Source organism: Toxorhynchites rutilus, chromosome 3 (genome assembly GCF_029784135.1).
Source record: "Toxorhynchites rutilus septentrionalis strain SRP chromosome 3, ASM2978413v1, whole genome shotgun sequence".
NCBI classification, from domain to species: Eukaryota; Metazoa; Arthropoda; class Insecta; order Diptera; family Culicidae; genus Toxorhynchites; species Toxorhynchites rutilus.
This window is the reverse complement of record NC_073746.1, coordinates 222,243,194-222,354,697: the sequence shown is the minus strand read 5'-3', so window position 1 is coordinate 222,354,697 and position 111,504 is coordinate 222,243,194. Positions and strand designations below refer to the sequence as shown.

General features: G+C 40.6%; 7 protein-coding genes across 23 annotated transcripts; 4 read left to right on the top strand and 3 right to left on the bottom strand.

Moving 5' to 3' along the window:
- Positions 1-3,035: 3,035 nt before the first annotated feature.
- LOC129773951 (uncharacterized) lies at positions 3,036-8,259 on the top strand. The gene is made up of 4 exons (XM_055777629.1): positions 3,036-6,547; positions 7,162-7,662; positions 7,705-8,171; positions 8,246-8,259. The coding sequence occupies exons 1-4, from the start codon at positions 3,036-3,038 to the stop codon at positions 8,257-8,259; spliced, it is 4,494 nt and encodes a 1,497-aa protein (XP_055633604.1).
- Positions 8,212-31,944, top strand: LOC129776300 (uncharacterized protein K02A2.6-like). 9 transcript variants are annotated; one of them, XM_055781857.1, is made up of 5 exons: positions 8,212-12,290; positions 12,378-19,683; positions 19,748-31,089; positions 31,150-31,430; positions 31,490-31,944. In XM_055781857.1, the coding sequence occupies exon 1, from the start codon at positions 8,343-8,345 to the stop codon at positions 11,625-11,627; it is 3,285 nt and encodes a 1,094-aa protein (XP_055637832.1). In that variant the 5' UTR covers positions 8,212-8,342; the 3' UTR covers positions 11,628-12,290; positions 12,378-19,683; positions 19,748-31,089; positions 31,150-31,430; positions 31,490-31,944. The 9 variants fall into 9 exon arrangements, with proteins under 9 accessions (XP_055637832.1, XP_055637835.1, XP_055637831.1 ...); XM_055781860.1 differs by having other exon boundaries at positions 8,212-18,454; positions 18,552-19,683; XM_055781856.1 differs by having other exon boundaries at positions 8,212-19,683; positions 19,748-20,099; positions 20,193-31,089.
- On the bottom strand, positions 23,544-27,121 carry LOC129773950 (uncharacterized protein K02A2.6-like). Its single transcript, XM_055777628.1, has 2 exons — positions 27,019-27,121; positions 23,544-26,953 (listed from the first exon to the last, which is right to left on the bottom strand). Exons 1-2 carry the CDS (start codon positions 27,119-27,121, stop codon positions 23,544-23,546), a joined length of 3,513 nt encoding a protein of 1,170 aa, XP_055633603.1.
- On the bottom strand, positions 29,109-30,708 carry LOC129776304 (replication factor C subunit 4). The gene is made up of 3 exons (XM_055781872.1): positions 30,461-30,708; positions 29,539-30,406; positions 29,109-29,471 (listed from the first exon to the last, which is right to left on the bottom strand). The coding sequence occupies exons 1-3, from the start codon at positions 30,574-30,576 to the stop codon at positions 29,379-29,381; spliced, it is 1,077 nt and encodes a 358-aa protein (XP_055637847.1). The 5' UTR covers positions 30,577-30,708; the 3' UTR covers positions 29,109-29,378.
- Positions 31,945-35,265: 3,321 nt separating the features above from the next.
- LOC129773949 (uncharacterized) lies at positions 35,266-42,211 on the bottom strand. Its single transcript, XM_055777627.1, has 2 exons — positions 35,401-42,211; positions 35,266-35,336 (listed from the first exon to the last, which is right to left on the bottom strand). The coding sequence occupies exon 1, from the start codon at positions 42,209-42,211 to the stop codon at positions 35,642-35,644; it is 6,570 nt and encodes a 2,189-aa protein (XP_055633602.1). The 3' UTR covers positions 35,266-35,336; positions 35,401-35,641.
- A 1,293-nt stretch (positions 42,212-43,504) lies between these two features.
- On the top strand, positions 43,505-44,403 carry LOC129773948 (transcription initiation factor TFIID subunit 9). Its single transcript, XM_055777625.1, has 3 exons — positions 43,505-43,513; positions 43,595-43,745; positions 43,802-44,403. Exons 1-3 carry the CDS (start codon positions 43,505-43,507, stop codon positions 44,401-44,403), a joined length of 762 nt encoding a protein of 253 aa, XP_055633600.1.
- Positions 44,404-64,797: 20,394 nt separating this feature from the next.
- Positions 64,798-105,937, top strand: LOC129776302 (extended synaptotagmin-2). 9 transcript variants are annotated; one of them, XM_055781864.1, is made up of 13 exons: positions 64,798-65,190; positions 80,155-80,365; positions 80,451-80,546; positions 80,689-81,103; positions 87,522-87,563; positions 87,631-87,771; positions 87,833-88,243; positions 88,344-88,514; positions 92,961-93,058; positions 103,238-103,286; positions 103,342-103,518; positions 103,597-104,577; positions 104,638-105,937. In XM_055781864.1, exons 3-13 carry the CDS (start codon positions 80,542-80,544, stop codon positions 104,725-104,727), a joined length of 2,580 nt encoding a protein of 859 aa, XP_055637839.1. In that variant the 5' UTR covers positions 64,798-65,190; positions 80,155-80,365; positions 80,451-80,541; the 3' UTR covers positions 104,728-105,937. The 9 variants fall into 9 exon arrangements, with proteins under 9 accessions (XP_055637839.1, XP_055637840.1, XP_055637845.1 ...); XM_055781863.1 differs by lacking the exon at positions 64,798-65,190 and adding an exon at positions 74,117-74,291; XM_055781865.1 differs by lacking the exon at positions 80,155-80,365.
- Positions 105,938-111,504: the final 5,567 nt, after the last annotated feature.

Sequence of the window (111,504 nt, the reverse complement as noted above, 5' to 3'; positions counted from 1 at the left end):
ACGACGTCGCATCATATTCCATAGACGGGGCATTCATCGTGGCGATGGTGATCGCCATCATTTACTACCATTGGAGGAGAAACACGAAACGACTGCGCGAACTGGAAGGGGCGCAGCGGAGGATCCGACTCGATAGTGTGAATGCTGTATAATCAAAATAATGCGAACGCTGTATAATCAAACGCACATTTTGTGCTGACATGGAGAAACAAGAAACACCCAACCTAAGCAATGTAAAATTTAAGGAAATACAGTTCAGTCTAAAACCGACCGTGAAGGAGTTAGTACTTAGTCCGAAAGCCGTGTTGGGCCACTATGGCCCAATACTAACATCTTAATTTTAACGAACAACATTTGGTGACCCCGACGTGATCGCACTTCGAGCGATCACGGACTCGCGAAAGTAATCGATTCTGATAAGTGAAGTGACATTCTCTCCGCGCGCGAAAAAGTGATGCCATTGCATGGCTGTATAATCGGAAAGTGAAGTGACATTGTCTCAGCGCACGGAAGATGTTGCGCCATTAAGTGGCTGAAACCAAGAAAATGAATCTCCCATTCGCGGGAAGTATGGTGTGCCACTGCGTGGCTAAAAATTAACAAAGTGAACTTCCTACTCGCGGGAAGTATGCTGCGCCACTGCATAGTTATTACAATGCGCCACTGTGTGGCTGAAAATTGACAACGTGAATTTCCCATTCGCGGGAATCATAACATGACACTGCGTGACTGTGTGATCAATAAGTAAACTTCGCCCGTGAGCGAAGCACGGTGTGCAACTGCGTGGAAGATGTGTGATAAACACGAATTATTGTGACTGATGTGAAAAATTTGTAAAGATGAATTCTCGACATTCCAACGACCTACTGTATTCCATGTGCTACATGTATATGAGGGATACGGAGGAGAATTTGAAACAGGACCCGCGTCGTACGCGGGAAGAAGCTGCAGCGATAAAACTGATAATATCGCACATGTTCAACTTGGCGGCAGGAGCCGCGGTTATAAACAGATACGAAAGCAGATTTACCACTGAACTAAATAGATCGGCCGAAGCCATAGCCGACTATTTAGACTGGAGCATAATCAATGACCCAGCTAAGTATTTGAGTCAATCAAACAAGTAAAGCGGTTAGTAATTATCAAATCAAATAAACATGACGACAAACGAGGACGATGCCGTTGAAAGCTGGAAAAAGCAGCTAACGGCACTGGAGCAAAGCATTGCTCCGATTATCAAAGACGCATGCAAATTAGCAGAAGACGACGACGAAGTCGAAACATTACTAGTGCAACAAGAAGTACTAACAAGCTTGTACGATCAAGCTTGTGCAGTGATACTGAAAATTGAGGGCCAAACGGGGCCCTCCAAGAGACGGGATGCTCTCCTCCCCGCATATATCAAGTCCAGAGCCAGTTTGGCAAAGAGAATACGGCATGCGCAATCACAGACGAATGAACCGAGTCAGGATGAAGGTTCAAGGCAAGTACTGGATCAAACAATGATCACCGGCAATAGCAAGGCCGATTATTTACCCCGATTGGAGCTCCCGAAGTTCCGTGGGTCAGCCACCGAGTGGCTATCGTTTAAAGCCCGCTTTGAGAAGCGGATTGCGACCCTAAACGAGGATGCAAGCAAATACGCTTTCCTGGCGAAATGTTTAGAATACGAGCCCGCTCGTAACTCCTGCGAAGCACTCGAGAATTCAGGAGTGCCTTTCACTGAAGCCTGGGCCAAACTGGAAGCAAGATTCTACAAGAAACGAATCGCATATGAAGGTTACTTTTACACTCTGCTGAAAATTAAAAGGATACATAAGGCATCGCAAAGAGCGATACTAGGACTGATCGACGCTGTCGATACACTATTGTCCGCCACTCGACAAATAGCAAATGAACAACCTGGCGAACCAGATTGCATCGCCAATGGGTTACTAATATGCTTAGTGAAAGAACGATTGGATGAATCAACACTTTCTAAGATTGAAGAAAAGTTGGACCTCCAGCGCATTTATGTTTGGAGCGAATTCAAAATAGAATTAGAGCGGCTGGCTAACCAGATGACTTGCAAAGTGGCTGCCGAAACGGCACACTCTAGTCATCGACCCCAGCCGAAAGTCGTAGCAGCAATCGAAGGCAAAGCTGCGACCACCAAAGACAAAAGGGAAGCACAGCGGTGCTACGTTTGTCACAATGAAGGACACACAGCATTTACGTGTCCTAAATTCACGAAAATGAGCATCCCAGAACGATGGGAAACTATCAAAGCAGGGAGGCACTGCTTTAATTGCCTCATACCTGGGCACTCAACGAAGGAGTGCAAATCACAACGGAAATGCCAAATATGCAGCACGAAGCATCATACACTACTTCATCGTGGAGACTCTCCCAAGGGGGACGAGATCCAACAATTGCATCCCGAGAAGGATGTCAATCAAGCACAAGCAAGTTCAACGAAATGACTAGCTCAGGAAGAATACGTCTTTCTGGGCACAGCCATAATTCATGTTAAGGGTGAGCAGAAATGGCACCCTCTTCGATGTCTACTTGATTCAGGGAGTCAAGTAGAAACAATCACAGAAAAGGCTGCTCGAAGCCTAGGAATTCCGCAACACTCGGTAAACGTAACCATTAAAGGAGTTAGCGGACAAGCACATGTTAAAAGGGGTATCAAAACTGTGATAGCCTCTCACGCAAGCAACTACAATGAAAGTTTAGAATTGATCATAGTGCCAAAGATATTGGACGATCAACCAAGCACAGCTATTGATGAAAAGGGTATACGGATACCAGAACAATTGCACCTTGCCGATCCCCAGTTTTACAGATCGAATGAAATCGACATTCTCCTCGGAGCGAGAATATTTTTCAAAATTCTAATGCCAGGCCGGCTTAGCGTAGCCAACGGTCTTACGTATCAAGAGTCCAGCTTGGGCTGGATTGCATGTGGGACGCTACGTCACAGCAGCCCATCAACCACTGTATTGTCTGCTACAAGGTGTAGCAGAAATGAATTCGAATTCCCACAGGACGAAATGGCCAAACTCATAGAGAAGTTTTGGCGTCTTGAAGAAGCGTGCTTTCAAGACTGGGAACCAAAGCAACATGACGAATGCGAGGCGGAAAGTCACTTCCGCACAACGTTAGAGATCGCTCCCGACGGGAGATACATTACACGAATGCCCCTACGGGGGGAGCCGTCATCCTTAGGCGACTCTTATCAACAAGCATATAGAAGATTCACATCGCTTGAGCAAAGGCTCAAGCGGAATGCAGACCTGTACAAAGAGTACAGGGCATTCATGAATGAATATGAAACACTGGGACATATGGTACCAGTCACCACAGAAGACTTTCACAAAGTAAAGTATTTCATCCCTCACTCGTGTGTGGTGAAACCAGATTCAACATCCACCAAGGTTAGGGTGGTGTTCGACGCAAGTGCAAAGACGTCAACCGGAGTATCCCTGAACGATATACAAATCGTGGGACCAACCATTCAAAAGGACTTATTTGATCTGCTAATTGATTTCAAGACGCACAACGACGTGCTAGTAGCAGATATTGCAAAGATGTACAGACAAATTCACATCGCATACACAGACACTTGGTTACAATGTATTTTGTGGCGCGACAGCCCCAATGATCAATTGAAAGCGTATAGACTGACGACTGTCACATATGGTGAAGCGTCTTCATCATTCTTGGCCTGTAGGGCACTACACGAAGCAGCTGAAGATTATCGGTCGGTAAATCCGAGAATTGCCGACACCATTCAACGATCGTTCTATGTTGACAATCTAATGATTGGAGCGTCCAACGCAGATGAACTGACGGAGACGAAACGAGAAATAGAGCATGCATTGTCACTTCATGGATTTCCACTTCGAAAGTGGGCATCAAACAACGCAAGCGTACTGGAAGGAATTCCAGAGAAAGACTTGGAACCATTGATCAAAGTTGGTGACCAAGAGGTCATAAAGACATTGGGGATAGCCTGGAACCCCAAAACAGACGTGTTCCAGTTCATCAGTACGAAAAACATAGGTGAAACATACGAAGCGCTCACAAAGCGACAGATGGTCTCGAAGATTTTGAGACTGTATGACCCAATCGGATTGATACAACCTGTAATCATTACAGCTAAAATATTGATGCAAGAATTGTGGACTTATAACGTCAGCTGGGACGATGATGTTCCAGATCAAGCACTAAGCTCATGGAAGAAGTTCGAAGCTTCATTAGTGGAGCTCAGCAAGATAGAAATACCTCGGATGTCGACTCCGAGTCATACGATCGCACTAGATTTACACGGATTCAGTGACGCCTCCGAAAAGGCTTATGGATGCGTCATTTACTTACATGCAATCAACTTAAAAGGAGAAGAGAGTACGAATCTCTTATGTTCGAAATCGAGAGTGGCGCCTTTGAAGAAGGTCACTCTGCCCCGTCTGGAACTCTTGGCGGCGGCACTTCTAGCAGAACTAACTGCTAAAATAAAGAGCATTCTGGCCGGTCGAATCTCGTCGGAATATTACTACAGTGATTCACAAGTAGCGCTAAGTTGGATCAAATCTTCAAATACACGTTGGGGAACCTTCATTAGAAATAGAGTGCAGAAGATACACTCCACCACGAATCCAGAGCATTGGAAATATATATCTACGAAAGAAAATCCGGCTGATATGGTTTCGAGAGGAATTCCAGTCAGAAAATTACGCGAAGCAAAACTAGAATTTTGGTTACACGGACCGGAATGTATACGAAGAAGACAATATTATCTGCAGAGCGGCTACGAATACACTGCTGCTGCAGAACAGGAAGAGATTAAAGAACCAATAACACGATTGGTAGCAGCAACAGGAAAGGCATGCGAAGACTTAATCGCAAAATACCCGCACCATCACACTCATGACAAAACAGTAAGACACTTTGCATGGCTGTGTAGAGCCATAAACAATATGAAGAAGGTCAATAAAGACACAGGCATCAGAAACGAAAAGAGATCGGGCCCACTCACCACCACTGAATTGAATGAAGGACTAACACTCGTAGTCCGAATTATGCAAGCCACTATTTATCCAAATGAAGTAGCGGAATTACGAAAAACTGGGAAGGTGCCTACGAAAGGACCTTTCCAGCATCTCAACGCAATCGTCAGAAATGGAGTCATACATGTCACAGGGAGACTCCACAATGCAGAAATGCCCATCTCACAAAAGAATCCAATATTGATTCCCAAATCGCACCCATTTTCGAGGGTAATAATTCAAAAAATACATGAGGATAGATTTCACGCCGGAACAGATCTGGTAATAAACGAATTTCGACAAAGATTTTGGATGAGGGATCTCCGAAGGACCGTACAAGGAGTCATTCAACGATGCATCTTATGTGCCAAAGCGCGGCCCAGACGTTTACAGCAACGAATGGGACAACTGCCCTCGCCCAGGGTAAATGAATCAGTAGCGTTCACTCACACGGGAGTGGACTTATGTGGGCCATTCGAAGTATATCTCAATCAAAAATCGAAATGCAAGACCACAGCATATGCTTGCATCTTCATATGTTTTGCGACCAAAGCAGTTCACCTAGAAGTCGTCGAAGATCAGTCGACGGCAGCGTTCATATCAGCACTTCTCCGTTTCACATCAGTGAGGGGAATACCCGAGGTTATTTACTCCGACAATGGGCGGAACTTTGTCGGGGCCAGCAGAGAACTCAATCGTTTACGAAGAATATATAACAATGAAGTTTTTCAAAACAAATTAGTTGATATTGCGGCAACTCACAGAATAAGATTTTCATTCATTCCACCCCGAAGCCCCAGCTTTGGAGGACTTTGGGAAGCGAACATAAAGGTAGCCAAGCGGCTCTTTAGTGCAGCGGCCAGAGGAGCACAGCTAAACATCATGGAATTGCAGACACTGTTCTACCAAGTGGCCGCAATAATGAATTCGCGACCACTCACACCTGTTTACACGACGCCAGATTCACCGACCGCGATCACACCCGGTCATTTTTTGATAGCACGCCCAATGCTAGCCGTGCCCATCCCTACGCAGAGTGAGGATGGAAGCAATCTCACAACCAGATGGAAACGAGTACAATCGCAGCTCGAACAATTTTGGAGAAGATGGAGAGACGAGTATCTCCACCAGTTACGTGATTATGCAAAATGGACCAAGCAACAAGCCAACGTTAAGGTAGGCCAAATCGTATTGATCGGAGACGATCACCTTCCCGTAGCAAGGTGGCCTATGGGAATTGTCACACAAATACACCCTGGAGATGATGGAGTAGTCCGAGTGGCAGTAGTGCGAACCGCTACCGGAATTTACAAACGCAACGTGCGAACACTTGCTCCTCTACCAGTCGAGGAGCACACCATTCAACCCATTATAGAAGAGTATGACAACACAGCTGATAACGAACAGCAATCTCAAGCCGAAGCAATCGAACTAGAAGACGATCCCCCTCCCCAAGCACCCCAAATGATTTGGGACGGTAGACTACGCCCCCGTCCCAAAGGGGGGAGAAAATGGAAGTACACGAAATCAGATTGGGTGACGACCCTATGAAAAAATTGACAATGCAAATTTCCGCTGATAATAGCGAGACCCGAAATTCCAAACGAAGTGGTTTCACACGCTCGAGTGCTTGGGTCAGCGATTAAGACCCTCCTCGATGCAATAAAATGCGCCACAATGTAGGGAACATTACGAGTTCCAAGAAAACGCGACAATTAAAAACAAGTATAATGTTCGGCAGCGATAAGATCGAGAATACCATATCGATGCACGACGTCGCATCATATTCCATAGACGGGGCATTCATCGTGGCGATGGTGATCGCCATCATTTACTACCATTGGAGGAGAAACACGAAACGACTGCGCGAACTGGAAGGGGCGCAGCGGAGGATCCGACTCGATAGTGTGAATGCTGTATAATCAAAATAATGCGAACGCTGTATAATCAAACGCACATTTTGTGCTGACATGGAGAAACAAGAAACACCCAAGTGACCTAAGCAATGTAAAATTTAAGGAAATACAGTTCAGTCTAAAACCGACCGTGAAGGAGTTAGTACTTAGTCCGAAAGCCGTGTTGGGCCACTATGGCCCAATACTAACATCTTAATTTTAACGAACAACAATAGTGTTGACCCCACGGGTGTGATAAACAATCAACGGCAACAAAACCAGCCGATTATCCCCGTGCCGGCGGTCCACTATCAGCAGCAGTTTATTCCCGTCTCTGCCGCCCAGCAACAGCAGTACGCGCCCTTCCCGCCCCACCAACCGCAAGCACAGGTCGGTAGCGATGTGTTCGTGCAAATTTTGCAAATGATGCAGCAGCAGCACCGAGAGATGATGACCCAGCTGATTCAACAGCAGCAGCAAAGTGATGAGAAGCATGAACGCTTTCTCCGTACGATCGCATCGTCAATCAACGTGCAGGTACCACCGAATCCGGAACAGATTCTTGACTCTTTGGCCGGCAACATCAAGGAATTCCGGTTCGAGGCCGACTCCAACGTGACGTTTGCGGCTTGGTACTCGAGATACGACGATCTCTTCGAGAAGGATGCTGCTAGATTGGACGGTGAAGCAAAAGTTCGTCTTCTTTTGCGAAAGCTGGGTGCATCGGAGCACGAACGGTATGTGAGTTACATTCTGCCTAAACTTCCGAAAAATTTTAGCTTCCTGGAAACAGTGGCCAAGCTCAAGAGCCTGTTCGGAGCAAAAGAATCGGTGATCAGCCGTCGCTACCGATGCCTGCAGATAGCGAAAAATCCTGCAGAGGACCATGTGGCATTCGCTTGCCGCGTAAACAAGGCTTGCGTGGAGTTTGAGCTGGGTAAGCTCTCGGAGGAGCAATTCAAGTGCTTGGTCTACGTGTGTGGTTTAAAATCGGAGAACGACGTCGAGATTCGCACCCGCCTCCTCACGAAAATAGAAGAGAGAAATGACGTGACGTTGGAGCAGCTTTCGGAGGAGTGTCAGCGACTGTACAACCTGAAGCACGACAGCGCCATGATCGAATCTCCGTCCACGTATGACCAAGTACAAGCGATAAGAAAATTTGGTGGGAAGCGGTACGAAAAGCGTGACCGTGAGTCACCGAAACATCCTTCCAGTGACACCGACAGGAAACCAAATTCGCCATGTTGGTTTTGCGGTGGATTCCACTACGTTCGGGACTGTAGATACAAGAGCCACAAGTGTTCCGAATGTGGCCAGTTCGGGCATCGTGAGGGGTACTGTGCCAGTGCCAAACCCCGAAAAACTGGAAGGAGGCGCAGGAAGCAACCAGTGTCCGCCAAGGTGGTGGTCGTCGATGTGTGCAGTGTGCAGCAACGACGCAGATGTCTCCGTGGGCTTTTCCGGAACAAAAATTCGCCTGCAACTCGACACCGCCTCAGACATCACCGTCATTAGCAGGGAGATTTGGCGGAGCATTGGCAGTCCTGCGTTATCGTCAGCAACGGTGAAGGCGAAGACGGCATCTGGCAGCATACTATCGCTCGATGGGGAGTTCGAGTGCGACGTCACCATCGGAAGCAGTACACGACGTGAGCTCATCCGTGTAACCGAGAAGCAGCTGCAGTTACTCGGATCCGATTTGGTCGACAGTTTCAACCTTTGGGCCGTCCCTATGGACACCTTCTGTTGCCACGTGTCTGGAACGCCAGTGTCGACAGGTGCACTCAAGTCGTCTTTTCCAGAGGTCTTCAGCGAGAAGCTCGGCTTGTGCACCAGAACAAAAGTGAAGTTGGAGTTGAAAGAAAACGTTCGACCCGTCTTCTGTCCGAAGCGTCCGGTAGCTTACGCTATGTATGATACCGTTGATCGCGAGCTCGACCGGCTAGAGAAATTGGACATCATCACCCCGGTCGATTATTCGGAGTGGGCCGCTCCGATCGTCGTAGTCCGCAAGTCCAATGGCTCCATCAGGATTTGCGGAGGCTACTCAACGGGTCTGAATGCAGCTCTCCAATCACAGCAGTATCCACTTCCACTTCCGGATGACATCTTCGCCAAGCTGGCTAAGTGTAAAATCTTCAGCCAGATAGATTTGTCCGACGCCTTCTTACAGGTGGAAGTTGACGAGCAGTACCGTAGTTTGCTGACGATCAATACGCATCGTGGTCTCTACCTCTACAACCGCCTGCCGCCGGGTTTGAAGATCGCGCCTGGCGCATTTCAGCAGCTCATCGACACAATGTTAGCCGGACTGAAGGGCACTTCTGGCTACCTCGATGACGTCATCGTCGGCGGAGAAACTGAAGAGGAGCACGACCTCAATCTACGGGGTGTCCTGAAGCGAATCCAAGATTTCGGATTCACGATTCGTGTTGACAAGTGTTCGTTTCGCAAGCAGCAAATCCGATACTTGGGGCACATCGTCGACAGTCGCGGGTTGCGACCAGATCCGGCGAAAATCGAGGCGATCACCAAGCTGCCGCCTCCAGCCGATGTATCCGGTGTGCGATCGTTTTTGGGGGCCATCAACTACTACGGCAAGTTCGTCCCCAACATGCGCATGCTACGCTACCCGCTCGACAATCTCCTCAAGGTGGAGACGAAGTTCAGCTGGAGTCCGGAGTGCCAGAAAGCGTTCGACCGGTTCAAGCAGATTCTCTCGTCGGATCTTCTCCTCACACACTACGATCCGAAGCGGGAAATCATCGTTTCTGCTGACGCTTCATCCGTTGGACTTGGGGCTACCATTAGCCATAGGTTCCCAGATGGAACCATCAAGGTGGTCCAACATGCATCCAGGGCGCTCACGAAGGCAGAACAGGGCTACAGTCAGCCCGATCGCGAAGGTCTGGCCATCATCTTCGCCGTCACGAAGTTCCACAAAATGCTCTTCGGACGGCACTTCCGTTTGCAAACCGATCATCGCCCGCTGCTTCGTATCTTCGGCTCTAAGAAGGGAATTCCAGTGTACACTGCGAACCGCCTGCAACGCTTCGCCCTCAACTTGCTGCTCTACGACTTTGAGATCGAGTACGTGTCCACTGAGAAGTTCGGCAACGCAGACCTGCTCTCCCGGTTGATCGACCAGCACATCAAGCCTGAAGAGGACTACGTCATCGCGAGTCTCAATCTGGAAGAGGATATTAGGTCAGTAGTAATCAATACGGTTAAAGTGTTGCCTCTCAATTTCAGAGTCGTTGCGCAAAGCACCCAAGCAGATCCGCTGCTCCGTCAAGTCCACCGCTACGTTCAGAACGGCTGGCCCCAGTCAACACTCGATGGGTCAGAACTTCGCCGGTTCCAATCAAGGCAGGAATCGCTCTCTGTGGTGGATGGGTGTATTTTGTTTGCCGAACGACTCGTCATTCCGTCGCTGCATCGGAAACGGTGCCTCGAACAGCTGCACCGTGGCCATCCGGGCATGCAGCGAATGAAAGCCATCGCTAGGAGCTACGTGTACTGGCCTACGTTGGATGCCGACATCGTCAGCTTCGTCAAGGCATGCCAGCAGTGTGCGTATGTAGCTCGATCACCTCCTCACTCTCCACCGGTGCCGTGGCCCAAATCGACCGCTCCGTGGCAACGCGTCCACGTCGACTTCGCCGGTCCAATCGAAGGCGACTACTACCTGCTCGCTATCGATTCGTTCTCTAAGTGGCCCGAGATCATCCGAACGACCCGCATCACCTCTGCTGCGACCATCAGCATCTTGCGTGGGTTGTTCGCGCGGCTGGGTATGCCCGTAACCTTGGTCAGTGACAACGGTACCCAGTTTACCACCGCCGAATTCGCCGATTTCTGCGCTTCCAATGGCATCGAGCACCTTACGACAGCACCGTTTCATCCACAATCAAATGGCCAGGCGGAACGATTTGTGGATACCTTCAAGCGAGCCGTCAAGAAAATTCGAGAGGGGAGAGGATCCATTGAAGAAGCACTGGATGTCTTCTTGCTGACGTACCGAAGCACGCCCAGTCGTGCTCTGCCGGATCAGAAGTCGCCATCTGAGATCATGTTTGGTCGCAAAATCCGAACGTGTCTCGAGCTTCTGCGTCCACCACCGGTACGTGTCCCAGTACCAACCGACGATGACCGCAAGCAACCGAGGTCCTTCAACCGAAACGAGACCGTGTACGCCAAACTATATGGTCGTACCGGTTGGAAGTGGGCTCCTGGTGTCGTCGTCGAGAAGATCGGAGACGTTATGTACAACGTGTGGGTCGAAGATCGCCGAATGCTACGCTCGCATATCAACCAACTTCGGAGTCGCCTTGCTGCTGGCGCGATACCGAAGCAACCCACTGTACATGCCACCTTAAACCAACATTCGCTGCCGCTGGACATTTTGCTGGATGCCTGGGATCTCCCAAGCCAATCACCAGGTCCATCTTCACCAGAGCCTGTCTCCAGTGCTGAGAGAACCATGGTAGATTCCGGGCCGACTCTTGCAACGTCTACGCCACGTCATGAGGTCTCGGCGTTCGTCCCGTCATCAGCATCGTCATCATCAACAACAACAACGCCAACATCGACAGAGTTCGAGTCCGCTGTCGAAGTAGAACTAGCTGTAGACATCCCTAGGCGCTCTTCACGACTACGAAGACCGCCAGTAAGGTTTGATCCGTACCACCTCTATTAAGAGGGGAGATGTTGTGGACAACCCTATTTTGCCGCGCTCGGATACGTTATTCATCCGACGCAGCTCAGACCGCAGGGCTCGCGTGCGACAGCATGACTGTCACTGAGCGATGCTGGAGATGCGCATATATGTGTTTTTAATGTGGTTGTCACTTGTTGTTGTTTACATTGTTATTGTTGTGGAGAGTCATTGTTTATCGTCCATAGTGAAATCGTTTAGTCATGTCGTGAATAAAGTTTGTTTTTATTTATTGTACCGTGCGCGTTTCATTAACCCTGTCGTGATATTGTCCCAGTGCAAGTCCAGGGTCCCGCGGTACAAAACTGTGTAACCCGCGTCGGTCGGGTCTGAATGAATGGGGGAGTTTCTAGTAAAGAGCTTAAGTGCCACCCCCGGAGGAGACCGTTCGCAACTGTTTCGGCGCCCAGCTGAGACTCTGCCTAAGGGCAGGTTTTTTCTTTGTACCGCCAAACACAGGAAGGTTTTAGGTTCGACCGTCCCAAGCACTTTGGGAAACGAACTGATTGCTGTGCAATTGTTGCTAGCAACAATCGATCTCAGATGTTATCATAACAGGTAAAAATTCTAACTGTCCCCGTTCTCTCTTCACGCTTGGGAAACCAGAAGCAACAGAATCTCCAAAATAACCAGCGGGAAAACAAGGTTCGCAAATCGTTATCCGTTGACAAAACAGTCCCAGGAACTATAAATCTCAAAAAAACCAACAAATAACTTCAATTAAATTTTCAGCTTCCAAAACAAAAACGCATGTATTCAGAAATTCAACATCTCTTTTTTACATTCTTTAATTCTTATTTCAACAATCAACTTCTTCATTTCCCCTTTTCTCCATTTATTCTCTCTTTTCCTTAATCTTATTTATCCTCTCTCTCTCTACCTAAAACTCCACTACACTATCCTTCAATCGGCTCTCCTAACCTTCTAAAAGACTTCATTGTACATTGTACATTGTAATCTTCATCATCATTTACAACATTTTTCAGGCATTTCACTAAATTTATCAATCGTGCTTGTCCGTGATCATCCCCGCTCTCATCTATTTCGTCAATCCCATTCGTCGTATCACTCTTCTCCCTTCATTCATGTATTCGTGCTTATGACCGAAGAAGAATGAAGGGGAATACTTGCCTAGAGTATAAACAGTGAATCTCGTTGAGGCAATCTTTCATTCGGCATCGGACTGTTGAGCAATCCAGTTCACTTTGCTTTCGCTGCGCTTCGATCTTAGATTGGACCCCACCAGTGGTAATCCAACTTGGATATCGTCGTTTGGTTTTTCTGTTCGTTTTTCGCGTTATTCGTATCGTGTGTTTTTCTTTCCGCATCATAAATTGCGAAGTGTTTATATTGCTAGTAGTTTCAAGCCACCAATGTATGGCTCTGTATGCATGCTATGGCGAACGCTTGTTTGGCGCTTGGTTTACGTTGTACGAACGATGCCTAGAGGTGAGATTCCTTTGAGGTAATACTAAATAACATGTAGCATGATATTTGATACTTGCAAGTGTTGTCATTGTTGTTGTTTCCACGCGGTGCCAAAGATATATTGATGTAGTTATGAGATGTGGAATAATGGTGCTGGTGTAACATGTATATAATTGACTGTCAAATGCGAAAAAGACCACCTGAATAGCGTTCGAGGTAAATTTTCAATGCATTGACATGAAATAAATTGCGACATACGATCAGCTAGTGTATTATTTTGTGAGGGCAAGAATGAATCATCAATCAATTATCGTCAACTGATTATACAATGAAAAAACCATTTGTTTCTAAAATTTCACAGCATTATAGAATAATATCCGAAGGTATAAACAAGCGACTTATATAAAATAACAGCGTAGTTCTACGTCAACAATGCGGTCGTATCTTCTCTAAGGCCTCTAAGAAAGATCCCTTCAAGGCCTCGAAAAAGATCCGGGACGAACTGAACTTATTCGTGAGTTTCCGGACAGTTCAGCGGCAGCTGTTGGAGCAGGGACTATGCGGTAAAAGCCCCCGGAAGGTCCCTATGCTGACGTCGAAGCATCTGAAGGCGCGGCTGGATTTCGCGAAGAACCATTTCGATTGGATCGGTTCGGAAGAGGAAAAGTAGTGGCGAACTGTGATCGGATGAGACGAAGGTAAACCTTATCGGCTCGGACGGAAAAACTTGGGTACATCGCCCAATAGGCTGCGCTTACATGCCACAATATACCACGGAGACATTCAAGCATGGAGGAGGGAACATTATGGGGTGCTTCTACTGGTACAGGGTTGGTCGCTTGTACTGGGTGGATAAGTTCAGGGATCAGTGCCCCTACACTCAAATCCTAAGGGATGTTACGCCGAGTGGGAGATGCACCTGAAATGGTAGTTTATGCAGTATAACGATCCGAAGCACACCGCCAAGACTGCCAAAAAGTGGTTCCAGGATAACAAAGTCGACATCATGGAGTGGCCAGCACAGTCCCCGGAACTAGGGTGACTGGCGACCGGATCTAGTACCTATGGGAGATTGTGAAAAGGTCGGTGTACACGGAGGACTCGAGGAATAAGCAGCAACTGAGGGATAACATCCAGACTTATTGGTATACCGTCCCGGTCACCACGTGCTGGAAGTTTGTGGAATCGATGCCGAACCGGGTGCGTGAAGTGATGCGTAACAAAGGTTACACGACCTAGTACTAACCCTAGAATCTTTTCGTGATATGGATTTTCTTGATTTTATTTTTTACCATGAATTTTAAACCCCTTCTTAATTTTTGTCGCGTCATTTTAGCTGTTAACCCCTCCCGTATTATTTAATACGTCACGCATCAAGTGATTTCACTAGCCTGCTGAGCGTTCTAGCGTCCTATGTTGTTCAAGTAACCACGAGTGAGACTTGATGTTGTACGGGAAAGGGTTAAGAATGCTTAGAGGTATTTTTTAATGAATGACTATTGCCTCAACTTCAGATGTTATAAATTTCTTCGAACAATGAGCTTGAGCTTGAGCTTGGGTAGACTGTACAATTCGTAGTTGCTCTCCGTGATTGACCTGAACCAACCAAATTGCACAAAGAACACACAGAATGACACTTGAGACTAGTAAATCATTCTCGTTGTGCAATTTTCGGTGATTCGAGCTTTAAATGGTCAATAACGACGCCGGCCACGTCCTTACAGTCACCAGGGGAAGGGAAGGAATGTTAGTATGATATTCGCCACCCGAAGGCCAGAAGGGTCGCCTCTATAGCGTGGTTCCCTAGCGTTTATCATGGAAGGGATAGTTGTTAGTGGGAATGGTTAACAAAAGTTAGGATTCACCGTGGTAAGTGATGTGATTCTAAAAACGTGAACTCTCAGCTATAATACATTCTAATCGGATCGGCCATGCATTTCGTTATTCGTCGTGCGTAGTACATAGATATTTTTCCTGACCTGAGAAGGCCATAAAAACTCCTTTAAAAACTCTTGATCTATATATTTTTATTCAATCGAGGAGACCAAGGGTCAATTTTCAACCTGAGAAGGTCGCTAAGAAACCCTTTTAAAATTTCTCCAATCGACAATATATTCTTAACCGGAAAAGATCACCGAGGAAATTCTTTTAATTTCGCTAAAACTAAAACTTGTATTATCTATCAAAATATTATTAAATCGCGACTACCGAGGTTATTTTTAAACCTATATTTTGTGATTTATTACTAGTATTATGTTTTAAAATTATGTAAACGCAGTGGCTGATATTATCTCTAGTCAATCTGAAAAGGTGACCGATGAAACCTAATCATAACGGCGGAAAGTTATCTATTGAAAACCTGAGTAAGTAACCTAGAGAACCAATCTAAAATCAATCGACCTGGCGATGCATTTCGTTGCTCATTGCGCATACGCTTCATAGATATCACTACAGCGTTACATTTAGGAAACCTGAGAAGGTAACCGATGGAATCCCTCTAAAACTAGAAACTAATCGACTTGGTGATATACTCAGTTATTCATCGTGTGTGCTTTTTTTTATTGAGTTCCAATCGTAAAGGCGGATAGTAATTATATTTTGGAAACCTAAGAAGGTAACCGAGGTAACTATTTTAGAAATATTCATTCCGGATATATGTTCCATTATGCACCGCGCGTACGCTTTATAGAAATCTAATTATGGTGACGAAAAGTTGTCTTTGGGGAACCTGAGAAGGTAACCTAGAGAATTTATCTAAAATCAATCGCACTCTTTATAACTTTATCATTCGCGACGGCGGGAACAGATCAAAGAATTAACGAATGAGAGAATAAAAGAATCAATTAATAAAAAGGATTATAAAATTGAAGGGTTGGGGAGTTACAGAATTAAAGGGTGAAAGAAAAAGGAGAATGAAAAAATTAAAGATCCAAGAATTAAATCAATAAGGATTTTAAAATTGAAGAATAAAACAGTTGAAGCATTTAGATTTAAATAATTAAAACATTAGAGAAATAATGAATTAATGAGTTAAAGAATTAAGAATTAATGATACATGATCACCAGTGCACATTTATAAACGCGACAATAGATTTAAGATCATACACACAAACACTTACATGGATACCTATATAAACATAATTATTCTTACTTGTACATATATAAACGCTGATAACATATTATATATACATATGCTACAGATAGTGCTGACGTTATGTTTAATACATCTATTAAATTATCACAAAAGCTAGTGAAAATACATCTATAATAATGATCATTTAATGCTGTTTGACATAAATACATTATTATAATAGAGAAAATATTGCAGCATGGAGCAAAGCACATAGCTCTCATTCAGCTTTTTAAATTCGTGTATGTTTCCAGCAGATCTACATCTATTCGTAAAACGGTCAATATTTGAAAACACTATACTTGTGTATACAGTTACTTAAATAGAAAAATAATTCTGAAATATGTCCATGATAGTAATATCTTACAATGATAATTCCTACTTATAATCTCTATTCTACTTATAGCGACAATTCCTATAAAGTAGAGTGAACACAAATGAAAATGTCTGGCGAACTTTATTTGTCCTTGCATATTCCACCATTCGATCCCGCGAGGAGAACCCTCCGTCAAAGATAGAACCTCGGCCCTAATACTATAACAGACATACTTTCTATTGGTTGTTTATGTTAAGAGTCATCTTTGAAGAAGAAACATCAAACAACTCGCAAATTCAACCAGCTTCCCAACCATATTTTTAGTCTGAATATATGATATTTAATTATTGCGCGTATTTGGTATGCATATAAACTTTCTTCGAATTAATACTTTCAATCAAGTCCATTCAGTTCTATCAACTTTGCTTTCAGAGAACATACAATTCGATAGCAATTGTTTGCACACCGTAGACTTCGAGATTTGTCTTCCCTCTATAATAGCAGTTTGCCACCAAGGTTGGTTGAAACTAGTTTTATTTTATGAAATCTTAGTGCAGACTCTGTATACATTTCCAGTACACAATGGAGCAGATTGTGGATATACAAGGCAATCGATATTGGCTTGTGATCATTCCCGGTGATGGGGATTGTTTGTTTGGAGCAATTACGCATCAAATGCATGGGATAGCTTCATAACAATCGCTCTATTCTCTGCTCAAACATCATCTGAGAGATATAGCAGTGAATGAAATAACTTCCAATCGCAGTCTATATCATGAGCATCTTGCTGCATATGCCGCAGAGTTTGTCCACGGTAATATGCCAATTTCCAACAAAATTGACTCATATATAAGACAGTTATGGTCAAGTGGATTTTGGGCAGGAGCTGAATGCATAGCAGCTTTGTCAAATCATTATAAATGTTCAATTCAGGTGATTCAGGATAATGCGAAAATAGAGTTCAGCCCAATACTCTCCGAAAATTTAGAGGATGAGATCCCAAAATATAAAATATTTTATCGAGGATACGGCGGTGAACGAAATCATTATGATAGCATTTATATAATAAGACCTCCCAATCTGAATTTGAATATACAAAATGATTTGATTACTCGTGTATTGAATATTCCTGAGCTTGGAGTTCGGCTCTCCACGAGGTGCATTAAAGCCGGATCGGATTCCCTCATAGGTTCAATCCTTCATCAGTTAAGCGGAGATATTCCAAATATGGCCGACATGTTCACACTTCAATGTCTAGTAGCTGATTATATCGACAAACAGCCTACTTCATACTTAATGTCCTGTGGATATCCATGCAGGAATAGCGAGGATATAGCTAACTTTATTTCCTCCATAAGAGAAGGACGGTATAGTGGGGGGTATGCTGCTATTAGTTCGTTGGCTACATTACTAAATATCAGTATAATAGTATACACACAACAAGGAGCACAACGAATTATTCCTATAAACCAAAAGGATGCTAATGTGACGGTACATGTGTTCGAAAATCATGCTAACACCCCATATACTTATGAGAGCATAGTGCGGTTGTTTCACAATATGCCTAATGAAAATTCCCTACCATCCGACCGAATAATCTTAAACAAAGATATCACAGCAGAAGTGTTGTCCGATTCTATGGTGGACACATTGGTGCAGTTGCCAATCGATGAAATCAACGGATTGAAATTCGCTTCTTTTAATGTGAACGGATGTCGAACTTCAGCGAAACGAGAAGTTCATGTGGCTCTCTCACAAGAGGTTAACCTGGATGCAACTCGATTGGTTACCCGAAATTATGTTTGGCATATGGGAAATACATCGCTGAATAGGAAGCGGGGCTTATCCATATTAATAAATCGGGGTACAGCCATAGCAATCAAGGGCAATAATCATTGCGGACCGTACATTCATTTTATGGAGATAACATATAAGGTAAAAAACAAACACATTTTCAAATGTTATAATAAACTATATTCAAGGTTGGTTCTTCGTCACGTACCCTCTTCGTCGTTAATGTACATGGTCCCAGTCGCAACGCAGATCGTTTTTTTTGGAAATTTGGGAGCACTCGCCGGACGATTGCAAGACAAACGTCGACTCATCATTGCTGGTTACTTTAACAGTCATTTAAGCAACGTAGGAATATCAAAAGAATAAGCTCGTTTCATAGGCAAATACACAGCGCACTCTACTTTCAACGAGAATGGAATGCAGATGCGATTATTTCTTTGCTTGCATAGCCTCTCCACACGCAATACTCAGGCAAACTCTAATTCCAATTTCATGTATACATGGAGTAACGGATGCATCAAAAGTCAGATCGATCATCTTCTGACACACGTTCATTCAACGTTGTTCTTGCGGCGCATGCAGTGTGTACAATCACCCACAGTCAGCTCTGATCATAGAGCATTATTTTGTAATATCATTGATAATCGCTCAGAGATTCCATCAGCGCTTCGAAAAAGATCATCGTATCAACACCGAACGAACATTGAACCAAGGATGTTGCAGGACAACGCCATTAGAAAGAATTTTCAAAAACAATTGGCCCAGAAAGCGGTACCGCTAGGCCAGCAGGTTGGTATCGAAGTACAGTGGATCGACCTGAGATAAGATTCAGGAAGCTGCCAATATTACTCTCAACAAACCCACTATACTTCCCCCAGAGCGATTGTGTCGTGTAGCACTCGCACAAGTTAAAAAATATTCGTTTTGGGTCAACCGCTCAGTTAACCCTAAGTGGGTTCATAAACTGGCCGAAGCTCGGGAAGTGCTGAGGAAAAAGCTGAAGGAATGCGAAGAGAAAGACACCGAGGCATTCTTCGTTGGCCTAAACATGTATCCCGCAGGAGAGCGCACAAGCCGAACCTATCGTTATCTAAAAAGTTTCAAGAAGAAGAAAGTCCAACTAAAATGGAACAATTCCATAAAACTTCAAGACTGGGTATCAGATAATATTGGCTTTCCACTTATTCCTGATCAGTTGATTGAAAAACCAGGAGAAATACTGCCAGATGCTCCGACCCTACAAGAAATATGTGATATAATTGACAGTATGAAAAATGGAAAAAACACCAGGAGTAGACAACCTTTTTGCCGAATTTTTCAAATATTGTGGCAATAACACTATTCAAGAACTACATAGCTTGTTGGAAAAGGTATGGCTCTTCTTCTTTTTCGTGTCTATGTTATAACATAAAGTAGTTCATTCGCTTTTAATAGGTATGGCTCGAGAACCAAATGCCTTGTGAGTGGAAACATGTATTGATTGTTCCTATTGGAAAGATAAAGAATCCGAAGAAAGTTGATGATTACCGGCGAATTTGCTTAAGCTGTACCGCTTATAAAATTTATGCTATTTGGATACTAAACAGGCAACAGCAATCCATTGAGCCAATTGGTGTACATCAAGCTGCATTCCTTGCAGGAAGGTCCACAACTGACCATTTGTACGTGCTCCAGAGGATACTTCAGGAGTCCTGGAATGCTGGAGAATCTCTCATGATAATGTCACTTGACATTGAGAATGCATTTGATCGTGTTTCGTGGTTGTCTCTTCCTTCAATTTTAAAGGGTGAGAGATTACCATCATATTAATTTATATTTTATGGATATTATGCCTTCTATTCACATTTCGTATTATTCTTTCATTAATCTTTAATGACAGGGAAAGGAGTATCTAATCGATTCATAAACAGAATACTCGAATGCCTTCGTGATGAACAACAACAGGTTCTGTGGCAAGGACAGGTCACACAATGATTTCATCGGACACGTGGTATAAAACAGGGATGTCCTCTTTCTCCATTCATATTCAATCTGATTATGGAGACAGTGTTGGTTTCGGTCGAAGATGAAGTGGAAAATCTTCGACTGAATCAGGAGATTTTTTTTACTTTTACGATGGTTCTAGCGTTCGCTGATGATCTCATAATAATATCACAAACTCTCATTGATACTGAGCAGATTCTAGCTAAAATTAAGGAATATTTATCGTATGTGGGGTTAAATTTAAATGAAGATAAATGCAAGGTTTTAATTAGAAATTCAAATTCGGATTCGAATACCCCTGAGCTGCTAATGCATGGCCGAATGTATAAGACCACTGAACCTTTACGATATTTGGGCGTACATCTCACCTCATCGTTGGATAGACTCATGACAACCCGTACTCGTTGTAGGAGTACCATTAATATTTCAAAAATCATAATGGATTTTCTGATGAAATACAAACCCTCATGGCAAATTGCCAGAATAATGTATGAAACCGTTATAGCACCTGTGATGCTTTATGGCACACAGGTTGCTATCCTCACTAAGCGTAGCAGAAGGTCCATTCGAGGATATGAGCAGCAGATAGTGGCCGCAATGTCTAAACTCTGCAGTAATCATGATGACCTCTCTAAGTCCATAAATGCCTTACTCCGTAGAAGACGTATCACCAAGAAGATACGGATATATCAGATGAGATGGTGGGGTCACGTTAGACGGCGCGATCGTTCACATCCTATACATGTTGCATCCCGCTTACATTCATCTCAACTTCGATCTTGTCGACCATCATATACCTGGTGGGATATGATAAAACAGAACATTCACCGGTATGGTGATCTCACATTCGATCAATGGGTCGAATTAGCGCAAGATAAGGATCAGTTTAATGCAAAGTTGCTGGAAATATACGATATATGTGAATCAGATAACACTGGTAAGATAGAAATAAAAATGAAGAAATAAATTCATGCACTAATTTACGGTTTCAATTTCCCTTCCATAGATTTGTCTACTGATGAAACTTAGATTCTACATTAGAAGCATCACCGTTAAAGCTCGATACGATTCAGGTGTTCACATATGAACAAAACGAAACGAATTTCCAATCACCCGAGGAGGTAGGTTAAACAATCGAATTATATTCATTTTTACACTTTTACAATTTATAGAACCGAACGATCTCAAATCATTAAAAGAGGCAAAGAAGGTCAATCATTAATGGAAATGTATAACGTACGAAAAGATTAGACATACAATGCAATCTATTTCAATATCTAGCATAAAATCAGATTTCAATAATATAAATTGTTCTTTAACTACCTACTGTGTGCTGTCAATTTATGAATTTATAGCTGAAAAGCTACTTTTCCATCACCGGTTCTAGTATTGGCTATGTTTTATGGTAACGCAATAATTATGGTAAATATTGCATTGCTATGAAAAGCTCTTCTAAGCTATAACTGATTCTAAGCATGAGATGATTTGGTTATTATTAGTGAGACGACAAGAAAGCCATTATGTTTTCAAACTCTACCGAAGAAAAGACAAAACTCACAACATACAACATGAAATAAAATAAGAGCTCGTCAGCAGCAAAAACACTCGTCTCATTCCCGAGCTTATACACACACATATACTCACGATCTGCATGCTATACAAGAAAAAGAAGACCTGTCAAATAGCTTCCTCCTGTACTCAGCCTTATGATGTATGGAACTTGCGCCTCAAAACTCCTTCCATTTGCCACTAAACCATTTCTTCCGCTTTCCATTTCAAACACGATCACTAATTCACGAATTTGAACCACTTATGTCCATATAGGATAACAAAAACACTTGAAAAAAGCCACATGCTTCGGAACGATAAAATTTGCACCCTTCCAATTGGCAGTGCAGCCAGCTCCCGTTATAAATTTCTTCGAACAATGCAAATAAATTATTACAAATGGATTGAAGAACTGGATTATTTCTTTTCAAAGTTTTGTCACTTCCTTTTGACGTAGGACTACGTCTAACCGGAAGATATAGGGGGTGAAATGGAAATCTAGGCACTGAACAAGTAGGAAAAAATGCAAGATTTGGAACGCTTATAACTCGAGCATTTCTCAATAGATCGCAAAGGTTTTTGCATCAATAGATAGGAAATATATCTACGCATCTATCATAACGAATAACATTTCATTTTTCTTGAGATAAATAATTGAATAATTGTGAAATATCAAGCATTGTCAAAATGCACTATGTGCCCATTTTTGATTGGTCCATTTTGTGCTCCTCAAATCGAACCGACCAAAACGGGCAACCAGAGCAGCAGCGAAATAGAATGAACCACGATTGGAAAGGTGTTACCTTCTCAGTAGTCAAATAAATTATGAGAGCTTGAGGATTTCATGTCTTTATTAGTTGGAAGGTAAAACTAGAATAAGCACAAATCTAAAAGCATGTCACTCCTGCTTCTGGCATGGCTACTGTGATCTATCAACAGTCATGGTAGCCAAGGTAGCATCTCCCCCTCTAATTTGATAGCAGTGATAATCTTGAAACTTGATTGGTGGCCGGGTTGATCGCACGGGACGTTGCAAAGGTGTCGATGTCAGAATCGGCTGGGGAACATCCATTGACAGTAGAGTTTCATCTCCTTCACTCGACAACGTATCTTGAAGATCAAGAACCTCGGCTGACTCAACGTGCTCCTCATCAGATGTTGGTTGATCCAAATTCAGGACTTCATTAGGTGTTGGTTGATCGTTCTGGATCGAAGATTGGGTTCTGTCCAGCTGAGGTGTTGGTTCAGCTGGAGTAAGTCCAAAGTCGTCAATCAAGATGGATAATGGTGCTGGTGCAGGAGCAACTTCTTCCATTCCCGTTCGGAGTTGATCAATGTGCTAACGTAGCACTTTGCGTCGACCAACTTGGCAGTCCAATAATATGTTGTAGTTGACGTTGCCAATAGCTTCGAGCACAACACCACTTCCACTTATCGTTTGCAGAGTAGACTTTGGCATAAACTCGAGCACCAGCTAGGAAACTTCGCTTGACTGGTTGATGTTGCGGGTGAAATTCTGATTTGGGTGACGGTCGTAACAGGTCCAAAGTTGTCCTCATCTTGCGTCCAAGCATTACCTCGGCTGGAGATTGTCCACTCAGAACCGCTGATGGAGTGGATCTGTAGACGTACAGGAACGTTTGAAGCGCAGTAAGGGTTGACCTCTCTCCTCTGTCGACAATTTTCTTCAGCGATCTCTTCAAGGTGTCCACAAACCTCTCCGCTTGCCCGTTTGATTGTGGATGATACGGAGCTGTACGGAAATGAACAATCCCATATTCTTCGCAGAAATCACGGAATTCAGCACTGGTGAACTGGCTTCCATTGTCGACACAATGACTGTAGGAATTCCAAATCTTGCGAAGCATTCTCGAAGAAATGTGGTCGTTGTGGAAGTAGTCGGGTAACGAGTATGCAGTATTTCCGGCCACTTTGAGAAAGAATCCACCACAACTAAATAGTATTCTCCATCCACAGGTCCAGCGAAATCGATGTGGAGTCGTTGCCAGGGTCCTTCAGCTCGAGGCCACGGTTGTGGTTGAGCATGTGGTGGAGATTTTGCAGCATTCGCACAGCTTGGGCATCTACGAACGTAGTTGGTGATGTCTTCATCTATTGTCGGCCAGAAAATGATTCCACGAGCGATAGCGTTTGCCCGTTCCATGCCAGGATGTCCTTGGTGAACTTGCTTGAGGATCCTTTTCTGCAGGCTTTTGGGAACTACAATTCGATCCGCCATCATGATACAGTCGTCAATTACGGAGTAGGAATCTCGACGGCTGAAGAAAGATCGAACTTCTACATCTTCGATACCTTCGCACCGTGATGGCCAGGAACCTTGTGTGTAGGAAATTACCTTCTGGAGCACGGCATTCTTCTTAGTGGCGATCTTCAGGCTCTTGTGGGTGACTGGAAGATCTTGAATAGAGTCATGGAAACAGGAACTAACGTCATCTTCGATTCGAACCATAGCGATGACTGCTTCTTCGTCGGGTTTCGGATGGTTGCTGATAAGCCGGGAAAGTACGTCAGCGTAACCGAAATCTTGAGTTGATACGTATTCGATGTTGAAATCGTATCTTAAAAGTGTCAGGGCCCATCGTTGGAGCCGATTTGCGATATGTACAGGAATGCCCTTTTTGGATCCGAAAATTCTCAGCAATGGTTGATGGTCCGTTTGAAGCGTGAACCGGCGACCCCACAGCAAACGATGGAACTTCGTGCAAGCAAAAACCAATGCCAACGCTTCTTTTTCGATTTGGCTATAGTTCTGCTCTGCTACAGTCAGCGATCTCGATGCATGTGACACAGCCTTGATGATGCCGTTCGGAAAACGATGAAGAATAACTGCACCAATGCCAGTTTTTGACGCATCTCCTGCCACGATAATCTCTTGCTCTGGATTGTAGTGGGTGAGCAACAGACCAGATTGTAGCACTTTTTTGATGTTTTGGAAAGCGTGCTGACACTCCTTACTCCAATCGAACTTCGTGTCCTTTTTCAGAAGGTTGTCTAACGGATGGCGTAGTTGGTGCATCTCGCGGACAAATTTGCCGTAAAAGTTGACTGCACCCAAGAACGATCGCAAAGTGGGAACGTCGGTTGGTGCGGGCATTTCCGAAATGGCTGCAATCTTGGCTGGATCGGGTTGGATACCTTTAGCAGAAACGATATGTCCAAGGTACTTGATTTGATCCTGGTGGAATCGGCACTTCTCCACACGTAGACGGAATCCATAGTCACGCAGACGGTTGAAAAGCATGTGGATGATTCGGTTATGATCCACGAGAGTCTTGCTGTGCACCAGGATATCGTTGAGGAAAACTTCCACACCACGTAGACTCGAAACCATTTTCGCCATTAGCTGCTGGAATGCACCGGGTGCTGACTTGACCCCTGGAGCCAATCGGTTGAAACGGAATAACCCACGGTGGGTGTTAATCGTCAACAGCTTCTTGGATTCGTCATCGACCTCCACCTGAAGGTAGGCATCCGACAGGTCGATGATGCTGAAGACTTGACTGCCGGATAGCTTGCTGAAGATCTCCTCCGGGGTAGGAAGAGGGTGGTTGTTGGTCTCCAGTGCTGCGTTGAGCCCAGTCGAGTAATCGGCACATACACGCACTTTTCCCCCCGGTTTCTTGACAACGACGATGGGTGCTGCCCAGTCCGAAAAATCGACCGGCGAGATGATGTCCAACCGCTCGAGTCGATCCAGCTCCTCTTCTACCTTTTGGATGGCATGAAAAGGCACCGGTCGCTTTGGTCGGAAAACGGGTTGGGCATCCGGCTTCAAAGACAGTGAAATTTTCGTCTTCATGCAGTGGCCCAAACCATCTTGAAAAACTTCAGGATATTGCTTAAGGAAGTGCTGATCAGAGGAAGGCGAAAAATTGGAAAGATTCACCTGTTTGCAGTTGGCAGCAAGCGGCTTCGACCATAAGTCAAACGCGTCCAACCAGTCCAGTCCGATGACGTTCAGATCTTCAACTGATGTGATGTAGCAGACCGATGCCTTCGTAGTTTTCCCGATAGTAACCGGGCAGGTGAATTCGCCAACCAATTCGAGTGGTTCCCTTGATGCCGTTGATGCTTCTACGCTAGTCACCGTTGATGACGGTGAGCCAATCATTTTCCACGTGTGTGTGCTGATAACGGTGATGTCGGAACCACAGTCCAATTGGAGCTCGGCCGATTTTCCGTTGAAATTGACGGTGATGAACCTTCTACGGCTACGGACCTGCTTCACGATTTGAATAACCTTCGTGTTGAAAGGCTTCTTCTTCTTGGAACCAGCTTTCGACTCCGTAGTTGATGACTTGGAAAAACAACCACAGTAGCCGTCTTTGTGGCCCACTTTCCCACACTGTTTGCAGGTGTGCTTCGAAAATTTGCAGTCCTTCACAAAATGCATTGCGCCGCATTGCCAACATGGTGATGGAGGTGTCTTGATGTCTGCTGATGACTTCATCTGGTTGTTCGGCTGCTTCATTGACTGCCGAACTGCCTGGACCGCTGAAGATGTCGGTTTCTTCTCGACCAACGCCGTGTCGTGTTTAAGATTCGACAGTCGTTGACACTCGGTGACCAGTCCTGCCAGGTTGATGGTTTCAGCTTGATCGGACTCGAGCTTCGACAGAAGTCGGGTCCTGACGTCGGTGTCCTTCGATGACTTGAAACCGCAGATGAACACCAGGCTCTTGAACTGATCCACGGTGAGCTTCTGAAGTTCAAAATCCTCACATTGACGGTTGACGATTCCAGCATACGTTACGAAATCGTCGGCTTCGTTCTTCTCAATATTGAGGCAGTCGTAGCGCTTGCTGAACAGAGATTTATGCTGACCAAAAATCTGCTTCATCTCGTCTACAACTTCGTCGAAGGTGAAATCGCGTGGGTGGGACGGCAGCAGGTAGTTGAGGAATTTCTCGTGCACCGGAACACTGAGACTCCGCAGCAAAAGTCTAACCTTCGCGGCATCGTCCAAGCTTCTGCCATTCTGCCTGAATAGATCCTCGTACTTAGAAAACCAGCGATCGAAAGTCAACCCGTTTTCCGGATCGAAGTGAAACTCCTTAAGGTTGGTCGCAAGGGATTCGAGAATTTTCTCTGGAGCGTTTTGCTGTGTTGACGTTGCTTGGTTGCGGTGAACTGTTCCAGTAACTTCATCAAACGGCTGTTTTGCTCGGCCATTTGCTGCATCACAACGGACAACGGAATTTCTCCTCCACTTGCTCCAGCTTCGGATCCGGCTTGAGTTCCATATTCGGTGGTCATCTCGGAAGAATCTTCAGGCTTCAACCTCGTCGCCAAAAATGTTACCTTCTCAGTAGTCAAATAAATTATGAGAGCTTGAGGATTTCATGTCTTTATTAGTTGGAAGGTAAAACTAGAATAAACACAAATCTAAAAGCATGTCACTCCTGCTTCTGGCATGGCTACTGTGATCTATCAACAGTCATGGTAGCCAAGGTAGCAAAAGGAAAAAGAAAAAAATGAACAAAACATTGGTCGCAGTCTCACACATGCGTAATTCTCGAGCCAGCCAGTCAGTTTAAAAATCCAAGCTCCGCTGCCGTAACGATCAACCATTCTTTGTGTGGACACCGACTGGACAACATCGTTGCTGGACGGCGAGGGATCGAGTGCCTTTCTCAAGGCAAGAGGGCGGAGGTGGTAGCGCTGGAGTAAAGTAGAGTAGAGTTTTCAAAGGGCCTTTCTCAAGGCTAGAGACGAATGAACTGCAAAAGTTTAAAGTCTCTATAATACAATACCTTCCTTCCTTCCGTAACGATCATTCTCATTCAAACCGTACACCACATCGGTTCGCATCACAACACATCAACAAACCAACCCAAGCAGCCATGTCTGGACATGGCAAAGGAGGAAAAGTGAAGGGAAAGGCAAAATCCTGCTCGAACCGTGTTGATCTGGAGTTCCCCGCAAGGGTAGCTAGGCCGAGTGCGTTAGTACCAGTGCACCAGTCTACCTAGCCGGCGTTATATAGTTTCGGCCGCCGAAGTGATCGAGTTAGCTGGTAAAGCTGCTCGCGACGATAAGAAAACCCGCATTCGGAACAGAACACATTCGGTTCTGTAGACATCAAGACAACAGGCAGTTGCAGCGAGTGGCGAGTGGCAAACGCAATCGCAAAACGGCATCAGCTGGCAGAAGACAAAAGTTTGTTCTTTATACACACTGCTTCGGTGGCAAATCCAGAACAAGGCGGCATCGAGGGCGTTCGAAATGGTTTTTTTCAAAACCACGAGTACTAAGGAGGCCTCAGATAACTGGTAATTTGGTCTTTGAAAAACTATTTGGATGTGGCATAGGAAAATTAAAAACACCGGGTAAAACACAGGAAATCAAAACACATGGAATACTTCTGAAACAGTTCGGACGATTTATTCGCGATTTTACAAGGGTAAAGGTTGGATTTGGAATGATATATTGAATTGGTATGCATCGATTCGTAAGCTCTCACATTTTTGTTTGAATGTGTTCGGCTCCTGTTCGGTATCAGAAAATGCTGCTGTCGTTCGTGCACCACACATTGCATTTCAGAGAAAAGGAGTGGTTTGTATGGTAATAAGGATAGGGATGGACATGGAATTTGGAAATAGGGAACACTTATAAACATTCGCGCCTTGGTTGCGAACAGGTGTCGAAGAACAAATTGTAGAGCGGATTGGGACTTAAATTTGGAGCTTTAATTTGGTTGACAAGAACAAACAAGTTTATTAACAATTTTTGAGTCAAAATTAATTATAACACCTCCAAAACCAATATCTTTAAAGTTTTTTATTACCATAATGTTATTTAAATTCCCTAATGTAATACTTACAACTATACCTTGTACTAAATTTTCTCATCTTTCAAATGGAAGTAACAGAATCGTCCTACGTAGCGTACTTTTTGAGTAGAGTCAATTTAAGGCAAACAGATCCTGGAACATTTTAGGGAGGCGATTTGACGTAGTGGTAACATCCGTACCTCTCAGGCTATCACGAGTTCAATTTCAACTCCCGCATCTTCCGAAATGGAAGTAAAAGGGACGAACCAGCCAAAAAATGTTGAGTCACTATAATATAGAAATAAAAAAAAAAACAGGAACACCCATACCCACATATCTGATAGCAGATCAGTTGATTCAACTCGTTGATTGAGGCTCCGCACAATAATTTTCTGCAACGATTTTCAAATGCACGAAGGTATAGGATTCGGACCGTATGAATTATGACCAGACACTGTTTTGGCTCTTGAATTACTTTGACGTTGTTTATATTGACGATTCGATTCTTTGTTTTTAAGAGGCTTTTAACTTCGCAGTTCATTCACCTCTATTCTATTAACGAAAAATGCTTTTCTTTTGTAAAGGAATGAAAAAAAAACCAGTGACTCCGGGAAAAATTAATAAATTTCATTGTATCGTTTTCGGGTGAAGAGTTGGTTCGATGAACAGAAAGAAAACTTAAATTCAACAAATAATTAATGAATGTGTATTTTTAGCACATTATTTACCATAACTTGATCGCTAGTTGCTTTGAAGAGCTTGAATTGTTACGCATCCTAAATCCATGATTTGGATGTACTCCGAGCCGCCTCCTTGTAGACGGAAACAACATTCCTATAAAGAAAGAATAAACACCTCACATTAGAATGTTCAAAAATGATCACCGCAGAATATTCCTCACTCCGATTTTATCACAAATTTTGCTCTTTTGCTTGTTACTTAGTCCATCGTGCATGATAATAAATTCGGTCAGCTGTTCTAGCAACTGTCCTACGCTGTATGCATCATGGGTGATACTCTGAACATATTCTTCCAACTTATTATAATTGGCAGATTTACAGACGGAAACAAAATCTTCCAAATACTTCTGTGGAACTACGCCGGACATTTCCAGAATGTCGGTACTTTCAATCTTAGCGTTTTTCCCCATTAGTCGATGGCAAGATTGTAGCGTGGTAATCGCACGTCGCAAATCTCCTCCAGAAATTTTCATTATATCCTGATAAGCTTGCGGCTCCACGTCGACATTTTCCTGCTCACAGATCAACCGCAGACGAGCTATGATTTTGTCCTCGCCAAGAGGCTTGAAGCGAAACTTCGTACATCGAGACGTAATCGGTTCGATAATTCTCGACACGTAATTGCAGACTAGGCAAAATCGAGTCGTTTTGGTTTCTTTCTCCATGGTTCTGCGCAAAGCTGCCTGAGCAGCATGTGTCATAGCGTCGGCCTCGTCTAGAATGACTATCTTGAATGGAGGACATGGCTTTCCATCGACTCTAGTTCCGCTAGCACAAAGCTGCGCAAATGTTTTAACCTTGCTTCTTATCACATTGATTCCACGATCATCGGAAGCATTCAACTCCAAGATGCGATCTTTAAACATATCTCCAAACAGTTGTCGAGCTGCAGCAAGGATCGTGCTCGTTTTACCAGTTCCTGGCGGACCATAAAGTAATAAGTTGGGCAGATCATCTGTGGATAAACATTCTCTGAGAACCGCAACGACCTCTCCTTGTTCGACCACATCATCAACGGTTTTGGGACGACTAAAAAGATATGCTCATTAAAACAATTGTCTGTTTGAAAAGAAAAATAGTTACTATTTCTCAACCCATGGAACGGAATGTGCTTTGCTGCGCTTTTCTACGCTTCCTTCAGCATCGTATGGCTGGCTCGAATATCCTGCATTTTTGCTGGTTTTAAGGAAAGCCTGCATTACTGTATAGTTTATTCAACGAAAATCGTAGAGTAAATGTTTTGCAAACAATTTCAGAGTTCTGTAAACAAATGTTGAATAGAAAGCGCGAAAATCATGCGTTACCAAAGAATTGAAGGACTAGAACGGTAACTTGTGTTCGGCAACAATGTTCAGAAACAAAACCCAATAAGAAGGTGTTACAACTATCAGAGCAAGGCGTTATACTATAGGTGGACCGCAATGTCAAAATTGCTGTTCGGCCATTGCTCGTGAAAAAACAAATTTGTTTACAAAGCAAATCATATCTTTTGGTGACAAATGCATTCGTAGGCAAAATAGCTGCTCGCGCTTCACTGTAGGCAGGTAATTTTCTGGATTTTTTCGTATAACAATTTCTCATAATTGCTTCTACTTTTTCAGATATCTACAATCAGCGGTCGAATTAAAAACAGTGTAGAAGGATGTTTTGAGTATATTTTACCTTCTAGCCGCGCAATCAATGCTTTTCTTTCCAAGCAAGCAGCGTTTTTCGTATGTGGTTTTATTGAGCATTTAAAAGAGAGTGTTAATTTTTTTTTGTTTTATCACCAGGGCAAAAGCATGAAATAGAATCGTACGTGGTACGAATTTATCGGCACAATCTGATCAAGGACGGAGGCATCATCAAACGGAAACTACGCGAAAAATAAAACTGCGCCGCAACACTCGTGTCAAAATGGACGAGTTGGGCTGGGTGCTGATGAACCACAATTTGATAACACGTAATGAGCCAATCCAACAGCATGCCAATGGTAATCGACCAAATCATTTTAAATTGAACATGGAGCGGTTGCGAAACCTACTGGAGCAGCAAGAACAGAACAATCACGCTGGTAGGTCGGTTTGATATATTTATTCTGCTAAAGAATGATTATATTTGTTGATTTTTCAGAGTTAACTTCCAAAAAGCAAAACAAATTCCTGCGTATGCTGGATGCAATTTTACAAAACGACAAAGTTTTGAAGGAAATTAAAGAGATGGTAGCGGCGAATCGACTTCTATCGGAAATTCGTTATGTGACTACGGTGGAACGTATGCTGAAACACAATTTGGACCCCTCTTTGCGCTGCTGCTTTGTATGCCGAGAGTATTTCCGCACTGCCGATGAGTATACCAGTCATTTCGAAAAATTGCACGGTGAGAAATTTCTTATTGTTGCGGCGGTGGATCGATTTCAGACTAGTCAAAAGTTCAACGTTCTACATCACTACAATCCCCTTAATCCGGTGACAATATTCACGATTTGCAACGTATACCACACAGCCCTAATAAAAAAAACAAGAAAAGACGGGTCTAATATTTTACAATAAAGAACAAATCTACCACTTTCCACGAAAATCGGAGAATCACTATATCGGTTAGACATGGAATGGCTGATACATATAAGGCAGAAAAAAGGTTTAACTTTGGAATTCAACATCCTATATTTCCTCGTACCATTAAGTTCATGGCGCATTTGATGTCGGTCATCGTAACTGCTTCTATGGAAATGACGTGAGCATATGATTTGATTTTTGATTTTTATCTCCATCTCGGAGAAAAGTGTGGTAAACAATGTCCGGGTTATTTTTCGTTATGAGAACCTTGTTTCCACATCCTTTTACTGCACAATAATACGGCATCTGAAGTAAATAAAATATTCACAATATAATTTTGGCATGATAGAGAACCGCGAGATGAACGATTATCTGTGGAGGAGTTGGACAACAGATTTCTTAGACTTATAGCACTTTTATCACATTCACAAGCTCATCAAATCCTCACTGTCCCCCAAAAATATTGAATAATATATAATTTTTTTTCCCAAAATATATATTTTATTAGGGCACGTAGCTTGACGGGGCCGGGAGTCCAATATTTTAACAATTTTTGTCTTACAACTATGTTAGTAATATGTAACCGATTACTCGCGGTTGGCTCGAGGTTAGTATTACATAGATCTCATAATTGGGATGTTGCAGTCTCCAGTACTATGTATGTGTGGCCGACACGGGATACTTCCTATTGGAGTATAACTGACCATTGATCAGCGACGCCCCCCTAGTCTGTACATCATATCAATCGTGGTGCGTCTCTCTTGACTCGAGGAATCCAGGGTAGAATGGTCACTGGACGGTACAATCTTCAACTCGTGTAGAGTTGCCATGAGCGGTACAACCTTTGGCTCTTGTTAAATGATCAGTGGCCTTCGACCTGTGTATCTGTAAAGAGTATGTGTATGTTTAATTACATTACATGGAGCGGTTATAATATATAATATAAATACCTTATTGCAGCTATAGTACACTATTTTTCACGAATATATATTTGTTTATTTCTTCCTTCAGTTGTTTTCCTCAGCGAGTTGATATGAAACCATAACCACACAACCAAACAAAAAGTAAATAATTCAGAAAGCTACGTCTCGCTACTCGTCTCAGGTATTGTCATGAAAGTGTCAAGAACGAAACACCTATAGTTTAGCATCTTGTATCAGAGTAAGTAACCAAATCATGACGTTTCTATTATTGAAGACTAAATACGCCTAGTAACAAATGTATCAAGAATGCTGTACACTGTTTCTCTTGAGGTCTAATATTTTTAGCAGTCTTTGTGATAATGACTATACTAGATGACTAATTAGTGAAGCGTATCCTTCAACCATAGTCCATCATAAGAGAGTCTTTGAGATCATTCCGAAAATGTCAGACGGGAAGAATATCATTGTGTGTTACTCTGTTACAAGGTGTAATTAATAATTTTGATTGTCTTGGTGTTGATAGAGAGCCCTCCAGTTGGCTTCAGTCATATATATTTTCCATATTTTGCGCCTTGACTTCAGGCAGAATGTGATTAATCCACAAAATGGCTCAGGTCCGGCGAGTTTAGTTGAAGAACCAAATGTTACTAAGAAATCAGCTTTTTCGTTGCCTTGTACGTTTCTCACAACCTAGGAGGTGTAATTTTGTATTAATTTTCAGGTCAATGGATTGATGACTGGTTTTGGTTGATTGATAATGAGTTCTTTCAAGGTATTTCATTGAAGTGTGCAGTTAGAGATATTTGTATCCTATTGGAAGTAGTGTACTCACATTTTTCTTCTTCTTGAATGGCACTAACGTTCCTAGAGGAACTTCGCCGTCTCAACGTAGTATTTACTTGCGTCATTTTTATTAGTACTTAGATTTCTATGCTAAATAACACTCCTTGAATGGCAAGCTCTAGAATACGCGTGACCACAGTGCAAGTCAGAGGAAATTTCTTTGACGAAAAATTCCCCCGACCAGAAAGGGAATCGAACCGGAACCACCGCCATGATAATGTGTGACGCTAACCACTCGGCCACGGGAGCACAAATCGTCTAACATTCATCCCTCATTAAATTGAATATTTCATCAGCGAATCTAATGGCTTCGAAGCCCAAATAAGTCAGGTTATTAAGAAGATCGTCGACATCTAGTGATCTGAATAAATTTGGCGGTGGTAAAAACGGAGGTTCCAGGGGAGTTAAACGTCCAGCCATACAATCAACATTTTATTTTTGGTTATAATTCATATATGAAACGCGAGGAAAACATTTTGAAACGGTGAACGGTGAACGTGAACGCGAAAAAAATAGTGGTGAATATAGACGTCAAAATATTTCCTCGTTCATGTTCAAGCTCGAATGTCCCAAGGCGTTCTGAAAATTATTTCGCCGTGAACTGTAAAAAGATATGTTTAGCAACTCTCGAGTTTTCAATGAAAATTTCGATATGGATGCAATTTCATTTAATCGGATCTCTGTACATGTTGAAAATCTTCGTTGCTTCGGGTATTTTATCCGAATTACTTTTTTTTGAAGCTCGATGTTTATTTACTTCACGTTTACTGACGAACTTTTAATATGAACTGTCGCGACCGCCAATATACTCATCCGTTTTTTTCGATAGGTGAGCGCTCCAAACACGAAGCCTCAGCCCAGACGTTGCATCGCTGACTGAAATGAAGAAACTCTTCAAATCTTCTTCTGCGGTGGATTAGTACGTGGTTGTTAGGCACGTAACTAGTCCGAAGTTAAACTTTATTTTTACTCTTTTATTGATGCCAAGAGAGTGCGTTCTCACTCTTTTAGCAGAGAGGTAGAGCGTTCACGAAACGTTCTGCTCATGTCGTTTGCTGCTACCACTAGTTGCGTACCGATACGAGACACAGCTCGATTTGTTGGACTCGATGTTCACCGCTGCTGCTGTTGTTGTTGCTGTTGCCCTTGAAGTTCGTTGCTGTCTTTTTCCGGTGTCCGTAAAGTGCGTTCTCTAATGGAGAGAGCGTACCCGAAACGTTCTGCTCGTGATGTTTGCTGCTGCTAATGCTGCCACGGAATCACGTCGTGGGGCACAGCTCGCCTGTCCGCCCCTCAGCTTTCATGCTCGCCTAGATGTCCACTGCTTCCACTGCTGCTGCTTTCCAGTTGATGTTATCCTTTCCACATCCGTTGTAAGAATGCCCGCTGCGCGAAATGGCTCACGCTTTTATAGCTTGGCTATACTTTTCCTTTCATCTGATTGATTTTGATTGTTGCGACCCAGTCGTGACCACAAGCGTTTCGGGACTCTTTTGAGCAAACTCGTTGTTAAGTTGGAGAATGCTTTAAGCTAGAAGTTTTATTTCATGAGAGTTATAATATAATGTTTAATTCAGTGTAAACTTACATTTATAGTCCTTTTTTGTGTATTTCGCTATCTGTGTCGGACTGTTGTGCAACGTTTTCTAACTTTATCTGTTTCGATGTAAATATATGTTATTTTCCATGTTTGGTGTAATTCAATGTTGTGTGTACTTACAATAAGTTTAATTTGTTAATTTAAATAAGTTTCAATGTTCAATTATCGTAATTTCTCTATTTAAACTTCCACGTTTGTACTTCCTATCGATCCTTCTATTGTTTTGTGTTTGTTTACTTCCCTATCTGCTATTGGTCTATCCCTATTGGTCTATTTCTTTTGATTGTTTGAATGTGACAATTGTCAACTGCCCTTCAGAAGTTTCCTTTTCGACAACTGAACGGTTGACAGGGTGGTCAGGCTAATCGGTTTCCCCAACAATCCCCGACCCGTATTGCTGGACATCCCTTCCAGCTGTACCATCATTCAGCACCTCAAGCACTGCCAGTCCAGTAACCGGTCTCTGTAGCACGCCATTTACCGTCTGAACATCTACACTCCGAACTCTGCCGTCCTTTCCCTTGTAGACCTTCCCAACCCTGCCTCGTACCCAACCATTGCGCGATTCTTTGTTAACCAATAACACCAAATCTCCTGGTTGAACAGGTTTAGAGTCCGTAAGCCACTTGGAACGGCAGTTGATGGATGGAAGATACTCCTTGATCCACTTTAGCCAGAACTGGTCCAAGAGATTTTGAATCGTATCCCAGTTGGTTCTAAGAGCTTTCCCGGTACCTATGGGCTTTGTTGGCTGGACTACGCCACTGGAACTCAACATCATGAAGTGGTTAGGCGTTAGCGCCTCGCCGTCCTCTGTCTCCAAAGGCACGTAAGTCAATGGTCTTGAGTTGACAATCGATGCAGCTTCAGCCAGGAACGTACGGAATGTCTCATCATTCGGCTTCTTGATGGTAGAGATAGTTCGTAAAGCTGTCTTCACAGAACGCACTAAGCGCTCCCAAACTCCGCCCATGTGAGGGGCGGCAGGCGGATTGAAGTGCCATTGCGTCTCACTATTGGTGAAAGTTCCTGCCATTGATCTGTTGATGTTCGCAATTTCCTCTCGTAACACCCTGCTTTCACCAATGAAATTTGTGCCCTGGTCGCTGTAGATCTCCTGCGGTGCACCTCGCCAGGCTATAAACCGTCGAATGGCTAGCTTGCATGCTTCTGTTGACAAGCTACCGACTGATTCCAAGTGCACGGCACGAACAGTCAAACAGGTAATCAGCATCACCCAGGTTTTCACCTCACTTCTTCCTGATCGTATCGGAAAGGGACCACAGTAGTCCACACCGATGAAGGTGAAGGCACGAACGTAAGGGGTTACCCTGACTTCTGGGAGTGGAGCCATCCTAGGAACCCTTGGGGTGGATCGGTAGACAGCACACCACCGGCACTGCTTCGCAACTCTTCGAATTAATGTCCGTAGGCAGGATATATGGAACTTCTGTCGCATCTCGTTGAGTACTGTTTGGCCGTTCCCGTGTGCATACCGCCGATGATACCATTCAACAAGCAGCTCCGTGAAACGGTGGACCTTAGGCAGAATCACCGGGAATTTCGCATCATATGTGGTATGCGATGCATTGCTGAGTCGCCCATCTATTCTCAATACGCCATTGGCGTCGATAAACGGAGACAGCTTCCGAAGTTGACTACATTTTTCCAATTTTCTGCGCTCATGTGGTTGCAACTGCTCGTTTCCCCGCAGGATTGTTAGCTCATCAGGATAAGATTCTGCTTGCACCCACCGCCATACTGTCAACTCAGCTTCCAAGATATCCTGTCGAGAAAGTGCTGGGGAACAGGTTATTTCTGCGTCGTATTTCTTCTTCGTTATTGCACTGAAACGCCGAACATAACCAATGGCTCTTAATAAACGCTCGAGTTTGGAAAATCTCCTGTAATCAACTGTAGTTTCAACCGGCGCCCGATGGTGCTGGTTTGCAACGTAGACTGGACGCAGTTCTTCTACTGTGTCAGATGTCGGTAGATCTTGATTTGGCCACTCTGATTCATCTGCGTAAAGATACTCCGGGCCACAAAACCACCGACTGTCCTTCTGGAAGTTGGGCCCTTTCCCCCACTTAGTAGCCTCATCTGCTACATTAAGACGTGTGGGCACCCACCTCCACTCGTCCAAGCTTGTTTCATCCAGGATTTCGGATACTCGGAAAGCGACAAACTGACGGTACTTCCGTTGATCAGATCTTATCCATGAAAGGACCGTCCTAGAATCGCTCCAAATGACGCGTCGATAGATCGGCAGCGTATGACTTTGCTGTATGGACTTCATCAGACGAGCGCCAATAACCGCCGCCTGAAGTTCTAGCCGTGGTACCGACATAGGCTTCAGTGGAGCCACCTTAGTTTTAGCTGCAACGAGCGAGCATCGAACCTGGCCATGGTCTACCATCCGGAAATAGGCGACGCAAGCGTAGGCCGCTTCGCTTGCGTCTACGAAGACATGTAGTTCAAGGCTCTGCAAACTGCTGGAACTGTAACCCGGGAAATAACACCTTGGTATTCCGATTCGACTCAAACTGTGAAGAACTTCTACCCAGCGTCGCCAAGTGTCATGTAGTTCTCCGGGGATTGCTTCATCCCAGCCAATACCGGTACGCCATATACCCTGGATCAGACACTTCCCATGAATCACGAATGCAGCTACTATTCCAAGAGGATCGAAAATACTCATAACCACCCGTAAAACTTGGCGTTTAGTCGGTGCGCTCGTTCCATTGATCAGCAATTGGACATCTTCTCGAAATTTGACTGCGAATGTGAATGTATCTTCCTTCGGCTTCCACACCATTCCGAGTACCTTCTCAGTACTCGTTCCTTTGTCAGCCATGAAATTTTTCGTGATCTGCTGGCTTGAGTCCCCGACCCGTCGAGTGACCAATTCCGAATTCGACAACCAGTTCCGGATTTCAAAACCGGCTTTAGCGTGAACTTTTTTCACCTCAAGCGCTAACTCCACGGCCTCTTCGTCCGTGTCTAGGCTGTCGAGGTAGTCATCCACGTAGTGGTTTTCGATGATAGCTGCAGCCGCTTTTGGGAACTGATGTTTCCACTCCTCGGCGTTCTTGTTCTTGACGTAATGAGCCGAACATGGCGAACACGTCGATCCAAAGGTCGCAACGTCCATGACGTACTCTTGAGCTGGCTTTCCTGGTTCATCTCGCCACAGGAATCTCTGCGCCTGCCGATCTTCACGCCGAATCTGTATCTGATGAAACATCTCTTTGATGTCTCCTGCAATGGCAATTTGACGTTGTCGGAAGCGATATAGCACCACTGTGAGCGAAGTCAGCAGATCCGGGCCCTTCAGCAGCATAGAGTTGAATGATACTCCCTCTACCTTGGCCGCGGCATCCCAGATGACTCGTATCATCTCCGGTTTATTGGGATTCAACACTACTCCCAATGGTAAATACCACACCCGTCTAGGGTCACTGTTGACTGACTCTTCTCTCGACAATTTGTGTGCATAACCCTTATGCTGATAGTCGACTACCTGCTGGTTAATGTTACTATACAATTTCGGATTCTTCGCCAGCCTTCGCTCGAGACATTTCAACCGCTGCTCTGCCATATCCCGACTGTCGGGGAATTCAACGTAGTCGTGCTTCCAAAGCAGACCCGTCTGAAATCTTCCAGTTGAAGTTCGGATGGTGGTTTCGCTCAAAATCTCTCGAGCACGACGATCGTCCTCTCCTTCTACCTCTGGTACAACGGCAACGCATATACTCTCAACGGAGAAGAATTCTTTTACGGTATCGTGCAACTCTTGATCGGTCGACCGAGCACAGATGTGAAGATGTCGCTGCTCAAGCGTGCCCTTGAAGCCTTCCACTGTTCCGAAAATTGTCCAACCAAGCCTTGTTTTAGTGACAACAGGTTCGTACGTCTTTCCTTCCCTTTTCTTCAAAGTGACCAGCAAACTGGCATTGTCCACTCCGATAAGGATTCGAGGAACTGCTCTGTCATAACTCGCTACTGGTAGACCTTTCAAGTACTCATACTTTTCTGCTAACTCTGGATATCGCAGGGACTGCGGTGGAAGATCAAGCTTCTCCACTGTACGTACGTCGTTCAAAGCATGCTGTCTATTGTCGTTTACACCAGCGATTTGCAATTGAATTGACTGTGACTTCGCTTCGATTCGTTTTATGCCACTGGTCCACTGTAGACAAAGCGGTTCAGCCTCGCCTGTAACACCAAGCTCTTTCGCAAGCTCCTGCTCGACCAATGTAAAGGATGATCCATCATCGAGGAACGCTAACGTAGTCACTGACGAGTCTTTTCCATAAATGGTGACTGGGAGAACTCGAAAAAGGGTAGGACGTGGCTGTAGTCGATGGAGGTTAATTGTGCCTGTGGTAGTCGTTGATGGTGGAATCCTTGGATTTGATGATGCTTCTGGTCTCCCAGGGTGAAGCAATTTGTGGTGACGTAGTTCACAACCATTCATTCCGCATAATGTGGCTTTACATGGCCACTTACCATGCGGGATCAAACAGCGCCTGCACACGTTCGTTTGCTGAACCAATTTCCATCGATTCTCAATGTTTGCACTAAGAAAACTGCGACAATCCTTTACTTTATGACCCTCGTTTTTGCACACCAGACATGGCTTCGGTCTTTCGATAACCTTCGGGGTTCCACTGCTATTCCACTTTTGCTCCTCACGTTGTTCGTGCTTCGTAGCTTCTTCGGTGGAATGTGCGTTCAGGAAACCTTTTTCCTTTCCTTTCTGCTTATCACATCTCCCTGCCTCCGTCCAAAGTGTGACCTTACTGGCGGCAGAAACGATCGTTGACATGTAATCCCCGAATGCTCTCATGTCCACCACAAACAGTTGACGTTGATACAGACCCCAATCTAATTTTATGTTGGCTGGCAATTTGTCCACCAGCTCTTCGAGTAGAGTAGGGTTCGACAAATGGGCTTCCATTCCCATCGATTGGAGATGACTGCATAGGTTCTGCACGACGAGTCCGAAGTTTACTAAGCTTTCCAACTTATCCGCTTTGGGAGCAGGCGTAGAGTGAACCTTATTAAGAAGACACCGAACTTTCAATTCCGGCCGACCATAGAGAGTGTGCAGCGTCGCCATTATCTGCGGCACGGACGATGGATGAAGTAGGTGACATCGAACAGCTTCCCGTGGTTTACCCTTGAGGCAACGTTGTAGCCTCATCAGATTTTCTCCATCCGAATAGCCACACATAGCAGTAGAATTGTAGTAACTACTCGCGAAGAGTGGCCATTCCGTTGGGTCTCCTGTGAACTCTGGCAAATCTTTCGGAACAACGTGTCTAGCGGCGATTTGTTGCGCTGTTGGCCCAAACATCGGCACCTGGGGTTGAATGGAATCGGGTACGACATTTGATGCTGCCCCGAACTGCTGAATACCTGTCGCGCACGAAGTAGCTTGTTGACCAAGACCAGGAATTGTGGGAGCAGCGAAACTTTGTCGTGCGCCTAAACCGAATACAGGAGGATACTGACCAACACTCGGAACACAAGAAGTTTGCGGAATACCCAACCGTGGTGATTCTTGCACTAATCTATCAACAACTACCGGCGAGGTTATTGGATACGAATAGCTGGAAACGCTCAACCCTTGTTGATTAGACAATGAACGTGGAGAAATCACTGATGCCGTGAACGTACTAACGGGATTCCGAACGTTATCAACGGTGGACTGAGACGAGGTATACATTTGGATCGATGGAATGTAAGCAGAATTCAAACTATGGACCTCACGTGAGAGGACTGGCGGATACCTGCCAGTATTTAAATCTTTCACACACTGTGTTGTGGTACCTACTATACTACTACCAACTATACAATCATGTGGTAAGAAATTATTCATAGTACTCGACTGCGGTTGGTTCACCATCGGAAGCGGTACATTCGGAGGGAACCTACCTATCTGCTGTGTCTTACTACTAATTGTAATTGGTATTGATGCACTACTGGCTAGAGCAGCGCTGGAAGCTGGATACCACTCTAACTGCTGCAGACTTCGTTCATGCTGCCGCTGTTGAACACCACTCAGCTGTTGATGATGCACTGGGCGGTAAAACTCCTGAGTGCCGGATGCTGACGCAGGTGAGATGACCATACTCACTACCGGTAGCAGGTCCTGCTGACGGGATGTAACTGGTGAGATCTGCAAGGCTGGATAGCTCGGCAGCACTGGAAGTTGTATGCTTTGCTGAACCATAGCACCACTCGTTACTACGCCGTTGTGCGTATTGGAGGCTAACGATGCAGCAGGAATTTGATTGGTAAAACAATCAACCGCAGAAGAGCTAGCTACTTGGCCGTCATCCTGGTTCGGGGCAGACGTTCGTTTGGGTAGCGTTCCAGTGGATGACGTGGTTCCGGTGGGAATTTCGTTGTTTCCGATACCGGCGACCATGGTCAACTCTTCCTGCTTATCCACCCATCCGTGAACTGTGCTCCGAGCGCTGCGGACACTACGGTTGCTCCGTCCACTTCGGTCATCATCGTCTTCATCAATTCCCGCTTGCAGAATCTCGTACTTCTTCTCGATGAACTGCTTTTCCAAATCCACCTTATCCTGCAACCCCTTCTCTCGCATAGCCTTCTCCTCGGCTAGCCGTTGGAGTTCGAGCTCTCGCTTAGCACGAGTACTCGAAGAGGACGATTTTCCGGACTTTGATCTAGGTGGTGGAGGTGGAGTGGTACATTTTGCACAGACGAAGCACTCGTTCTCAACACCTTTATCCACGCCAGCACACGAAAAGTGAATCCACTTCGAACAGACATCGCACTGGGCCATCCACTGGTCTGCAGTGTTCGGTCGCGTGCACATGATGCAATCCCGTGCATCCACTTCGTCTTCGGTTACCTGCCGCATCAAACTCTTCCTCTTATTCCTCAAAGACATTGCAATTATGTACTTCGACTAGCCGATGTCTTTGGAACAATAAATCGCCCGTCGAGTTTGAGGTTAAATTCGCGTATAAATCTTAAAGATTGTTGCGACCCAGTCGTGACCACAAGCGTTTCGGGACTCTTTTGAGCAAACTCGTTGTTAAGTTGGAGAATGCTTTAAGCTAGAAGTTTTATTTCATGAGAGTTATAATATAATGTTTAATTCAGTGTAAACTTACATTTATAGTCCTTTTTTGTGTATTTCGCTATCTGTGTCGGACTGTTGTGCAACGTTTTCTAACTTTATCTGTTTCGATGTAAATATATGTTATTTTCCATGTTTGGTGTAATTCAATGTTGTGTGTACTTACAATAAGTTTAATTTGTTAATTTAAATAAGTTTCAATGTTCAATTCGCGTAATTTCTCTATTTAAACTTCCACGTTTGTACTTCCTATCGATCCTTCTATTGTTTTGTGTTTGTTTACTTCCCTATCTGCTATTGGTCTATCCCTATTGGTCTATTTCTTTTGATTGTTTGAATGTGACAATTGTCAACTGCCCTTCAGAAGTTTCCTTTTCGACAACTGAACGGTTGACAGGGTGGTCAGGCTAATCGGTTTCCCCAACAGTCTATAGTTTCCATGGCATGCTTCTTATGTTCCTTCATTATTATTTTATCACTCTATACTGTACTCTACATGAACGTGAACGCAAACAAAAACATTCTATTCGCCACGATTTTTGAGTAGTTTGTTCGCAATCTGGTTTACCGTAAAATGATCGTATTATTCCACCACCTGTTCATGTTCACGTTCATGGGAACTCTAAACCGGCCTTTTCGTCGGACCGATAGTGAATTTTTGTAGAACCAATTTGTAGCTTCGTGGCCGAATTTTTCAGTACTGATGCTCTCCGAACGGAAGGTTCACTGTCGTCCGATGAGACCGGCCCGAACAAGACGAAAAAGTCAGTGTCCATCTCTAGGAACTGATTCGGAGCTCAACGTGTTAACTGACACACGTTTTCTCGGTTTTTTCTAGCTTGAGTACACTAGAATGCATTTCATTCAAAAAAATAGGAGCAGGTGTTTTCTGAAAGTTTGAATTATTTGCAGGATTAGCTACTTCCTGGAAATTTTTTGGCAACGTTTTTATTTTTTCAAAATTTCGTTCTGTTCGCAAGTTGAATGTCTGTTGTAATGTCAAAAAATGTAACACCATAACGCATGCTTTCTTTGACAGTAAGTCATGTTTATTTACATTTACTTTTCGGTCGTTGATCAGTGTGCCTTTTAAAAGATAAAATGGAAAATGTAAGTAAAATTGAAACTATTTAGTACGTAATTTCATATCGAGATGTTTTATTAACGTTCTCTTACCTTTTCCAAAATCAGCCTGAAAGAGAGAAAACGGAAAAATTGAAAATAGCCAGCCAAGTTAAACATATCCCGAAAGATGCACAAGTTATTATGTCCATTTTGAAAGAGCTTGGGGTAACAGATTATGAGCCTAGGGTTATAAATCAATTGCTGGAATTCACCTACAGTAAGCTCTGTTTCGAAAATATTTTGCAAATTATTAAACATTGGCTTTTTTTTAAGGATATGTCACCTGCATTCTCGATGATGCGAAAGTATTTGCTAATCATGCGAGGAAGAAAGTCATTGAGTTAGACGATGTGAAATTGTCTACTCAAATGATTTTGGATAAAGCGTTTACGAGTCCTCCACCACGAGACGTGTTGCTGGAAATAGCTCGCAACCGGAACAACACTCCTCTACCATTGATCAAAACCCATTGCGGTCTTCGGTTACCTCCGGATCGTTACTGCTTGTCGGCTTGCAATTATAAACTTCGAGCGGCCCAGCAAGCGAAGAAAATGGCAAAATCATCGTTCGAGGGACGAATGAACAAATCTGGTGGTGGTAAAGGGGGTGGTGCCGGAGGTGTTAAACGTCCGGCCGTTCAATCTACACCCAAGACGCAAGTGGTATCGATACCGAAGCCCGTGTTCAAGTTCTCAACGACGCCGAAAGCAGGTGCAGCGAAAAATGCGAAAGGCATCGCAAATATTGGTGTGGAAGGATCGAGTGGGACGGAGATAAAAACTGAAATAGAGGATCCGCTAGGATTCGTTGCAGGTGATTCGGAAAGCGGTGTGAAGCGAAAGCGCGAGGAAGATGATTTTGAAATAGTTCAATGAGGACACTTGGCGAATGGAATCCCATTTCGAACAACTTATGTATGTTTCCAGAATTAAATACAAGGCCAAGTCCGTATTTCAAATTATTTAGGTTGTATTAAAAATGAGAAACGTGGTTTTGTAAATTTCACCGTAAGTTTACGTTTTGTAACAGACTCAGAAAGACATAGTGATTCTTTCAAAATATTCATTTTTTTATAATTCGAGCATTCGGATATATATATATATATATATTTGGAATTTGCTTACCTGAATGTTCTATCAAATTCATTTGTTCATTTGAAACTGTATCTGTAAATCAGTTTACCCGTGGCTACAAAGAAAGCAAAGACCCTAACAAGTCGTTTATAAGATCTACTAACATAGAAGATAAATCATATTTTACTTATCACACACAAACACACACTGACAGGTTCGATTGATCAGTACTTTTATTATGTAATTAATTGATTATCATTAGAAGAACGAATTTTGTAACACATCCATGATTTTCTCAAATACACGCTATGTAAGCTAGAATTCATAAAAGTTCAAACTAGATGGCCCTTAATTATAAATCAAGAATAAATAATTGAATTTCAGACTATTTTCTTTTTATACAATAAATTCCTTTAGGAGCGGGGACCGACATTGATATTTTGTAAATATTCTTGATGCGGACTGAATGGAAAGCCGAGCAAGAACAATCCGGAGCTTAACGTGTGAAGGAGTGGTCCCCATGGCCTAGTGGTAAGCGTTGCGCTTCCCAAGATGGGGGCTTCGGGTTCGATTCCCGTTCGGGTCAGGAATTCTATCGTCATAGATCGTTTTTCTGGCTTGCACTGGTAAAGGGGAACTGTCTAGGGTGTGGTGGGATGAGTATTGGGCATTGCCAGTCCCCAAGAAAAGCCACAAAAACCCGGAAACAGCTCCTCTAAGCGAATTGACGCCGCTATAAGCGTCTTTGCCCAGTCCTCCCAGTTCGGGACGTAAAGCTGCAGTATCACGATGGTCTTCCTGCGAGATAGTGGGGTTGGTCGCAGGCCTTGCAAGCCGCACCATTAAAAAACACCAAGCAACGAACGATACACAAGAAATTGTGAATCAGGCCATGTTGTAAAGACGTTAAGCCAAAATAAATAAAATAAAACGTGTGAAGGAGCTGAGGAGCGCTATTATAGAAATCGAATCGGTAAGAATTTTGATCGTTAGCTCTATTTTATTATTATATATACCGAGCAAAGTCGATAGCATCGACCGAGTGAAAGCCTTTTTTTTTTATCCGTATTATAGTGACTTTCAACTCATTTGGCTGGTTCGTCACTTCTACTTCCATTTTTGGAAGAATGTCGGGAGTGAGAATTGAACTCGTGACCTTTAGCGTGAGAGGCATGGATGTTACCACTACGCCAGATCGCCTCCACAGAGTGAATACTTTTTTTTTCGATTTTCCTAACTGTCATACTTTTCCGAGTTGTTTGGTTTGTTTGTCGCATATCTTCAGAGAATTATTTTGGTCTACTTTGACCCTCGAAAATCAATCTGTAATCCATGGTACAGTAAACATTCACTAACTGGTCGAAAAGGGAAGACTAGTTATCGACATTCGCGTTTTAACTGGTCCGCCATGTTAAACGTCAAATAAAATCGAGGGGAACTTCAATGAATTGTTTGATTCGTGTTGGTCATGAAATTGAATAAACAAAAGGATTCCAATGGAAGTTTCGCATTGAGTGCGACAACAGGTATGAAATGTAATTTGAGGAAATTATTTTTCTGTGATTTAATCAACGTTTTTATCATGCGAAAATAATGTCAATTTTCATAACATTTCAAATTAAATTCGAATGTCCCTCACAGCAAATATTCCATTTGAATGTGGCGTCGATTGTTTGCGAAAATCTGCTTTTTAACTGGTCCAAAGACCAGTTAACGTTCGCCCAGTTAAACAAGGACCAGTTAGCGAACGATTACTGTACATGAAGTTAGGAAAATCGAAAAAAAAAATCAATGCCAAATGACCAACAAATACATAAAACATCGAGATCTGGTGCAGTGGCGTCGAGCAGGTATGGGCAAAATCGCATCGAAATGCGTTCAACAACACTCATTTACATATAACACTCACCCTTCTATTCTCCGTTTATGCCTCACTTTTTTGAGACAGAAAAACTCTATGTTTTTTAAATACCTGGGTGTATATTTTGATTCTAAGTGTACCTGTGGGAGACACATTGCGTATTTGAAACAAAAATGCCAGCAAAGAATCAATTTTTTCCAAACCGGAACATGGTGGGGTGCCCATCCAGGAGACCTCACTTAGCTTTACAAAACAACGATATTACCAATGTTAGAATATGGCAGTTTCAGTTTCCGATCAGCTGCCAGGATTCATATTCTCAAGCTGGAGAGGAAACGTTGCTTGCGTATAGCCATGGGGTGTTTGCATTCGACACATATGATGAGTCTCGAGGTCTTGGTAGAAGTACCCCCGCTTACTCTTCGGTTCAAAGAATTATACTACAGATTTCTTAGCCGTTGCAAGATCATGAATCCATTGGTGATTGATAACTTCGAATATCTACTCCAACTGACTCCTCAGTCAAGTTTTATGTTTATGAGTACCTTACTCATGAAGTGCACCCTTCACCGGGCATCTCTAACCAATTCCTCTGTCATTTTTTATCTGTTCATGCGACAAAAAATCCATGGAATCTCAGATCATGTAAGCTCCGATTTTATTCCGACGATGTTTTAGATAAAATGTTTTTTACTGAAGGTTCATACATAAACGGGTCCACTGGCTTCGGCATCTTCAATGAAAATTCCAGTGCCTCTTTCAAACTCAAAGCTCCTTGTTTCTTGTATGTCGCTGAACTGGGTGCGATACACTACGCACTAGGGATCATTGAAACATTGCCCGTCGACCTTTTTATTCAGACCGTCTCAGCTCAATAGAGGCAATCCGCTCAATGGAAGTTGATAAACGCTCATCTTATTTTCTTACAAGAATAACACCCCTATTCTGTATTTCGATCGATTCGAAATATTTCGAACGATTTGATAAAACTCCATTCTGTATTCCGTTCGAGTTGTTTGTGCATTTCGTTCGATTTGTTTCTCTTGGAACATTGGATGGGCGAAACGTTCGAAATAGGGAATGCGAAATTAAAACTCGAACGAAATAACGCTTTCGAACGAAATGGAAATCCGTCGGAATACAGAATAGGGCTGTAAGACAACTATTGAATGTTTTGGTCGTAACATTATTAAAGATTATCTTAGCATGGGTTCCCTCTCATTGCTCGATTCCGGGGAATGAGATAGCGGACTCGCTTGCTAAGGTGGACGCTTCAGAAGGCACACTTTTTGAAAGGAAAATTGCTTATAATGATTTTTCCACATTCCTTGTCAGCACACACTCGTTAGTTGGCAGCGCACGTGGAGTGAAGATGAGTTTGGTCGTTTGTTACACACGATTATCCCTAAGGTTCGATGAGTGCATGGTTCAAGGGATTGAACGTAGGTCGTGATTTCATCCGCGTGATATCTCGGCTTATGTCCACTCACTACAACCTAAACGCACATCTTTATCGCATTGGGTTCGCAGCAAACAATCTTTGTGATTGTGTCGATGGCTACCACGACATCGAGCATGTTGTCTGGTCGTGTATCCGGTTCTAAAGGGTGTGTCACATCAAATTGCATCACGGAAAAAACGCTGTAGAAATTTAATTTTTAGGAATTATATCTTCAGCTTTCGCTTATAATCAGATAAGAGTGTATAGATCACGTTGGCCATGCTTCACTGTCAATTTTTCGTAAATTTGGAAAAATGTCGTCGAGCGAAAAAGAGCGTCGTGAATTAATCTTGCGCACTCATTTTGAGAATCCGGAGTTGTCACATCGGGACATCGGTAAGATGCTGGGAATCGTCCAATCCACGGTCAGCAGAGTACTAAAACGATACTTCGAGAACCTAACCATCGACCGGAAGGTGAAGAACGGCAAAAATGGATGCTCCGTCAGTGAAAAAGATCACAAGCGCGTAGTTAAGCAGTTTAGACGTGATCCGAGAAGTTCGGTCCGGGATGTCGCCAATAAGCTGAATTTGTCAAGTTCATTCGTCCAGCGGACCAAGCAGCGGGAGGGCCTGCGTACATACAAGGTTCAGAAGGCTCCTAACCGCGACGAAAGGCAAAACATGGTGGGAAAGACGCGAGCCCGGAAGCTGTACACCGAAATGCTGACGAAGCCGCATTGCCTGGTAATGGACGACGAAACCTACGTCAAAGCGGACTTTCGTCAGCTGCCGGGCCTGTTGTTCTTCTCCGCAGAGGACAAATTCAGCGTTCCGGAGGAGATTCGCAAGCAGAAACTATCCAAGTTTGCCAAAAAGTACATGGTGTGGCAAGCGATCTGCTCTTGCGGAAAGCGGAGCGCCCCCTTCGTGATGACCGGCACGGTAAACGGGCAGGTTTACCTTAAGGAGTGCCTACAGAAGCGCTTACTACCACTGTTGAAGCTGCACGAGGGCCCGACCATCTTATGGCCGGATCTCGCTTCGTGCCACTATTCAAAAGACGTGTTGGAGTGGTACGAAGCCAACGGGGTCACCTCCGTGCCAAAGGAAATGAATCCGCCCAACGCGCCGGAGCTTCGCCCAATAGAGAAATATTGGGCGATTATGAAGCAGGCCCTCCGGAAGAACCCAAAAGTTGTCAAATCGGAGGCGGACTTCAAGAGTAAATGGATTTCTGTTCAAAAAAAACTACAACCTGACGTTGTACAGAACCTTATGGACGGGGTAAAGAGGAAGGTGCGAGCATACGGGCTTAGGCTCGAAGTATGAATAAAAAGAAAATGCCAAAAGTTGTTTAATAGTTTTTATTTTACTGTCTAAAATTTTCAAAAGGATCGGTCTACTGGGCGAATTTCTACAGCGTTTTTTCCGTGATGCAATTTGATGTGACACACCCTTTATGCTGCCCGCTCTCAGCTTTCCAGAGCATTTAGAGCACAAGGCAGGCAAACGGATATCCCCGTCCGGGAAATCTTAGTTAGCCGTGATCCTGAACTTCTGCTTCATCTATACCTGTTCCTCAGAAACGCCGATGTCAACGTTTAATGATGTTCCTTTCGTTGTATCCCTGTATCATATTCCTCCTATCCAATCGATAAACTTTTACTTAGTCGCGGCAATACATACATATACTCTTTACAGATACAAACGACACGGGTCGAAGGTTGTGCAGCTCACTGATCATTCACCATGAGCTGAGGATTGTACTGCTCATGACAACTCTACACGAGTTGATGATTGAGCCGGCTAGTGACCATTCTATCTTGGATTCCTGGAGTCGAGAAGATACACCACGCTAGATATGGGGTACATACTAGGGGGGCGTTGCTGATTAATGGTCACCTGCATCCCAATAGGAAGTATCCCGTGTGCGGCACATGTACAGAGCATTGGAGACTACAACATCCCGATTATGACAATAAACTGTAATACTTACCTTGAGCCAACCGCGAGTAATCGGTTACAAATTACTTACATAGCTAATAAGAAATATTGTCAACATTTTGTACTCCTGGCTCTGTCAGGCTAACGCTTATGAGCCTTAACCAAAATATATATATATTTTGGAAAAAAACAACAATATAATTCAGGAAACAGCCAACAAGAAACAAAACAAATAGTTTACTTAAATTCTATTTTTGTTACAACTACTACTAGCCTGACCAAACGTACCGTTTTTTTTGACTATTTTTGGGTGTCCCGACTTTTTATCAATTTGTACCATTTTTTGAGTGTAAAAATATTTGTAACTAGCTGACACGGCAAACTTCGTCTCGCCCAAAATTTATGTTGCGTTATCACATCCACGGTTTCTTGCTAAGCCCACGTTCATCGGTCCAGCAGCCCCCATGTTCTTAGAGAGGGGGTAGGTGTATCGAACCATCATAGGAACGTTGCGTGCCCCCTAAAACCTCCACATGGCAAATATGGCTCAATTTGCTTGATTAGTTCTCGAGTTATGCAGAAATTTGTGTTCCATTTGTATGGGAGCCCCCCTTAAGAGAGGGGGGGAGAAGTGTCGCACTACCATAGAAACGTTAATCGATCCCTAAACTATTCCATTTGTTTGATTAGTTCTCGAGTTGTTCAGCAACCTCCACCCCCTCTCTTTAGAGAGGGGAACGGAGTGTCGAACCACTATAAAACATTAATTGCTCCCTAAAACCTCCCCATGCCAAATTTGGTTCTGTTTGCTTGATTAGTTCTTAAATTATCCAGAAATGTATGCTTCATTTGTATGGTAGTAAGACACCACCCCCCCACTCCTCAGAGAGAGGGGAGAAGTGTGTATTCACCATAGAAACGTTTCGTGTCGCCTAAAACCTTCGCATGCCAAATTTGGTTTCATTTCCTTGATTAATTCTAGAGTAATTTTTTGAAAAATGAAATTTGAATTTCATTTGTATGGAAGCTCTACCTTAGAGAGGGGGGGGGGGGGGGTGGAGTGTCTAACCACCATAGGAACATTTATTTGCATCCTAAAACATCCATATGACTAATTTGGTTTCATTTGCTTGATTAATTCCCGAGTAATGCAGAAATTTATGTTTAATTTGTATGGCAGCCCCCCTTAGAGAGGAGGTAGGGGTCTCAAACTATCACCTTCAAAACCTTCCCTGCAAACCAATGTTGAGAACCTGACGTGGTCAGGAAGAAATTTCGCAAAATTCCAGAAATTCCCAAAATCGACTGAAAAACCCGTACTCACCGTACGACCGTTACCGGGAGACCCTAACGTTTGATCAGGCGAAACCAATTAGGCGTAGAGTTGGAGCATATGACCAGGATCTACGAGCAACGGTGATTCGAGTATTCCACAACAATCCTGAGCTTCGTTTACGCAGATAAATTTGCCCGTGAGTTGATGATTTGGCAAGGGATTTGTAGTTGTGGAGAGAAGACAAAGGTTCTCATCATTGGGGGAACAATGAATAGAAGAATTTACAAGAAATGTCGTCAGAATAGGATTTTGCCATTCATTAGATCGATCGGAATTCATCCGAATAGCTGATGAATAACTCTCATGTTTTATCCCTTAAAGTTAACTAACAAAAAACCTACAAAATGACATCCTTCCCTTTTTTGTATGTTATTTATATGCTGAGAAATATCCTACTTTATGCTGCTTCATAAATGGATTGTATTCAAGTCTATTCCTGAGTGCCCAGAGATTCGAAGAAGCATTGGTAAAAAAGCTTCCTTTTCAGATAGATGAAAACATTTTGTTTGATCGGTGGACAATGCTTAAAGGATCTATGTTTAAAGAGTTGAAAAGGTGGAAAGTCAACTGTCGAGAAACGAATTTCTAGAATGCATAAAATTCGTGAAGCTTACTGGTTATATTTTGTGTTTGCCTGTCAGTACCACATCAGTTGATAGGATTTTTCTACAACGAGCATTATGTGGAAAACGGAAAAGTCACGACTCAATGTAGAAGCTAGGAATGTTATGAGTATTGTCAAACGAATCTTTCACATTTTTTAGAAAAAACAAAATATAAAAATCATAATCTCCTTCGAAATGTTTCTTCGTCGTCTACATATTCGCTATAGTATACAAAGCACGTAGCTCTAAACAAGTTTGATTGTTTGGTTTTATTCTTGATTGTGTTCACCTTATAAAGTACTTCAAAAATACTGTTTTTTTTTTAATTTTTTTTTTTGCATACTTGTCCCGTTTTTAGTCCTGGACTATTTGGTCAGTCTAACTATTACATTAAATTAAACAAACATTGGACTGCTCTCCCTGTTGTACCATTGAACGGTAAGAAGTTCTTAGCCGTATTCTTGGCAACCGAGGGCTTAATATATAGTTTTTTGGGGTTGGCTTCTAAAATGTTTCACACCTCGCTCCAAACCACATTTAAATCATTTGAATGTTTATTAGATATCTCATACTTGATTTTTCATTAGGGTGGTTCATTCATTTTTTACTAGGCTGGTCCCAAAACAATCCAATAGAACTTTATTGACGTAGGACTACGTCTTTCATTTCTATACCGGGGTGTAAAATCAAAGTTTCGAAAACGAAAGCGTTACGCCGGAGACCGAGATTTTGAGCTTTAATAGCTCCTAAACAACTGAACGAAATGGTATGATAAACACTTCATTCGAAAGATAAAATGTCTACGCGTTCTATACTTGTTACTTTCCGATCCAAAAACTTGTTTCAATAGTCTTAAAATTGCTTTCAAAACAGGCTATTGAAATCACCAATCGGTATATAAGCAAGCGCCGCTCGGAAATCCACTCATTTTACAATAGGAATATGAAACAATCGGATAATGTGTATGATTCAAATCATTACAAAACTTGACATTGCAACTTAAAGATGTAGAACCCTAGGTTGATCACTTGAAATGTAGTACTATATTATAATGTAAACCAAATTAAGAAATGAAAAAAATTTAAGTGAAAAAAAAAGAAATCCACTCAGTTCTAATTGAACAGCGATTGGAGCATGTTGTCGCTGTTGTTGTGAAGCTCTTCGTTTATCATGAAAGCGCGAATGAACGGTGTCACCAAGAGCCTGTTTGTGCACCTTAGGTCAGAAGGGAATCCATCAGGAGGAGAGTGATGCCACAAAGGGTTCCCCGGGAAGATCTCGAAGCAGCCGCTACACACACACACACACATACACGCGTGGAATTCTTTCCATTCAGCATCGAGAAAGATCCGGAAAATAATCTGCCAGTTCCTCTGGGAATTTAAAAATACATTCATGTGAAAGAGTTTATTTGAATGTTTTCTATCCATGTAACACTGTGACCAAATATGTTTCAATCAAGTGCTATTAACAGATGGTTATCGAGTTAGCATTAACCACTGGTGGGCTTCCAGTATCGAGGAAAATGTGGAAATATCTAATCGTTACTGAAAATAATCTGCCAGTTCCTCTGGGAATTTAAAAATACATTCATGTGAAAGAGTTTATTTGGATGTTTTCTATCCATGTAACACTGTGACCAAATATGTTTCAATCAAGTGCTATTAACAGATGGTTATCGAGTCAGCATTAATCACTGGTGGGCTTCCAGTATCGAGGAAAATGTGGAAATATCTAATCGTTACTGAAAATAATCTGCCAGTTCCTCTGGGAATTTAAAATTACATGTGAAAGAGTTTGTTTTAATGTTTTCTATCCATGTAACACTGTGACCAAATACATTTGGTTTTGTGATTTTTCAATCAATCGCAATTAACAGAATAGCTTCTGAAGATTATTCTTCCCCATCAGTAGGATATTTCCGTATCCAATATTGCATGCGCCCGCAATCGAATATTGCTCAGTCGCCGAAAGTTCCGAGCTCAGAGAGTTCATTCCCCTCTAATTTGCCTTCCAAATTGCCATCGTAAACCACGCCTTCTCTCGATTCAATCACGCACAAAAAGCATACTTAAGCGATATTCTGGTGGTGAGATGCATTCATTTTTCGTGAGGACATCGACAAGACAACATCGTTGCCGAGGGTGCTGGACGGCGAAGGATCGAGATCTGCCCTGAAACGCAAGCAGTTTGTTTGAAACTGTGAGGGAGCACAGAGAAGCCGATCCTTCAGGAGAAGAGAAGGTGACCATCGAAGCAGCCGCTACACACACACATACACGCACGGAATTCTTTCCGTTTGGATGCCATTCAGCATCGAGAAAGATCCGGAAAATAATCTGCCAGTTCCTCTGGGAATTTTAAAATACATTCATGTGAAAGAGTTTATTTTAATGTTTTCTATCCATGTAACACTGTGACCAAATACATTTGGTTTTGTGATTTTTCAATCAATCGCAATTAACAGAATAGCTTCTGAAGATTATTCTTCCCCATCAGTAGGATATTTCCGTATCCAATATTGGATGCATAAAACCTTGTGCCTCCAACGTAACGCTCTCGTTTTCGAAGTCCCCCAAATATTCATTCATTCAGAATGAATTCAGATTCAACTTCAAACAAATGATCTCTAAATCAACGATAGTCCTACGTCACCCTTGCGATTATACCATAGATATAACCCACTTCCTGTTTTTTAATTGAATAGGGAAAAGTAATCTTAGTTGGAAGCTTATCTCTTTAACATTTAGTTACTCGCGCCATGGTTAGCAACACTTTTAAAATGGGAAATTACACAGAGATTTGTCCAAATAAAACTTCGCGTGAAATGGGCATTTTATCCGATTAATATTATTGGCAAAAATTGTCTTCAATATCGTGACAGCCAGGCTTTCGACATCTGATATAACCTCAATCAATATTTTGCCACCTTACACGGTCAATATCACCACGAAATTATCCGCGATGACTAGAGGCGGCATTTGAGTTTGAGATCCAAAATTATCTCCGTCAGTTTAGGGGCTGTCCACATACTACATGGACACAAAAAGCACGATTTTAGACTCCCCCTTTCCCTCCGTGGACAAGCTTGTACATTGCCTATACTCATCCCCTAATAATAAATTGATACGTTCTATATTAATAATCGATCGATTTTCCAGCCAATTGGGAGTGTTTCGCTAGTTCATACTATACAATATAATTGTATAGTATGAACTACCATTATCAAATGGTACTGCATTCATTTCATTTCGAGATGGAACTCCCCCAAATTACTAGATCCATACTCAAACACCGCTGAATTTGAAATCGCTTGTGGAGCAGTTGATGATTTTATGTTTTCAGCTTCAACTATCATATACATTTGAATATGCCTTAGCGTGAGCTGAAGTAGATCGTCTTGCAACGAGGACCTTTGAACTTTCGTTCATGTTGCACCAAGATCATCGTCTTCAGTTGTTTAACTGGTTCTGTAGTGGGACACATTGAATTTATTTCCTGATATCATACACATTGAGCATTATTATTCTTAATACAAAACCTCTACATTACTTTTCTTATTGTTTTAACATTGGGATAATCTTTCCTAAATGAGAAGACGTTTCTCGTTCCAGTTCAGTGATCGAAGCCAGCATGAGTTGCAGCAGATCACGCCCCTGCCGCTAATTCTGATTCTGTCAGCATTTGTACGGAAGTAAATCGTAGAATCACATTGTATTTGTCAACAAGCTAAATGAAGCGCTCCAAAGCGATCCACCAGTCGACATTGTGTTTATAAAATTAGTTAGGCGGTCTTTGGTGAGATCAAAATCGATGTAGACTGAAAAACAAATTTTCTAGGAACGAAAAATTCTAAGAAATTTTTCTGGGATCGAAAAAATTGAAAGAAAATTTTCGAGTTTTTTTCGAGTACAAAGAATCGATCCAAAAAATCAGAAATCGGAATGGAAAAAATCGATCTTCTAAATAACGATCCTACTGCATGGGGCACCTCACAATTTTTAATTTCAAAAATTGATGAAATTTCATCATTTGACGAAAGTGTAAATTTGTAGCAAAAGTAATACAGAACAAACATTAACATGCAATTGTGCATGAAAATTTGTAAAAGGATTATTACCTTTTTGACATTTTTATACAATTTTAGAAACATAGTCATGATGTGCTCCTAAAGTACATATTTTGTATTTTTTAACTTGAAATGAAAAAATATATCATTGAACAACAAAGCTTGTCAGACATACCGTTATGAGCTGAATTTGCGTAAGTCGATACTCTTAAATAGTATACCTTTATAAAATAGTTTATTTTCCTAGTATTACGTAATGTGGCAATTTATTTCCGGGAATCGAGTTGCTTGTCTCTGAGGGAAGGGAAACTTTTAGTTCTGTTTCAGTTCAGATTTCACGGAGTTAGACGCGCGTTCTTCGACACTGACTCTTCGACCTTGTTTTCAAAAATGAGTGAATTATTTCACAAGCAACAGTTTGTGATCAAATTTTCGGTGAAATCTGACGCGATCGAGCCTTATAAATATTGGGTATGTATGAAGGTTCAAAAACGATCGATAGACGACGGTTAGCGATCAGGAGCTCCGCACCGACGCGAATGTCAATCATCTGCATCAAAAAATAACTAGAAAATTTTATGCTTATGTTCTGAGGCGTCTGCGACTCTCGCAAAGCCTAATATTGCATCGTCGGACCATTTCTCCCTTATTGTAAGCGAGTTTTATGCGAAAAAGGTATCCCAATATTAACACATCCGCCCTATAACCCGATCTGGCTATTTGACTTCTTATCAGAAAAAGAAGTCTCGATGTTTTAGTAGTAAATCCCGGAATTAAATTGCCACGTCTTGTATACATAGGATGTTTGGAAGCTTATCGAGAATCTTTTCATCTGAAAAAAAAAATCGTTCTGAAGAACAAAAAGCTACCCGCTCAGCAACCTGCTTGCAAAATAAGGAACATCTAAGAAATAAAAATGTTTAAAGTTATTGTTTTGTTCTGGGATTTATGTTATTTTCCCACCAAAAAATCACAATGAACTTCGTTGATTTGATCACCCTTATAAAACCTCTCAAACTGCTATGTGATTCGATCTCTGCCACCAAATTGCTAGCAGTTTTGATTCCAAATTGATAGCAATTTTTAAAAAATTTAGCAATTTTGACAAGTGTTTTAAAAAATATCAGGCAACTCGGCCCTTTCATTCATTCAAAATACGGAAAACTCACTCACCTTGAGGCGCGGAAAGTTTAAAAATTCATGAAAATGCTAGACAGATTTCTTTTATTGTTTAATGTAGATTTAATGTTGACGTGGGACTACGTCTAACCGGAATATATGGAGGGTAAAATGAAAATCTAAACACAGAACATGTAGGAAAAAATGAAAGATTTCGAATGCATATAGCTCGAACATTTCGTACTGGATAGGAGAGATGTTTGCATCACTTGATAGGGAATATTTCTACGCATCTATCACAACTAACAAAATGTTGTTTTTCATTAGATAAACAATTGAATAACTGTAAAATATTAGGCGTTATCTAAACGCCCTAACTGCATCGTTTTGATTGGCCCGATTTACGGTTTCCCTAACACAGCCATCAAAACCAAGCAGCCTTGGGGAAATCGGCATTGCAAATACATGAAAGTAGGGGGACTTTTGTTCTCATCGAAAAATGTTCCCTAACACAGACTTTAAAACCAAGCAGCGAAATCGGCATTGCAAGCACACGAAAGAGCCTAGAGGCGAGTGAACTGAAAAGTTTAAACCCTCTTAAAGCCAAAAAGAAGAAAAAGAACACACGAAAGTAGGGGGAGCTTTTGTTCCCACCGAAATGTGTTCCCTAATAGAGATTTCTAAACCAAGGTGCCTGGAGAAATCGGTATTTCAAATTCATGCAAGTCGGGGGTATTTTTGTTCCGACTGGAATGTGTTTCCCTAACACAGACTTCAAATCCATGAAGCGTGGGGAAATCGGCATTGCGAATTCATACAAATCGGGGGTATTTTTGTTCCGATTGAAATGTGTTTCCCTAACACAGACTTCAAAACCGAGGTTTCTGGGGAAATCGGCTCTGCAAATAAATGCAAACTGCGAGTACTTTTGTCCTCGCTTGCCTTTGTGCAGAGTTGAATATGTCTGTCCTAACATGATCTTCTAAACTTAGGAACCTGGGAAAATCGTGCAGCCACTAGAAGCGAATGAACTTCCCAGTTTCAAGCAAATTCGAGATTCGAGAAGTATGTACACTTTTGGGATGTAAACTTCAGAGGGAAATGTAAAATAAAATAATCGTTTGATAATTTTTTTTTGTCTTTATTGGAAAGATTTTCAGCCTTAGGCTGGTTCATCAAACGTTTGATAATTCTTCCGTACATATATTTTGTTCTAGTCATCATACCAAACGTAAAAGGTCCGTCATTAAATTTACTTGTAACGAAGAACAATCAATCACAATAAATGAATTGACTTTACACGGCATTTGTTCATTTTTTTCACTCACAGAGCAAATATATTGAACTCAATTGAATTTGGAAACTGTTTCATTCAATCAAGAATTTAATCAATACAAACGAATGATTGCTAAGCTAAGGTAGTTCCACGTGAACCTTGCGGTTATATCATAGATATAACCCACTAATTTTTTTTTTAAAGATATTCATTTCGCTTGTCCACGTGGACATTAATTATACCCCTACCCCCCTCACCGTGGACAAACGTGGACAATCTTGTAGCCCCTGCCCTCCTTAAGCTGTCTACGTGGTATGTGGACAACCCCTAAGTTTCAGAAGGTCAATTTTCGAGCAAAATTTTATTTTCGAGATGATACCACAGGTCATAGCACAGGTCCTTTTTTTAAGCCAATGAACGAAATGTAGGGTAAGTGGGAGCAATTTGGACCCATTAAGCAAATCCAAATTGCCATCGTAAACCACGCCTTCTCTCGATTCAATCACGCACAAAAAGCATACTTAAGCGATATTCTGGTGGTGAGATGCATTCATTTTTCGTGAGGACATCGACAAGACAACATCGTTGTCGAGGGTGCTGGACGGCGAAGGATCGAGATCTGCCCTGAAACGCAAGCAGTTTGTTTGAAACTGTGAGGGAGCACAGAGAAGCCGATCCTTCAGGAGAAGAGAAGGTGACCATCGAAGCAGCCGCTACACACACACATACACGCACGGAATTCTTTCCGTTTGGATGCCATTCAGCATCGAGAAAGATCCGGAAAATAATCTGCCAGTTCCTCTGGGAATTTTAAAATACATTCATGTGAAAGAGTTTATTTTAATGTTTTCTATCCATGTAACACTGTGACCAAATACATTTGGTTTTGTGATTTTTCAATCAATCGCAATTAACAGAATAGCTTCTGAAGATTATTCTTCCCCATCAGTAGGATATTTCCGTATCCAATATTGGATGCATAAAACCTTGTGCCTCCAACGTAACGCTCTCGTTTTCGAAGTCCCCCAAATATTCATTCATTCAGAATGAATTCAGATTCAACTTCAAACAAATGATCTCTAAATCAACGATAGTCCTACGTCACCCTTGCGATTATACCATAGATATAACCCACTTCCTGTTTTGTAATTGAATAGGGAAAAGTAATCTTAGTTGGAAGCTTATCTCTTTAACATTTAGTTACTCGCGCCATGGTTAGCAACACTTTTAAAATGGGAAATTACACAGAGATTTGTCCAAATAAAACTTCGCGTGAAATGGGCATTTTATCCGATTAATATTATTGGCAAAAATTGTCTTCAATATCGTGACAGCCAGGCTTTCGACATCTGATATAACCTCAATCAATATTTTGCCACCTTACACGGTCAATATCACCACGAAATTATCCGCGATGACTAGAGGCGGCATTTGAGTTTGAGATCCAAAATTATCTCCGTCAGTTTAGGGGCTGTCCACATACTACATGGACACAAAAAGCACGATTTTAGACTCCCCCTTTCCCTCCGTGGACAAGCTTGTACATTGCCTATACTCATCCCCTAATAATAAATTGATACGTTCTATATTAATAATCGATCGATTTTCCAGCCAATTGGGAGTGTTTCGCTAGTTCATACTATACAATATAATTGTATAGTATGAACTACCATTATCAAATGGTACTGCATTCATTTCATTTCGAGATGGAACTCCCCCAAATTACTAGATCCATACTCAAACACCGCTGAATTTGAAATCGCTTGTGGAGCAGTTGATGATTTTATGTTTTCAGCTTCAACTATCATATACATTTGAATATGCCTTAGCGTGAGCTGAAGTAGATCGTCTTGCAACGAGGACCTTTGAACTTTCGTTCATGTTGCACCAAGATCATCGTCTTCAGTTGTTTAACTGGTTCTGTAGTGGGACACATTGAATTTATTTCCTGATATCATACACATTGAGCATTATTATTCTTAATACAAAACCTCTACATTACTTTTCTTATTGTTTTAACATTGGGATAATCTTTCCTAAATGAGAAGACGTTTCTCGTTCCAGTTCAGTGATCGAAGCCAGCATGAGTTGCAGCAGATCACGCCCCTGCCGCTAATTCTAATTCTGTCAGCATTTGTACGGAAGTAAATCGTAGAATCACATTGTATTTGTCAACAAGCTAAATGAAGCGCTCCAAAGCGACCCACCAGTCGACATTGTGTTTATAAAATTAGTTAGGCGGTCTTTGGTGAGATCAAAATCGATGTAGACTGAAAAACAAATTTTCTAGGAACGAAAAATTCTAAGAAATTTTTCTGGGATCGAAAAAATTGAAAGAAAATTTTCGAGTTTTTTTCGAGTACAAAGAATCGATCCAAAAAATCAGAAATCGGAATGGAAAAAATCGATCTTCTAAATAACGATCCTACTGCATGGGGCACCTCACAATTTTTAATTTCAAAAATTGATGAAATTTCATCATTTGACGAAAGTGTAAATTTGTAGCAAAAGTAATACAGAACAAACATTAACATGCAATTGTGCATGAAAATTTGTAAAAGGATTATTACCTTTTTGACATTTTTATACAATTTTAGAAACATAGTCATGATGTGCTCCTAAAGTACATATTTTGTATTTTTTAACTTGAAATGAAAAAATATATCATTGAACAACAAAGCTTGTCAGACATACCGTTATGAGCTGAATTTGCGTAAGTCGATACTCTTAAATAGTATACCTTTATAAAATAGTTTATTTTCCTAGTATTACGTAATGTGGCAATTTATTTCCGGGAATCGAGTTGCTTGTCTCTGAGGGAAGGGAAACTTTTAGTTCTGTTTCAGTTCAGATTTCACGGAGTTAGACGCGCGTTCTTCGACACTGACTCTTCGACCTTGTTTTCAAAAATGAGTGAATTATTTCACAAGCAACAGTTTGTGATCAAATTTTCGGTGAAATCTGACGCGATCGAGCCTTATAAATATTGGGTATGTATGAAGGTTCAAAAACGATCGATAGACGACGGTTAGCGATCAGGAGCTCCGCACCGACGCGAATGTCAATCATCTGCATCAAAAAATAACTAGAAAATTTTATGCTTATGTTCTGAGGCGTCTGCGACTCTCACAAAGCCTAATATTGCATCGTCGGACCATTTCTCCCTTATTGTAAGCGAGTTTTATGCGAAAAAGGTATCCCAATATTAACACATCCGCCCTATAACCCGATCTGGCTATTTGACTTCTTATCAGAAAAAGAAGTCTCGATGTTTTAGTAGTAAATCCCGGAATTAAATTGCCACGTCTTGTATACATAGGATGTTTGGAAGCTTATCGAGAATCTTTTCATCTGAAAAAAAAAATCGTTCTGAAGAACAAAAAGCTACCCGCTCAGCAACCTGCTTGCAAAATAAGGAACATCTAAGAAATAAAAATGTTTAAAGTTATTGTTTTGTTCTGGGATTTATGTTATTTTCCCACCAAAAAATCACAATGAACTTCGTTGATTTGATCACCCTTATAAAACCTCTCAAACTGCTATGTGATTCGATCTCTGCCACCAAATTGCTAGCAGTTTTGATTCCAAATTGATAGCAATTTTTAAAAAATTTAGCAATTTTGACAAGTGTTTTAAAAAATATCAGGCAACTCGGCCCTTTCATTCATTCAAAATACGGAAAACTCACTCACCTTGAGGCGCGGAAAGTTTAAAAATTCATGAAAATGCTAGACAGATTTCTTTTATTGTTTAATGTAGATTTAATGTTGACGTGGGACTACGTCTAACCGGAATATATGGAGGGTAAAATGAAAATCTAAACACAGAACATGTAGGAAAAAATGAAAGATTTCGAATGCATATAGCTCGAACATTTCGTACTGGATAGGAGAGATGTTTGCATCACTTGATAGGGAATATTTCTACGCATCTATCACAACTAACAAAATGTTGTTTTTCATTAGATAAACAATTGAATAACTGTAAAATATTAGGCGTTATCTAAACGCCCTAACTGCATCGTTTTGATTGGCCCGATTTACGGTTTCCCTAACACAGCCATCAAAACCAAGCAGCCTTGGGGAAATCGGCATTGCAAATACATGAAAGTAGGGGGACTTTTGTTCTCATCGAAAAATGTTCCCTAACACAGACTTTAAAACCAAGCAGCGAAATCGGCATTGCAAGCACACGAAAGAGCCTAGAGGCGAGTGAACTGAAAAGTTTAAACCCTCTTAAAGCCAAAAAGAAGAAAAAGAACACACGAAAGTAGGGGGAGCTTTTGTTCCCACCGAAATGTGTTCCCTAATAGAGATTTCTAAACCAAGGTGCCTGGAGAAATCGGTATTTCAAATTCATGCAAGTCGGGGGTATTTTTGTTCCGACTGGAATGTGTTTCCCTAACACAGACTTCAAATCCATGAAGCGTGGGGAAATCGGCATTGCGAATTCATACAAATCGGGGGTATTTTTGTTCCGATTGAAATGTGTTTCCCTAACACAGACTTCAAAACCGAGGTTTCTGGGGAAATCGGCTCTGCAAATAAATGCAAACTGCGAGTACTTTTGTCCTCGCTTGCCTTTGTGCAGAGTGGAATATGTCTGTCCTAACATGATCTTCTAAACTTAGGAACCTGGGAAAATCGTGCAGCCACTAGAAGCGAATGAACTTCCCAGTTTCAAGCAAATTCGAGATTCGAGAAGTATGTACACTTTTGGGATGTAAACTTCAGAGGGAAATGTAAAATAAAATAATCGTTTGATAATTTTTTTTTGTCTTTATTGGAAAGATTTTCAGCCTTAGGCTGGTTCATCAAACGTTTGATAATTCTTCCGTACATATATTTTGTTCTAGTCATCATACCAAACGTAAAAGGTCCGTCATTAAATTTACTTGTAACGAAGAACAATCAATCACAATAAATGAATTGACTTTACACGGCATTTGTTCATTTTTTTCACTCACAGAGCAAATATATTGAACTCAATTGAATTTGGAAACTGTTTCATTCAATCAAGAATTTAATCAATACAAACGAATGATTGCTAAGCTAAGGTAGTTCCACGTGAACCTTGCGGTTATATCATAGATATAACCCACTAATTTTTTTTTTAAAGATATTCATTTCGCTTGTCCACGTGGACATTAATTATACCCCTACCCCCCTCACCGTGGACAAACGTGGACAATCTTGTAGCCCCTGCCCTCCTTAAGCTGTCTACGTGGTATGTGGACAACCCCTAAGTTTCAGAAGGTCAATTTTCGAGCAAAATTTTATTTTCGAGATGATACCACAGGTCATAGCACAGGTCCTTTTTTTAAGCCAATGAACGAAATGTAGGGTAAGTGGGAGCAATTTGGACCCATTAAGCAAATCGCCTAATATTTCCGAACCAATACGGTCTAAATAAAAAATGTCACATTGTACACTAAGCTATACTTGTTTTCTCTCAATCAATCATGTTTAATCATTATATCAAGCTTCAAACTACCAAATATGTAACAAAACAAAAGGAATGATTTTTGGACATTTGTGGACTTGATGTGGGGTGATTTGGACCGTTTCATACTTATCACTTATGCCTCATACTTATGTTTATGTAAAGTAATTCAGGATAATGTTACAATCAACAAAAGTGTTTTGTGATCGATACCAGATGTCTTGGCTAGAAGCAGAAAAATTACAATCAGACAACTTCGAATTCTGCATGAATCTTTTCACTGTTGCTCGAGCATTTTCAAACACTTTCGATGCTTTGTACGAAGAAAATCCGTCCTTGATGGCCTGCGTTGCTCTCTCAAGTTCCTTCCTCTTCCAACGTTGTTTGTTCATCCTTTTTTGTAATTCAGCGGTATCTGGAATCAATTCAAACATGTATGACCAATTCACCCAACAGAAGCATGACCATATCACCCCACACAGCATGCAAAAATTGAAATGCAATTTATTTCATTTATAGTTATCAAACTTACAGTTTCGCTGCATAAAATGGTTCCTCTTCTCTAGGAGAACAAAACCTAACTGCACAATACACGAATAGTTTATCTAATCAATGGAAAAAACCTTAACATAACGATCGAAAGACTTACATTTTTTACAATCAAAGTGCTTTCTTTGTCACTGAAGTTTTTTTTACGTTAGTTACATACGGTTCAACAATAAATGTAGATGACATTATAAAAAATCCATGTTGAGTCTATTTGTGATAAAGGGGGGTCTAAATCACCCCGTATGTCCAACTCACCCCAACTTACCCTACATTATCGGTCTTTGAAATTTAGCATGACCTTTTTCGCGGCCACCCTAATATACCGATCTATTATCCAACAGTGAAAGTCAACGTGATCCGCAGCTTCAATCATCATCAAAGCGAAACACTAAGTCAAATTCAAATATATAGGTCGCGGTTAATCTAATTGGGAAAGCACTCAGTTTGAGAGGCTCTGAACACGCTCGCATGAGTTACCGGACATGTGCTATTGTGCAGAGAGACAGTGAGAGCAAGTGTTGGACGGAGTCCTTTTTCGCGTTCAATTTACGCGTGCTATTTCACTCGCGAGTGTGACGTCGTTCGGATAAGACGTGGTGTAGTGTAGAGCTATTGTATTCCAATGGTTTTTGGTGTATGCATTCTCAGCACACCCAGTAATGTTTGGTGATTTTCTACCCTTGGAAAAGTTCCAAGGCCTGAAATTAAATCGAGCTATTCGATGGTTCTGTGGAAGATAATCCTTAATCAGTGAAAAGATCAGCTTCTAATCAGTGAGAGGTTAGATTATATTGAAGGTGTTGAAGTGTGAATGAAGTTGAATCCAGTTTCATATTTACGATATGATATATTTACAATATGGGAATAATTTGTTGATTCAAAAAAGAAATTGAATTTGTGTTGGAAAGCGTGAATCAGAAGTACGAATCGATTAAAATCAAACAGGTAATTGGACAGCAACATGACATATTTACATCATGTGTTATCAGAAAATCTTGAGTTGATGGGTTTCTCGGTGCGTTTCATTCTGCAATAAATTTGATAAGTAACAAGTATACGTGAACTTGGTAGCACGGCACACCGATTATTTGAGTGGATTTGTTTTTTGTAACAACTTTATGCCATTCTTTTAGAGAATTATTTTGATTGTAGCATTCGTAGAATTGTCGAACCAAGGCTTTTGGGGTTTTGATATTCCTTAGCAATCACTGTTTCTTCATTTTTGTTGTTGTTGTGAAAGGTGAGCTTCGTGTGGCTTCATTGTTTCGGTCAAGGACCACTGGCAATGTTAGTCATACAGCGGAATGCATAAGATTCAATTCAATGCCGTACACTAGACAAAATATACTAGGGGAACCCAGGTCAAGAATGCCACCTTAAGGTAATACGCGTTTTTGAATTCTCTTTCGTTATATTGTTTTTCCATTTTTTTGCTGGTTTTTCATTTATACTCCTATTTAGGTGTAGCTATGCATCAAATTGTTCAAAAGTTATGTTTACTATGAAAATGTTTCATTTACAAAAATTATGTTTTTGGCTTGTATTTTTCCAGTACGGAGCAAGAGTGCCACCTCGACGGGGCAATAGTGCCAATAATTTTATATAATTTTAAATATAATTTTTGATGAAAAAAGCACTGTGAAACTCAAGTTCTGGTGGCGTTCACGAAAACCGGCAAGCCAATCTTCTCCGCCCAATTTGGATGTTTTGTCGATCTGTCGTGAGCTAAATTATTTCACTCTGCGATTTTATACCCTAGGTTCGGGATGTCGTGTTGTCAGCCCATAACCTGACTTCTGTATATTAAGGATGTGACTCACGAGTTGCTCCTCCTGTTGTTTAGAAATCACAGTTTTAAAACGGCATAACTTCTGCACATATTTGGCCAATGTTCTTCTGGGTAAACTATATTCCTCCGCAGCTCGTCTCCATGATTTACAGAATGTACGGAAACAACCATAGTTTCCATCTGCCACTGGTTTCGGAACGAAATCCGTTCATATTTACAAACCATGATCACAACAAACACAACCACGATTACACTATTTGCGTTTGACAGATCGAATTCGAGGTTACGATTAAGGAATTTTTACCCCGGTAATAATGGATCCTTTTGCCCCAGAAGTTGAGAGATAACAATTTTATTTTGTATTGAAATAAATGCGTACGATTTAAATTAGTTCATACAGTAAGTTGAAGAAAAATGATTACACCCATACCTCGCTATACGGCCGCTCTTTATACGGCATTTTGCTATAACGGCCCTCTTCAATTCAGGCACGTGTTCGATTTACGGCCTAAAATGTTTCGTTATAACGGCAAAAAAGTTTTGAGGATTAGTTCAAATATCAATCTTGTACAGAAGTGAAAAAATATTTGCGAGACTATAACTTAAGCAACAAAAAAATTAGGTATGTATACATACACATAGTTCATGTAACATGAAGTTGTTTCATTTTTATTTATAGATTATTGTTGGTTTTTATGTATGTATGTTGTATGTATTGTATGTTTTATGTTTATGTTATGGATGTATTTTTATTTGAAAACAAAATAAATTTAAATGAATTTAATTCTTGATTCAAATGAAATAAAAAGGAAAAGATAAAATGCATTTTGAATGATAAACCATGTTACATATTTGACAAATTTGGAACCGATCTGATTGAATTTGTATGAATTTGTATTAGAATAATTGATTCTTTATACGGCTTTTCGCTTTGCGGCCAAATTTCATGGCACCGATCTAGGCCGTAAACCGAGGTATGGGTGTATTCTATTTGTATTTATGGGTGGAGTCATGCAAACATATAGAAACTGAGGGTATTTCGTTAATTTGCGCCTGTGCGTTCTTATATAGATTGCAGTTGTAAGAAACTCAGTTAGTATTTATCTGTTTTCCAATAAAAAATATTTAAGGTTCTGGGTGATAATATGTGAGATATATGCAGTATCTGTATAAAACAAAGTTCTGTAGTTAAATAATTGTAAAAGATGGAAATAGGCAAAATAATCAGATGGGCACTCTTGCCCCGGGTTCCCCTACATGTGAGAAAAAAGTTTTGCTTACTGTTTAATATATGTATTCGTTTGATGAATTCTCAATTATTCTTCGAGATAAAAACTAAGATTTTGATTTGATTCCAGTAGAATTTCGTTCGAAGGTTCGAGATTCAATGAATGAGATTTTTTGTTTATTCAAATATAGGCGAAGACATGTATTGGCAGGCAAAAATATAGAATGATTTATTCATTGTTGCTTTGGAAAAAAAAATCCAACTTTCCCGGTCAATGTGACTAATTAATTAATAATTTTTAACCAAACGCACGTCACTTTAGGTTACTTGTTCAGCTATCAGTTTCAATCAAATTTTCATTCGATTGATTTTAAAAATTGAACTCCGATATCCTCGTAGCTGTTTAGCCAGCTAAATCAAGCGCAAACGTTACAGGACCATCGTATTGCAACTACATGTTTTATATAGTTCGTACTCGATTATATATGGTCCGTGTTTAAGTCAGAGGCGACCATGTCGCAAAATTGAATATTTCCAGTTATTGATTGAATTAGGTTAAACGTTTTGTAAGCTACATATTCCATTTATCTGATTAGGAAAATCAAGCATACATCAGGAATAACGGATCGAAATTGTTTTGAATGAGCACGTCGAGATCTGGTGTCAACTCGAAAAAAAAATTTTGACCGAAAATCGACCTTTTGGGACTTTTTGGCCTGAGAGGCAGTGAAGGCATGAAAATAATAATTATCGAATTTAGAGAACCGACCATGTACATTTTGTTTATTGGCCCAAAGAATGATCTGTGGAAAATTTCAACTCAATCGGACATGATTTAGGAGTACCTCAAAGCTCTCAAAGTTTTGATTTTTTAATCCTCGAAAATCTTCCAAGGGAAATTTAAAAAATCAAATTTTGTTTTTCGATGCCAAATGACATAAAAATGCATGAAACGTCGAGATCTGGTGATATCTCGAAAAAAAATTTCAGCCGAAAATAGACTTTTTGGGATTTAGCCTGAGTGGTCAAAAAATCAAAACTTTGAGTGCCCCCCTAAATCATATCCGATTGAGCTGAAATTTTGCACAGGTCATTTTTTCGGACCAATAATCAAAATGTACATGGTCGGTTTTTGAAATTGGATGATGAAATTTTTTCCATACATCCATTGCCACCCTAATGATCATCAATTACACATTACATTCTGGATAAATTAATTTTATTCATGTGAGAAAGGTTTTTTCTGATTTTAAGGGGATGAATCAAAAATTTAATTCTTTTATATTCAAAAAACGAAAAAAATACTACATGGGCTGAAAAGTGACAGCATTTTTCAAAAGATTGCGCCACTAAAAACGAACAAGATTCATTTCGACAGTTTGATTTGTCACTAGCTTTTGTGTGAAATTTCATATCATTTCGTGTATTTGTTCACAAACTACACTTGTTTAAGTGTCACTACTTGTGTATTTGTAAAGAAAACGGAAAAAGAGGAATATCGTATTTTGATAAAACATTGTTTTTTATGTGAAAAAATCCTGAACAATCAATGCAGTGGTTGACAAAATGATCCTTCGAGAACAACAGTTTATCGGTACTTTAGTGAATTGAAGCAGCGTCCGTACAAGCAGCGCAGATGCACTTCGCTCTGAAACGATCGGGGATACATTTTGCATGATATTTTGGATACGAAAAAGCTATCCGCGCGATGGATTCCGCGTTTGCTGACCGTCGTCCAAAAACAGCAGCGCGTTGATGATTCATCAGCCGGTATGGCGTTGCTGAAGCGTAATCGAGTGGACTTCTTTCGACGTTTGTGACAATGGTTGAAACGAGGACACGACTATACTAAGCATCGAAATCGGGTCAGCAGCGACATGATACACGTAAACATTTGTATAAACAGCATGTGGCGACTCAATTTTTTAGTATGCAATCTAATTTTAGCAAAAGTATGTATAAGCATCATTAAACAAATGATTTGAGGCTTGAGTGATAAGCTCAATAAAATAGGTGTTTCTGTGCAACAAATATTTCTGCAAGGTTATATACACTTCATTTCGTTTTCACCGTGAATTGGTATTCGTGATCAGGTCCAATATCTAGTGTGCTATCGAGTGTGACAAATATGTGACAACCGTATGACTACATTTTCGGCGCAATGACTGCACGAGGAACGTTTGCAAAATTCGTGCAAAGTGAGAGAGAAGCTCTACTGGCGCGCATAAGGTTATGTTTAGTTAGAAGCATCTCTTGCAAAAACACACCAAGTTTCAACCAGTTCGGTTTTTTTTTATTTGTGTTTTGCATTCGTTTGAAACGAGAAAGTCTATTGATTCTATTCCATAACAACAAATCACCAGCTCACGCCTCAACAGTTGTGGTCACAAAACGACTGATAATAGGGTTCTAACTTGTTCTACATCCCCCCTATTCTTCAGACCTGGCTCTATCAGACAACTATTTGTTTCACAATTTGAAGAAATTACTGGCGAGGAGGTGGTTGCTGAAACGAATGGCTATTTTGAAGACTTGGTAAAATCCTACACTCTGTCCAACCACCCTGAAAATATTTCGTTGTAACACGGTTAGAATTTCAACAAGATATTTTCATACATTGTTGAATGCTTAGAATTAATTATATTAAACGTCAATTTCGTCTGTTTCTTTATTGAGCTTCAATATGATGAAATTATCATCCAGTTCTTATAAAACCATTTCAAAATCCATAAATATTATCAATAAAAAATTCAAATAATCAGTAACCTTGCCATTTCGGTTAATAACCTGGAAAGTTCGTGTTGGCATGCTCTTTATCAAATTGTGCAGAACGGATTTTTCGATATTTTCCCATGGGTCCGATATTGCGGACTTGAGCTTATCAATCGTTGTGTCCCGCTTTCCGCCAGGATCCCCCCTAGAATTTTCAACAGGATTCAAATATGGAGAGTGAGCCGGCCAGTCCTAAAAATTAAGTTTCTGGTCCTTAATCCATTGCTTAGTTTCCTTGCTGGTATGAATAGTAGCATTGTTTTGCTCGAATGTGATTTTTTTGCGGCGCGAAAACGAGGAATCCAGAGCATGTGTGTAATCCTTGCTACTCATTTTGATTGATGTGAAAGCTACCTTCAGCTTCCCGGTTGTACATGATCCCGCTCAAACCATGCGCGAGCTTTCACCAAAATTCCTGGTTGAAAAATACTGTTCCTCCTTCCGTAAATCACGCCAGTACCCTTGAAACCATCAGGAACCTCCAAATTGAACTTTTTTCATCACTGAAGATAACCTATACATTGAAGAGCTTTTCGTTATGGCATAAAGCAAAATGTTTTCTTTTGAAAACATTTGTCATAACATACTATGCCCCACTGTCGGTTCATGTGAGCTTTGGCAAAACTCAGACGTTTTCCGATGTGAGATGGTGTAAGATTAGGAACTTTAACCTTCTAAGCGCTCTTTATGTAAGGTTTTTTTACCAAAACCGATAGAAACACAAATCGCATAAATCCGTAGATTCGAAAAAGCTTTTGAATTTACTCCAAAAAAATCGGCATTTCTGAAGATAATTTCGGATAATTTCCGAATATACAAGCTTCAGTCACTTTTTGCAATAATGAATGTTGTACATCAATTATCATGGGGTGAATGTTATTGCTTACGGTGTCAATCGGTTGCATCTTATCTATCAAGAATACTCGCATTATGTGCATTTAAAGGTGTAGCAAATGGAAATTCTATCCGCGGCGACAACATTTTTTATTGGTGATTCACACATTACAAGAAAAAATGAGGTCAGTTTCGTTAGGTTGCTTCGTTTAGTAGTATGTGGATTCGCTCAAAAGTTTGCGAAAACATACACCCTTATTCCGGAACTAAAACGAGTGTAGGAATTTCGCAATCCGACCGAGATCGACTTTACAATTCCGCAACCCGAACGAGATTGTCATTTGCATTCTAAAATCCGTCCAAGATTCAAACCCAATCGACTTACAACGCGAAACAAATGTAAAAAAAATTTATCCATATTCGTGAAGCTCTTTACTCTCTATCATATTAACATGCCCGAGTACAGTTTTAAATTGTTGGAATATGAATGAGAATTATTACTTGGTGTTACTTAAATACTTCGAACACGTATTTCTCACCCCAACTTAATATTTTTAATGATATTCCTAGCATTTCCGCTAAAACTTTATCAATAATATAAAATCACTATCAGACACAATTTCGTTTCGCGTCCCGGCAATTTTGCTAGTTTTCATATTGGGTTTGAATGTCGGATTTATTTTAGAATGCAAAAGTCGATCTCGTTCGGGTTACAGAATGTAACATAATGCTAATTTAAAATTCGAACGGGCTCCGAAATAGGGGTGATATTCTATCGCTTGGGAACACGAGTCTCCGCAGAGTAAGTGAGTCTTGGATTGTACAGGACTTAAACTTTCTCAGTTCATTCGCATTGAAAAAGGTCAATTTGGAAAAATTAACCTAAACTCTCAGCCTTATGAATGGCTATTTGAAAGCCATTTTGAACGTCCTACGTCAAAACTGGTAGAGAGAATCTTTCTGTTCTGTAGGAACACATGTTATTGACTAATGTTCGATTTTTCGATTTTTCGTCATTTCCCGACAAATGGAAGATTTGAAAAAAAAAATCTTGAACAAACGTCAATAATCAAAGCTACACCAAAAATATTTTTTTCAGCTCAGTCGTTAATAGGTTTAAAAAAAATATATATAAAATAATGGAAGTGTATAGAATCCAATGCGAAAATCGACCAAAAATGGATGAAAATGTACCATAAAATTCAACTATGTGCGTTTCGCCGTCCATGTAATTGGGGCTCTGCTGTACTTCATTGGAATTTCTCTGTCAAACCGAGTGCGTGTTTTGGCATATTATTGCTTCAGTGCCCGAATTGATAATTTGTATATTCTGTATTTTACAGATTTTTTGCCAACTTTCAGATACAGAATTTTTGTATACAGAATTACAGTTTGCAGCAAAAAACAGAATTTACAGATTTATTTTTAATTCAATTTTTTTGCGGCGATCTGGCGATGTGGTAACATCCATACCTCTCACGCAGAGATCACCAGTTCATTTCTTACTCCCGATATTCTTCCAAAAATGGAAGTAAAACGAACCTGCCGAAATGTGTTGAAAGTCACTATAATATAGAAAAAAGAAAGAAAAAGTTTAATTCAATTTTAAAAATTGCATTTATTGCAGCTAGGAAGCTGACCTTCAAATCGATTTATAAACCCTTAAATTTCAAAAAAAAAACTACCAAACCTTCATGATTTGATGCGCCAATTTCCTCAATTCATTGGATCAGGTAATAGACAAGGCTTGGATAACGAATTCAGGCTACTCAAGGCGAATCTTATGGGAACAAAATTGAGTGACTGAGATATAACTTGGTCCCAGCTGTTGGATGCCAAAAGGCGTGATAATAAATTTTTGTATCCATTGCTAAAGTCGTTTGTAAGACACTTTTTATGCCGACAATGCCGACAAAACAAAGTCCGGAAATCGATTGGCACCCACACTTATAGACTCTATTTTGAAAGCGAAGTACTATGTATCGGCTTCAAGGATGAAGTTGACGAAAAATTTAGAAGCAAAATTCGACAAACTCACTCAGAAACATCATACAATTTAGAGGATTATGAGAAAACCTTCTTATGATTTATTTTGTTGTATGGATTCGACTTTAATTGACCATAAATACGAAAAATAAATTCAAAATGAAAATAAACCTTTATTTTCATTTTACTTCTATTAATTTTTCGATACAGATTTTTTATACAGATTTGCCAAAAACACAGATATACAGTTTTTTTTTCAGAAAATTTATAGAAATCAATGTGGCAACCCTGGCTCTGATTGTTCTTAGTATCGCAGCTGTAAGTTCCACTACGTCGTGTATTCCGATCAATTCTTACTTTTCCATTCACGAAAACCTTCGAAAAGGCCGTACACGATAATTTTCAACGATTTTGAGATTTTTATATCTGAATGAAGTCACATTTTCGTCGTAGGTGTCCAAAATCAGTGTTCTTTTCTCGGCTTCCCAAAACGCACAAATTTTGAAAACGAACGAAACCAATCGTGATGTCTGAAACATTACAGAATTGGCCACCAGGGGCGCTATAAAGAAATGAGCGAATATAATCACGAATTCAACATGTTCTCAATTGCCCTCCGTTAGTGCAATTTTTATTCCGGGGTTGGATCAGTTTGAATTCAATATCATGACGAACTTCCGTGTTGAACTGATTGTATATCATGACGAACTTCCGTGTTGGACTGATTGTTATGTACTTACCGAAATGAAATTCCGTGTTTGTCATTCTTCTTAATTAAATAATTTCATCGAACCCCATTAAATAGGCATGGGTCTGCTGACGAGAAAAGTTAAATTAGTTAGCATCAGTAGGAATTAACCCCTCGAAAACAAACCGTGTGGCCCCAAAGCAGCGTTACTAATTCATTTGCATTGTGGCGTCTCAGCTACTATCTTTCGAGAAGTTGAATGTGCGAAGCCACACATTCACAAAGTTCAATTTTTTGCTGTCTCGGTTGTTTCAACTTCCTAACAGAGCTTGTGGTTAAAGGGCATTATAATATCGGCAAACAGTTTCATAATTAATTTATGCCCACAAACAGACCTTGGAACCCATAAATTTCATGTTAAGTTTTAGTTTCCATGATTTGGAGGTGTAGGTCGCTGAAAAAAAATCAAAGAAGCAGTAATGGATTGAGAAGTTGATTCCGAATATAAATATCAGGTCTTATTTGATAGTGTTGTTTTGTATGACCACTCTCTGATGACCGATTCTATCTCGCGAGAACTCTGTTCGGAGTGTCGAGAGCTAAAGATTCACATGATATTTATGCTCAGTATTTAGTGCCGGTGTAGAAGTGTCCAAGAAAAAACGGAGTGCTGTCGGGTCGTAGCATAGTCGGGAATTTTGTTGATGTGTCAAGTGTGCGAATAATTCGGAAATTGATTTGTTTCATTGGTATAACGCTACATTTTACATTTCTGAAGTAAAATCTATTCTATAAGATTTGATGAAGAAGTGAATTCATTGGATTGAAAATGTTTGAGGTGTAATTCTTCACGTTTTCTGTTCTATTCTGATGATGTCATGCGCTTACCTCATGTTCGCAATGCAATTCCCTATCATTTACCCATCTGTGACCGGTGTAGTCATAGCAGGAGGTATTTGTTCCATGAATTAATAATGTGTTTCGCGCAGTCGACAAACATTTTTTATTATTATTGCTGAATTGTTCATCGCCCAATGTTACTCCAATTTTCCATGATACGAGAATGGGTTTATAATGCTTGATTGAAACATAAATAATGAATGATCATTGAAAAGTGTGCGTGAATGAATATTACGTTTGAATTGGAGAACAACTTTGTATGGAATATTGATAAATTTTAACATTTTCGGAGGGGTTTAAAAACTGCTTATGCAGAAGAGATAATGTTTTATAATATGACGATCGATGACTTTTTATGAAAACGTTCATTGGAACATATATGTGATAGGAAGACTATTGTTATATCAGTGAATGTGATTTTTTCATTTATTTTCGTCAATTCGCTCTCTGGACAATCACTCTGCAATGGAGCTTCATGAGTAATATTATAAAAAATAATAATAATATACTAATAATATTTGTTGAAAAAATCATCCATCATTATTGTATTGTATGGTTTTGCTACTCGCTATTTCGGAAAATAAGAAGTGGATATTCTTGCAAAGATGCATGTTGCACATATTTGACTGACCAATACCTGTGCCGGGATACAGGAAGAGATTTTCTACCACAAACCCTGAACTTTAAAACTCAAGTCAACTGAAATGGAACCTGTTGGGTTGTGATGATTAATTGTAGTTCAACGAATTGCTACAATATTATCTAATTATTATATTAGAAACCAAATTGCAACAAACGTAATCCTATGGTTCAAACATAAAATCAACAGTTGCAAGCATATTGAATTTATCCAAAATTGACTTTTAAAAAAGTGAGAAGCTAAAATGTTTTTGCAAATTAATGCCTTAAAATAGTTTGACATTGAAAAGTAGATGTATTCCACTGCATAGTTTCGACAATAAACACGGTTCATGGCTGCGGTTTTGCAACCTCGTGTTCTGCTCCACCTGAATTGTTCTTCTTGGTTATCTTGTTCACTGGGCTCCTTTTATTTTTGACCCCACCAAACTGCATTCTAACAACATGCTCCGCCTATTACGTCAAGCCTTGATAACTTTCTGAATACTGGGATCGTCGTGAAGTTGCGCCAGCTTGTGATCCTTTCTTCTTCTCCATACTACGTTTTCCTGTTCACTGTCGTAGATTGTTCAGAGCACTCGACGTCCGAAAACATAAAGTACTTGCGAGTGCCATATTGTAGACTATCTATAGCTCGACGCCGTCGTTCACAACATTATCAAGAGAAGCTATGTTACGTTCACCTCTTCTAGCTAGCACACATTTAGATTGAGACGAGTAAGTCCAATCAGTCCTGCTTCAATGTTTCAGTCAGGAATACAAAACCGTATATGTCCTTCCGTGATTCGGTCCCCGCCATCGGCGAAGCATATAATCTGACTACTCTTGTGGAAAATCGAGCCGAGATGTGGCACATACTACATGGGCTGAAACTACCCGGGATTTTTAATGAAAACAATCGTTTTTTGAGCAAAGATGTATTTATTCCTTAACATAATTCCCTTCGATGGTAATACACTTGGTATAGCGAGTTTCCAAAATTTCGATTCCCTTTCTGTAGTACGAAACGTCTAAGTCTTCGAAATATGCCTCAGTACCACTCTGCAGACTGCCTATTCGACACAGGAGTGTGGTAATGGATCAACGTTTCATCCGTTGTCACAAAATGTCGAAAGAAGTTCACTCAATTAGGCTTCAACAACGCCAAACCGGCTGTTGAATCATCAACGCGCCGCTGTTTTGGTCGATGGTCAGCAAACGCGGCACCCATCGCGCGGATAGCTTTTTCATGTCTAAAATATCGTGCAAAATGTATCCCAATTGTTCTTTTGAAACCAAACAAAAAACAATGTTTGGTCAAAATACGATGTTTTTCTTTCTCCATTTTCTTTACAAATGATCAGGTAGTGACACCTCAACAACTGTAGTTTGTGAACAAATAAACGAAATGTCACGATACTTCACACATAAGCTAGTGACAGATAAACCTCTCGAAATGAATTTTGTTCTTTTTTTAGTGGAGCCATCTGCTGAAAAATCCTGGGACTTTTCAGCCCATGTAGTACTCATTGATACTCGTGGCACTTCTGGAGAACCTGCCGTAGGCTAACAATCTGGTCTGTCGTTGGATAGTCAAGTTTTCCTGATCTCGCCTTGAATAGACCCTCTGTGAGGCCATTATGTCTATTTATCAAGACTCTCTGGCACCATTTGGTCTAACCGCTCTCGTAAATTCATGTAAATTACTGCTACTAGAAGTAGACGCTATTCTCAATCAACAGACTTTTGTGATGGCTTTCTCGTCGACAAGGGGTTGCGTCGTATATCCTGTATTCAATTTGTGAGTTGTAGACTCATGGAAATAGTATTTTTTCAAATGTAAATAACAAATGTAAAGTGAAGCCTTTTGTGGCCGTAGATAGCTGTTCATTCTGGAGCACTCATTCTACCTTTACGGTGTCCGTACTCGTTACGGACTGCACATATTGCTGTAATTCGGCCTATAAGCTTCATGATGAGTTGGTCCACAACATTCCACATTGACAATTTTTTTTTTGACGAATGTGACGAATATTCGGGGAACGCACCTTTTAGTAACCTTGCTCTCTGAACGCGTCCGGCGCTGAGCCATCTATGCGCATAGAACAGACGACAGCCGTTTAGTCGGATCCTGGGGAATTGAAAGTTATGGCGAAGCATGGTGATATATCCCATTAACTCCATATGGCGAGGAGAAGCCGAACTTGTGCAAGTCTGCAATGAGGAACTCGTAGCAGTGAGTTCTGTTTCTAATACCAGAAAAGGCGTGGGGAAATCCAGCTTTGAACAGATCTATATGCTTACTGGGAAAACCATGACTGCTGCTCTCCAATTACGGGCCGCACCCAGTCTTACTAGGGGTGACATTGCGCATTTCGAAACGAGTGTTTTTTGTTCGTTTCGACCACTTTGACTTAGCGTTGTTTACGAACCCACAAATTTTACATTTCTCTACGAAACAAATTTTGCTCTAAATCTAGTACACTGAAAATAATAACTTGAAAAAGATACATAATACTAAAACCAATTCGATTTGAGTTCGAATTTTCTCGAAACGAGTTACTCGTTTCGAAATGCACAATACCACCCCAGGTCGTGCTCTACCTGGAACGAACACCTCGCTCGCTGGACTCCTTTTCTTCTTGTCCCCATTGGATTCGATGCGAACATCATCTTTTCAGGGTTGCTGTCCGCGAATCTTACAGCATGGCCCGCCCATCGCGCTCGTCTGGCCTTAGCTATTTTCTAGATGCTGGGTTCGTCGTAGAGTTGTCGCATTTCGTGATTTAGACTCCTTCCCAATATTCAGTTTTTCTGTACACAGCCGTATATTTTTCTTATCATTAGGCGTTCGATTACGCCATATATCCCGCATGTAGAAGCCCGCGATCCGCATAACACCTTCCAGCGCTACGTTGAAGAGCAGACAGGAGAGTCCATCGTCAGATTCCCTGTGATTTTCAAGCGATTCTTTCACGATTTTCCATAGCAGTCGTGGACGAAAGAATCATATGCCACTTTGAAGTCCTTAAAGATGTGGTGCATAGGGACTTACTATCGGCACCTTTGGAGGTTCTAACACAGTGTATAAATATGGCCCGTGTAGAGCAACCGGGCATGAATTCAGCCTGATAAGTTCCAACAAATCTGCTTACTATTGGCAATGGACGGTGAAATAGAATCTGGGATAAAATTTTGTAGGTACCATTCGGGTCTCATGTTCCTAGTTCTTATATCAAATTTTAAGAAGGGGCTTCTTGAAACAATTTCTGGTCCACAAAACATGCATGGGAACAGAACGATGAAAATTACGGCTGGAACTCTATAAGACTCTATGCTTGGACCAACACTTTGGAGTACCAGGTGTACAAGTATGAAACCGGAATTTTGTTTTCAAGAAAACGCACATTTATTACGTCAAAATGAAAAACTCTACATCATTCAAATTATCTTCCAGTGATAGCTATACATTTCCTCCGTGTCAAGTTTTCCTCATTTGCTTAAGAATTGAAGAAGCGCTGCTCAGCAAGTGCGTGTCCCATCGGGGCAGATACGTGGTAGTGGGAATAAGCCGCATGTGAAGGAACTTCCTAGTCAAATGACTCAATCGTTTCCTTGGTCGGTTTTGCAGTGTGTGATGGAGCATTATCATGCAACAAACTCACTTTATGTAGCCTTTTTTGGTGCGTAAGTTTTTTTTTCCAAAGCTTGATATAAATTGATCATATTGTTGTTAGTAACGTTCTGTATTAACGGTTTCGTCAGGTTTTGGTATATCATAGTAGATCAAATCCTTCTGATCATACTAAACACAAACATTATCTTTCGTCCATAGTGATTTGACTGTGCAACTGATGTTAATGATTTCCCTAGACTCATCCGAGATATTTGACGCATAGGATTCTCAGAATAAATACACTTTTCATCGCCAATCATAATACGATGGAGAAATTACTTCCTTTTGTATCTGGTGAGAAACATTTCACATGTGATTTTTCGATATCAGAGTTAGCCAGAAGTCGGGATGCTCGAAGTCGAATAAATTCCCATCCATTGGGATCGCTCGCAATGTCTCCTGACGATTCGCAACTACATGAACGAAATAGAACCAAATGTTATGCGAATCGAATCAAACTCGAACGAAATTTATATTCATTCATCCAATCTTCTACTGCCCTACAGTTGGTTAAAAGATACCTTCTAGTAGTGATGAATGCTGGTATGCTCGTCATAAAAGTCAACCAAGTGATTGATGCATTCGCCTAACTTTTGCTTTGCCTTGAGATTATACAAAGCACCGATTCCCGTCATCACCAATCACAAAATCTTCTGTGGAAGCCAAAAATCTAGTGTCATATATTGATTATAAAAGGTAAAGTATGTTAGTTAGATGCTTGAAATTACGAAGCAATAAAAGTGACTGAGTTGTGAATTTTCCAGATAAACCCATCATTCGAGCGAAGGGAATGAAATTATTTTGATTGGTGATTTTAGAGACTTCATTGACAAAATAAGAATTTATATTTCTCCGGGATCGGGATTTTGATCCCGAGGTCGAGGGTTTATAGGTATCGGGACTAATGCAGCATATTGAGATGGGAACTTCTGTTTTCATTCTGCATGAAAATGCCAGAGGATTTTTCCATTTAAGAAAAACTATCCGACTTGCGCTAATACTGATATCTTCGAAAAAGAAAATAACAAAGTGCCACTAAAAATGAAGTATACATTTACTATTAATCTAAAGAATGCGAATATTTCCAAGGATCAATAGTTCCAGCGAAGAAGAAGGAGAAGTAGTGGTTTAGCAACATTCCTCGTGTGATCTTCCACAAGCGGAAGATCTGCCTTTTAATGTATGAGAGATTTGTGGAAATCACTTGATTTGTCGAATACACAATATACTGTCATCTACTGCAGTATTCCGTAAAAAATTGTCAAAACTGACCCCATTAACATGTGTTCTTTCGAGTGGCGTACATGTGTAGTTCATCCCATACCCCCTACTGTTATTCCTCAGTGGTCGAAATTCTGAAAACGTTTATTTTGTTTATTTCGAATGTTTTTTCGTGTTTCCTCATTCTCTATTTTTAGCGAAAATCAAGCAACATGCACACGTCAACGCGAAACTCGAAGTAATATAGACAAAGCATCACCAGAACCAGTCGCTAGAAATCGCATCTCATATTATTGCTCACATCATACTTGCAGTGTGGTGTTCATCTCGATTCATTTTAATTCTTAGAAGTTCGCAATATTCCCAACGAATTAAAGACAGACGTGCATGATTCATTTTCTGGTAGAGGTACATATTGACGTCTATCTAACATGCTTTTTGTGTTCTTTGATATATTTTAGATAAATTATTTATGAATGTTCCTTTTTTTCAGTTTCGATATTTTGTTGCTGGTTTTAAACTAAGATATGTACTTACTCTCTGAGAAAGAGAAAATTTGAACTCGGATTTACAGCTAATAAAAAATGAGGTTTGTTCATATGTTTAACAAATTCAGATTATGTGATCCGCGTGTGTCGTTCTACATCTTAAATTGCGCTAAACGTGATGACTCAGGTCTAAATGAATGGTACATTGTGTTAATTTTGTGTGTAAATTTTCTCCCAAACCAGTGATCCAGCCAGCGGCGTAAGTGAACTTGTTGAGCAGCCTGTCGGCACGGTACAACCCAGCGAAACAGACAACTTGTTGGGAGAAACTGGGGCTGCCGATGCCAATATGACTGGCGCCAGTAAGGAGCAAGGCCCGGAAACAGAGGATGCCCAGCAGAAACAACTGACGGCAAGCGGCGATAGCATCACCGCTTTGCTGTATTCCTTTGCGAAAAAGGTGGTCACCGTAGGAATAATCTATTTCGTTGGTTACATGGGATGGTCGGTGGCATGGCTGATAACACCGGTGATTCTTTCGGTCGCACGCGAACAGTGGCGCACCAAGAGCGAAACGCGTCGGAATGTGGCCAAAGCATCGGCTCTCGCTAGTGACAAGGAAGTTATCCTTGCTCGTTTGGGTGATTTGCCTGCCTGGGTGAGTATAAGTTTTCTAGTTTTTTTTAGAGTAATCAATATTTTTATTATATCAATCAGCAGTCGCAGTCGCTGAATATTATGCTGAAGCATATCTATATTTGTTTCACTTTGAGCCACTAAAGTGAATTACTAGAAAATGTTTCCTAAAAATGTAAAAGACCGCTCTCTCGTAGCATTTATTTGTAAGATAACCACTATTTACATTATGATTCAATTAATTAAAAGCCTTAACTTGCCAATGAAACACCCTTTTGTTTTTCAAAGTCTGTTCATCGCCTTCCAACATTGCCCTTGAGACACCTACCAGTATGTTTTTTTCGCGGAGATCATCGTTGTCAGCGTAATTTGGTTTTCACGTTCCAATTTGTAATTTTATGCAAAATCACGACCAACGGAACATGTCGATTTTTGAATACCCCAGTAGTCGACTGTTAACACGTTGGCCCCGTGTGGATCCCTAAGGACTGACATTAAACTGTTCGTTAGAAAAACGTTGATTACAGTTACAAAATAAGGAAATAAAAAAGAACACGATTTCTTTACAGATGTTTTACAATATGTGACTGCTTTCTAGTCGAATTTCTGACTATATTCGTTTTATACAATAAATATCTTTGGGGGCGTGGACCTACACTAATATTATGCTCTTGATGCGGACTGAATGAAACAATCCGGGGCTCAACGTGTTAACCTAACAGATTGTTACACGATGATCCGTGGGAAAGGACTGGATTTCATCGTCGTTAAAGGGTGCTACGATCAAAATTTGGTCAACGAGAATGCGCATGAATGGATCATTCATTTTATATATTTTCCCTTTTGAAATTTAATAATTATAAAATTGTTTATTGTTTGAATATAAACTCATGTGACATTGACTTAATGAATGAAAACTTAAAATAATTTAAATATTCAGTTGAGCTTCCGGTTGACTGAATCCGAATTGTTGGGCTTTTCGTTTAACTTTCGATTGGGAGGGTTCTAGTCTTAGGTACAACTTGCACATTGTTGGTGGCATATCACTCCATGGAACTAGTTCTGTAACGGCAGGATGCTAAAATAACAAGAAACAAGTATGTTGCTTCAAGATAGACAGCAGATGGTTTTCCAGACAATTGTCAACATAAATTTCCTAGTTGACAGTCTCGATTGCAATAAACATATTGATCCTCAGAGAAGTCGGCCTTCACCCATGTACCGATATACCGATATATTCTTCGGTATTGATTTTAATACCATCATCAATGAAAACAGGCGGTTAAATTTCACTTTCTCCGAAACATCCTCAAATTTCTTCGGTGAAAAAAAACTTGCCTGTGCGGCTGTTTCCAACATCGATGCTGAACAGCTTTTAAATAGTCGGAGAACAGGATTGTCATTATTCCTTTTTCAACAAAAACAGCAATCTCTTTTCAACGAGTCATTCGTAGTGGTTTTAACCGTTCCCTAATCAAGTGGCGCTTTACTCTAGCTCCTGAAAATGGAAAAATCTTCTTTGATGATTCTTCGCATTAATTTTCTAGAAATGTTGACCTCCTTGCCAAGTTCCCTGATGGAACAATCACGCTTGGCATACGTGCAACCCGCGGACCTCCACTTACTCCACTGCTTAGGACCATCATGTAGAGACTTTTTGTTGTAATAAACTTCTAGGCGAGTAGCAAACTTGTCATCACTTTTAGTGTACATTTTCACAAATTTGTAATATGTCAAACATTACAAAAATTAACTCAATATTGGAGTTTAAAAGACGGGTGAGTAATGTCAGAGATATAACTGGAGAGACTACACCTAGGGCTATCCATTCAAATAACTTGCCGAATAAAATTACATTAAAGCTTCTAAAAACATTATTTCCAAACTCATAATCCACGATCCAAGTAAACGAAGTCCGATTGAGCTGATATTTTGCATATGGTAGTTTTTATTGGGAATCTACATTTTTAAGAAAGTTTGAAAATTCGAGATGACGATTCTCATTGTTTTTTGTCGTTATAGGAAAACATTTTAGGTCGTAAATCGAAAACGTACCTTAATTGAAGAGGGCCGTTGTAGCGAAACGCCATATAAAAAGCAGCCCTCGCTTACGTATGGGTGTATACTATTCAACATCTTTCGTTTAACGACAACACAAAATCCAAAATCGATTTTTGTTTCCTGTATTATAGTGATTTTCTGCACTTTTGGCTGGTTTGTTGCTTTACTTCCATTTTTGGAAGAATGTCGGAAGTGAGAATTGAATTCGTGACCTTTAGCGTGAGATTGCATCCAGAAAACGATTGTGTTGGTGGTTATTATAGCAATTGCACTCGGACGAATTTTCACCTTCTGTTGTCAATCGAAGAACACAGCTCTCACTTCTGGAAAATTCTTTTTTTCCATCCGGCTTGCGATGTGTTGTATTTGGACGCCACTTTTTAACATTGTTTCGGGCACAAATTCGTGGAAATTTAATGATCGACGGGAAGGTCCACCACCAAGAAGTTCAAAAACACTCCTATATTCACACAAGCTCTTCCCCGGCATACAAAAAATCAGTTTACTTTTTATTATCTCGGATATTAGCTTAGAATCTATCGAACCGTTGCATTGACTAGTATTGAAATAGTTCTTAAATGAAAGGTTTGGTTGCCCTGGAAAGCGCCAAAGGGTTCATTCTTGTTCTCAAGGGAACAAACTGGCCATATGTCGAAATTTGTATCCTTGCACTCTTCTAGAAAAAAGGCAATTTTGCATCAATATCATCACTGTGTGTTGGATCGATTACATGAAAGTGATGGGTGATGGTGGTCCACTGGATGGCAGGAAAAACTAGTTGGCTGCTACTTCTGCTATCCGCTGTTGACAATGTTGTACGGTGGCCTCAGTGTTATCGTTCCGGAAATCAGCTACAAAATTTATTCGGTTTCACTGGCGGTAGAATCATTTAAAGGGTGGACTTATGATGCAATGTTTGGCTTCTCTTCATGCTTCCAGTGTATTGCGAATGAAACGTACGGTGGACAGCTACGTATGCTTTCGCGGTAGGATTGATGTAAGGTACACCGGTCCAAGTTGAAATTCGGAGTAAGTTAAAACGGAAATCATAACTTTTACTAGGAACGATGTATTCACTTGATAAAAAAATATATAGTAAACATTATCTTTCACCCACCTTATGACAGCCACTAATAGCATATTGGACTGCTTTAACGCAATGCGCGCCTTTGTTTACTTTTCCTTGTTCTGTGAAATCAAAACAAACATTTTTGCGCGCTGACTCAATCGGTCAAAAAAAACTGATTTTTTCAAAAATCCACAATCCAGAATCGCGCGTCAGGTAATCAAATAGGGATAATCTAGTGTAGTGGTTTTGAAAACTAAACCGGAAAATCTTTTTCCGCGTAGCTCTGAGCACTTAAACTTACCCCATGTTTTTTTCAACCCTGGGGTGAGTTGAAACCAGTGAAAATCGACTATAATTGATGCAGATGCCGGGCGTCATTTGTCGGTGATTGCTGTATGAATGAATGATGAGAAATAAGAATCGTTCATATTTAGTTCCTTAATATGTTCTACATTATTTATGAATACACAGACATGACACAAGTAAAATTTGTTAATTTTGCAACTAGAGGTCGTCCAAATATTACGTAATGCAATTTTTTTAATACTATTTTAGACTCCCTCTTCTCTACATAACATGTAACAAATGGTCATTTGCATATACGTGTTTAAATTTAGTTGGATTTATTTCTAAATAAGTTTCCACAAGTCATCCCCTTCTCCCTTTCTTGAGGGCGTTACGTAATATTTGAATGATCCCATTAACCTCATTAGTAGTCGTTTTGAGTGGCTCTACTCTGATATGAAAGCTTTCAAAATAGTATTCTTGATGTTATTGTTTCGTATATTAATTTCTAGTATGTAGTGTTTATTTTGCGTGTATCAGACTACTCCCCCCCTCCATCTCACGTGTACCAAAACCCTTTTTTTCCAAATGTTTATATCTTAATGTTTCATAAATCAGTTGTAGATAGTTCGAGAAACAAAACCGCACATTTAACTCATGATAGTTCCGTGTTCCAACTTACCCCGCTGTACGGACAAGTTGAAATATTGTATATGAAAACTAAACATTTTCAAAACTGATATTTTTCGAAACATTCAGTTTGTATCCTTATTTTTTATCGAAAGTCATCTGTTATACCTTGTATATGCTGCAAACAGATTCCAATTTAGTGATTTAGTGATTTTCTAAGATAACTTTCAATTTGAACTTCGAAAAAATCGTTTCAACTTGCCCCGGTGTACCTTATTTAAATTGTATTCCGCTGTTACTCTAGTTGTCTGTTTTGGTCGGTATAATTTATGGAACAAAAATTGGACCAATTGAAACGTGGAGTTTAGCGCGTTTGTTTCACGGTGGAAACGAAATGAGTTGTATGCAAGGTTATATGTACTTCATTTCGTTTTCATCGTGAAGTGCGGTTCGTGATCAGACCCATATTTCCAATCAATTGATTCAAACATCTTTGCGATCTATTAAAAAATGGTCGAGTTATAAGCGTTCGGAATTTTTCATAATTTCCTAAATGTTCAGTGTTTAGAATTTCATTTTATTTATATGGGGAGTTAGACGTGTCCTACGTCAAAAATGTTTGCATGTTTTCTACCGTTTATCGTCGCGATTTGCAGTCACTTCCTTCTAATAAGTTGAAAATCGTGCTCGTTTTTAGCTTGATGCACGGATGTAAACGACACTTCCAACTTGTTTGCGACATCTCGAATAGGTTTCGCTTGAAAACAATATAGGGTAAATGATCTTGGTTTGTCCAGTCGAAAATATGATCATGGTTTGCCCACTTTTTTGAATGCTCTAATTCAGCGCTCCTGTGTCAAATAAGGCCTTCGAATGTTTCGAAACATATAAATGAAATTGCCTTTTACATGATTTATAGTAGTTTGATAGTATATTTTTACGAAATCACACGTTTTAAAGGATTATAAAATACACCTTCTATTTGTGTCAATGCGCGCCTCATTCGAGCTAACTTTTAATCGATCACCAGATGATTATTTGGCACGTATTCAGACCTTTTCTGGATTACAACACTTATAAATATTGTATATACATGCTTGCTCACCATTTGTATCGGATTTACATAGCTAAACTATGAAATTAACGCATTTTGATGAACTCAATTCTGATCATGAGTTGTCCAATTCAATAATGTTGTATAATGATTTCTATGGCAACCGCTTGGCGCGCTGCAGTTTGTTTATGTTTGTTTATGGTGTGCTTCGCGCATTGCAGAAGTATGGTTTTTCTGTGTTGATTGTGTTGAGGTGAACACTTCTAAAATGCCCAAGAAAAGGCAATATTCTGAAGAAAGCCTAAATTATGAATGAATCAATATGATGACAGTAAACTCAAGCAATGATAAATGCAACATCTAATTGTGAATTCGAATATTTTCATTCAAAAATGGAGATTTCTAAAACCGGACAAACCATGATCATTTTTTTGGGCAAACCATGATCAGAGGTGGTCAAACCATGATCATAATTCTTCTTTAAGGAAAATCGTTAAAAAACATAAAAATTTGAATAATTTCAACACCTTTTTGTAGCATTAGCAACTAGAGACTTGGGGCTTTTCAACAAACCCAAACTCGTATCGATTATGTGTGATTTTCATGAAGAAAAATCGATTTGCATTTACTAGTTGCGTAAAAACACCCCAAATTGGACAAACCAAGATCATTTACCCTACCCCGATTATCCGCGAAGTAGTCGGACAAGGTCATCGCGTATAACGAAAATCGTGGATAACGCAATAAAGGGCTAAAATTGAGGTGCAAACACGAAAAAAAATATTTTAGCATGGGAACTGTGTTTCATCAATACAGAAATTATTAAACTATCCATCTGTAAGGTCGTGTGATTATGTGAAAGCCATGACCAAAACAAAAGAGGGACACTCTACTGCTCACTGACAAATTTCGGGAAGGTTTGTAGAATTACTACGGCACTCGCTTTCGCGGATAATCGAGGTTGTACTGTATTGTCATTTTTTTTGTCATCGTCACGGCTTCCGGCTTTCGATTTCCTCCCGAACCGGTCTTGCAGGCTATTGAAAACGTCCCCCGAACACTTGATTACGATGATAACAGTGGATTTGCCCATTTTTAACGATTTCGTGTGAGAAGTTGGGATTTCCGTAAAGTACAAGTCAAATTTTGGTGTGTTGTGCAATTTTGATAACTGAAGAGAAAATATCAAAATCAAAACTGGAACATCAGATGCACGCACACACCTACAAAATGAGGGATGTTCAGGTTTTTTTTAAAATTAAGATTAAAACACATGCGTCAAATTGAGGTCGACCAAATATTGATAGTTACATTCTAATATTTTTTTTTCTTTTTTTGCAGGTTTTCTTTCCTGACGTTGAACGCTGTGAATGGTTAAACAGGGTATGTTCCACATGTAATCATTAGAAGCGTTATCTATTTATCAACGCGTGTTCTATTTATTCGGCAGATTTTAAAACAAGTATGGCCCAACGCTAATTTCTTTGCGAAGAATCTTATTAAGGAATCAATCGAGCCAAACATCCAACAAGCTATGGCCGGATACAAACTCAACGGATTCAAATTCGACCGCATGATTCTGGGAACTATCGTAGGAAAATATATTACTTAATTTAATGTACGCATAAACTACAATCTACATATTTTTTTAGCCACCACGAATAGGCGGAGTCAAAGTGTACGACAAGAATGTCTCACGCAACGAAATCATCATGGATCTGGACCTGTTCTACGCTGGTGATTGTGACATTAGCTTCTCTGTGAGTGGTCTACGGGGTGGAATCAAGGATTTTCAAATCCACGGAACGGTACGGGTGATAATGAAACCCCTCATCGCCCAGATGCCGCTCGTTGGTGGCCTGCAAATATTTTTCCTAAACAACCCAAACATCGATTTTAACTTGGTGGGCGTGGTGGACTTACTTGATATGCCCGGGCTAAGCGATATCTTGAGGAAAATAATTGTGGAACAGGTTGCCGCCATTATGGTGTTACCGAACAAGTTGCCAATCGTTCTGAATGATGCAGTCCCGGCGCTTCTGCTGAAAATGCCAGAACCAGAGGTAGGTTACGGGGTTCTAGTTTATAGTTGTGACATTCGTTTCGGGATGTTCGTGAAGTTTTCAAGAGAATTCTATAAAGAAAATGCCTTTTCGTTCGTAGGGAGTGCTACGAATCCATGTCGTTGAGGCCAAAGATTTAATGAAGAAAGATATAAGCGTGTTGGGCAAAGGCAAATCAGATCCGTATGCAATCATATCCGTTGGAGCGCAACAATTCCGCACACAGACAATCGATAACAATGTGAATCCTAAATGGGATTATTGGTGCGAGGTGAGTAAACGATCGAGTGTGGAGAAATGTAACATTCAACAAATAGTGTTTTCCCCCCAAATACCCAACCCACAAATACATTGCATTTGAGGTACTTTCGCAATAGAATAATATACACAAACACAAATGCCGCAAGTGTTTGGATTAAATGCGCTACTAGATGTTAACACGAGTTATCCAATTCACAGGAGAATAAGTTCTCGAAAACATTGGCGTGTTTATTTGTTTGCATGCTTAGGATTAAATAGTTGTTTGTGGTTGAGAGCAGTAATTCATAAGTTTCAGCAAATGGTTAAAAAATCAATACACAAACAAAAAACCATTCACAACGATTGACTGGGCAATTTGTTCACGAAATCGTAAACATTACCATGTCACAACATTGTTTCAATCTGTAATATTCGCATAATTTGAATTTGGGCTATTGTGATAAGACGGAGACGGTGGTATGACGGAGAGTGCACTTTATTCTGTTAGAATGACCCTCATGGTTATTCCACAAATTCTATTAACACAATGTGTTGTTATTGAGCATAATAACTATCTAATCAAAGTATGCTTTTTGCACTTCGCAAGCTTAGAATGTTCGGCGACATAATCTATTCAATGCCAGTTCTTGAATCATTGGCAATCATCACTTCACTATACGGTAGAAAAGTTGTTACACATAATTATTCACGTGATCCATAAATTTTGTGCACGTAGGACACATTTGTAGAAATATTATTTAACTATTTTGCTGATGGATAATTTATAATTGGTTCTGAATTCGTTGATAGGACATTAAGGACCGTATCGTTATTTATGGGTACGCCTTAGAGTCTCCGTCTGAAAAAGACTATAGCTTGTTTTGACAGCTGTTTATTTTTCTCCTGTTGTTGACACAGTTAGCGTTCAGTTAGCATTGTTAAAAGATCGTTTTTTCCTAAAAGTGCAATCATGAGAGGGCTAACAGAAGAAAAACGAAAATCCATTGTGACCAGATACTGCTCCGAAACAGGAATATCAATGAGAAAATTGGCGAAGGCGGAAGGAGTAAGCGTCCATGCGGTCCAAAACGCTATCAAGCGATTTGGTATGTATAATACATTGAAGGATCTACCCGGTCGCGGCAGAAAACCTGGGCCATCCAAGCCAAACTTGGATAAAAAGATTTGCAGGCAATTTGAAAGAAAAAAGGAATTATCGATACGGGATTGCGCAAAAAAGTGTGGAACATCAATCGGTATGGTTCAACGTGCCAAAGAACGTAACTCACTGAAGGCATATAGAAAGCAAAAATGTCCCAAACGCAGCCAAATTCAGGCAAGTTCCGTGAAAACCCGTGCCCGTAAGCTTTACGATGGGATTTTAAGCAAACGCGAACTGTGCATCGTCATGGATGATGAAACCTACGTCAAACTGGACTACAAAACTCTTCCTGGGGCACAGTTTTACACTGTAAAGCAAGGAACAGATGTCCCGAACGCGGAGAAGTCAATTTTTTGCGAAAAATTCGGTAAGAAAGTGCTGGTTTGGCAAGCTGTTTGTCAATGTGGCATGAAATCATCTCCTTTCTTCACTCTCGGGAATATGAATGGTGAAATTTACCGGAAAGAATGTCTCCAAAAGCGTGTGTTACCGCTCATCCGAAAGCACACTGGTCCGACACTATTTTGGCCTGATTTGGCATCATGCCACTATGCACGTTTGACCTTGGATTGGTATCGCGAGAATAATGTCGATTTTGTGGAAAAGGAGATGAATCCTTCAAATTGTCCGCAAATAAGACCTATTGAAAAATTTTGGGCTTTGATGAAGGGACGACTGCGGAAGAAGGACAAGGCAGCCGATGACCTTGAGCAGTTCAAAAAGGATTGGATAAATGTGAGCAAACAAGTCGATGAGACGGTTGTCCAGAACCTAATGAGGGACATCAAGAAGCAGGTGCGATCATTGGCGCGAAAATCAGAATCTTGATTATTTTTTACTGTTACTCCTTTCTTTCATTCATAAGATACAATATTTTGACATCAGAACTGAAAAATAAATGCAATATTTGAAATAAAGCTGTGTTTTGAGCGTACCCATAATTAACGATACGGTCCTTACTTTCATCTCTAGTTTATGTGTTCCGGGGTTTAGCTAATTAAACTGCTTTGATATAAATGTAGTTTGTAGTAGTTTGATAAAATTGTAGTTACGTTAAAAATCACAACGAAGCAGAAGTGAAAAACTTGATGGACTGAAGTTTGTGGTCGATTCTTCATCCATGAATGCGGTTGTACCTTGAACCAGTTAACTCTAGGATACATTTGGGATTTCATTCTGGAACGAAGCGCTCTTCAAGGGTCTTGATGAAGGAGAACAAGCTGTCCACCTCACGCCTTGAAAACCCATACCATCACGTTGTCTCCACCGTGCTTGGTCGTTCATTGGATGTGACGCTCTTCGCCCGACTTGCGCCACACTCGAAACCGTCTCTTTCGATTGAAAAGTTCAAATTTGGATTCTTTTGTCCATAGCACCGTTTTCCAGTACTCCAGCGGCTCAATACTGACGAATTTTAGCCGTTTGGCCTTGTTCGCCTTGCTAATAAAAGGTCGTTTCAAAGCCATACTGCTGCTGAACCCATGCACTTCGATGCGATGACGAACAGTCCGATGCGAAACCGAAAGCAGAAGCTCTTCCTGGATCTGGCGGATGGTAACTTTCGGAATTTTCTTCACTTCCCGGATGATCTCATTGTCTGTTCTGGCATCTGTTTTGAGTTTCCTTCCTCTACCTGGGCGATCCTCCACAGATAAATGAGATTTTAAGAATGATTACGATGTGTATACATTTGATTTTAACCAGAAAAAATCAAGAAATGAAAAAAATTACTTCATTTTGCCAATTACTGTAATTTGCGTTTCACATTTCTAACAGCATAATCCTAGTTCATAGAACATTCATTGAAGCGGTGTAGTAAGACATGTGCTCATGTGGATTTATCAATACTCAATCGAATTTTGTTGATTACCGCGAAAAACAAACTTTTTCAAAATTTCAGCTCTATCGGACTTTATTTACCAGTGTCGCATGGACGTCAAAGTTGGAGTTTTTTGAAAACCGTGGAATTACCCAAGGGGGGAGTACATGAAATAGGGATTTTCAAAAAAAATGGATATTATAGATATTTCATGCGATTCTCAGACATTTGCGATTTTTCGGTCAAAAATTGGTATATAAGGATATATGTCATGTATTTCAGTTATCAAGATAGTGTATCCAGTTTACGCAAGTGACGTTATATTTTTTAAACGCATTCATCTGGAGTAAATTTTTTTTATTTTTAAATTTATTAAAAATTATTAATCATTAAATTTTAAATCATTCAAGTGTTTATTTCAATTAGTCAGTTAACATAAATTTACTAAAGTTGACTTTTATTTTGTTCCACAACACTGAGCTGATTTATTAAAGTAAATCTATTAGGAGGTCCAATTTCGAGGAATTTAAATCGAAATTATGCACTTATAGGTTTTTATGGTAACCAATCATTAAAATTGTCCAAAATGCCCTATATATTGATGCCGTTCGCTATGCAATATTTTTTCACTATTTCTTTTTGTCTCATCAACACATGTACCAATTCCTGCTTCTGCTACCATTGTAATTGTAATAATCTCAAAAACATCAAATTACCCAAAAACATTATTTTACTGATTCAACAACACAAACTACCATGACTCCACCAAAACCCCGAGCGATTTATAAATACGATGCGCGAAAAAAGGCGCCCATTCACGCGGAAAACAGTCAGAACTTGCAGATCGTTCTCTATGACAAGGATGATGCCAGTGACGATGAACTGCTGGGAAGGTGAGAATGTTTGCTTCTTTATTTTAGTTTACCGTTAAGTATTTCTTTCACTATAGCCAAGTTTTAAATATGTCAGAAAAAATGTCCTTTAATAGCTATGGAATGTGGTTAATTATTGTTTTCGGTTGGTTTTGGGTTGGCATTGAAATTATAAATACTAAAATGCGTGTTTGCAAAACACGTATACTTTTGAACAATAGTTTTGAACGCTATACCCAGGTAGGAATTAGTTTGTTGTGAACGCTAGAGTAATGAGAAATTTGCTTATTCGGTGAAGCTATGTTTAATGAATCATCATCAAAACATCCATGCATGTTTTGTCACTGTGAACTAACTATATAATGGACAAAAAATAAGCGCAGCTTACAGAAATTTATCTGCAAGGGTACTGTAATTGCAGATACATAATGAAGCAAAGATTATTGAATCTTTCTAAGCCATAAACGTGTAGATCTTCTCGTGAAAACCCAAGTTAGCTTCCAAAACATAAACCTTCCGTTCGCTGAAAATATTTGTTTTTGCAATTACAATGTCCGCATATCATCATTAACGTTGGATCGGCTGTTTCTCATAATCAATCCATATAACTTCTTGGTTTTATAGGCTGAGGTAAACGCAACATTACGTCAGGAAATTGAGTTCAACCTTTGGGACGAGGATCCAGCAGTTCCGGGCGTCCAGAATGACGATTTCCTTGGCAGGTGGTGATGGGCTTGAATTAGTTTTGCTGGCAAAAATACTATCGCATAGTGTGGTTTCTTTCACAAATCATATGTTAACCTTCATGGCCATAATGGATTTGCCTAGATCCAACCTATTAACAAATGTCGATGCAGCATCGGAATGTATACATTTTCAAGACATTCGATTCGAAGCAATTGGAAAACTGATGAGAAAAGTCAGTTGTCTGTATTGGTAATCATATGAGTTTCAGCTGCATTGACAATTCTCCATCGTCATATCAATAGAAAAACTTACAAGTATTATCAAGACATGTTGGGGCATAATTCTCATTGAAATTAAACATAGTGCGTTAGCCTGATTGCATTATACAAATTACAGCCTTAAGCCTCCTGAATCATATTTTTCATCACGCAAGTCTAATGTCACTAATTTTTTTCATGTCAACTGATAACGATTTCGTATAACAAATTTTACGTTATTGAGAAAATAATATAGTAGGGAAGTTTCATAAGCCTTATTTTGCTTTATCCTAATCAACATTAACACAAAGTAGGCTGCAAAATTTGATGGAGCATGGGAAAATCCTGCTTAATTACCAATATAAAACATCGAACTTCCTCAGGATTATAAGACCTTTCGATCGCACGATCGTACTCGCTGTAGACTCTATCCAACGCATCAACACGAATCGTCATTCTGGTTGTCAAAATTATTGATGATTGCATCAACGGAAACACGAACGACGAGCAGTGCCTTGCGTTCCGTCAGACATTAGAATGTCTTCTTTTCTGTTTTGGACATTTGACTCACTACACTATCACTACCAACACAAATCGAATACGCGAAAACGAAATTCAGAGCTATCGAGAATGGTGCGCAAATCGACACAGCTTACACTGACCTCAAGGCTGCATTCGACCGTGTGGATCATCAACTGCTACTAACTAAGATGAAGGGATTAGATGTTTGCTCGAACATCACTGGATGGCTCAGTTCCTACTTGATCAATAGGCCACTTACTGTGAAACTTGGACTATCGCAGTCCTACGCCTTTACAAATTGTTCAGGTGTTCCTCAAGGAAGCAAACTGTGGCCGTTATTATTTTTTATCCTTTTCGACGATGTATGCTTGCTCATCCCACCAGATTGTCGAATTGCATGTGCGGATGATCTTAAGCTCTATTACTATGTCAGATTCCCTGAGGATTGTGAGACACTGCAGCGACCGACTGGAAAGATGGACACTAACTGGAAATTCAAGTTTATGTACTCGATAAGTTTTGGAGGTCTTCAAATATGCGTTTAAAATGAACTAACAAAAAGGCTAGACTAAAATCACCTAGAAGGGTTTGTAATCTTTCTCATTTTTTCATCTCTAAAATAGCTTCCGGCATTCGGAATGACAAATTCGAATTATGTTTTCTAAATCGCGTTGCTGATTCGTCCATGATATGTGGTTGCACTTGCAATCGTTATTAGGCCAGGCGCAAATTGAGACGCGTATAGCGCGAGTAACTTGGCGCGATATAGTGCCTGTTTTTGTGATGCGTATAGTGCCTGTTTTTGTGATGCGAAATGACGCAGCGCTCGTGAGACATGACTCGCGTGACGTTGTTGCCGAACCACAGTTTCTCGTGCTGGTCGTGCCGGTGGTGATGGTTGTGTTTGTGAACAATCATATATCGCCATGAGTCTGACACTGTATGGTTGTGCCGGTTAGTTGGTGGTGGTAGTAAATAAATCTGTCGCGCAACTCTGTGTGAATCAGACATTGTATGCGAGTAGCACGTTGTACACACCAAACTGCGACTCAATATGCGCACCACGTTTATGGCACATATGAGTCATTTTTTTTACATTAATTTTGATTTTATTGATTTTATTCATATTAACTTTTGATATTTACAAAGTTCATACAGGCTAAGTGAGACCTAATGGTTTTCATCTTTGTTATAACGTTTTTTCAATAATTGTCAATTATTTAATTTTGAAATTAATTATGTTTCTAATAAATTGATTGATAAATGTATAAACATTTAGTGATGAGGAATATAAAATTATTAATAAAAAGAAAGCTACCTACTTAATCTAACTTAACCTACTGTACAGAAGCCTTGTTTTTACAGATTTTGGATAATCATATGTTCGGAAGATGAGCACCTCTCTCTGTATTTTTGATTGTAACGGGCAAATTTCACCTCTAGGGTATCCAGGAAAGCTTTCTCGTGTACCTCGCTTGTTCGCGTCCAAGGCGGCAGACTAAGGATCATCTTAAGGATCTTATTTTGTACACGCTGGAGTCTCAGCCTGTGAGTCATGGCACATTCCTTCCATACCGGGACCGCGTATTCTATCGCTGGATAGACTACTTGTTCGTAGACAGCCAACTGATTTTCTAAGTTCAGTTTTGAAGTTCTACATATAAGCGGGTACAAAGACCGGACAAGTATGTTGCATTTTAAAATTATTTTATTAACATGAGACCTGAAGGTCAGTTGTCTGTCTAGCGTGAGTCCTAAGTAAACTACCTCTTCGGACCACTGAATTATCGAGCCGTCAAGCCGAATTCTGCAATCAGCAGCCGGGATAAGTTTTGGCGATTTTGAATGTGGAAACAAAACGGCCTGAGTCTTTGCCACATTGACAACAATTTTCCAACTAAGATAATAACCAGCTAAAGCATCCAGACCTCCCTGTAACCTACGGGTGAGTGCACGTATAACACGACCTTCGTACATGATGGCAGTATCATCCGCGAATTGAGACAAAACACCACCACCTGGAGGAGGTGGGATGTCCGATGTATATATATTGTACAGGATAGGCCCAAGGATGCTTCCTTGAGGCACTCCTGCGGGGATATCGAAGGTTTGAGGAAAAGTGTTATGCAGAGACAACTGGAATGCTCTGTTGGAAGGTAGCTTCGAACGATTTTTATTAGGTACATTGGAAAATTGTGTTGATGCAGTTTGTACGCCAGACCATCATGCCACACATTGTCAAACGCTTTTTCAATGTCCAAGAGCGCCATTGCTGTCGTCTTGGACACCGACTTGTTCCGCTGAATTAAGTTGGTAACTCGCGAGAGTTGATGGATGGTGGACCTTCCTTTGCGGAAACTAAACTGTTCTTCCAGGAAGACGCCATTCTCATCAGCGAAGAATAGAATTCGGCTTTGTATTGATCTTTTGAACAGCTTAGAAAGGGCAGAGAGTAAGCTGATGGGTCGATAACTTTTAGGAACAGAAGGATCTTTCCCCGGCTTAAGGACTGGGATCACTTTTGCTAACTTCCACATTGATGGGAAGTAGCAAAGCTCCAAGCATCTGTTGTATATTTTAGCTACAAAAGCAAAAGAGGTTCGACTCAAGTGCTTGAGCTCGATGTTGAAAGTACTGTCAAAACCAGGGGCCTTCATATTCTTAGATCTAAGAGCAAAACCCATCAGCTCATCCACTGTAACCTTTGCTTCCACTGGAACTAAACTGTCGGAATAATCAATAATGGCGACTCCTTCAGTAACCGAACGTTCATGTGGACTATTAATGTGTCTCCCTAAATTGTGTGACATCACAAACTGTTGCCCCAGCGCGTTCACTTTTTCAATGGGTGTGATTAGAAGATAACTCACACCTGCATCTTCGGACGAGACAAGTGGAGGGATTGGCTTGGACTTTTTCTTTAGGATTTTCGTCATGGACCAAAATGGTTTAGAGTGTGGGGGAATTTGACGAATTTTTTGTTTAAAATCCCTATTTCGAAGATCTTGAATCCTCTCCTGGATTACCCTAGTGAGGCTGTTGGACATGATCTTTTTGTCTCGGTCACCAGTCCTCTGATATTGACGTCGGAAAATGTTTCGCAGACGCATGAGGTGTTTAGTGGTGCTGTCTATTACGAGAGAGGTACTCACCTGATGTTTATGCACCGGGACCGCTCTTAGCGATGTTGATCGCCCGCTGGAGGGATTCTAGCGCCTGGTCAATCTCCTCTGAGGAATCCAAAGGATGTTCAATATCGATATTGTTATCGACGATTCTCTGGAATTCGCTCCAGTTGGCGCGGTGAGCACATATGAGTCGTGTTGGTAGTCTCGTGTTAACTCACGAGCGCTATACGCTTCTCAATTTCCGCATAGCCTTAGTGGGCATCTGTTAATAAAAGAAGGAGGAGATAATCAAATTGTTTTCAAAATAAAATGTTTGTCTTTTGTCGGTGGAGTGTCCGTCTTATCCGACTTGATAAGTATTTTATTTCCGTCAATATTTATGGAGCAAGAATGAAAAAAGTTCAACGCTGATTCGATAAACTGGTAGAGAAGTGATAGTAAAACATTCACGTAACGTAAAATACCGCAAAAAATACTCGATAACAATGGGAACCTCATTTTCTTCAGGCGAAAATTTACATTGAGCTGTTCTTTATAGATTACATTTTTGTTTTTATTTATAATTTTAACAGAAAGCCAGCTAGGTGCACACAATGAGTGTCAAAGGTACTGATACACTGTAATGCAAGTTTGTACATCATTAAAATTTAAAATAAAAATGTAATTTATCAATTATAAAGGGGTGTCCGTCTTTCCTACCCTGTCCGTATTTCCCGACTTTCCACTACATAAAAAAATGAAAAATTCATGACATACTCCAATACTTATTATTAGATGACAGTTCAAATGAGTTTGGCTCGATTCATGATGATTAATCGCCAATTCAGGACTTTTTTAGTATGCACCCTGATTCCATACATAATATTAAGGATATAACAGATGTGTTCAAATTATTTTCCTTCGATTTTCCACTATATCCAAGGGTGTCGCTTTGCCCATGTATGGAAAATAGCAATAAAGAAAGAAACAACTCACCTCGAAGTGTAGTATAGAAATGTGGAAGGGAATTGTTCATTTAAATCTAAATTATTTATATTTATCTAATTAACATTATTGATAAAGATTGACTGTGTCCAAAAAATGCATCGCCAAAAGTGTCAAAAATTAAAAAAAAAACATTGAGTATGGCAGTTTCTGTTTTCAATCAGCTGCCAAAACACACCTCATTAAACTCGAGCGAATTCAGTATCTTTGTCTCCGTATTGCTTTGGGATGTATGCCCTCAACGCATACCATGAGCCTCGAGGTTTTGGCAGGCGTACTCCCACTAAAAGATCGCTTCAATTTATTATCTCTTCGGTTCCTCATCCGGTGTAAGGTTATGAACCCATTGGTGATCGGGAATTTTGAGCAGCTGATCGAGCTAAATTTTCGCTCCGGATTCATGAGTTCATATCATGAATTCATCTCCATGCAGCTTGATCCTTCTTCGTATATTCCCAACCGTGTTTGTTTTCCTGACTACATCAATTCCTCTGTGCATTTTGATCTGTTCATGAAGGAGAAAATCCATGATATTCCAGATTATCTTCTATCGGGGATCGTTCCTACGATCTTCAATGCAAAGTATGGGCATAACAATTGTGATAATATGTACTTTACTGATGGGTCCACTACAAACGAGTCCACAGGATTTGGAGTGTTCAACGAACTTTTTAGCACCTCCCACAGTCTTCAGAATCCTTGCTCAGTGTATTTTGCTGAATTGGCAGCAATACACTGGGCGCTGGACAGCGTCGCCTCACGACCTGTTGAACACAAGATGGTGGAGTTAACAGGTGGCTCGTAACTTACACTATTTAGAAAAGACGTATGAGGAATGGCAAGACGAAAAGTTTGGATTTGTTTATGCTATTACTTACGTTGATATGGTTACATTTGATTTCGTCGAAGGTATTTGAAGCAGTATAATAAATAAACAGTTGTCGTTGAAAATTGTAACCTAGTAACCTTTATGCATATGCTTCCGCCAACTGGCTCGGCTAATGTGATTCAAGGAATGCTTTGATCGTGGTACCGCCACTGGCGTATAATTTGCAGCTTTGTTTTTTGTGTTGGTTCATAACGGCAATCAACCGTGCCGGCGAAACTGTAGTCAATGTTTAGTGTTGATTGGATACCATCTATGTAAATAAGTTCAAACTTACGGGATACGTCCGAACGGCAATTCTGACATTACGTTTTTCCTTCCACTTCACTTATCTTGGTTGAACACTATTACATTGTAACGGATAGTCTGTCGAAGCTATCCGTTCAGTGAGGCCGGAAAAGCACTCGCCGTACTTCCTTGAGAGAATACGGGAAATTTTGAGTGCTTTATCCAAACGCTGTTATGACATTACCTTTGTCTGGGTCCCTTCACATTGCTAAATCCCGGGTAACGAGAGGGCTGACTCATTAGCAAAGGTTGGTGCAATTGAAGGCGACATTTATCAGCGTCAAATCGCCTTCAATGAATTTTATTCTTTAGTCCGTAAAAATACCATCGCAAACTGGCAACGTAAGTGGAATGAAGATGAAGTGGGCCGGTGGTTTCACTCGATTATCCCTAAGGTTAGCCTCAAACCATTGTTCAAAAGTCTGGACTTGAGTCGGGACTTTATTCGCACCTTCTCCCGACTTATGTCCAATCACTGTTCGTTAGACGCGTTACTCTTTCGTTTCAATCTGGCCGGTAGCAATCTCTGCATTTGTGGCCGAGGTTACCACGACATCGAACACGTTGTTTGGTCGTGTAAGGTGTATCTTGTTTTCAGATCGAATTGAGAAAACTCCCTTCGGGCTAGAGGAAGACAGCCCAATGTGCCGGTGAGAGATGTGTTGGCTCGGTTAGACCTTGATTACATGTCCCAAATATATGTTTTCCTTAAAGCTATCGATGTTCGTGTGTGATTATCCTTATATCCTTATACCCTGCTTTTCTTCCTTTACGAGTAATTGGTCCCCTTGCTTTAATCAGGAGAACAAGTTGAAATGTAAATTCACAATAGATATACGAATAGATTTAAGAACTGAGTGTGTGTGATTATCAACATTGTAATAATTTCCTTATATCCCATCCTTTTCCTGAAAAATTATGTCACCCTTCTAAACTCGAGTCCACCGCGAGTAATCGGTTTCCCACATTACTAACCATAGATTTAAGAAAATTGTTTGTATATATATATAGTTTTAAAAACATATTTAAGAATTCGGCTCCTTTAAACTTATGTAACTGAGCCTGTAAAAATAAGCGAATTAAAAAAAAACATTGTTCGCTCCACATCAATAGTGGCATAACAGTGGTGCAATGTGTGATTATTTAATTAAATGTGTCACTAATACCATACACACGCCTAGAGGCGAATGATCTGAAAAATTTAAAGCCTTTCAAAAGCAAACAACTCACCAACCATACGTTGGTTGGTTGTTCGTTTTTCATTCGTACTGAAATAATATAATTTGAAACACAGAAAATAGTAATATATACATTTAATTTCGCCGTTTCTAATCGAACGCATCACACTTTATAATCTGAGACCACATAATGTCCTAAAACGTCTTATGTGAGGGGTCATGAGTACGTACATCCCTGATTTGTACGAGGGTCACTATTTATATTTCGGGAATTGGCAACACTGATGTCATGTGAGACCATCTGACGGTTCCAACGTAAAGTTTGACATTTTTGACGATATACGTACTCAGAACATTTTGTCATACGGACGCTATTTGTTTATTTTATATTTAGTTGAAAGTTTGGTCTCGGCAAAAAAATGGAACTGAATCGTGAACATTTTCGTGCGATGATTTTTTACGACTTTCGACGTGGATTATCACAACAAGAGTGCGTCAATCAACTTAATTTGACTTTTGGCGATGAAGCTCCATCAAAAACCACTGTGTATCGCTAGTATAGTGAATTCAATCGTGGTCGTAGTTCGCTGTCCGACGAGTTTCGTGAAGGTTGTCCAAAATCGACTGTAGTGCCAGAAAACATCGATGCTGTGCACGAAATGCTTAAGCAAGATCGTCATGTAACCTATTGTGAGATTGAGGCATCCCTAAGCATTAGTTCCACCAGCAGTTGTGCGAAAATTATGTTCACGTTGGATCCCACATAATTTGACAATCGCTCAAAAAAAAAAGACTCGTGTCGATTGGAATAAATGCTTTGAAAATTGGTTTAAGCGCATGCAAAAGTGTATCGATCATCGTGGCGAGTACTTTGAAAAACAATAAAAATATATTCGCAGCTTAACTATTTGTTTTTGTTCCTATTCCCGAAATATAAATAGTGACCCTCGTACCTAGTAGCTGTTAAAGAAAATTGTACATCCATACAAGAGGGAATTAATCAATCGGTTCCTTGGGTTTCGAGCTTTTCAATGATTATTTCTCATACTCTACAGCGTTTATTGTCACGATGTAAATTTCGGAATTCGTCGCCTCCAATCTCCCAGCACATGTAACATAACACAGAAATCTTTTCTTGTACATATTAAAAATTTTGAAATGAATATAAATAAATAAAATGCAATTCAACACACTTGACACAGACACTTCAAGCTAACCCTTAAATCCAAAGCACAAGCATATAAAAAACTCCGTCTGTCTAAAAATAAATCCACATCCCTCATCTATTGCTAATGTTCTTTCTCCTGTTTCTTGTTTCTTCTCTCCCCAATTGTCAAATTGTGTTGACAAACTGTATATCTAACCAAACAATGCAATGCAAACGAAAACTGTACGACGAATTTGTAACATCGAACGCGCGACCATTTCGAACCCAACAACCCTTCACCCGAAAACTAACTGCGTACTTTGGACTATACGCAGGCATGTGTTGACGTTACGCATCAAACCTTGATTGGCATAAAGTTATTCGACTGGGATCGAACCGGTGATCATGACCCTCTCGGCAGGTTCGAAGACAAACACTAAGTTTCATTTTGTACTAGAACCTTAATTGTACATCTTCTATTGACCTACTTCTTTGATCAATTCACTTCACGCCTTTTTACGACTACTACTACTCTATGACTTTAATTCTCAGAAGAATGCCAGATCGACAAAATAAGTGTTTCATTTTGGCTTGTGGTTCACTTTTCAATTGCTTGTTTGTACGTTCTGTTCGATTTGTGCTTACTTGTTCTATTTTTTCGCATTTCACTGTGTGTGTTTCAATCATTATTTTTTGTGAATGTCTATTATATAGAAGAGATGATTGTCGAATTCTAGGTGTTTTTTTTGTTGATTTGTGTAAAATATATGTTTCTGCTTCGATGTATTTAGACTAGATATAAGATTTTGGGTCCTTGAATAAGTTATCGCTGTTTTTTGTATGAAAATAAATGCATTTAGACAATATATTCATAAAAATACGTAATGAATCTACATCTGCTAGTGTTAAATTTTCCAATCTTTCTGGCAGCATTCAAATGAAAAGACGGACAATCGATACGTTGTCTCAGACCCGGTTATTCGAATAAGCGTTTTCCGTTTAATCGTTTTCAAGTGAGGTTTTATCGATCTGGCAACATGTGATTATGCATTGCCATGTTGCGAAATCGTTTCAATATCGTATCTTCGCGATTGTTTTGGATACAATATTAAATTGCAGCAATGGTGGTCAGAACAGCGCTTGAATAGTTTACAATAAACTACACCCAGATTTTCTCATAATTCAGTCTGTTCATATGTGAAAAGACACTTTCAATAATTCAAAACATTTTCGAATGTTCACTACGCGTTTCTCTCAATATAATGAAAAATGTTTGTTTTCCTATAGGCACATACACTGACGCGTTGCATCTTTAGCGTTGTTGTACTGGACATCTTTGTTTTTAAGAGTAAAATAACTGAAGCGTATGGCATAAATGGGAATTACAGATTCATTTGTTGAATAATGAATTGTTGACAACTGTCAACGATCCGCGATGACGCGACGCAAGACGCTACATTCTAAGTCCTACTTTGATTGTTCTGAGTGTTCAGCAAGTGTTTAATATGAGTTTCCACAGAAAATTGGCACAATTCCCCAAACTTTCTTGGGGTCCTAAAATGTTTTATATTCAACGTTAGATTGAATATTTCAACAAGTATTATGTGCAATTCAGTTGCCGTTGTTTTCCATCAAATTGGTACAGTATGACAACCTGAAGTTTAACCAATTTCTTCTTATGAATGCATAACCATCATAAATCATAGGTGCTGGTAATATATTCTGTTAGAAAATAGCGAAAAGTCATTCTAGGATCTAAAAGTACAATTTAAGTTCATTCGGCACGTTTTTTTCACACTCTTTTTCCAATCCTAAATCCTTTAGAGCTACGGTTGAGATTAGCAGTGTAACCAGGAACGGCGAAATTGATACAGTAAGTACTTCAAAAGAATAATTGCTCCGAGTGCTAAGCGATCTTATTCTTGCAGTGGCTTACTCTTGAACAAGCCAAGCATGGCTTGGTCCATGTGCGACTCACCTGGTTCACCCTAAGTGCTGACAAAAACGATCTGAAGGCAGCTCTGCACGAAACACAACTACTACGCGTAACTTCGATGAGCACTGCCTTGCTAACGGTATTTATAGATTCGGCCAAAAACTTACCTGTGAGTAAAACATTATTCTTTCTACCGAAAAATAAGATACTAAGGTACATTTGGATTTTGAAATTTTCTCTCTTCCAGCAAGCGCGCCAACAAAGTCAACCCGATCCGTATCTTATCTTGAGCGTGGGTAAGAAAACGGAACAAACCACCGTCCAAATGCGAACCGATGCCCCGGTATGGGAGCAAGGATTCTCTTTTCTGGTTGGCAATCCAGATAACGATACACTCCAGCTGAAAGTGGTTGATCAGAAAACAGGAAGCACTATTGGCTCGTTGATATATATACTGAGCGCCCTGATGGAGAAACAAAAACTCGAATTGATGTCACAGCCGTTCACACTGCAAAAGTCAGGCCCTGACACCAAAATCATTATGTCATTGTCCCTGCGTATTCTGAGGCGTTCTCAAGATACGGCGGATGATGTTGTTTCCAAGGCAGGATCTCCTTCAGAAGGATACGGTGGAGATAGCGCTCTGTCCAGAAGTAGTTCAATAAGAACGGCACCGATTGCTGCAAATGACTCGACAGTTTCTGAACCGATTGCGGGTTCCATAAGGAAGCAGGAGTCACGCAAGTCTGCCTCGTTTGGAATTGTTGATCAAATGTCCATCCACGAGGAACCAGTTTTCGTATCCACATTGAACACAGTCGTTATGGCTACACCTCCAAGGAGCCCTAATTTGAGCGAAGATGGAATGGAATTGCTGCGTCGTAGTCCTAGCACAACCTCCTCTGCTGGTTCTGCAGGACTTGGGCGTATCCAGTTAACCATTGCGTTCAGCGTTCAACGCCAACGGTTGTTGATCATAATACATCAGATAAATAATATACCATTGAAGGATCCAACAAACATCCCGGATCCATATGTGAAACTGTATTTACTTCCTGGACGTTCGAAAGAATCCAAACGAAAGACAAATGTTGTTAAAGACAATTGTGATCCTGTTTTCGATGCGACTTTTGAATACATCATCTCTAATGCAGAACTGGTCAACTCGGAACTTGAAGTAACAGTCTGTACACAGAAGGGATTTTTCGGAAGTCCGGTCATTGGAATGGTAATTTATTATTTTTTTCTTATTCATATGCAGGATTATTTACTGGGATTTTTTTTCCAGCAAAAAATTATCTTGCATGATCCGGAAATTTCTACAGCGCACGGCGTAAAAGCCTGGTATGATCTTCTGCCCGAATCTAAGTTTGAATAAGTATAATTCTGATGAATGTGTATATAATTATAGTTTATATAGTATATTTGAGTGTTTGGAGAAATTCTGAATTAATGTAAAAGGATTAGAAAATTATTCTACAAGGCATTCTACTAAGCATTCTGGTCATTAAATTCTTCATATTAAAGTTCACATTTTCCAGAGCATTTATCTAAAAAATTAGAAAACATCACAAAAAGCACTTCCAATAAGAGTTTTGATATGATATTGTGCACTTCATGTCTCGAATAAAAACAACGAGAGAAAATTGCTTCACTTGTCTCCAGAACGTGTCAATTAAGTAGAACGACTCTCCACACAATGTAAGCTATACCAGCACAATCAGTAGATGCCTCAGACATTTTTCTATCTTTTATGTCCAATCTGACATAAATTTACAAAACACAAAACCTATACAATTTTGAGCATATAGTAACACAGAGCTTATTCAAATTACGATGCATACTCAAAGCTTTATGCCATGATCAGATTGGTTCCCGGAATAAATCGCCACAGAAAACGACTGCAACAGAAACCACCGCTTATAAAATGTGTAGTAGGCTATAAATATTGTGGCGCGGTATTGTATTTCAAAACAAGAATTAACCGGGCAAACGTATCGCCCCAGGCAAACGTAACGCCCCGGGCAGACGTATACCGTCCGACGCTCGCTAGAGCTCGGTCGGACATTGCTAAAGGATCGTATCCTATGTTTCAAACTAACCGGGCAATCAGTGGATCCCAGGTTTGCGTGCGAGACACCGCCGCTTCCGACGGCGGGTCGGCGGTGGACTCGGATTGCGTCATCTTGGCGGCATGGGCCGCCTCGATTCCTTATCCTCGCCAAATGGGGACTTCGTCCCCATTACATTGTCCTCAGAATAAATTTCGAAAAACGAGAACAAGAGAATAAATTTATAATAGAAATGTGAGGCACATGATGTTTTTCCCGCGCCAAATATTTCTAGCCTACTACACTTTTTCTAAGCGGTTGTTTCTGTTGCAGTTGTTTACTGTGGCGATTTATTCCGGTCACCGATCAGATTATATTCGTAGGAATAATGTTAAGACAGTTTTAAGGAAAACGTCACAAGTAATTATCGAACAAATGTGAACGAATGATTATGAATCTGTTCTCGAAAGATCGTTTTAATGTTTTAATTATATTAAAAGCTTTCATAGCCATTAATAAACAAAAGCATGGAAAATATTTAAATGTCTTAAAATTCTAAAATCTGAAAATCCGTGGGATAAAACAACTATTTCCACTTTGCACTTGAAATACTCTTCGTCCCAACAAATAACGGGTGACAGCTAAAATTTGGGATTTTTTTCGAGGTCCCATGCTCAACAACAAACGAGCTCAGAGAGAAATGGGAGTGTGTATGTGTTAGCTCTATCTCCCTCCCTTCTTTTTGCTAGTATTTTTTGTTTTGTTCATACTCGCACTTGCTCAAAATGCCGTTCTACGAACTGCATAAAAATCTCGGCGAAAAGCACAACATTTAACGAACAGTCGTGAACGACTCCTTACCATACCCTAAGATCCCAAACAACTACTCGCAAGCAAGGTAGTGGAACATCACCCAAAATTATGGACGCAAAAGGACTTCGTTCTCTTTCTCGTGTCTTCAACAACAAGGATTTACTGAGTCAACGGAATGCCGCAAAAAAGTTCAACTTTTCTCACCAGTACATCTGCAAAACATTGAAAAGAGTCAGAATAAAGTGTGGGAAGAAGATGAGAGTCCCGGAAATACACTAACAAACAGATTTCGACGCTGAAATCCCAATGCCGCTGGTTGATAAAAAAATATCCGAAACATCCAAAAACATTTTTTTAAAAAATATTTCCTCATTTTGTAACTGTTAGTTCCAGTGATCAACGTTTTTCTAATGAAAATCTCAACGAAAGTTCCTAGGGACCGACACGGGGCTCAGCGTGTGAAGCTCAGTATCCTGGATTCTGCAAACCTCTTCTTCAATCTGCTGGTAGGCATGATACCAAGTGTTCTGAGTTCCTGAAGAAAATCCAACTAAACATTCCACACACAGAGCATCCCAACAATCAATGGAAGCATGTATGAGAGTTGCTTGTTCCCCCTTCAATGGAAGCATGCCTGAGAGCTTTCTATGAATTTAGTGTCGCATATGACATCGGTATTTGCTAAAGTATTTTCGAAGCTAGAATCGGTAGTAATGTTATGAGGGCTAGTCAAGCCAAACGTTTCGGATCACGATTTGGCCCAAAAGTTTGGTACCGTCCGCAGTAAAGTTCGAAGAATTCATCCCCGGGATGGTTTGAACTTCTACCGAGTCAGCAACCAAACCGATCCTTCAAACAGAATTCTGTGGCTTAAGAGTGCTGTCATAGAAGATGAAAAGGCCGTAAATCCTAGCTCAATCACTGTCATCATTGGCTCAGCGCGTTTAGACCATGATCTCATGACCGTTTTTAACCTATCTATACTCGCGCATAGGTCTGACAGACCGAGAATCAATGAGGTGGCTGAAATTTGAATGAAGTTAAAGAAAACATAGTTTTTTCATTCAATTATATCTTTTTCTTTGAATAAATACCATTAACGTCTAAAAATACACAATATCAATATTACAGAGACGCGCATAGTCTGTGAGTACACGAATTGCGATTTTTCGCGCGAGTATAGGAGTGTTAACTTGTTAACATACACAAATCGTGCTGAACTGAAGACATGAATGTCCAAGTGCTGATGTTAGTGGACGTAGAACCCGAGAATTCTATGCAAAGCGACCGGGTATGCCGTGTTTGCCTACAACATGGGCGAAGAAAGAGATGCCGTCATCAGTCAGTGGAACTGTAAAAGATCTTCGGCGGTACCAGAGATGTCCTGGGCAATAACGCGTTTCTAATTGTTGCGGTGATATATTTGGAGAGTATTTAGAGGACATCAACTTGTCGTAATACTCAATACCAAACGAACACCAATCAAAGGCCAGGTACGCACTAGGACAACTAAAATAGAATCTCAAAACCGAGTCTATGGCAGACAATCGACTTCAGAATTGAATTGCAGTGTTCACTCCTCTATTATGTTTTCTACCAGTTGGTGTGGTTTATGAGTGTAATAAAAAAGAAATATATATATATAGGCCAAATTAGAAGTACCTTTATCGACATGTTCGAAATGGTTGCTATAATGCCATGCCTATGTCTATAAATATACGCTCAATTATCGTCAGGAACTAATTTTGCTCAAATTACATTATTTTATACCTCTCAAAAATCTCGAAAACGTAGCTCGGTTTCGGATCATCTTTTTCGGCCTCTTAAGACCACTTTTTTCAAATAATGTGCCGTATGCTGAAGGTAACAGGTCGGTTTAAAGTTAAATAGTGCGTTTTGATAATCAATCATAAGCAATCGAACAGCACATTGAACTCAAGTTACATACCGGTAAAAAAATCATTTTTGCTTTTTTAAGCTCTCGAAACATATGAAATGACGTGACATTTCAGAGAGGGTTAACCAAACGTTGGGTTCCAATGTGAAATTTAGTGGAAAGGCCAACCGTCGGTTTGGACCTTACCAATATTGTAAAAAAAGTAAAATAATTCTCTGGCCTGTTGAGAAATCTACAGTCCATGTACACAAATTTATATGCGGAAAGCAAGTGCTAGGTTTAACTGTCCATGTAAAGCATGCTACCTTAAAAGCTTATTTTTTTTAGTCGTGACACCAACCGAAACAAATAGATTAGGGTTGTGTTTGTTTGCCAGAGTAACCATCGTGTGTCTCGTCGTAGCAGCGAAAGAGGGATAGTCTTCGCGAAGAGCTAGGGTGGTATTTCGCATTTCGAAACGAGTAACTCGGTTCGAGAAAATTCAAACTCAAGTCGAATTGAATTTGGTATTATGTATCTTCATCGAGTTAATACTTTCAGTGTACTAGCTTTCGAGCAAAATTTGTCTCGAAGAGAAACGTCAATTTTTTGGGTTTGTAAACAAAGTTAATACTTTCAGTGTACTAGCTTTCGAACAAAATTTGTCTCGAAGAGAAACTTCAATTTTTTGGGTTTGTAAACAAAGCAAAGTTCACGGCTATTGCAAAAAAATGCCGGGTACCGAAAAAAAGATTCAATTCGATATTATATTATAATTGATCAGAAAGAAAAGATTTCGAAATGTTTTTTGACGACAACGATAGCGAAGAAGAGAATACGCTTATTACACAGAACCGGGAGCCCTCTATCACTAAGTAAAAATTAGTAAGTTTGTCTTATTTACGTTTTCGATATATTTTGGGTATTTCAGGATAGGCTTGCTCGAAAAAAAAATTGAAAAAAATTCAAGAGGTTGTATCCGAGACACGACCGCTTAGGACGTAATCCTTTTTTTTTGGAATTTGTTGGTTTATCATTTGGGATATTATTTGCGAATACGTCGAAATTTCATAAATAACTCTTTAGTAATAAGATCCGGGGACCCTGAAAAAGGTTTAATGGCTTGCGTGGTTTCGTAGAATCATTTCGAGAAGCAACGATTCTTTCTTGCCTTTGCCAGAACAATACACTAATTGGTCATATGTCGCAATTCGTTTCTTTATATTAATGCACGCATTACACTGAGTATTTAACGAGAGGTATCTTCCGTGCATCGCCATCCAACAAGCATGAAACACGCGTCTAACAGATGCACACAGTTGCAGTGATAAAAAGGAACATCGCGAGAATGACAGCTCGAGGAGAAACATAAAACACAAAATGAGCAGAATGAGCAACCTTTGTTGTTTCGGGCACAGAAAGATTCTGAGAATTTTCCCCAGATGAGATACAATACTTATACGCTAGCGACAGCTGACAAGGGTGGAGTTTACTTCGCAAATATTCTCTTTTCGCTATCCTCCTTCGTTGTTTCTATTCTAGCAGCTGCATAAGTTGCCCGTTATTGACAGCTCTGTTCGGGAAAGCATACAAATGGACAGAACAAATGTATGAGAAAATAGGAATTTTTCCAATTTTCATCAATTTCAACCACATACATATCAAAGTTATCTCTCATTCGCTATCCAACTCTTGATGAGTAAAGTTCAGTGTCGGTATTGTGCGTTGCCACTTTTGCTATTGTGCTATTGGTATAGTGTACGAGTGAAGGTCATTGCTGTCCGCTTTCGAATTGACCTTTTATGAAGTGGAACAAAGGAAGCAGCGCTCTTGCAGCTTGCAGCCCTTGGCGGCTGTTGAACATCGGCATAACGGGATCGCCATCGTGTGGCTGTCGTTAACGGGAATTATCATCACGTGACCGTGTGAGCTATTCTTGCGCTATTGTGTTGTCTCCATAGCGCGTAGCCTTTGTCTCTCCCTGATTAGGACAGTAGGCGGCTTTATCGAAACAACTTATATATTAAGGTACACATATTTATTATTAATATTATTATTCAACTCATTTGTTCATTGTTTAATATTATTATCATAATTTTTTTTTGTTTTGTTATTTTTTTTTCTCGAGATTATTGTTAAAATCAATAATATATTAGAAATAAGACACAAATTTTTGTTAAATGGAGGATAGTGGAGGATCTCCAGAGATGGAGATCTCTGATAATGAATCCCATACAAGATCGGGGAAAAAACATAAACGAGTCCCTCATAAAGAAGGTAATTCTTCTGGGGACGAATCCGCTCATCCTTCCAAGCCCCTCTCTAAAAAATTTGCAAGCTTCCCTTCTCAACCCACTGTTACTTCCACTCCCTCTCTCCCATCATCGATTTCGCTTCCCCCTTCTGATGATACCGATCCAACCCAATCCTCGTCCTCGTCTTCTCCCTCTGTTGTCTCCGCTCCACGTGTCAGAGTTTATCCAGAAGATGCACCTGGAACTGGCCCATGGGTTCTTTTCCTCCGGCCAAAACCAAAAGGAAAAAGCCTTAACGTGATTCAGATCATGAAAGATCTGGCCAGATACTCTTCTGTATCTGAAATTCGTAGGGTTAGACCGAACAAATTGCGAGTTGTCGTGAATGAGCGGAAACACGCAAACGAGATTGTTGCTGACCAACACTTCACTCTCTAATATCGAACATTTATACCCTCCCATAAAGTAGAAATAACTGAAACGGGTCTGACGAACGAACAAATAAAAAAAGATGGAAAAGGCAAGTTCAAGAAGCTCCCCTCAATGGAAGTAAAGATCTTGGACTGTCGCCAACTCGGGAAAACCTAAATTTACGCCGTCAGCGTCGTTTCGAGTCACCTTTGCTGGTGCCGCCCTCCCTGACTACGTTATGGTGGACAAATTGAGACTACCTGTGCGACTCTTCGTGCCAAAGCCCATGACTTGCAACAAATGCAAGTCAGTTGGTCACACTTCGGATTATTGTGCCAACAAGGAGCGCTGTGCCACTTGCGGAGAGCAACATGAGGGGAAATCCTGCAGTGCGACTGAGCATAAATGTCCATATTGCGGGGGATCTCCACACGAGCTCTCAGTTTGTGAAACTTACAAGAGTCGCTGGGAGAAACAGAAGCGCTCTTTAAAGGAACGCTCGAAGCGCACATTTGCGGAAATTTTAAAGGGCGCTCCGCCACTGACCCAACAACAAGAACAACCAATCTCAACACACAATACCTTTTCCACGTTGCCAGTTGATGAAATGGAAGCGGACACAGCTAGCGGGGGCACACCGTTTATTTTCAAAGGGAATCCCCGGCGCAAAAATGTGATCACTCCCAAAGTTCAAGAACAAGTCCCCCCGGTGACACCCCCAGTTAGCTTGCCTAAAAAATCGAGTGCAG

Coding starts and splice junctions, on each gene's coding strand:
- LOC129773951 (XM_055777629.1), top strand. CDS start 3,036: ATGGCCAAACTCATAGAGAAGTTTTGGCGTCTTGAAGAAGCGTGCTTT. Junction 6,548..7,161: donor AAAGGGGGGAGAAAATGGAA/GTACACGAAATC, acceptor GAACAACAATAG/TGTTGACCCCACGGGTGTGA. Junction 7,663..7,704: donor GGTGCATCGGAGCACGAACG/GTATGTGAGTTA, acceptor GAAAAATTTTAG/CTTCCTGGAAACAGTGGCCA.
- LOC129776300 (XM_055781857.1), top strand. CDS start 8,343: ATGTGTGCAGTGTGCAGCAACGACGCAGATGTCTCCGTGGGCTTTTCC.
- LOC129773950 (XM_055777628.1), bottom strand. CDS start 27,121: ATGACCACCGAATATGGAACTCAAGCCGGATCCGAAGCTGGAGCAAGT. Junction 26,954..27,018: donor AATGGCCGAGCAAAACAGCC/GTTTGATGAAGT, acceptor AAAACGCTCCAG/AGAAAATTCTCGAATCCCTT.
- LOC129773948 (XM_055777625.1), top strand. Junction 43,746..43,801: donor ATTGCTGGAATTCACCTACA/GTAAGCTCTGTT, acceptor CTTTTTTTTAAG/GATATGTCACCTGCATTCTC.
- LOC129776304 (XM_055781872.1), bottom strand. CDS start 30,576: ATGCAGGCTTTCCTTAAAACCAGCAAAAATGCAGGATATTCGAGCCAG. Junction 30,407..30,460: donor GTTCCATGGGTTGAGAAATA/GTAACTATTTTT, acceptor ATATCTTTTTAG/TCGTCCCAAAACCGTTGATG. Junction 29,472..29,538: donor AAATTTGTGATAAAATCGGA/GTGAGGAATATT, acceptor CTTTCTTTATAG/GAATGTTGTTTCCGTCTACA.
- LOC129773949 (XM_055777627.1), bottom strand. CDS start 42,211: ATGTCTTTGAGGAATAAGAGGAAGAGTTTGATGCGGCAGGTAACCGAA.
- LOC129776302 (XM_055781865.1), top strand. Junction 87,564..87,630: donor GCTGTGAATGGTTAAACAGG/GTATGTTCCACA, acceptor TTTATTCGGCAG/ATTTTAAAACAAGTATGGCC. Junction 87,772..87,832: donor GCATGATTCTGGGAACTATC/GTAGGAAAATAT, acceptor ATATTTTTTTAG/CCACCACGAATAGGCGGAGT.